The sequence below is a fragment of the Pholis gunnellus genome (assembly GCF_910591455.1).
Source record: "Pholis gunnellus genome assembly, chromosome: 8".
Classification (NCBI taxonomy): domain Eukaryota; kingdom Metazoa; phylum Chordata; class Actinopteri; order Perciformes; family Pholidae; genus Pholis; species Pholis gunnellus.
In genome coordinates this window covers 15,228,777-15,372,955 of record NC_136534.1, presented here as the reverse complement: position 1 = coordinate 15,372,955, position 144,179 = coordinate 15,228,777, and the positions used below count along the sequence as shown (strand labels likewise).

The 144,179-nt window shown below is 41.8% G+C and overlaps 8 protein-coding genes across 11 annotated transcripts; 6 read left to right on the top strand and 2 right to left on the bottom strand.

The window, feature by feature from the left end:
- The first annotated feature begins 37,525 nt into the window (after positions 1-37,525).
- On the top strand, positions 37,526-51,117 carry LOC306700414 (diacylglycerol O-acyltransferase 1-like). The gene is made up of 17 exons (XM_079165432.1): positions 37,526-37,855; positions 38,619-38,706; positions 40,061-40,101; positions 40,777-40,862; positions 43,334-43,386; positions 43,893-43,998; positions 46,530-46,658; positions 47,049-47,117; positions 47,249-47,352; positions 47,555-47,593; positions 47,775-47,816; positions 47,927-47,971; positions 48,214-48,326; positions 48,754-48,819; positions 49,277-49,364; positions 49,549-49,611; positions 50,200-51,117. The coding sequence occupies exons 1-17, from the start codon at positions 37,614-37,616 to the stop codon at positions 50,347-50,349; spliced, it is 1,524 nt and encodes a 507-aa protein (XP_079021558.1). The 5' UTR covers positions 37,526-37,613; the 3' UTR covers positions 50,350-51,117.
- An 8,772-nt stretch (positions 51,118-59,889) lies between these two features.
- On the top strand, positions 59,890-62,105 carry LOC306700444 (G-protein coupled receptor 20-like; the record flags this gene model as incomplete). Its single annotated transcript, XM_079165463.1, has 6 exons — positions 59,890-60,087; positions 60,208-60,474; positions 60,602-60,846; positions 61,091-61,175; positions 61,592-61,717; positions 61,875-62,105. 6 exons carry the CDS (start codon positions 59,890-59,892, stop codon positions 62,103-62,105), a joined length of 1,152 nt encoding a protein of 383 aa, XP_079021589.1.
- A 2,466-nt stretch (positions 62,106-64,571) lies between these two features.
- LOC306700443 (solute carrier family 45 member 4-like) lies at positions 64,572-75,868 on the top strand (the record flags this gene model as incomplete). The annotated part of the gene is made up of 13 exons (XM_079165462.1): positions 64,572-64,580; positions 67,354-67,579; positions 69,554-69,742; positions 69,827-70,006; positions 70,114-70,796; positions 71,007-71,138; positions 71,232-71,480; positions 71,648-71,767; positions 72,168-72,267; positions 72,411-72,491; positions 72,636-72,766; positions 73,143-73,211; positions 73,505-75,868. The coding sequence occupies 13 exons, from the start codon at positions 64,572-64,574 to the stop codon at positions 73,802-73,804; spliced, it is 2,469 nt and encodes an 822-aa protein (XP_079021588.1). The 3' UTR covers positions 73,805-75,868.
- A 2,038-nt stretch (positions 75,869-77,906) lies between these two features.
- LOC306700175 (DENN domain-containing protein 3-like) lies at positions 77,907-91,657 on the top strand. The gene is made up of 28 exons (XM_079165112.1): positions 77,907-78,035; positions 79,972-80,134; positions 80,525-80,714; positions 80,865-80,936; positions 81,055-81,170; positions 81,348-81,472; positions 81,573-81,684; positions 81,926-82,045; positions 82,154-82,252; positions 82,810-82,929; positions 83,401-83,516; positions 83,721-83,876; positions 83,970-84,066; positions 84,162-84,265; positions 84,573-84,760; positions 84,892-85,051; positions 85,226-85,421; positions 85,562-85,730; positions 86,613-86,872; positions 86,975-87,145; positions 87,491-87,620; positions 87,985-88,092; positions 88,778-88,917; positions 89,293-89,453; positions 89,582-89,718; positions 90,054-90,172; positions 90,449-90,586; positions 90,765-91,657. Exons 2-28 carry the CDS (start codon positions 80,051-80,053, stop codon positions 90,981-90,983), a joined length of 3,807 nt encoding a protein of 1,268 aa, XP_079021238.1. The 5' UTR covers positions 77,907-78,035; positions 79,972-80,050; the 3' UTR covers positions 90,984-91,657.
- Positions 91,658-92,145: 488 nt separating this feature from the next.
- Positions 92,146-100,507, bottom strand: LOC306700426 (potassium-transporting ATPase alpha chain 1; the record flags this gene model as incomplete). The annotated part of the gene is made up of 24 exons (XM_079165444.1): positions 92,146-92,174; positions 92,288-92,379; positions 92,595-92,696; positions 93,396-93,529; positions 93,624-93,769; positions 94,032-94,155; positions 94,368-94,522; positions 94,930-95,098; positions 95,308-95,458; positions 95,698-95,834; positions 96,001-96,176; positions 96,404-96,596; positions 96,814-96,948; positions 97,134-97,243; positions 97,405-97,524; positions 97,672-97,750; positions 97,992-98,260; positions 98,370-98,487; positions 98,871-99,005; positions 99,209-99,322; positions 99,528-99,731; positions 99,998-100,057; positions 100,227-100,331; positions 100,496-100,507. 24 exons carry the CDS (start codon positions 100,505-100,507, stop codon positions 92,146-92,148), a joined length of 3,069 nt encoding a protein of 1,022 aa, XP_079021570.1.
- Positions 100,508-103,035: 2,528 nt separating this feature from the next.
- Positions 103,036-107,987, top strand: tbrg4 (transforming growth factor beta regulator 4). Of its 2 annotated transcripts, none has more exons than XM_079165050.1 (11): positions 103,036-103,106; positions 103,714-104,153; positions 104,259-104,579; positions 104,995-105,169; positions 105,410-105,567; positions 105,668-105,778; positions 105,878-106,022; positions 106,339-106,581; positions 106,702-106,813; positions 106,967-107,081; positions 107,691-107,987. In XM_079165050.1, the coding sequence occupies exons 2-11, from the start codon at positions 103,719-103,721 to the stop codon at positions 107,790-107,792; spliced, it is 1,917 nt and encodes a 638-aa protein (XP_079021176.1). In that variant the 5' UTR covers positions 103,036-103,106; positions 103,714-103,718; the 3' UTR covers positions 107,793-107,987. The 2 variants fall into 2 exon arrangements, with proteins under 2 accessions (XP_079021176.1, XP_079021175.1); XM_079165049.1 differs by having other exon boundaries at positions 103,050-103,106; positions 103,602-104,153.
- Positions 107,988-110,549: 2,562 nt separating this feature from the next.
- On the top strand, positions 110,550-123,005 carry nacad (NAC alpha domain containing; the record flags this gene model as incomplete). Its single annotated transcript, XM_079165461.1, has 10 exons — positions 110,550-110,637; positions 114,063-114,346; positions 114,475-119,833; positions 120,091-120,303; positions 120,841-120,932; positions 121,432-121,500; positions 121,625-121,771; positions 121,852-121,986; positions 122,115-122,237; positions 122,892-123,005. 10 exons carry the CDS (start codon positions 110,550-110,552, stop codon positions 122,904-122,906), a joined length of 6,525 nt encoding a protein of 2,174 aa, XP_079021587.1. The 3' UTR covers positions 122,907-123,005.
- Positions 123,006-123,679: 674 nt separating this feature from the next.
- Positions 123,680-128,745, bottom strand: glipr2l (GLI pathogenesis-related 2, like). 3 transcript variants are annotated; one of them, XM_079165160.1, is made up of 5 exons: positions 128,323-128,745; positions 127,571-127,679; positions 126,171-126,274; positions 125,634-125,711; positions 123,680-124,540 (listed from the first exon to the last, which is right to left on the bottom strand). In XM_079165160.1, exons 1-5 carry the CDS (start codon positions 128,333-128,335, stop codon positions 124,374-124,376), a joined length of 471 nt encoding a protein of 156 aa, XP_079021286.1. In that variant the 5' UTR covers positions 128,336-128,745; the 3' UTR covers positions 123,680-124,373. The 3 variants fall into 3 exon arrangements, with proteins under 3 accessions (XP_079021286.1, XP_079021287.1, XP_079021288.1); XM_079165161.1 differs by having other exon boundaries at positions 128,527-128,745; XM_079165162.1 differs by lacking the exon at positions 128,323-128,745 and adding an exon at positions 127,836-127,912.
- Between the last annotated feature and the right edge of the window lie 15,434 nt (positions 128,746-144,179).

Sequence of the window (144,179 nt, the reverse complement as noted above, 5' to 3'; positions counted from 1 at the left end):
AGGCTGTCTGAATGGAATACTACCATATCAGCAGAGCAACAATGCAATGCACAGCACTATAGGGCAGGTAGATGTTTTCTTAAAACATCTTGATTTATTTTCGTAGTATCCCTCACAATATTACATATACATATTATCCTTGACATGGACACAGATATGTGTATTACTCCACTAAACAAAAGACACAAAAAAAGAGGAGGGTAGAGTTAACTATACCTACATGTGTGTTGATTCAGTAGGGGTAACAGAATTACCTGAAAGCAATACAGAATGCCTGAGAACCCTGCTGCATTATACTCATTACATAAATAAAGACCTTTCCAACATAAATTGGTGCTTACAAATTCACCAGAATGCAGGAAATTAAGGGTTTGACACTCACAATTCCATAGGGGGGGGGAGGACCTTTTAACTGGTAATGAAACCGTCTCAATTTGTCTCCTTCTCTGGCCAGGAGCAGAGATTTGCCCTACTGCTGCTCCACAGGTCCCCGCTGGGAGCCAGAACGCTGGACTGGACTGCAACTGTCAGACCCTGCTGCAGTATGAGAGGTTTTTATAAAGGCAAATTACTGTCAATATCCGAAAGCACAAATGAGATCCATGCACACGTGCGTGTGTGTGTAGAGGTCCCGCGAGTGCGAGATGTAGTGGAGTGTTTAGTGGCGGTTTGAAAATCACCTTCATACCGCCACCTAGCGTCTATGTCGGGAGTGATATCCGGCCGATCTAAAGACGAGGATTGTAACCAATTAAATCTAGTGACGCAATGGTGACTGGGTCCGCCCACTTAACCAGCAGGTGAAAATTTCAAGAGCAGGCGAAAGCTTTGCGAGCAGAAGGGCAGTGATAGAAGTCGTGCGGCAGGGGACGCTCCTCGAACTCAAAGCCTAGTTTTCTCCTCACAGGCTTCAATTTTGCTCACGCGAGCAGAGATATTCTGTGCGAAGTGATGTGTTTCAGTTGCACGCGCGGGGCCTCTACTCTATGCGCACGCATGGATAGAATTTGTGCTCGCGGGTATTCACAGTGATTTGCCTTCACAGGTTTTCTAGAGTGAATTTGGTGCTCAGAATTATTTGTAGTCGATTATGCTGACCTTATCAATTTCCAGCAATACAACTAAGCTACACGGTAACAAAAATGATATCGCTGGCAAGGGGAGAGTGAGTCTAACAGCTGCAGATGTTCCAACTGAGAACAGAGAAGACAAATTATTGTTGGCAGGTTTAATAAGGAAACAGCAGTCTGTTTTTACTCGTATAGCCGTGAGATCAGCTCGACATCTCAGGCTGCTCATCATCTGTTTTTTTGTGAGCATTTTCAGAATGCTCTTGTACTTCTTTACAAAAGAAAGGGACTTTTTAAAAATGATTTATTTATAGGTTATTATGCAATGGTTTTACTGGACTGGCCAATTCTAGATTGAATTGGGCTATATGTGTCTCATGAACTAAATTATGGCCATTGTGATAAGATGCCACTTTAAGATACAGCTTTAAGTTTGCATCTCTTTTGTCAGCAACGGACGGCAATTTTGATTAGACTGGAGGAAAAATCACAGCACAAACTAATACATTCTCTCAAACACACACACACGCATACTTCACCACAATTCTAATTAAAGTGGTTGTGATGACAGAGCTTGGAGTGTGATGTAGAGTATTACACAGCAGTCACTATCACATTCACAATGGTGTGTGTGTGTGTGTGTGTGTGTGTGTGTGTGTGTGTGTGTGTGTGTGTGTGTGTGTGTGTGTGTGTGTGTGTGTGTGAGATGCAGACAGAGAGAGACAGAGATAACAGCTCTATAATAATCAGTCCACAGGAAATGGTAGAGCAGAGAGCTGTGACAGCTTGTCCGCCAGCTAAGTGTCAGTTACACAAACACACCTATGTGCACAGACACACGCACACACTGATGCTAATCAAACCTTACAGTTGTTACATCCGACTTGATGTTAAAATGCTATTAAAAGATATGTTTTACTTTATTGTGTAGTACACAATAGAGATATGTAAAATGTGGTGTTTTCTGGGTAATTTGGAGCAGCTGAGTTGAGAAACAGCTTTTTAATGACAACATGACAGCAGATCTCAAATTTGCAACATGTGAGGAAGAATTGGCTGCAGTTGCTGCAGCAGCGGTGATGCAGGATAGATGTCACTTTGTAACACAGGTAGAGTGAAAGCTAGACAGATTGACAGACAGTCAGGTATGGAGGCAGACAGACAGGCATGCAGGCAGAGAGACAGAGCCTGAGGTGGTGTGTTTGCATCTCTCCTTCATCGTCTGCAGGTTTTGATTCTGTTTGAAGTTCTCCTTTTCTGTGATGGGTTTTGTTAAGTCTTGTCAGACTGTTCTCTCGAGTTGTCAGGACAAGACGTCTTTAATCTTCCTTATCCACCGTATCGGCAAAGAAAAGACAAATACAGCTCTTTTCCCTTTTTTCACTCATAATAAGATGAAACCCACAAGATGTGTCCATATTCCGGTAATTCAAGGCTTACTTTGATACCATAGTTGTTAGAGCACATGTTAAATAAATTGGCATTTCAGATCTTTAATAGTGTGAGCAGACCAGAGGCATGTGGAGGGGCAGATTCAATAATTAAAATTTTGTCTTTACAATATGCAGCAAACCTCTCACTCTCATAAACCTGAGGGTTACATTACAGTTTTGGGAAGGTTTTTCAAAAGTGAACATATTACACAGTGTAATGTAATGTTTCTCTTAATTTAGATTGTAGAGCTTACACTTAATGACCAATTTCAGTGTTTAGAAATATATTTCCCAAAAGTAACATTAGATACTCATATTAAGATGTGGGTGTCAGGGTAGTTTGTTAGGGATGAAAAATTATAATAAGTAATGAATTCCATATTGCAGCACACAATATCAGTCTGTGAAGAGCAATACGTTGTAGAAATAGTTTCTTAGTTTCACATAAATTAGTTTTGCAAGAGATGATCACCAACACAACACCCAAGTACAACCTACTGGTGAGTATAAGCACATATTCTAATGGTACAGTGCAGTATATATACTTGCAGGTGTAGGTGCGATGCACTCCTGCTCTCTGAGCCAGATTATTAAGCATTAAACATACAACGTTTCTGGTTGTTTGTCTCTCACAGCTTATCTGCCAGCGACTGTAACACAGCACAAAATGAAACCTACACAGAGGAGAGGAGAGGGGAATTAAACAGAGCGGACAAAACAGCAGAGGACTCAACTGTACTGAACACAGCAGAAAGCTGCACAAGTGCAGAGCAGAGAAAAGCGTCGTTGAACGCCCTAATCTTCAGCGACTTTGTTGGAAAGATCTGGAATCTTTGACCGTTAAAGTTAATCTCATCATAATACGGGTCTATTTTCCAGCTCATAGTTTGCTGACAGAGGAAATCATCATGCTGGAGAGAAACCAAGCGTTCACACTTCAAATTACCAGTGACCCCAATGCATACACACACACACACACACACACACACACACACACACACATGCACGCACATTACAAAGACAAGAGCACAATCACATCACACACACTAACAGAGAGAGTAAATTAACAGATGTATAAAGAGCACATGCTGACATACACATGTACATGCACAGATGGACACATAGACAGACAGACATACACACACACACACACACACACACACACACACACACACACACATACCCACACACGTGTCCCTACCTGAAAACACTACCCTACAGTTTACTAATGCTAACACTGAATATGTGCCATATTCCAGTTATCACCATCACATTTCTTTGCGCTGACCGTGTGCTCTCAGGGAGGTCAGGATCATCACAACTCTTGTCAAAGTCTCCTTGAAGTTTGGCCTTGTTCCACTATCCACAGACATTTCCACTCTCATCAAATCACGAGCAAGAGCCATTCTCTCACCCTCATATATCTTTACAGCCCCATAAAAAAACATTTTTTCATTACAAGCTAGATCAAGCACAAGCTCCTACATGTGGACAACAACAAAAAAAGCTATTTGAAATATACAAATATCCCGTTAAGGGTGCAAAAGTAACCCTTAGTATATTTAACAAATAATCAGTTGGTTAAATAAGTTTATTTTGTTCTTAATTTTATTATCATATTAATTGAAACTGAACACCAAAGGCTGATGTTAATAGTTAGTTTTAAGGGAAGCCCCCTCTTAGTGGATTAGTCAACTACTCGTTTAGTTGACTACGATTTCTTTCATCAATTAGTCTTTTTTTATATTTTTTTTCATGCTGAACTACTTATTTCCAAGATATGAACACATCTCTGGTAAACACAAGATTAAATCAGATAATAGATTAGTCATTATCTATTATTAACCTTATCTTGTGTTTTTGTCATCTCACAGTAGTAGACTATAGGCACTACAGACTCCTCATCCACAATGAGGCCCCACCTGTGAACAAATCAAGAGTTTAACATAAACACACACACACACACACACACACACACACACACACACACACACACACACACTCAGGGGCCACTGTGAAAGACACTGTAGTGTATAGAGGGAATGTGTCTGAGGCAAATGCAGGGAAAAGCAGAGGAGAGCTCTAAAAGTCACTTACAATTAGGAGAGCTACTTTTTCAAGGTCATTATTACAGTCTATGCATTAGTGTGTGTGTGTGTGTGTGTGTGTGTGTGTGTGTGTGTGTGTGTGTGTGTGTGTGTGTGTGTGTGTGTGTGTGTGTTCCTGCATATGTGCATATGTGTGTGTCTGTCTAGCAAATACAATAATGCAGCCTTTTTCGTACCACAGTGCAGTAAAACCATTAAATGTCTGACAGAAGTGCTGACTGAAGATTAGAGTGGCTCTAAATCTGATCCAGGCATTATGAATCCACTGTGCTCTGCAAAACTACGTGTCATTTTCCAGACCCATGAATGTAGAATCGCATACGAGCAACCTGTTGTGTTACTTTGTTAATTAACTCTCTGTTGGACTGAATTAGTATTTCTTAAAGGACTCTCTTTTTGACTCTTATATTATATACTTTGCTCTAATTGATATATCTTTATATAATATACTTTACTTATTATTTATTCCATAATAGACTATACTATAGTAGTATCACAGTTACCTTTATTTTGTATTAAACCGTATTACATTTGATATTCTGTTATACTGCTGCACTATACTATGTTATTAGCGATGATAATTGCACCTTAAATAAAAATGATGAAGAACTAAAGCTACAAAATAAGGCATAATATACTTATTATGTGTATTATATGTATAACATTTTAGCAACCTTTTCTAGACCCCATTTAATAAGCGTTTGTCTTGGTAGAGGAATTTATATCAGATTTTTAATTGAAAGTTATTAATAGATGGAGCAAAAAATCAGCCAAGACTAGGGATGCTAATTTAAAATTTCTCTTCAGATTATTTTCTTTCTACAGCTGACCCTCGTTAACCGATCATTAATCGTTCTCCAACCAGATGAGTGCCTTTCATGCGGGGTGCTGTGGTTGAAGTAACAAGTCACCCAACCAATGCACAAGCAGTTTACATCCATCATTTATTGCCAGCTGCAGTGCATGTGCACAACAACAGGCAACTGAGCCCCAGTTCCCCCGTCCGGTAGAGTTAACAGACACGATGTTGCATGCATTGTCGTGGACACGTGCTGCCACTTCCCCAGTAAGTCTTCCATGCATCAATTAGGATAGCTGCGAGGTTGTTAGGTGCGTGTCTGCCTTGCATACTCTGTTAGGGTTTACGGCAGTGTAAATTGCAGTTGCAAGCCTTGCGTGAAGTTAGCGAGTATGAAGTCAGGAGTAACGTTACAGCTGTGAACGTAGCAGTGCAGAGTGCATCTACTTTGACCCAAGCCAAGTTCCTGTGTCCTGCCAGCCACCTGCTGATTAAAGTGAAGGGGGTTAGCCGAAGTTAGCAATAGCTCAAGCTCAGGCTCACTTAAGGTGGGCTTACCTTTAAGCCGCTCCTTTGAGTTTTGCTCAGCTGTTTTGTTTTGTTTTTATTTCTAATATTTCTGTTCAACTGATTGCATAAATCGGTAAAAATTCTTATCGTTGGTTTATGATTAAGCAGTTATTTATTAACATCTATAGCCACGACCTTCCCTCTGAGGAAATGGTACATCAAACCTCCAAATAAAGTAGAGAAGTACTTTAAGTACATCATATTGTTTTAGAAATATGTATTATTTTAACAACTTGTTAGGCCTCCGAAGCATCACTCCCACTGAAAGTGTGTTGAATATGTAATTTCCTGCCATGAAATGAGACTGTTTGATGAACACACTCATGCAATCATTTGCAACACAACAGAAGCTCCATTTAATGTGTTTCTGCATTACACTACGGTATGATTAAATAATAACTCAAGTGTTACAAAACCACTTGAGACGGGGATTCCTTACAGCCTGAATAAGTAAAGGAGTGGCTGTGTGCAAATGGTTCAGCTGCACGGTCTATACATCCCGCCTGGCGATCTTCTGTTGGCGATCAAATGTTTGAGAGATGATTGATCTCAAGTTCACTCCAACAGCTAAGCCGGGAGGGAGGGAGAAAAAGCAATGCAAAAGATTGAGCGGAAAGACAGTGAAAGTGAGAATGCAATTGGGGAGGAGAGAGAGAGAGAGCGAGAGAGAGAGAGATAAGCAGCATGTGTGAGCCTCTAACCACCAGCTGACACTCTTCATCTGTTGTGTTGTGTCTGCACGCCTGTTCCACCATCGGAGCACTGTGGGTTTGTCTGAGTACATCAAAACAGCCCATGGAAACGGAGAGTGAGAGAAAGACAGACGGAGGAAGAAATAGCGCTTTCTTAGAGAGACTCCAGCATCAGCTTTCTGTCTCGCTTTCTCTGTCTTTCATTTCTCTCTGTGTAATATCATTTCCCCACTCTGTCCTGCTTTTATCCACCCCGCCCCCTCCCCCGTTTCCCTCTCTGTCTCTCTCTTAGCGTCTTCTCTCAGAAGCAGAGGTGGGAGTTGGGAGCAAAAGGCAGGAGACAGACAAGATAAAAGCGGTTTCCTGATTCTTCAGCTCTCAGCTTCTCTGCTGTCAGGCAAGAAGACAGCTAGTCAAGACACAGAATTTCCTGCTAGATGTCTCCCTGCACAGCTGCTGTCGCTAACAGGCAGACAGGCAGAGAGAAAAGAGGTGGAGAAAGACAGACAGAGGGACGGATGCAGAGGCAGAACGACTGGTAAGCGGAGATGTAGACAGGTAGAAAACGAGGCAGACAGAAGATGATCCTGCAGACCTTCACTCTGACCGCTTTGGAAGGATGCAGAGAAGTCTGTGTTTCACGTATAAAGAGAAAAATCATCAGAACATCTGCTGGGTGGAAACATATATTTTAAACTGCTGCCAAAGTCACTAATGATCCCACGGATAGGAAAACAAGTGATGCATGTATTGATGGTGGAAGGGATCTGGACATGCATTAAAAGATACTACTGTTAAAGAGAATGTGTACAACGCGCACACACACACACACACACACACACACTCACTGATATTTCCTGGATATTATCATGGTAGCTAACAGTTTGACATTAATGCCTCCTGTAATTGATGGAGAGTCTTAGTGTCTTTCTGTCTGTGATGGCTAATCATATGGTGTTTACCCACAAAAGCATGCACACATATTCTCTCTCTCACACACACACACACACACACACACACACACACACACACACATACATTTCTATCCTGACACTGTCTTTTGAAGCCCTGCCCTCAAGCTTGTTGTCTTGCAATTTGTTCGTTTTATCTGTGGGGAAAGAGTCTCCAAATCTCCAAACAGATGTACAGTAGATGAAATGGAAACATGAAATGTTCACATGCGTAGAGAGCAGAGTGATGTGATGAAGGTCTGGATGTAATGCCACACAGTTATCTTTAATATCAACACATATCACTTGTAACAGAGTAGTGTAAGTAGTGCTTCAATTTCCTGTGACTTCCCCAGGAAGATAATCTGTTGCTTTATGAAAATCATGTTTTGAAAATGGCTCGACATCTTTGGGTTTCCACTGCATTCTGTTTAAGGAAACAGACTCACCATATTATGGTCCTGCTATAGGTCCATGCCCTCAATCAAGCAGTGCCAACATGTTCGACCCTGTATGTGTGGTCGCACAAGCAACATTGAAGGAGTCACATTTTTCAAAGAATATTAAAGTTGCATTTATCTGTTTTCAGAGTAGTAACACACTTTATATTTGTAAATGCAAATTTGCCAGTTCCTGCTTCACAATTAACCTTCCTCCAGCGAGCCATTAGAACGCTTTTGTTGTGAAGCAGCTGCAGGAAGTGTTGACTTAGCCACTGGGGTTAACGACTGCTTGTTCCAACAAATGTGTAGAGGTGCCAACATGTTTCAGTACATTTCCGATAGCGCATCTGTTTTAAAAAACATCAAGAGGTGGAGGCAACAGGTATAGTTGAATTGAGGAGGATCACTTTAATGCTCAACACCCTATACCTTTCATATGTAAACATGATCTGAGCCACATGACGGTGGCAGGCTGCAATTAATGAAAACTCAACACGTTTCACATTTATAGCATTTTACAACACATCCTTTTCTGCTTCTCTCTCAGCACTTTCCCTTACGTGAGCATGTATTTTAGCACTCTGCTTGATGAGTACACACCCGAGTACACATGTGCGTGCTCCCTCTGTCACACACAAACAAACACACTCCTGCCCGCAAACACCCAGTCTCCCGCTTTTGGTTGCAGATGCAAAAAGCATATCAGTCACGCTGTTCAGTTCAAGCGTACATGTTCCACTTTAATTATTCAATAACAATTTCTCAGTTTGGTCATGTGTAGTGACACTGATGGTGTTCCTAAAGCACTGCCAAAAACGACAAGCCTACTAAGTGATTTATCTTGTATTCTCTGTCATCATGCCTGTGTTGAGACACTTCACATTACAACACTGCACATGCTATTATCATAATAACATGTCGGCACGTCTTCTACCTGATGGAATTTAAAATGGGGTTGGTGCCACCTTGAATGATGCCAAATAGTCAAACCAACCAGTGTGAAACATGTGCGTGCATGCCAGCTGTGGTGACAAAAGTCAGTGTTACATAGTGAGATTACCAGCTTAGGCTGATTGCCAGTATTACTCATGCATTAACCTTTTTAAATGTTTCCATGTCGCTCAACAGTCTGGCTCCTCTCTTCATGAAATTTAGAATGCATTTTGACTTTCTGGTCTGTAATAGCTCACTGCAGCTCCATAAACACAACCGTGGTGTTTCATAGCTGCCACTGTTGATTTTGCTGCAAATAAGAGGCAAGTTGTTTTGTCACTGCCCCAAACATCAGAAACTGGGAGGACCAAGAAATGTCTTTCCTCAACTTGCCTTATCCTAAACTTCCTATCAGACAGGACGGCCAGACGTGTCCCATGAGAGTACAACTTGCCCTTCTTTCATGATATAATTCACTTGACACCAATGGTTTTTTTTTGGGGGGGGGGGGGGTCCGACACTGTCTGAGCTACAGAAACATACAGGAAAAGCACTGTCCTATCAGACACTGTTGTCTCTCTCAAAGGAGCGAATATCATTCTCTCATTCTTTTTTCCCCACATCAACATCATTTTTGTCATCCCCTCTCTTGTGTCTGTCTTTTATATTGTGATCCTCTGAATGTGGACTGTCCCTCTCTGTTTCTCTACTCTCTGCCTGCGGGATGTAGACTGAGACTTGTGTGTGTGTGTGTGTGTGGGGGTGTGGGGGGGTGTGTGTGTGTGTACCCCCTCCAACCCCATAGGGGCTTGTATATGAGGCTGGCCCTCTATGCCTGCTATTGTTATGCCAGCTTTGTGCCTTTGAGCAGCTGTGTGTTTATGCCCATGAATGTGTGTATGTGTATTATACATGCATGTCTAAGTGTATGTGTGAGCATGTGTGCCATATGTGCGTTTTGCATACCGTATGTGTGTACGTGTTTATTGTGTGTATGCGAGTGTGTGTGCAACTCTTTTCTGCCAAGACCAGACTCCTCTCTGTGTCCGTCCATTGTGTCCAGTGTTGTGCTCAGAGGCTCTGGGCATTCGGCAGCTATAGAGGACAATGCAGAAATGACAATAGTTGGACAATAGATGGAATACTCTGTGGAGCGGTGGGATGAGGCACCTATCATGTACTTACAGCACCAGGAGTTTGATTGCACATCAGAAACAATCTCTTCAAACATTTGCCATTCTCTATTGTGTACAAGATGTAATGTCCTAATCACGGCATGTAATAATACCTAACTCATTTTGCGGTATATTGCGGCAATTAAAAAGCATCAGGTTCAAATTTGACTGGCAGCCAATGGTGTAAGATGTGTGTGTGTGTGTGTGTGTGTGTGTGTGTGTGTGTGTGTGTGTGTGTGTGTGTGTGTGTGTGTGTGTGTGTTGATCATACAATACCCCCCCTCCTCCTCCAATGACCTCCTTTGTCCAGCAGAAGCCAAATGGCAGCTTGACATCCTGTATCTAAAATCTATTAGTCATTCCTTCTTCATCGCTCCATCCATCTCTGTCTCAATAAGCCATCAGTGGTTTTGGTTCTGATCCAAATCAATCCTGGTCTGACACTGACCTGAATCATTCATCTCTCCCCGCTGTCTCTCTCTATCTTTCTGCCTCTCTAACAGTAGGAGTGTGTAGCCAGCTGCCAGCTAGCATCGGTCATGTTGTCAGGGTCTGGCTGTTGGCTTTGAGGGCAAGTTCTGCCATGAGTTTCTCTTCGAGTCCATCCCTAAACAGCCTTGATGCACTGACGGCATTTAATGGTGATGGCCTTGTCACATGGCTTTGGAGCAGAATTTGGGGCTTTGCTAGCAAAACCTGGGGACTATTATGAATAAGGACTATATGCTTAATAGAAAGTAGTTTCAAAGAAAAAGGTTTGTGATTTTCAACATGAAAGTTGACAAAAAATATTTTCATGTCCTCTTAATATTCTGTTTAATTACGACACCTTTGTCATTTTGAAGAAACAACGCGAGAGCCTGGCTAAAACGAGCCTTGTTAGCTAAGTGCAGACTGCTAACCCAAACAAGTTTAGCATCCAGCTACAAAGCAACAAAACCTAACTGGACTCTGCAAGGACAACTAAAGACTGAAGCGACTGGTTTCCTTCAATCTGCAAAGACTGCATTTGACTGTTCCCCGTCTGGTTCACCATCCATAACTGACGGAATCGATGTCAGCTAAGCTAAAAAGCAGCACGCTAAGTAGCTCTCGCTCTCTTTCCATGGACTGTTTATATATGGTGGGCATTAGCATAGTGTAACAGTACACGGCTAAGTCCAGGACTGTTTAACTTTGCCATTGTACATGTATCGATTTGATGAATGCATTCACTGAGCTTTATCGTTGTGATATAGATGCAGACAGGACATTTGGGTTGCTAGCTTCACCACAGTTTGAGTTTAATTATACTTAACACGGGGGATGCTAAAAGCTAGAAATTGTGTTTTTAATGATCTCAAGTGGTTTAAGTTCTCACCTTGTTGCAGCAATACAAGGTGTTGTTATAGGTGTAACAAAAAAGACATTTGACATTAATTGTAGCACTTTTTTTAATTGCAGTACATTTCAGTCTTTTGTGACTGAAGTGGTTGGTTGAGCTCCCTCACTGCAGAAAATGCAGTTTTTGCTGATGTCATCGGCATGGAAATGCACAGCATGAACAGCTGTTTCGGGTTCATAAAGGCACAGACAGTGAATTCTCACTGAAAAGGCTGTGCTTCATCCTATTGTCTGGCTCGTATATATTATTTTGAGACGTCTGTGGTTGTAACACAATGCTCAACATAATGTAGAATCACACAAGTTCATTGTCTTGTAGTATTGTCTGTGCATCAATACTATGCGTCTGCCAAACAGCTGTCAAACTGTCCAGATTCAGTGCCAGACCCAAAAAAGCTTCTCTTTCAACTTGTGAGTACAATGATTAGCTAAATACCTCAACTAACATCATCTAAGATCTAAGTCACATTCAATCATAATGAGATTGTGAGTGTAGGTAGTATATTCTTAATTCCTGTCTTTGCTGTAGTTAATCTCTCTCTCTCTCTCTCTCTCTCTCTCTCTCTCTCTCTCTCTCCTCTCCTCTCCTGCAGCAAATGCTATTTACCTGATTTCAACTCTCTAGGGACTCCAGAAAAGACTTTTACAAAATTAAGAAAATATTCACTCCTCTACCCTCCTGTTGTCTTTCTCTTTGTTGCCCTCTCCATCTCTCTCCAAAGCACCATCTTTTCACTTTTCTTTTCCCCTCCTTCCCTTCCTGCTTCTCTGAGTTCAAATACAATCTATCTACCCGACATGACAAGCAGTTTACAGCTCTTGCAGGCCTTCAAGATTATAAAATGCAAAACTAGTCTGCTTTTTTAGATGTATTTTCCACCAAAGCCCGCAGAGTCTCCTCCAGATTTAATTGGCCCTATAAATAAATCGTTCTGCTGCAAAAGTTGTTTAGAAGGAGAGAAACAGAGGGTAACACACACAGAGAGACAGAGACAGAAAGAGGGATGCAGATATAGAAAGACAGACAAAGAGTGAGGGTGTGATTTACCACAGTAGATGAAATGAATGTAATTCTCCAAGTCTTGCCTGAGCCGCGTTCAGACAACTGACTCAGGATGCAGACAGAAAGTGACGGCTTCATCAGAGCAGCTGAGAGAAGGAGGGGCGTGTATGCATGACAGAAAGAGGATCTGCGTGTGCCTCACAGGGAGACGGAGGTGACAGAGAAAAACAGATGCAGAGTGAGGAAAAGACCAACTTGCAGAAAAAAAGAGAAGAAGCCAGATGGAGGAGAAGCAAGATGTTTATCAAAATGTATGATCATTTTTGACACCTGTAACTTATAATATACTGTTAAGAAAAAAGTCTTTTAAATTACACCTCTTACGTCCTGTTCAAACATACGGACTCACACATCTGTTATCTACTCCTACTCAACTGTGTGAAAGTACTTGGTAAATAGACACCTTAATAAATAAATATATATTTATAATCTTTTTATCCAAATTACTTAAATTACAATGTTGCCACTCATTCACCCACACCTATACCACACACTCACACACCGTTGTCATCGAGCTACAAGGTGCTGACCCTAACCATCGGAATCCATTTGGGGATTGGTGTCTTGCCAAAGGACACTTTGACGGGAGGACCTGGGAATCAAACTGCCAACTGTGCGGTTAGTGTACAACGCGCCCCAAACTCTTGAGCCAAGTGGAAGAAAATGTGATAGTTGTGGTCAAATGCCGCAATCTCACAGAGGAGGGGATATGGATGCAACGTTTAAGTGTCCACGTACTTCTGGCCATGTGGTTCCTTTTTACTTATGTAAGCCGTTTGTGTTTGTTTATGATGCTTTTCAGAGTTTAACACAGTTATTTTGATGCACCTGCAGCAAACTGGGAATCTCAGGTACAAAAGCATCTGCACACAAATGACTCATTAAGTTGAAAACCAATTAGTAGTATCCGTGAGCTTTCATAGCGTTTGAAAGGCCGATATTTTTAAGAGCAGATTTTCAGCAACAGCAACATAAGGCAAGTTAAAAATAAGGCCAAATACTTGCCGCCTGAACTGCTGGTGCATCAGTCACATAATTGGGGTAATTGTGCAATGTTGCAAGAGGAAAAGCCCAAAGAATCAGTATGACATATGCCATACATAAGCTAGAAATGTTACTGGAGAAGAGGAACAGTGGTTACATTGGTTGTGGTCACCAGTTAGAAAAAAATAACTCTTCTTTTGAATGTGTGTATACATGAAAACATTGGTGTTAATGTGTGTAAGACATTTGTATATTTGCATGTTTATGTTTATGAAAGAAGCTAAGAGAAAGCAAGTGTGGCTGGGAGATATGTGTGTGTGTGTGTGTGTGTGTGTGTGTGTGTGTGTGTGTGTGTGTGTGTGTGTGTGTGTGTGTGTGTGTGTGTGTGTGTGTGTGTGTGGGACAAAAACAGAGTGTAATCTTTGCTGTGCAGGGTGTTGACTCTACAGGGATGTGCAGAAACATGCCGTCTAATTAACAGTGTCCTCTCTGTGGCGAGGCTGGTTCCCACAGCCCCAACAGCCATGATTAAAAGAGATGCTCTCAAAGGAAAGGAAGCTCTTCCAATTCACTCCAGATACTTCCTGGATGACGTCCACCCACAATCAATCATCTCATCTTGACCAGAACGGACGCTCTTTTAACTCTCAGTCCCACTCTGTGACTAGGTCCTTCTCAAGTACGCACACACTTTTCTGTGGCACTTTCTCTCTCGTCCTCTTCATCTGTGTGCCACTTTTTTCTCTCTGCTCTCCAAACACTGGTTCTCTCTTCCCTTCCCTCTCGCTTCTCTCACCCTTGCTGTCTGCCAAGGCTTCACATCAAAGCTGATGATTGGTTTCTAACTGTTCAGTAGGCAGTATTTCATCCCGCTTTGTGTGAAGAGACCAAAATAATCAGCATGAATATGGAAAAACCTGCTTCTATGGTAATATCCAGCGCAGTAATATCCATATCAGTCAAACTAACTTGGCTTAATTTGACTTACATACAAACGGATGGCAACACTTTACTCCAAAGTCCCCTTGGCTTAGACTCACATTGTAAACACTGACTTTGACTTATGTGTATAAATATACCAACTTGTCAAGGTTGTTGGCGTAGAGCTGAAATCGACTCATGTACCGAAATCAACAATTTACCTTATTTCTGTTGTTTTTTTGGCATTATCTCCACCTACTGCATGAGGAGTCTCCTCACCTTGGGTTGACTCCTCTGTACACTACCACTACTCAAGGTTGCTGGCTAAGTGTTGTGAGGCTGTTTAAGAAGTTTCTTCAGCAAGCTCTCCAACTTATTTAATCGTAAATATGGAGTCAATTAGTCTCTTGTCCTTGGGCTCAAGTCTGTATTTAAACATACTCATTTGGGAGATGATATCAGAAGTTTAAGGTAATACATGCATTTCCGTTCATGTGAAACAATATTTAAACCTTTGATTGTAGTATCGCAGTATTGATCCCCAGTGTTAGGCAGATGCAGTTAACAAGAATTATGGTTAAAAGGGTTAAATGTCCCTTTAAAAACATTAGGCTGTAAGAGAATTAAGGCCTGGTGACAATAGAAAGTGGCACTGCTAAGTTCAGTTGAGTTCAATTCTCGTAAATGTTTTTGCCTGTTTAGGCACAATGGCCGCAGTGTTTTTAGTGGCCTCCGCTGTCGCTGCTAATAAAAAATGACATAAAAAATGACACGGTTGGTGTCTCTGTTCATCTTTTCTTTCCATTCCCTTATAAACGCATAATCTATAAACATGTTCTGTATATCAATTATTAAAAAACACAAACACACAGAGGCACACACACACACACACACACACACACACACACACACACACACACAACGATTTGCTCATCTCTGTAATCGTCTCAGTCCCCAGTCCAAAATTTAAAATGATTTATGAAACAAGATAGATTAATTTCACATGTTTTAAATAGAAATATTTGGATTTAATCCATATTTATTGGCGTTTAGCCTTTCATAAGCAACATTTTCACTGCGATCAAAAATTGTTTCGCTCTCCCAGTTGCTGCACACACACAAGGGAGGCATCTCTATTAACAGATATTCGAAGCAGCTTTCAAAAACCTCAATAGAAGCTTGGCTTGGCCCAAGACACTTTGTTTCTTTTTCGTTTACAGAGCCAGGGCTGTGTAATGAACACCAGATTTTTTGGGACGGTGAGGAAATGGTTTTCTGACTTTGACAAAAACTGTATCAGATTAGAACCCCAGACTCCACCTTAAAATAGGCCTAAAATGTCTTATTATTTAAAAAAAAGTATTACTTTAGTTTTATGACCCTGTGAGTCAAAAACACAACAACAAGGGCTAGTAATAGTTGAATTGCTAACTGACATATAGAACTCTAGCTAGCTTAGTAGCTAGCCAGAGAGCTATTTAACATATTTTTACCATTGTCTCCTATGATAACGTCCTCAGTATTGGACTCCCTGGCTCTCAGTTCTCTCAAAATCATACCGTCATGACAGTTTGCAATTAGTAAACATTGCATTTTAACTTGGTCTCGGCCATAATTCAACTTAAGTAAGAGTTGGAGATTCACCTAGATGCCTATTAATTAACGATGGGGGTATTAACTGACATATTTTATATCATCGAACAAAGTTTGTGTTGACCACAGACCTTATTTCAGGCATTTAACCAGAAACCCAATCAAAAGAAACCTTGACTAAGAGACGAGGAAACCAAAAGTGCAAAGATGCAAACTCATTTCTGGGCTTCAGGACTCATTCCTGCACCACTCTATTGTGCTGAAATAAAGCAGTGTCACTGCTGCTGACACTTCTAATCTGCCACCTGCAGTGTGTCAAACAAGCCTTTAGATTAGCAAATTACACATTTCAGTAAATTGCTTCCAGTGGGCTTGGGCTTTAACTTCAATCAAAGTCTCTTACAAACCCTCACTGGTAAGCTATATACTGGTTTCATACATTCTGAGGTGGAGATTACAAACTGTCTGAAAGGAGGAAAGGCGTCTGCCACTTTGGGTCTTCACCTCTAAAAAAGAAAAATAAGGTCTGATTAAGCATATTTTGGTACCGAAGTGTTGGAAGAATTAAGTCTTGTGACATGATCTGAATTCTTAAAATCTTTGTCACATTATCCTTTTTCCTGTTGCTCAGAGAGATGAATGAAACAGAATGTTTTTCATGAGGCAGAAAACAGAGAGAGAAGTACAGAAGGACTGTAACAGATTGAGGGAGGGGGGGTGAAATGATGCATTTCTCTTTCAAAGGTAGATAAAAGAGGGATATTTCTGTAACTCCAGGCTAATTCAATGAGTAGTGCCAGATCTCACTTGGGATTTACAGATCTGGCTTCAAAACAATTAGCTGGAGAATGGGAGGCGTTTAAAAGACGAGGAGACGAGGAGATCTTAATACAGCTGTGGGTATTTCCCCATGGAGGAGTAATTTTAACAACCTCCTTACAGAGTCTCACTCTCACTAATACTGCTAGCCAATCTCCTCTGTCTCGTTTCACAAAGAAGACAATTTTCTGAAAGCTGCAGTAGGGAAAAGAGAGGAGAGAGAAAGGGAAAAGTACAGTGCTGGCGACAGTCAGAAAGTGAGGAGGAATTAAAAAAAATGTAAGATATTAGAGAGTGTGAGGTCTGAGGTTAGAGAGAGGAAGGGAGAAACTTAGAGAGTCAGAAAGAGGGATAAAAGCTCAATTGGGAGAAGGGAGCGGGGAGGCGGGACAAGAGGTTAGGGCAAGCTTAAACAGTGAGACAAACGACAGGAAAAAGAGGCAAAAACAGAAAGAAACACAGCTGAGGAAGTTTCTGTCTGGGGAGCTGGAAGATTGAACATCCCTCTCTCTTTATGAGGACCTCCTGCATGCTGCCCTGTGTATGTCGAGGGCCAATCAGTGAGTCCATCTGTCCACGGGGGCCAATCAGTCAGAGCACAGAAGAACTAAGTCAGCATGTCCTTGTCCACACAGGTAATCAAAGACACTGTAAAAGCCTACCACTGTGAATGCTCTTAAACCAGGGTTTTCCACGCTGTGGCCCTCACAGCAGAGGCTGCCTTGAGGCACTTTAGCCCCTTTTCACGTGGCAGTAGCTAACTGCAGGCTGAGTTATTGTACTCTGTTGTACACTTTGACTTTAGCCCTGGGGGCTAATGCTGCGTTCATGGAAGTTACCATAATTACCAACTTGTTAATACCTTTCTCGTCAACATTCAAGATTGAATTACAAGCTCTGATATGTTGCAGCTACAGTAGATAATAAAGAAGTGCCTTAAAAAGCAAGCATATGCCTCATCTGGGGCTAAGTCAGTCATTCAACAATAATGAAAGGCAGATCTAAAGCTGCACTCATCAAAGTTTTCAGACAAACTGTGGACCTGACCAACCTGACCAACCCACAGATCATTATCCCCCGGCTTTGCCCGCAACTCTACTGACCTTTATGGTTTTACGGATCGCAACTTTACTGTCTTGGCTTAAGGTGCTCAATTTAGAGCATATCTATTGCCTCCACACAGCTCTCAACATAGAGACGGGGGCTAGAAGTCAACAGTGCTGACAGAGCTAACAGCGTTTATTAACAGCTATTATTAACAGCTAACAGCGCAGATTCATTGGATTTGGTGCTACATGACCATGCACCTCATACAAGCAACTCTGCAATCATACAACCCTCTGGAGTTGTAAGATGACGCGAATGCTTGCATGTTACCTTCCGTCCCACATGACGTAATCATGTATTAAAGGCAAGAATAACCCACATTTTAAATGCATTACGTTAAAAGACCTACATGCAAATCAGTATACGGTTAAAGTGTTGTCATAAACACATAACAACTGACCATGTCTCTTCATAAGTAACTATTTTAATGCTGTCTGAAAGTGACACAACAGGGAAGGATAAAGGAGAGGTTTCTCTACTAGCTTGACTCGATGCCAGCAGTGGGCCAAAATGCCAAAATCTTACTTGCTGTCCATTACTAGACAATCTTAAAAAACATCTATCTTTCTTCTAAAGGGAAGAAATCAAAACAATTCCCCTGGGACCGAATGCCACTGGCTGTATCTCAGAAAGGATTAGTGGGATTGGTCGCAGACAATTACTTTTTTTGGCCAATTTACATATTAAGCAGGCCTCCTGGAAATTAGTAGTCCTATTTGACCCGAGTACTGACTCTGAGCAATTCAAATTGTTGTCCAGGTTTATAGTTTTTTTTCCATTTCCCAAATGAGATTTTGATGTCCTGTACTGTTTTGTTACAACATCTTTTGTCTTGAATCTATCCTGACTGTGGAGCATTTTGTAACGTTGTCATATCGTAATTATTAGCAACATTATGCCGTAACAAACACATATTTCCCACATCCTACCTACTGTATAGGTTCTCTGTGGTGCAGCAGCCCATGTCATCAGACTACTCCCACTCACACCTCTTCCTCTCAGTATGATAAATGGACTCCTCCCTGGAGAGTGAACAACAAAGTCATCCAGCCTCAGCCCTACCAGTCCCTGTCACTTTCAGGGACAGAGGGTCAGAGGTTACATGGAGCCCAATAAAGTTATTAGACATTTAGAAACACTGCAATGAAAACATGTAGCAATGTCAAAACAGAAGGTGACGATGACAATACACATCATTCTCCATCGTTTCAGTCTCACAGTGGTCTAAGAAACTTTGTGAAATAGGTGTTTTGTATTTATTAGCTTCTGCTAGTTGCTTGCTTTCTTAGAGACAGTTGAGTCTGTTCGTTGATGCCTTGTGGAGTTTAGTATGGCTGCTGTAAAATCAATAATAACCGGAGAATCATCAACACAAAAAAGAAAAGGTGCTTATACCCTCACGTACCGGACTTCTGGCTTTTTGTGAACATGAAGAAAATTAAAACTCTTTAAGCAAGAGCACCCCAGTTGTCAGACAACCACTTGTGAATTCGATAGCTTTTCTGCCTGTGTATTCTGCTTTTAATTCAGAGTTTCTGTATTATTTGCATGTTAAGGTGTCTCTCTCACTGGGGACCAATTAAATGATAAAGCAGTGCTGTTACAGGTTTATGGAAATTTACCCTGCAAGGGGCTTGTATTGATAAATGGTGTAGAATTACAGAACAGCAAATAACTGCAGGTGGTGTATATTATTTTCCCTTTTTTTAATTGATAAGGTTGCAGAGGAAAATTGTGCGTCTTAGGGTGAGTAGCAAGCCTTTCTCGGGGGTTGTTATGTTTAAAGAGGAAAAGGGAGCGCAATTAAAGAAATGCAGAGGGAAGAAGAGGAAGAAGCACTTGCTCTAAACTAATGCGGTGGCTCAACAGCTTGTTCAGCTCAGGACACGAGTGAAAAATGGAGTCTCTTATTGTTGCAGCCGACATCATTAAAACTGCATTCAGCAATATTTTCAACATTAACATTGAATCATATGGCTTCCTGAATCAACAGCCCAGTTTGCAACTCTGCTGCCTTCTCTTTCTTTGCAGGACCCAAACAATGCTGGTTCATAGGAAATCAATGACAGATGCTCTCAGACACAAGTCGTTTGTACACTAGATAGATATGTATTTGACTAGATAAGAAGTGACCAGTGAGGAAGTTTATTATTTCGCAAGCCAAAGAGACTGCCGAGGAGTTGTAGTACCCAGCTTTCAGGCTTTTGCATTACACAATTATAGGTAGTAGAGTTAAGAGAAGAACTTCAAATGTACACATTGGCCAAGTAATAACATGCTAAGTACTTCTAGTGTAACTGTTGTCGTGACAGAACAGTTACAAAGATGTTAAATAATGAATGTTCGAAGCCATTTGAATTTGATCTTATTTTATCACCTATGATAGATTATATTCCTCTACATTTATGAACTTACAATTATTAACATTACATCTGAAATAGAAAGAGCTCAAGTGTAATGTTATGCTGCATTCCCTTAAGATGGGAATTGCTTCCAGCCCCACTTGCTTGTAACTAGAGGTGTTCCGTAAAACAAACTAATCTTTGAAAACAAATCTTTGAATTGACTGTAATGAATCACCATGATCACTGTCAGAATCGGTAGCTAATCAGGATGTGAAGTTCCCCTCGCTGGTGACTGAGAGCGTGATCAAAATACAAAGAAAGCGAAATAAAACGCAATATATAATTATCAATGAGTTAATGAACAAATGCGTTGTACATGTTAATTAAGCACACGTTACTCTGTTATTTTTAAGAAAACATACTATTGTACTTTTATGTCTCTTCCTGCTACTATCAGTAGTTTCTCTCCCATCTTCATGAGAACTGCATCACAGATAAAACAATTAGTTTTCTGTGAAACCAGCTAGATACAGCATTGCAGTTAGTGTGTTAGAATCAAACTCACATTCGGCCTGTGAGACTGGGAGCTTGGCGTAAACACTATAGTGACCATGGGACTTATTTCCAACAGGTGGTAGAAAGACAACTCTAATAAGTTGCCCATGTTGCCCAATTTATTCCAGATCTGTATGTTGCTAATATGCTCCAGGCTCATTATTGTGAGCTTATTTTGAAGACTTCCGGCTCCCTCTTTAGTGCTTTAAATGTACTAGTACCATGCGGGGAAACTAACCTGAGTAATTGTCTCATCCATACATAATACAACTGGGCTTGTAAAAAACATAAACTACCTGCATGCACTTATCATCTATAAGAATGTGAAAGAATGAAACAGAAGAATGAATGGTTTATAAAACTACACATTCACACAATACTACTCACAGTTACAGTATCACCTACAAAGTGGCTCTTCCTAAATAACAAGTTGGACTGATTTATATAAAAGCATTTGGAATTTGTATGAAGCTTCATCCACTTAGAAGAGACTGACAGGCACAGAGGCAGACAGACAGACCAAAACATACACGCATGCACATAAACACACACTCAACCATGAGTCAGAAAGGCCTCTTGATGTTCTCATCAAGCCAGAAGGCACAGCAGGGACTGACGACTCACTGTCAAGAGACAAATCGGAACGTGTGCACACACACACACACACACACGCACACGCACACACACGCACAAGGACACACACAGGACAGGAAGAGTAATGTCTAAACATTTCCCCCTGAGAAGCGGTGGTTCTTTCATCAAAAAGTTAACTGTTTGTGACTCTGTCCATGTAAAATGTGTTTTTTCTGTCTGTCTATGCCTCGTAAAAATACAAAGAGATGGAATGTATACGTGTGTGTGTACGTTTCTGTGTATGCGTGTCTTACATTTAGTTGTTGTCCTCTCATTTCTTCATGAATCAGAGTGACAGACTACGTAACATGACATAACTTATAACACAAAATTGACTGTTTTGGGGCTAAAGACTTTGTGTCCCACCTCTATTTACCACCGTCCTAAACACAAAACGTTTCCTAAATGGCTGCAATGTTCCCACACTTCGTGTTATGATTCCTGCAACAGCTTCTTCGGCATTCCCACTGACTGCTTCACTAGCTCCTCAGAGTCGAAATAATTGATATGGCTGCAAGGCACATTGGATCTGAGCCCACAAACAGGGCCACGCATCAGTCTAAGTTATCTCTGAAGGTCTTAACATTACTTAATGTCTTACGTCTTTGATGCTGTATTTTATGACTTTTGTGTAGTTTTAGTTGTGACCTAGAAATGTCAAGGGCTCCCTTCAACATCAAGGTGATGGACCACTTTCAGAAGGCATCGCTGTTCACATTTTCACCATTTAATGTTCTTGTGTCACTTCACAGTTAAGAACAGATCATTACTCCAGAAACAGCATTAGCTCAAAAGAGAAAAGATTATTTATTGAAGCCATGATGCCATTAAAGAAGGACCACGGAAAGGCAATGCGTACTATAAACGGCAAGAGACTTAAATACCCTGTTAAGTTCACAAAGAAGGGCTTTTTCAGAGAAGATATAGTGACACGTCATAGCAGGAAACGGGTAGATCTAATGATTTGAATGATGCCCAGTTGTGCAAAAGAGGAACAAGAAGTGGAGGCAACACTGAACACAGCTGCATGCACTCAACAAGCTACATTTATTGATTCACGGCGTGAAGTGTGAAGGAAACGGTCTTAAAATCATCAGACAATCAATCAAGGATTTAAACGATGATGACAATGCATTTCCAATATTCATGCTGACAGAAAACTCCGCTTCTTCTATCGCAACTACACTTCCAGGATTGGTGTGGGTGTCTCTGATACTAAAATGGTAAACTCCAAAGGCTTCAATGATGTTGCAGATCAGGTCTTCCATTTGGTTCATTTCCCACACCATTTGTATACGAGTACATGCATTTAATTGCCTGTAATTACTGGCAATCGTTAACGCCTTCTTTACATCTGGTGTTTTCCTCTGTGTCTTTATCAAAAGCTATTATCACAGCACTTACAGTGAGAGCAGCGTGTGTTTCCAGTGACTACATACTACTGCCACAATTGAGCATCCCACAGAGTTGCTGGTAAACGACGACTAGGTTAGGATTATAAATTAGGCTAAAAATAGTTGTGTAATTGATTTGGAAATGGCAACATTTGTGTGTGGGTATGGTTTCGATCAGCCCAGGTGAGAATCTGTCTGTAACTACAGTGGGATCCTCAATATAATGTGCTAAATACCTGAAACGTCATTTTCTAGATGGATCCTTCCAAACCTGAAGCTATCCATATTTTTTTTATAACAATACAATATGTCATGATTTGTTTAATAAGTCCATCATTACAGTCTAGTTTAGTCATGTTAAACCCTGCAGACCCATGGTCCACCCACACAGGATTTCACTGACTCTGGCAAATTAGACCTCTCCTCAGGACTGTGTGGGCGTACAGAAACGGTGCTTGATTGACATCTCCTTCACTCTCCTCGTTAGCATTTTTTTTACCTACTGAAGTGTGACAAATTACACCTTTTCTATTCTTATTGGTATAGTCGGGTGACCTCGTAATTCCTGGCATATATCCTCCCACCTTCCAAATAAACCGAAATGTTAGAATATATTTTTTTAAATGCCATAGTCTCATTCTTCCCATAATAGTTGTACATATCATTTGTAACCAGCATGACTATTCATTGCGTGTTTATTACACTAGTAATGTATTACAACAAACCAAACCTGGATCTGCCAAAAGTGATCCAATCACAACCTCTTATGAAGTTTTTGTAAAAGTGCTTCACAGAATTTGTTTGGTTTCAGTTTCAAACCACAAATCTGGTTCGTTTTACGGTATAAACATGTACCTAGACCTGTATTCTCGTTTACACTCTAGGATGTACAGTGCTTCTTCTAGTAGCCTGCATACTGCAACAAAATCGCCAACATGTAGTCAGAACCCATTGCAGCCAACCTGGATATATTGTAAACCACAGCACAGCCTTCATATTCGAGAAGTTGGACACTCAATGCTGGCTTCGCCACAGTCTGGATTTCAAAGTGCAATAGTTTTCCCTAAAATTCCAGTCTTTGTCCGTTTTTGTTTTTTGCCGCCTGGCGACACTGTGAAGCAGCTTTAGAACATATTGAAAAAATTAGGCACACTGACCTTGCACACCCCTGACCTTGAGAAATGAATGTAGATTTTGTGTCAGACTGCACTGAAATATATTGTCTGTGACACTCTTGCCAAAGTGCTCCCTCCACAGGTGGGCATTTTTGCACACAGTAGCTCAGTGAGGGTAGGATGTGATTTTGACCTACATCTTTCCAGCCCATGAACTCTGATGGTCTGAGGTGTAGTTGGTGTTTCTCTTTCAAGTCCTTTTCAAAGCACAAATGAGGGAGAGACTGAGGACTTAGAGGCTACATTGTGCTCTGATAACTCTAAACTAGCTTAAGATCAATAATACAAGCACAGCTACAGTATAGTGATGCAGTGAACTGACAGGACGGACTGACTAATAGGGTTAGACTGTCTTCACACTGACAGCAGATATGGATGAGATGATCTGCTCTGTGGGTCTGTTCATCATCAGCTTGTTCTTCTCTGTGAAATTCAGGAATCTATATCAAGAAGACTGTTGTACATGAATTTAAAAGGAGGAAATTACTTTTTTTGGTTTAGATTATAGAAGCCACAAGGCAATTATTTCATCTCAATTGATATTGATCAACACTTACGAGGACTGCAAAACAAAAACATCAGTTATTAAGGTTTGTAAGTGGCCTGGCCGTGCTGTTCTCTTCGTCATTGCTCAGACCACGTGCTTCTTGCACGGTTGTGACGCTATTGCGGTGAGAAAATCTGTCCACAGACATATAAACACCCAAAAAAAGACTGAAAACAAAACCAGCAATTTTGCTGGTAAACACAAAAATCAGCTGATGTGTTTTTATCAGATTTCTAAATCAGCTGACAAGCAGCTGGTGGGAAAATGCATATCTCGGTCTTTCCAAGCCAACACATACTGTATTGAGAGTTTGAAACTGGACTAAATTGTTACATACATCAATAAAGAGATAATGTGTAAAGAAAGGTGCATTTTTAAGTATTTCACAAACTAGTTTTTTGCCGAGGGCGTCAACACGAGCAGGCTTCATGGTAGAGAGAGTTATGGAGAGTTAATGAATTCCCGATTAGAGAGATTCATATAAAGGTGAGGATAGAGGAGAGGCAGAGGAGGAATAAACACAAATGTCACTGTTCCCAAGTATGGACATTTACTGTAAACTGCACAACTGTATATATCTCATGTGTATTTTCTACATGCTTCTTCCATAAAGTATGTGATATATTTCTACTTCCATATTGTCGAACTTTAAAGTTCATCATTGATCTAAAAAATGAAATGTTTCTGGAGCCACAGTGACCCTTCAGCCACATCTCAGCAGAATGATGTCATTTATTGTCATGGAGATGGCTCAGTTATCATGTGACGTGTACCTTATGCTACGATTGTTTTTAGTCAGATTACTTTGACTTTGTATGCAAAGCTCTTCTTCCTATAGAAATGATGTTTGATTCAGATTGACTAAAGGTGAGACAGGCAAGACCTGTTACATTTATTCAGCAGGTGTCCTTTAATTCTGTCATCTCAACAGCTTTAGACACTCTCCTGCTCAGGCTTTAAGCGTGTGAGTTGGTGTGTGTGTGTGTGTGTGTGTGTGTTCGTGTGTCTCTAGCTAAGGAGGAAACTCAGGGAGACAGTTGCCACCACCATTTCAGCACCCAACAGTAAAGTATTGATCTCAGGTTTCAGCAGCTCTTTCGTTTTCCATCCCTCTCTCTCTCTCTCTCATTACTCTCTGTTCCTGTCTTTCATCCCTCTCTTCACATTCTCTGTCTTTTCCACCACTCCTTTGACACTATACTCCTTAAAATTGTATTTTTTACTCCATGTTATATTTCTATATATTGAATATATTCCCCAACCATTATGAAATTCAATCTATTTTTTATACTCACTTACTTCTAAAATTCTCCCTCGTTCTACCATAACCCATGCTGTTTTTCCGGCCCTTGCATCTCTCTCTCTCTTCCTGACTCCTACAGATGTTAACCTTGTAGCGCAGTTTCCTCAGGTTGGAGACACACACACACACACACACACACACACATACACACACACAGAAGAAACAATGCAGAGCTCAATACCTCCACCCTCAGGTGATGATGTGAACTTTCTTCTCGCCGCTTGGAGGTAATAAAATCAAGCCTTGATGATTCATGGATTTTTACAGCAGCGCTGTAGAGGGCTGTAAATCATTTTAAGATATCGTCCTCATAACCCTTGGCACAGAGTCATAGTTCCTATGCAGACAGAGATGTATGCTATCTGGATTCTGCTCTCATGAGTCTCTGTTCACCTGAAGACTTTGAAGGGAACTTAAAACCCGTTTTATTCAGGCTATTATTTTCAATCTAGCTGAAATACAATGCTGTAATCGTTCTAAGACAAACAGACAGCGAGACAGAGCTTACAGGGACTATAGAAAAACAACTCAACATCTATGAACTCAGCCTTGTCTCAATGGAGTTTCTTGCTGTTGAGACAATAAATTATCTGTGATTCGCCACATGTGCAAGCGTAATATTAATGAAAGTAATTACACTGAGATGAAACACAACAACAACAACAAACAAGCCTCATGCTAATTAAAAGCAGAACAAGGGAAACTGAGGCAGAACTAAGGGTTTGAAATCTCTGTTTAATATGAACGATTTGTCATTCATTTTCTAGAACGGGTTCCTTTGTGATATTCAGGAGATTAGGACCAAACCGTTTCTCATGCATAGAGAAAAATGATCTGTTGATATATGGTGAAAACAAAAGCTGCCAACTTATTGTCCCACAAAGAATAACAATAGTGCAGAGCTTTATGTGAAGTATCACTTCAACAAAAGACAAAGATCCCGATGTGCACAGAAACATTACCAGTAGCCCCAGAGACCGGTAGGCTTGATTCCACTCCAGAGGAGAGAATCTGTTTGGTGTGTGAGCTCGGGGGAAATTGAGAATGAGGTGCATCTCTCTATTTATCTATCTATCATTCCCTTAGATGAGGTGCTCAGCTCTCCATGGCGTAATATGGGACCCTGCTGTTGATCTTTAACAGGATTCTTAACTAAGGTCACTTTCAGGATTACAGAAGTCTTGTAATATAACTTCATAAATGCTGTTTACTTTTCTTTATATATCACCTACCAAAAGGCCAGACAGCTCACTGCACTGTTCAGAATTTCCATGAAGGAAAAAGACCAAAAGTCATCAACACTTCAATTACTTTTAGATTACAATTTTGGATTGAGGTACTAAACAACACGGACACAAAAGTATATGGACCCCGGTGTTTGATGCAAAATGAATACTCTAACTTTAAGTCTGAAAACTGGCTTATGACTGCGACATCGACAACTATAGTATGTCAACGCCTCTTTCATTTGTTGTGGAGAGCTTGTTTTTTGTTTCCGTCATTATTATTATATCAGAGAAAGAGATACAGTAATGAGGATAAGGTGGACGAGGAGGGGGAGGAGGAAAAAGAGGAGACAAAGAATGGAGGGGTTAGAAAAAGGGGAGAAAGGAGAGGAAATAATGGAATGGGCCAGAGGGAGGGGCAACAAGAAAAGAATGGAGTAAAAGGGGAGAGAATGCAGGGAGAATGAGATAGATTGGCTCGGTGAGAAGGGAGAGAACGATGGCTCACAGTAAGTGAGGTATGTCTGTGTGGGTGTAGGTGTGTGAGAAAGAGGGAGAGAGAGTGTTGTCAGTCTCATTGCAGTTTCTGCTCCTTCACTTTCAGCCTGCGTCAGTTGAAACGCTGAAATTGGCATTTTTACCTGGAGCAACACACACATGCACAAACACACAAAAACGCACACACACAGGTAGTTGCAAACGTGCAAAAAGACACACGCTTTTTCTGACTGCTCATACCACATTTTGGGGAGAGACTCTTCTCTTTCTGCAATAAATAACGGGACCAGTTTCAATTTAACAATCCTCATTATTCTGAACACCCACATGGACGTGGAGTGTGATGCTGCTGTTTATAAATTAACTTCCTGCATCTTCCCGGACCAATTTAAATGATTGAGGTCTTATACCATGTGTAATGCTACTGGAGCAAAGTTTTTCATTGTTACCAGCACATTTCTATGAATCATCACAATTTATCAGTTTGTATTTTAATGTAATATGAGTTGCACAAATCCCAGCTGCTTCCTATTTAATGGGACACAAAAGTGAATTAAACATTAGGAAGAAATTAAAGTCCTGTAGATTTGAAGCAGTTAGCATTAACATCTCTACAATCAATTTACCCTTCATGAAGAGACTACAAATAATCCCTGCTATGCCCCAAGCTCTACTTCAAAAAGCTAGGCACGCACATACATACACACACACACACACACACACACACACACACACACACACAAAAACACACCCATAATCACAGATACACACATGCAATCAGATACATATTTGAACACAAAGGAGTAAACAAACACACGCATAAAACACACACAAAGAAGTTTTCATGCACACTACTCTTCTGGCAGCAGATCAAGAGAAGCAAGTGCGTTTGTGTATTGTGTGTGTTGCGTCTGAGCTTGTTTAGTGAGTAAAACGGAGCGGCTTCTTGGACAAATCCAGTCTAAATAATCTTCCTATCCTGGCCGTCCAGATACCAACACTGTGTCCCATGTGGCTTCATTACTGTTGCAGCTAATTAAGCAGCTCCAAATAAACACCATCTTCTGCCTTCATTAACACAAACACAGCAGCATCAACACATGCTTTAACTGGATGTATTTGTTGATGCCGACATGGATAAGTATGGAAATACATTATATGATGTTGATAGTTGTTGAAAATTAACATTATAAGACGTATTTGCTATTCCTTGTAGAGTTCATATTCCCAACTGTCTTACCTCTTATCAATCTATGACAAGTAGCCTCATAAAGACGCCAGGGTTTCATTTCTTGATGTGACTTTCTTGGATATGAATCAATTTATCATAAAAGGTGAAGAAATCTCAATTATATTTCGTTAAACAACACATACAATTATAATTATACAAGATATACAATTCATAATAATAACAGGTAACAGTGATGGAGTTAAAGAGTAACTGCACACTTAAACATGTTTTTTAGGTTGTAAACAAAATGATATCAATGCTGGTGTTAATGTTGACAGTTCTCAGAAAATGGCTCAAAATGCCATGTACTGTTTTACATTTTGAGATAGAGTCGACCGCTTCGAGCCATTTGCGTCATGAAATTAAAGAATGTTAACACCCTCTAATCAGAAGCCCTTCCTTGCATCTCCCCACAGCGTCTATGGTTTTTACTTTTACCCACTGTGAAGCATTAAAATCACAGCACAGCACCAGCCTCTCTCTTCTTTCTGTGGAACTGAAATTAAACTATGAGCACATTACAAAATATCTGGTGATAGCAATGTGCTTTCATACGCTGTGACAGGAGCGTGCAGATGAGGCATTAAGTTGCTGTTCCTGTTTATCAGCTGGCTAGTTAGCAGGACAACATTAGCTTGCTCGTTCCACTGGGTTTTCATGCTAACGTTACACTGGTTACAGAAAGCAATCCGGACAATGGGCGACAACGCTGGGTTCCTGCTCCCCACCGCTAGCATGGCTAAAACATTATTTTCTGATAATTCAACCAAACAATTAATTAAAAAAAATAATCAACAAATGAATCAAGTATTCAGATATTAGTTAGCTGTAGCCCTCCCAAATGTTTCTGTCTGTTTTTAAGATGTATGGCCTGTTACTACAATGAAGAAATGGGTGAAGAAATGGTGAGAGATCCATAGCAACACCCTCAGCCCCCACATGTCCACAGTTGTCCTGTTATGGACCTACAGGACAAGTACTTAAACTGTGCCACCATAGGTGGCTAATACTGGAGGATAAAGCTGTCCTATAGTCATATATCAACCTCAAGACCACTAACTCACTGTATGGATAATGGGCGAGTAACAATATCTCCACCTCCTCGACTGCATCACTGGATGGTGATTTATCAGCAGTCGGCAAGAAGGCAGACAACAACTGAAGATCTAGTTTAATTAATTTGAGTCGGCAGTGGAAGATGTGGACTTACAGAAGAGCTGAGCGTGAACAAATCATTGAATTGAGGTGAATTAGAAGCCCTTTAAGGACAAAGAACAAATGCTTTAAAAACTGTGACTGACTACGGCGCATACTGTATACTGTACATGTCCCTCTGCATTCACATTCTATCTGAGATGTGTGTGTGTGTGTGTGTGTGTGTGTGTGTGTGTGTGTGTGTGTGTGTGTGTGTGTGTGTGTGTGTGTGTGTGTGTGTGTGAGAGAGAGAGAAATAATGAGCAGAAAATAAAACATAATTGTATGCTGGAATCTCAGCACTTCAATTTATTCCTCCTATACAGCTAAGAGTTAGACTTAGTGCAGGGAGAGAGAAGTCTTTGATTATGAAGCTGTTAAAATCTAGAACACAATGTAAACAACAGCAGACCGCCAGACTGAACTTGAACGTTTTCTTTCATCAAAAAACAGAATTGATCCCTGATTTGCATACAAAGACATTTGCCCACAAAATGCTTGGAATGTGCGTTTGAAGCGTTTGTTTTGAGGACTGCAGTGTTCCCGTTTTTTCACAGAGTTTTGCTTTCACAAAGTGTGAGGTTGATGATGTCAGCGGAGCAGCAGAGTTAGAGACAAGCTGGGATAAAATGCTTCATAACCCTGTGACGAAAGGACACATCGCCTCTCTTCTCATAACCCTTCAAATCTCGATCTTTCGCCACCTTTCCCATTTCCAACAGTTTACCCTTGAGCACCCGTTAAGGAAAAACATTTTTTTTGTACTAGAACGCTATTTTTACATCACAACCCGCAGTGTGGGGGACACATTATATGTGCCTGAACAAAAACAGCCTCACATTTTAAGCTATTATTTTCTAATGGAGGAGGAAGCTTTAAGTTTCACAAAATCTGATAATCTGCGTACTAATAGGGGTGCCACAAACTAACAAATTAGCATCTTGTGTAGAGTTTTGCAGTGTTGTTTTGCAGAGTGCTGATTTTTCAGTGACAATTATATGAAGTTGACGAGATGATTAGAGTGTTTGTTCCCTCAGCGTTGATGTGGTTCTGGGCCAAATGCTCAAAATGGCTTCAAAGTCTTGAACTAACTCTAAAGGGTTTGCATTTATATTAACTCTATATTCAAGTTAGACACTGTTGATTTGTCAATTTTAATGTGTTCTATTTGTTTAATGTCACTGAATATAATTATGCTGCCCAAGCTTCCAAAATCTTCATGAAACCTCGAAGTGTATCCGTATATTTTGAATTTCAGTCTGTTTGTATGTGTGAGAGAATAATATCACTAATTCACAATAGCAGAATGACTATTGCTACCATACAGCACCAGGCTGTGTTGTACATTGGTCCTATACAATTCATATGACATCAACCCCTCGGGTCTGTGGAGCTTTATAATGTCTGTGAATATGTTTACGGTTGATCTGAATCTGTTAGTCACTATAATGTAACGTGGCAAAAGTCTATGAAGAAGCCATGACCCTATCCTCAATTTCTCCCTTTGTGCTGGACTTTTTATACCAAAAAACATCATCGCCAGCCAAACCTTTTTCAATTTCTTCTGCATGAACCCCAAGCTTACACAGCATGCAGCTTTGAGGGTCTCACCACTGAAACCAGATCTGATGAAATACTTTTAGCCGGGGAGACAAACGCACCTATTTCACGGGAGGGAAAACACTGAGGCTACAAATGAACCAGATAAAATGCTTCTCCTTTCTGTCCCAAACAAAATCATTTCCATTTTACATCACGCTTATATAGCGAGTGGTGAATGACATTTCCCCGGGCCAACAGTTAAACATGGTCTGCTACACATACATACACACACGCAGATAAAATGCATGTGTATGAAAACAAACTGTCTTGTCCCTCTCAGCTCTGTCCTTCCAACTCCCACTTGTGCCCTTTAATATTCTGAATCAAGTCAAACTATTTTAGGTGGCAATAAACTCTGCCTGCTGCTTGCATGTGAATATCACAACAGTGGTAAACTGCTCTGATTGTAACCTTCTACATGATATAATTTTCTTTGAGTTCAAAATTGTACCATGTTTATTTTCATAAAACACAGAATCACGGGTAGAGATTGAGCGCTTCAGAGCAATCATGGCATCTGACAGGTTGTGATTTATACTCAAACTGACAGCTTTGTCAGCATGAAGCATGTGTTTACAGTCAATGAGACACAGGTATTTAACATCACAGGGCATTAGAATGACAGCGATGTTTAACACATAATATAGGAGTTTTTTAATATTTCACCAAGAAGATGATGACACGGAAACATTGTGTTTGAGGTGTTTTTCCTAAAGTGCTGTTAAAGGTTTTTGTTTTTTTACAATAAGTTTATCCAAATTCAATAAAAACACCAAACTGAGCATGGACAGGCTGTGAGGGTCTGATGCAAATCAAAAAGTTGCACTGAATAATCTGAATGGACAAAACACAAATGCTGTCTTCAGGCATGAAAAAACGTTTTTCTATAATACCATACCTCTCAAAACTAGGCAAATGCAGTACTTTCCATCACCAACACGGTGAAGGGCAGCTAACGGTGCTAACAACACTAATAGTACAAACAATGACAATTCTGCTAGCAGAGCTAACAGCCTTTTCCTGAGGGTGGGCAGTACACTTTTGCATCGTTATTCGCCGTATGAGTGCAGTGCAGAGCGGCGGCCATGAGCTAGCCAGTGGGGCACACTCACATACACTAACATGCAATAAAAGGCACGCGTGGTTGGCCTGGCTGAACAAAGTACAGAGAAGCTGGGATAACAAAACACACAGAAGGAGAGTGACTTTGTTCTCTGCTCAGGTAGACATCACTCCACTATATCTTTACAAAGCAAATTGTTGGTTGCTGCTATATTAATGCTCTAAATGTCAAATTTAGCACATTTAATAACTCATTTTCAACAGCAAAAAAATCTGAAATGACGTCTGGGAAAAACCCCAAAACAATTACACTTCAACACCTCAGGCAGACACTATTAATCAAGACTGAGATCCATCAAATAATCAATACTGCAGCTAGAACTCCCCAGAGTCTGAGCCTCAGTGCTCTCCTAGAAGATTGTCATGTCCCGACAATAATCATGTATAAAAAAATAGCCACAGAAACATAAGCTGAGGAAAGAAGGTCTGTTGTTTTAAACACGGTAGAACGATTTCAAGAGTGCAGTGGGATTCAGCAATGAAGGAAACCTGCAGGGTCTTTAACAGAATAAGCTTTCAGATGTGTCCGAAAACAGGAAGCTATACTTCAGAGCATCCTGGGAAGGTTATTCCACTAATAGAAAGCGAAGAGAAGTAAAGGCCTTCTGCTTATTTTTCCTCAGGGAAGGATGAACTAAGAGTCCAGTAATACAGCATGCTGAATGGGCCAGAACACTAGAATGCACCATGATCTGAATGGGATAGCCTTGCTAGGAGCTTGGTTGAGTTTTCAGAGATACCTGCAGCAGATCTATTCCAGGGTCCTTGACAAGAGGAAGTTTGGTATCATGTATTCCTCCATCTACCATTTTTTTTTTTGCACTCTCCTCCTGATTCCAGTCATCTAGCAGGATGTCCAAATCTCTCTCTCTCTCTCTCCCTCTCACCCTTTCCCTCCCTCAGACACGTGGAGATGGATGGAAAGTGTGTGCAGGAGTCCTTGGCTGAACTGTAAAAATGCTGACGTGGCGCCAAGCCCTCAAACAGCGTGATGACGCCTCTATCTGTCTCCCCATGATGCACTCTCTCGTTCTCACACATATTTATACACACACTCACAGGTGCATGTACAGATAGGTGCTTCACTTGCTAATGCGAGGCTCAACACACACACAGAAAAGTGCACACTTGCGTGCATTATACCTGCACACAGATTTATGTGCTCACACATGCAAAGTTTGCCAATGCACATGAGCGGGCACTGGTGCATGCACAGACACACATGGGCGTGTGCACGGCAGAGCACATACCTCTCTATCACTGTCCGTCCATCTCGTGACACCTTTATCACTCCATCCAGTCTCCTATATAATCAGCATTAGTCTCTTTTGTCACACTCCGACCATCACAAACATACGCAAAAGCTATCACACAGATGCACCCACCCACCCACACACACACACACACACACACACACATACACTCAGGTCAGCTGAGTGATGTTGGGAGTGTGTATTTCTCTTCTGCCTGTGTTAAAGTGAGTCATCTATCCTTCCACAGCTTCATTACAACCTGCAAGGGCAAACACTATCTCTCGCTCCCTCTGTCTCTCCAGATGGAGGGAGAGAGAGACTGAGATATTCAGTAGATAGAAGGTGAGATCCCCCCCCCCCTCTCTCTCTCTTTGTATCCCACCCATCTTGCTGTTCTCTCTTGTTCCTTCGTCTCTATATTTATCTTTTGTCTCTACATCTATTGCCTTAAACCTTATGTTTTCAATCACACTGTCTTCCTCTCTTCCTCTCCCACCTAGCCTTGAGCAAGTGGCAGTGTGGTTAAGCAGCTTGTGATGTAAACATTTGAACCCACGGAAAGATGCGACAACATGAATGCAACAGAGTAGATACACAGACTGAAAGGCCAACATAGCCACCTCTGTCTAGGTAATTGTTTGTTTGGGGAATTCTTTTAATGGTTTGGGCAAGGCCCCTTTCTTCCAATTAAGGGAAAACCTAATGCAACAGCAAACAATGATATTGTGTACCATAATGTGCTTTCAAATTCCAAACGCTATGAGAAAATAAACGTAAATGAAGAAACGTGTTTTCTGACTGTCATGATGAGAAAGAACATGATTGGCCTGCAAAGAGCAGGCTGTGAGTGTATAGCCACAAATTAATTCCTGTGGTTTATGTTTAAAATGTCACATATGGGTGTTTTGACGGATAAATCAGACACATCTAGACATGGAAGGTAAAAAAATAGAATAGAAAAGGTAATTTAAAGATCTTGTTTCTGGAGGCAGGAAGAAAGACAGATCCACATGAAAAGAGAAGTCGGTTGTGTTCTTACCTGCCTCTCTCGCCGCTCAGATAGAGCTCGTAGAAAGCTTCGGTTTTTGAGGCCCTACAGAAAGCATGAATAATGCATAGGTAAAACCTCTTATTCTCTAAATTTTAAATGGCTAGCTGTTATCAAGAATAACTTCACCCGTGGAGCATTAGCAGACTTGCACGCAACAGGGCAACTTTGATTCATACATACAATTTTCTAAATTTGCCAATGTCCAGCAGAACCATCTTCACTGCGCTTTAAAACTTGAAAAACTGTACATTATGTTAATGATACTAATGTATTCATGAACATCTTTTTCTAATACGAATATATGTTTTGACTTTGACAGCGATAAAGTTTTCACTAAACACAGACTTTAGGTGTTTCAACTGGGACCCTCAAACGAGACACAGCACAATGACTCACCAAAAGGTTGAAACAGGATTCAAGTCTTGGACTCCCTCTACTGGCTCATAGTGCAGGCTGATAGAAAATGCTGAGGAAATTGTTGCTCCCTTATGTCTGAGACGTCTCTTCGATGGAATAGCATGCTGCTCAGCCTCCCTGAGGAAGATTATAACAAGTTGTTAGAAAAGACACCCGCCGAATTCTGAAACTATATGCTGCTTTTGTCCCCGATGATCAAACAGCTGACCAGCTTTTCATCATTTTACAGTCACCATAAACAAAAGAAAGAAAGAGCTAAAACCAAAAAGGCAACTTGAGATTTTAATGGTTTGGGGAAAACACTGTCGTTCAGCAAGAGGTTTAAGGGTTAAAACAATTAGTCATAAGTTTCCTATTGATCCTTCCTCAAGGTCTCTTATCCCAACAACTGCAGACAGGCTCATTACTCTAAAAGACAACCTCATAGACAGTCAGGACTGATAAAGCTGGATCAATGCCACTGATCAGTTCCACACCACAGTATGGATAAGCACACAAAACTAGAATAGACAGAAAGGGCATTCTCATTAAATGAAAGCTTTCAAACAGTCTTTTGGCTGCTATACACAAGGGGTAACTTAGAGGGTGTGATGTGAGTCTCCTGTTTGTTACAGTCTCTGGGAAGATAGTTGAAATCCCAATTCATTATGGGATCCTTGGCCATATGCAGTCAAAAGAGATCTGCATCTTTAACAAGACTAACAGTCCACATTGGTCCCACTAGTGGACCAGTGAGGCTGCAATGCTCATTATGCACCACAAAGCTATGGATGGGAGAGAGGTAGAAATTTAGCTTTTCTTAGAAACATCCCACTTGTGGAATAAAACATCTAAAGTTTGGCAGGTTTGAAGGGTGGAACCAGACGAAACCTCCAAGTTCTTTCCAAAACCATAAGGGATATACTTATTATTGTTGCCATTGCGCAACGTCATACTAAGCTTGTCCGACCCAGCTCAGATTTCATCCGCCTACAAGCTGTTATTAGCTCACCATCCACTGATGAAGAATACACATTTGGACACTATAGACTTACTAACGAAATCGAGCAACAGCAACTTCTGAACTGGACTTGAATGATTCTCTTCAACACCATCAGCCTGGGCGGTCTTCGTTGTGCTTTTGAGAGGTTAATTGATCAGAAGAGTACATTTAAAGAACCCACCGTTGTGACATCAACTTACGCTTGTGATATCCACTTAATAAGAAAGGCCACTGGTCCAGACATACTAGGTATTCGCCATTAAAGACTGTGCCCTCCAATTAAAAGGAATCTTTGCAAGGTCATCTCAGTACTTGTCCAACCCACAGTGCCAAAATCATGGAAACCTGCACCAAAAAAAAAGCCAAAAGCAAGCATGCTGAATGACTTTCAACCAATAACTATAACATCCATCCTTTGTAAAACCATGGAGAGAGTTGTAGCTCGACATCCTCTGTGGACAGGCACCGTGACCCAATTTGAATTGCTTAAAACAGTTGCAGAGGATATAAGGGATATGCCAGAGTATTATTTATGGATATTTGCTCAGTTTTGAACTCTTTGTTGAATCATGTCCAGGATAGCTACTAAATGGACCTTGAGGTGTTATTGTTTTGTCTAACTGTTACCCTGCCGGCATTCATCATGCATCTGATGCACAGAGCGCGATGGGTTGGCAGTAAATCAAAACAGCTCTTATTTGACTCTATCCTGGGAGGAGCCCAGGCTTGCAAGCGGACTGACACTTCAGTTAAACGCTTCCTCGTATCTCATGTTTGAGTAAACCCTGAGGATGTGATTCACCTGTCGGTGACAGTGTGCAGCAGTCAAACAAGTTACAGTAACAGGCCGCTGTCACTTCATGTGGCGTCATGCATACACTCGTATCTACGGATATCTGAGCTTTGGGCGGATTGTTTTTGCAGCCCCGTTCACTTCCCTCTCCTATACGCTAGTTGAAGTAGCAACAGGCTACTATCAGCAGTGACCAGTAAGAGTTAACTTTGAGTAGATTTAACAACTGTTGGTTTTTGCTCCGTCATCATGGGGGACTCGGACGCCACCGGGGGCTTAGCTCCCAGGAGAAGGGCCACTTTCGCGGCGGGGAAAAGCGCGAGTCTGCTGCCGATGAACGGCAAGTCTGCAGCGGCGTGTCAGAGCTCAGTGACCGCCGACAGTAGCAGGGACAATGGGCAGGGAAAACGAGACCGGCCGCTGGAAACAGCCCGGTCCAAATCAAGGAGTGAGAAGCAAAAACGCAGGAGTGACATTAGTGATAGGCTGAGGTGAGTTAACGCTAACTTTACAACAGTTATCAAACTGTTATTTCCTTTGAGGAAAGTTTAGTTTAATACTTAAACGGCTGACGTTAAATGAACGTTACTTTAAGCCAGTAACGTCATTGTATTATTATTAAGTTGGCAGAAGTTATAACGTTCGCTAGTTTGAACGTGCAGCACACACACAGGCTGCTCGGGGTCGTTTGAGGTAAACCCTGAACCCTGAAGACCTGTTCATGTTGTGACGGCTGTCAACGTTTTTCATTCATGCTTTTCCTTTTTTTTTTTTAGTGCTACTTGGGAGAGTAACCACAACTTAACACTAACGTTAGACCTGAAATGTGTGTGACTGTCTGGGCCTGTTTTATTGATCAGGGGCGTGCCTAATGAGGGCTATAAACAGGGTGCATTGTGGGTTAGCTTAATCCCTTTAGGCCAGTTTAATACCAAAGCATACCCTGTGTACTGACCGGGCCCCCCGGATATTCTTTATTGTGGTGTATCGTTACCAAAATGAAATGATAAAACTAGTGTGTTAAGGGACATAAATGTAACCACACTTTTAAATATTAGACCAAATTCACCTTTAGTTTCCTGAGCTGCTGCCACAACATTGTTATTATTGCTTGGATTCTATTGTTTTTTGCTGTTATAATAATAATAATTTGATGTGCAATTGATGTGATGCTAGAGTCAAATAAAAATAAATGTTTCTTAAGATCATGATATTCTTAATTGTTTCACCCATTCATCTATTTTATTTCTGTAGTTGTCATAAGACACAGGAGTCCCTGCTGAGTTCAGCCAGTGGTTTCAATAACTACAGAGGAATCCTCAACTGGTGTGTGGTCATGCTGGTAAGAACAAGGTTTGAACACACAAATAAACCAAACTTCCTATACTTGCTTCTCAAAAACAAGTATACTGCTTTTCAAAAACATTCTGCAAATGTGATAAATAAATAAAATGCAGCCTTGTAGTGTAAACAATGTGCTTCCAGTTGGTCAGCAGTGTTAGGAAACCATATTCCTGTTACCGCTGACTTAATTGTGTTTGTTTATGTGTCAGAGTAACTCAATACAAAGAACACATGGCACATTGTGGCATATTTATTTCTGATGTTAGATACTAATGCTGGAGCATTGCCCTCTGTGTGCTAGTGCCGTGTTGTGTCCTATATTGGACAGTTTCTTTATTCTTTTAGTTTTTGCACATTACAGGCTCCTTAATATGAGTTTGGTGATCCTTTTCAGGTTACACTATTCATAATAGGTGAAAGCCAAATATCAGGGAAATATCTAAAGGGTGCTAACATAAGTAGCATTATGATATCCAGTTGATATCCAGTTTGTGCTCATCGTCTCTTTCCCAGAAACCAGTGTAAAACAGGAAGAGAACCAATCAGATAATCCACTAGCATTGATTGATGCAATGACATATGTCAAAGTTATATCAAATAAAGAATTAGTCCAAATTGTTCTAATTAATAGCTATTTAAACAGACTCACTGTGTCTGTATCTGTGTTGAATCCGGTTTCCCGCCAGCTTAACCACACTGCCAAAAAGTCTCAGCAATTTCTAAGATGGTTTAAATCAAACATGTTACAGTGCAGGCAAATCATTTGAGGGGTTAGAGAAAAACGTATCAAAACACAAAGAATTATTGAGTTATTGAAGTTAGCTTATTTTGAGTGCATGTGCAGTTAAATAATTTAACGTGATTAACAGGTTTTATGTCGAGCTCAACACCTTTCGCAGCTCTTCCTCCTCTGTGCTGGAGACAAGGCGAGGCTAGCGAAGACCTTCTGTTAATCCAGGCTTTGAACACTGAGCGTGTTCAGCGCAGGAGGTTTTTCTTCATTCCCACTGAACTTCTGTCCCATCCCCAGGCAGAGAGCCTTTGTGCCGGGTAATGAGATATTACAATCCATTTAGAAAGAGGAAAAGCGAGGAGGGGAGATTAAAAAAAAAAGAAGAATGTGGGGACGAGGACGATGAAGAGGAGGAGAACTGGGTTGAGGAGAGGAAAAGGGGATGAGATATAGGGAGAGGAAGGAAAGCAACAGAAGGAGAGAGAAACTTGTAGAGGGAAGAGATGATATGGAAGGATGCATTTATTGGATTAAATGTGTTGAAATGACAATATGAAGAAATGAAAGTAACACGTGAGTCAATCAGATGAACGTCCGTAATTCTTGCTTTTTGTTACAGGTGTTGAGCAATGCTCGCCTCTTCTTAGAAAACTTGTTACGGTGAGTAAGGACATTATTTTATTAGTGTCTTTTTCACATACTGATAAATGATCATTTAAACAGGCCTCCTGTGCGCTTGTTACAGTATTTCATTCTTAAACAGATATCAGTGATGTTAGTGATGAAAGATACCAAACACAAGTCCCAGGCTCTCAATCATTTCACAATCTTCTTCCTGCTCTCACAGAGTGATTTTACTAATCCTGTAATGTCTCTTAGTTAATCCATTTTGACAATGGATGTTTTTTATTGTAGCACTTTTACATCTCTATTAGAAAAAGCACAGGTGTAATTAATGCAATAAATATTTCACCTGAGCCGATTTCAGGGTCCTGATTTTATACATGCTGGTTAGCTGGATTGGTGTACAGGACCAATGTAACAGAGCCATAGTGAAAGCTGTTAGTCACAAAATGGCTGCTGTAAAAAAGTCTATATATATATATATTATATAAAAATATAGCCGCGCAGCAGTCAATGTTAAACAATTAACTCAACTTAAATCTTCCGTTTCTCTTGATGAGTAAACCTCTGTGTAATTCTTTAATATTGAAATTATGAAAAGAAGTGACCTTATTAATTTACTTTAAAATCAATTTCTGTATTCTGGCAATTTCAACATGCATTTTAATTTATGTGTCTTTTTTTTAATCTGCCTTTCTCTTTTTCTGTCAGGTACGGGGTTTTGGTGGACCCTATTCAAGTGATTTCCTTGTTTCTGAATGATCCCTACAGCTGGCCAGCAGCATGCCTGGTGATTGGTAGGTAAACGTTTCATCTGTCCAGTAAGTCACCTGCTAGGAAAGCAACAACACAACCGCAGTCGCATAATTAAACAGCATTATTCCATGTATTTAAGATAAAAACGTCAATATTTGGAACAAATACCTAATTTACAATTTTAATAAGGAGGGAAATTCGATTAAATGTCACTTAGAAATTGTTAAACTGAGCTTGAAATAAAACCAGTTTTTAAAAATGGGATAAAAATCATAGAGAGATGTTAAACCAAAGCTAGAATTACTCCTAACCACCAAAGCTTCACACATAATATGAGAGTAAGATTCAGCTTCATGTACATGAGCACAGATATAGATCCACTGCTAAACTTTAATCTGGCCGTGTCCCTAAATTATACCATTGAACCACTTCAAATGAGTCTGTCAATAACACTTAGTAGTATAAAATATTATTTTCTAAAATTACATCATAACATTTAGATAATTAGGTAGAATAGCTGCATTTAAAGCGGTGAATATGTATTTAGTTTGGGTGGTCTAATCTGCCTTATTTCAAGGCACGTGCTATATTCAAAGACTTTTTTTAAATATTTATTTTTATGGTATATCACACTGAAAGTCTGCAGTGGTGCAGCTTACAGTGTCTCTGGAGGGACAATCACCTGGCCCATATACTGCACACTGTGTGCTGCAGAGAGAAGAAGAGAGTGAGAGAAGTGGGGAGCAAGAGGAGAGAGAGAGAGAGAGAAAATAGAAGCAAAAGGGGGAGATTAAAGGATTGGGGAAGAAAGGGAGAGGGGCTTGATGTAAAGTGCTGCATTGGCACGGGACAAGAGGAGAGGGAGGGAGGAAGAGATGGATGGAGTTAAGGTAAATGGCCACACAGAGACAGGTGAGAATGGGAGTCTGTTTACAGTGGCATGGACAGTAAAGCAGCTCATTCCCAGAGGACATTCAGTACTTCTAGAGTCACTGCAGCAACGCACTCCCACGCCCACACACAAATACCACAACACAAAGTCTACACTGGATGGTAGAACCAACCAGTCTTCCATTTAGGCAACTGTTCCTGTGAGTGACCAAAATAAAAAGAATCAATCGTGGCTGATTTTCAAAGTTGCTCAACAGGCCTCTTTCCAAAAGAGATTTTAATAAAGAACATTATGAATTTCCTGAGGTCTCTGCTCTTCATATAGAATAAAGTCTTGATGTGTGATAAAGAATTAAAACATAAAATAAACACGTTCAACATTTTATTTTTGGTAATATGTCAGACACTGCCCTGTTGAAGAAATAAAGTTTTACTCAACTTGACTTTTTTTCCAGTGGAGCAGAACAGAATCTCATGTAACTATAATGAGCTCTTCTGCAGAAACCTAGTGATGCCTAATTTATCCTACTAACTGCAAATGATGACACATTGAATAGTTCTTGCCCGATCGACAAATATGGTCATCGTCACATGATAAGTAGTTTTGCATGTGCGGCTTGTGTTCCCTTGTCTCCTCGTAGCATAAGTACAGTAAGTATACCATGAAGTCCAAAACAAGCACGGGACTGACTGCACCATGAAACACATTGATTTGGGGTGGCAATGCTGATGAATAGTTGCATTGATGACACGAATGATAAGACCCAGTAATCAAAATGTCCGACAGTTAACACATCTGCTCACTCTAGATTAGATTGACTGACATGCTAATGCTCTGATTAGGGTCTTTAAAAGGGAACAATTGCTGCAATTATGTGCCATCAGTGTGGCTCAGCCGGGTCTAGTCGGGGTAATGAGCAATCTACATACCAGTGGTTTCCTTAAGTTCATTCTGCAGCGAGTTACCCTGCAGTTTAAACCAAAATGTCCACATACAATTCAGGCCAATTTGCTCCACACAGAAGAACCAGGCTCAGCGGCAGCAATTCATGCATAATAAAGAGTGCATTAAATACCAACAGTGGCTCCCAATACTAGCATTTTCCCTCTAAAGTCAGGATATTGTTTAATACAAAGCAAGTTTCTCTTCTATTTCCTTTCCTAAAGATCTGAGAATGGCAACAATAGAATATAGAATGAAGTGCGTATGTGTGTGCATGTGCACGCACACCCACTCGACCGCCTTGTCACTCTAACTAACTAGCAGTTGGCGTGTGCTGAGCAACACATATGCTCCGTTAGTGCTGGCTCATTTCTTTCATCAGGTGTTCCTGTTTAATCATGCGTGTGTGTGTGTGTGTGTGTGTGTGTGTGTGTGCGTGTGTGCGTGTGTGACGGCATGGTTTATGCACGAGACAGCAGAGGGCAGCTGTAAAGCTTAATTCACTCAAATACTCAACTTGAGGCCAAACCGGTGCACACATTAGACCTGAAACCAACATATCTTACTGTAATTCTGAGATTTGTGTTCATACTTTTATCCTGCACAGACCCTTCAGAGGTGAGTCTGTACGGAATGTTTCAGAGGAACTGACATGAATCTGTCATTGTGTTTTGACAGCGTCCAATGTGTTCGTCCTGGTGGCTCTCTACACAGAAAGGCAGCTGTCGAAGGTGAGTGGGAAAGACCCTGCTTGCACTTACACATCGGAGCCCTGTGGATTTTCACTGAACTGTTGAATTCGCAGCACTTTCACGACTCCCAGGAGGGATTATTTCTCTGAAAACTGACTGACTAGCTGACCCTCCGCGACTGCATCTGCAAATGTTAAATGGGAAAATGAGAAATTAGTTTCACCATCTGCATTTAGGGCATATTCAGTTATGCTCTGTCTGTTTGGCATGAATATGGAACATCGTGAGCTTTTTCAAACTTTTTTATAGGCCACCATAACTCGAAATGTGGTTCTGTATTTATTCCAAAGATCTGTTCAAAAGCAGAGCAAAGAAATACAATGTTCATGTTTAGCTGCTATATTCTTCACATTGTTTCGACAATAAACTCAACAATAAATTACAAAATACAGTTAGTTGGGGTATGGTGGTTTAAACTAGGACAACTTGTCTTTAAGGTTTAATGTAAAACCTCCTGCTGTTCCTCTTTGCCTCTCTCTGCCCAGGGTTCATTCACTGAACTTGTGGGATTTCTGGTCCACTGCATTAACATGGCAATCATGCTAACGCTCCCTGCTGCAGTGGTCCTATTGGTCCCCTCCGTGACCCCAGGTAAACATTTCTTTTTTTTACTATTATTAAAATACCGTCTCTGCAGCCTTGCTACTATCGGCTGTACAGGCTAGTAGCATCTATGATGCGGCCGAAGCATTATCCGTCCATTTGGTGGTTAACAATGTTGCCACGTGTATAAAACAGAAAATAATGTAATTGTAATCAAGATTAGGAGGTCATTCACATCCTTGCCCTTCAGAGAAACAGCCGACCAGTTTGATGGTGCAGTAAAAGACATCTCTTATACAGAGCCATAATTGGTCGGTTAGTGGTAATGGACCAGTTGGTCATGACTGGATTATTTCCAGCTGGCTCTGAGGAGAGGAGAGGAGAGATGCCAAAGTAGGTGTGGTTTGCAGTACAGGGTCATCCAAGGGTCACCTTCTTCTGTCTTCATCAGTCCGCCCTCCACCAACCATACGATTCACCCATGATGCATTAGTAATACATTGATACACCAGAACACTACACTCCTCTGAGGGACTCATTCAAAACATGACAGCTCCAGTGTTGTTTAAAAGTTGCCTGCTTTGGTTGTGTTTGAAAAAAACAAAAATAACAGATGACAGGTAGTTATCCAGCCTTCACTATTTCCCCAGGCCGACTTGCTTGAATTGTGTAGAATTGAAATGTGGGACTTCTACCAGGGATACATATTTTGAACTTAATGAAGTTGGAAATGTAAAATATGTCACTGCTGAGGTCACAGTTCTCACTTAACCTGCAAACGATCCACAGTAGGAGTGTTTCACACCGTTAACACAATATATTTAGCTCAGCTTCTTTCTTCAATGTTAATTTGGTCCAATAAAATGTATTGTTTTAATTCTTTGATCCTCTCCTGTCGTGGTATATTTTCCTCTCCTCTCCTCTCTTCTTCTTCTCTCCTCTCCTCTCCTCTCCTCTCTCACTGGGAGGTGAAGGAGTAAAGGATTCAGTCCATCTGTCTGTCTGTTCTCCTCTCTGCACTGCTGTTCACACAGGAAGGGCAATGACAGAGGGCAGGTGTGTGTGTGTGTGTGTGTGTGTGTGTGTGTGTGTGTGTGTGTGTGTGTGTGTGTGTGTGTGTGTGTGTGTGTGTGTGTGTGTGTGTGTGTGTGTGTGTGTGTGTGTGTGTTTGTACCTACTGAACACTGCTTATGCAACTGGTATTCAATCACTGTACATGAAGCAGAGTGCAAGGATCTGATTTCAAGCTTGATTTTAAAGATCATTACATTTCTTTTGAGGGTGGTACATAAGGTGAACCAGCATGCATGGTGCATTAACCATTGGACTTAATGTACAACGAGAGGTATTAAACTGTTAATGGAAGTCTCCTGTCTTCACCATAAAACCTGAAGCTCGCTGATGTTCCTGATGAAACATTTGACAGAGAGCAACAAGAGAAATATGAGGGAAAATAATCTCGGGACACGTGTATATGTGGACTCTGAAGGAAGACAAACACTTGTTCAGGTTTTTAAATCCACGGCCCTTTTTGTGCGTGGGTGATGATTGGTTCCTCCGGTATGTTTTTATCCACTTACAGTAAGCTCCACCTCCCCGTGTTTCTGTGATTATCATATGCAGCAGCTCTCCTTGGAGCCAATCTAGTTGTCTAGAAGCCACATAGAGCCAGAGAGGCAGATGGTTGATGGATAAGATTCGCTGTGGTTTGATGCCAGGTGTGCCGACCTGCACCTCACCGTATTGGCACAACAGGAAGTTTGTGTTTGTGTGTTTGTGTGAGTGTGTGTGTGTGTGTGTGTGTGTGTGTGTGTGTGTGTGTGTGTCTTCCTCTCTGTTCAGCATGATCCTTTGCTATCAAGCATATGGTGACTATTGATAAAGCCCTGTAGGCAAACTGCTCAGTTAGCCTAGGTGTGTGTGTGTGTGTGTGTGTAGGTGTGTGTGTGTGTGTGTGTGTGTGTGTGTGTGTGTGTGTGTGTGTGTGTGTGTGTGTGTGTGTGTGTGTGTGTGTGTGTGTGTGTGTGTGTGCAAGCAAGCACAAACTAAAAAGACTACAAAATTATTATGAATCTAACATCAAATAATTGTTTCATATTGACTCACAAAAGCCTTCAGCGACACAGTTTGTATGGCTGCACACACACACACACACACACACACACACACACACACTGGTAAACATGGTGACTATACTGTATAATAATGATGCCCTTGGCATAGTTAGCCGCTCTCATACTTTTAGCTGAGATGATTTATTTTATTTATTAATTTATTTATTTTACTGGGCATATTTTTTGCTGTTTGTTCAAGATCAGATGACGACCTTTCTTTCCCTCTTCCCCTTCACTTTCCCACTGTTTTAATCCTCCCTTCTCTCTCCCTGTTTTTCTCTTGCTTTCCATTCTGTCCGTCTCTCTCTCCTCCCTCCTCCCTCCTCCATCCCTGTTTTCGACCCTCCATTCTTTCCCTCATCTCTGCTTCTCATCCTCCCATACTTCTAGGCAGTACATCATTATGTTACAAAGTTCTCACATTACAGCTTTATCCGAATCTCTCCCTCTCTCTTTCTCTGTCAGTTGGCGGTGCGTTCGTTGTTGGTACTTACACCATCTTCTCCCTAAAGCTTTACTCCTACAAGGACGTCAACATGTGGTGCAGAGAGCTGAGCTCGGTCAAAGCCAAGAAATTGGCCAGGTCGCTGTCTTGTAAGTCACAGAAACACGAGCACATACATCTATGGGCAAGGGAGGGCTTGCGCACTACATTTAAGACCTAAATGAGAATTCATTCTTTGCTAATTTTAATGTCAGTTTCTGTGTATGGTTTTACATTTCTTACCCCAAACCAAACCTCAGCCCCTTCCTTATGTGGTTACAGTGACATCTAACGGCAGATACTTGGTACCGCAACTCTCAGATAGAAAGGGAAGTTTGTCATAGAAGCAGACAGGAAGCTACTTTGAGGAAATGTTGATTGTGTAACAGGAATTGTCAACAACCACACTTGGTTGTCATTGTGTCATTGTCTCTGTATTTGTATGTAATGCGATGTTAACTTCCACATGCTTTACGTGTTTGTGTGTTCCTTCTGTTCAGGTCCGTCAGCGCAGCACCTCAATGGAGGCGACCGTAAGGTGTGTTACCCTGGCAACCTCACCATCAGAGGTACTCAACAAAAATCTTTCTAGAGTTTGTATGAAACTTTATTGACAATGTTTCTCGAGCCGCTGCCTCTTTTTTTTCTCCACGTTCTCACCTATTTTGACTAACTGTCCCTTTGATCTCCGTCTCTGTAGACATGTACTACTTTGTCTGCGCTCCAACTCTGTGCTATGAGCTCAACTTCCCTCGCTCTGCGACTATTCGCATGAGTTTCCTGATGAGGAGACTGTTTGAGATGGTGAGGAAATCTATCCGAAAATACAAGCATTCATACAATCAGACATGTAAAGCATCTCTGCTCTAAACATCATGGTATAATCACTTCTCAGCAAGGAGACATAACATCCAAAAGCTCCATCGTCTGTACAGATGTTATAAAACATATCCCCATATTCTCTTGTCATGTCACTCACTTTATTGATGTGCGTCTCTGCCCCCAGCTGTTCTTCACCCAACTGTTAGTTGGTCTCACTCAACAGGTACGGTCTTATAATGTAAAAACAAACTGATGTTTGGTGCTTTATTTTTCTTCCCATTTGCATTTCAAGTATTTTCAGTGTCATGTTATAAGGTGTTGAAAATGACTAAACATGAGGCCAATAAGTAAAATGTGCATGTCAGACAACGGCATAACTTTGCGTTTTGCCTTCCTTCTATCAGTGGATGATTCCCATCATTCAAAGTTCCATGAAACCACTAGAGGTGAGGAGGACAGAATGACAGTGAAAAAACCAACATGGCGTGTTTTTGTCAAATGCAGAGTGCTGCTGCGCCTCGCTTGTTAATCAATGCGTCTCTCTTCTCCTCTGTAGGACATGGATCTGTCCAGGATGACTGAGAGACTTCTAAGATTAGCTGTGAGTAAATCACAACATATTTATCTGTACACCTAGAACCTTATACCAATGTTATTTGTCTCAATGCTCTGACTCTACACCAGAACGTATCATGACTTTGTTGAGAGTATGGGAAGGAAACGGGCTCGTGTTTTGCATCAGGCGTTTACTTGCTGTTAATTTGCTCCTCCTGAATGTCTCACAGTCATATATATTTTGCTTTTGTTCATTTGGGTCCTTCTATTTCTGCAACCCTTCTCCAGGTTCCTAACCACTTGCTGTGGCTGATGTTTTTCTACGGGTTCTTCCACTCGACTATGAACTTCACCGCTGAGCTGCTGCGCTTTGGAGACCGACAGTTCTACAAGGACTGGTGGTACGTTTTGGTGTGTGTGTGTGTGTTGCTTCGGAATTTCATGAGGTGTGGTGGACTGTGCTGAAGGACTGATGGGGTCCCTACATTTACATTTCAGAGTTGGTATTTGCATGCGTGTGCATGGGAATGAATTTGCATGCTTACTCATGAATGAAAAAGTGTATATAAGAGCATTTGGTAGATAATTTCAGTACTTTGCAAAAATGACAGAGGGGGGAAGTCATTTACTGTGTTGTACGTTTGCTGATATTAATAAATCAACTCCATCACTCAATGCACTGTAGGATAATTACTGTTGTTTCCTCTTTTCCTGCACGACAAGAAAGATTCTTGACTTTTCATCCTCATCCATATTGATCCAACTGCCTTAGATCAATTGTTTAAACCATGTAATGCTTCAACACTCTATTTGCTGACTCTCTTTCAGGAACTCCGAGTCGGTGACATATTTCTGGCAGAACTGGAACATCCCTGTACACAAGTGGTGTCTACGGTGAGTTATTCGCACTCTGCACACACTGAGAGGGAGCGTTGAAATGTATAGAAGTGAACACAGGGGACAGCAGTGGGTTTGATGCAGGGAGAGAGACTTAACAAGGCACACTGATGCGTTTGGGAAATTGATTCATCTGGCTGTGAGAGAGTAAGTACTAGTAATAAATACGGGGCCTGCAGCCGGTTCCACATAAACGAGCACGGCAGCGAGAGCAAATGCAGTGAGGTTGTATTAAACAAGACAAAGCAAATTAAATGCTATTTAAAGGGTTTAACGCCTATTCACTTTGAATTCCCGTCAGTCTGGGAGAATTGCAGCAAATACGAGGGTTAAGGTACCAGGTACTAGGTACTAGGAGAACGCTTTTCACATTCTGATTTACAATACATGTCCATCCCCCACATCAACCGTCCTTTCATCCATTTCAACATCTGTGTTTTTGTCTGTCTTGCAGACACTTTTACAAGCCGCTGCTTAGGAGAGGATTTAGTAAAATAGTCAGCCAATCAGCTGTCTTCTTCTTGTCGGCTTTCTTCCATGAGGTAAGAGCTGAGAACCAAGACCGCTTTCTCTGCTTGTGTTGACACTGAATACACTCTGCCTTTCAGACCTTAAATGTCCTGTTTCAGGTAGATGTTTTTGAACAAAAACTCAGATTATGTTTTATAGAGAACACAATATATTTGATGTAATGATCTTTGTTTCCTTTGTCTGTCTCTGTGTCAGTACTTGGTCAGTGTTCCTCTCAGGATGTTCAGACTTTGGGCCTTCATGGGCATGATGGCACAGGTAAGACCCAACACCTATCACTGATGATGAATGTAGCTGTGGTCGGCACAAACCTGTACTGTTGTATACATATAAATAAAAAAAAGCATATTTTAAATATGAATCTGCATAATATGCCTTGTGATCTAGGTACACATTTTTTTTTGTAAGAAAAATTAATGTTTAAAAAGGTAAGAAAATGAGTGTAGATAGTCTAGAGGTAGCGTTGCATTTAGTTCACAGTTTATTTTTTTTGCCAAATAATACTAAAAGTCAAAGTAAAGACAAGTGGTTGATGCTCTTTTTGAAATTTTAAAAGGTGTTCTCAGCATTTGGCCTTGGCATCAGTGTCATTAACTTATTTAATAACCTAATTAAGATAAGTTATTAGCATGGGCATATTTGATGTATCATAGGGACAACAAAAGGCAACATAAGGGCCTCTCGGTCTTTGTTGAGTTAGTTAGTTATTCATTAGAGCGCTGAGTCATAAAACACAGACGACAGAAATCAGGATAAAATACACAGTGAATGTGAGACTGTTATTAGTCTTTAAAAACCTAATGACCCGCTGTGTTTATTCCATTTCTACTTTCATCTGCTCTTCAGCTTCCATTGGTCTGGTTTGTCAGTCGCTTCTTGCACGGTACCTACGGCAACGCTGCGGTGTGGATCTCACTCATCATTGGTCAGCCATTCGCCGTCCTGATGTACGTCCACGACTATTACGTCCTGCAACACAGACAGGAGGCTGACTGATGCGCACACACACACACACACACAGAAGTACCACTTGCATCCAGTGCAGGAATCGTACTTCACACGTCAGGATGAACTGAGCACAGTGTGTTGACATTAGACACCTTGTCCATTGTATCTCCTTGCAATGTAACGTTTTTCTTCCTTTACCTTTTTTTCTTTAAGTTGGGAAAAGTGAGAATAATCTAGAAGCCTCACTGTGATGTAGGGAGTGAGGCCTCTCTTCTGTATCACGTGACATAATCATGCAGCTTTTCACTCAGGTGGTTTCTCTTCTCTGATGGACAGCTCGGGTACTGTGTGACGTTGTGCTGCTCTTCAGCTGTGGATAATGACTGTGGCTGCTTTTTATCAGTTGACGTCATGATTTAAGTGCTTTTTTAAAAGTTGTGATGGAGATTTATGATCCGCTGTGTTTAATTTTCATGAGCCAAAGGGGCTTAATCTGCCTGGTGTGGATGTAGATGGAACACCACTAAGAAGAGTACGATTTTATTAATGTACGTTTTTGTTTGTATGATGTTTTGCTTTGTCCGTTATGAAAAGGCCGGCTAGCTGTATGTCAGTTTTTTTAATTTTATTTTGACCTCAGTGCCATTACAATAATACCGCACACATCCGTTTGTGCAAGACGTTTTGGGGTGATTTGTTTTGTTTGTTTTTTTGTCATGGTGCTATCTCATTGGACTGTTGCCAAGTAATGATGTCTAATCATGCGTCTAAATTCAATCTGTGCGTCTAAAAATAAACATTCAGAGTTTAATTGAAGACTTTTTTTCAGTGTGTTATTTGTTGCTGATGTTTATCAGATGTGTATTGAATATAACATTTCTAATTAGATCAAGATAAATAGAGATTTAAAGCAAAAGGTAGACAAGAGAGCCAGAAGAGAAAAGGTAAGAGTCCCTTAGCTTTAGTACATTTGTTATACAATACAAATGTATGCAAACATTTATCACGGTAAAAATGAGCATCTGTAAATGCAAGTAAGAAGTGCTTTCAAATGTGACTGCTATAGAAGGGTAACATGAAAAGTGCAGTTCAACATTTGTTCTGTGGTCAAGCAAACTGTAACTTTGTAGTTGCTCCCGAGTGAACAATTCAGTCAGTTACAGGTCAACAAGTTGACAACTTATTTCACATCAATGATCTGCTGCTGAACTAGAGTCATCAACAGGTAGAGGAGGGAATCCCTCACCAAATACTGCACAGGTAAGTTGTTTTACACATTTGTGAGAGAAGCTTTTACCAAAAACTGAAGGAACTGCTCGTTACCGTCACCATGAGATATCTTTTCTAAGCTGTACTCAGCATAAACCGTTATGTGTACATTGTACATTGAACACTGTTCATGCATCCTTAACTTGCATTTCTTATTTAGAGTCTATGTTGAGGGATTTTTTTATGCATATTTAAGCCTCTGAACTGAAGAAAATGAAAAATTAATATTGTTTCAATCTGTCTTGTTGCTACAGGACATTTCTGAGTCAGACTCTCCGTCCATGTGACAGAAAGAGATACTGCATTCACACACTTTTTAGGCTCGTAAAAATAAGACTAAACTTCCTTTTGTACTCTCATTCTTCAAAAATACCTCACTTCACCCTAATCCTATATGACTCGTGTCTAATCTCCTTTTACATCCTTATTTATGTTCTCATATGTCTTCTGAGATCATATTAATACTGTTTGGAATCAGTTACATTTACCACGTCTCTGTGTCCACACTCAGTCATTTTTAATTCTCACATTTTCTTGTATTAGTTCCAGTCACAGACATTTAATGCACCACAAATGAAATGACTTAAAACGACAATTAGGCTGTGAAATTCATCTTGATTAGGGAACCTACCGGGCTTAATATCGAACTTAAGACAGTGTTAAACATCATTTTACCACTTTGCTTTTGGGCATCTCAGCCAGGGGCAGAAACCTGTGTGTGTGTGTGCGTGCGTGTGTGCACGTGCGTGCGCATATTTGTCATCCAGAAACTGTGAACAGGACAGAACTGTGAACCTGTATTTTGTCAGCTTGACAGTGAATTAAACAGCAAGTCTGAGGCACATCACAAAGTTTCTGTATGGGCGTGTGTACGTGTCTCTGTGAGTGGCATTCGGTTAAACAATCGTCAGTGAGGATTAGAGTAGATGTGACGGGAGACGTGGCTTTACAGGATACACCACACAATGTAGAGTATCGGCGCACAGAGAAAATGTACTACCTTATTTTCTCCTTGTTTTTTTTATTCCAAGAATTAAGATGAATTCATTCCAAATAAGGACTTGAGCCCACTGTTTCAGCAGAGGTAATACTGCTATTCTGGGACGTGTGCACATGTTGGGACTCACTAAAAACAAGAACATTACCACTTATTGTCAGGGTTTACAAAACGCTGACCTACTCTGCGTTAATGAGGTGATTTAGTGGCAAAAAACCCCAGACACAGCATTTTCAGCATCACATTGTAAAAATCATACTAAGTCATTTTCTTCAGGGGCCATTAAAGTCTCACTCTGTTGAACATAAATACTCTCAAGTGGCGGGTAACTCTTTACAAGAGATGTGGTGGGCAAGCGACGTTTCTGGCTGCATCTTGCCAAGAGGGATATGTGCAATTATTTGTTTTAGCAATCGATTCCTCACATCCGTCCCCATAACCGCCACCAATAACAAAAAGTAAGCTTTTGCTGCAGTGACAGCCGTAATCCTCCATCCATCCCCTTCTCACTCCTGACAAATAAACCGCGAGAGAGAGGAAGGAGGGGGAGCGGAGTAAAAAGTGCAGAAACCTCGTCTTCTCTCGTCTATCCTCAATATTCAGACGGTTCCTGTCATAAACGAAGCTTTCCAGTTCCCCTGGTTGGACTGAGTCACACATTTATGCACCTCTCTGCATAACTGCACGCACAAACATATGTCATATCATGATCCATCTGTCATTTCAACACCTACGCATATGGACGTACATACACTTTGTCTTCCAATCTTTGCTTTATCTAAATTATTTTCTTTCACACCTCCCCCTTCTCTCTCTCTCTCTCTCTCTCTCTCTTCTTTCCTCTCTGTCCCCATCTTCTCTTTGTGCTCGTCCCCAGTAACAGGTTGATCCATGGCTCTTCTCCTGACATCCGTTATTCTGGATTTTTCCGAGAAACGCTGACAAGCTGTGAGTGATGATGATCCTCTAGACAGGAAACCAGGAGACACAAACCTGTCTCATTCTGCAAGATGGATGCAGCGTAGGACCAGGGACACGTTGAAAAGAGCCAGCCTGAGCCATACATCTGAATACAACTTTTGGACAGGCGTTTAGATTCAAGTATTCAGGTGATAAACAAAAGACTTATACAGTATGTCCTAAATAGCTGTTTAAATGAGACACACTTGATACAAAACCTGATGTTTTCATACACATTTTTGCAATAGCAAAGACACAAAAACGGGTACTTGTGGCACAATTACTGAAACCACTACTCAGGTAGCCTATTGACCAGGTTTAATGACCCATAACGCATATTGTCTGCTTTGAAATTCTAAAACACACTTTTAGCAAATAACTGCACGCGGTTATCTACATAAGTTACATCATTCAAAACTAAAGCCTGTGTGTGTTGTTGGCTAAACACTGCTATTGAAATACCACTCTCAATTATCATTCGCCTGCACCCAGAATGCACCTGTGAAAAAAACCTGCAACCAATTAGTTTACTCAGAAATACTATAAATAGAATTCAGGTTTGCTCTTCGGTGTCGACAACATTGGAGACCAAGTTTGGAGAACGTGTTAGAGGAAGTAATTACAATGTACTGTATTTTATTTACAAAACAGTTCAGTAATTAAGTTGAAGTCCTCTTCTCTTATTGTGTCCAATGTTATGAATATAGTATTAAGTATAACCACATTGTTTGTTTCCCCATTGCATTTGTATTTTAAATTTGGTGTGTATGTGTGTGTAAAGTTGTGATGAAAAAATAAAGTTTTAGAAGAGTTTATATAGTTTTGAATGTTTGCTTTTGCGAGAGGTATAAGATATTTTGTGTGCAAGTTTATGGTTTTTGTATGTAGAGTTTTGCCCTAGTTTCAGAGAATGTTGCAGAAAACACATAATACAAATATTTTCTGGCAGCAGGAAATAAAATTCCCCACCGACATACGTTTGCTTTAATGTAATGTGTCTGAAACAAATCATTTTTGTGCTTTTTCTGAAAAATGGTCTGCCTCCTCTAAAGATAACAAATTACCTGAGCAGTATTTGCTGTCTCTGTGTCAGGATGAGAAAGAACATCAAATCACTTGTTAAGCCTGATTTGCTTTGTAGCTCAACAGAGTGAAATGAAAAGGTCTGTTCAGGTTCAGGATTTTGTGTTTTGAGTTGTTGTTTTTTTATATCACTGTGAATCATGACAGCACAAATCAGAGGGCTTTCTGTCGTCGTCTTCGAGTTCGCCTCCATATATCACTCTTCATTCATATTCATGATACAGATCGGGGTTCGCCAAATCCCTTCTCCTCGATAGAGGACGCCTAATTTATGTTATTTCATATCAAAAAGGAAGAGATTTATGGCTGCATCAACACACGCAGTTGATTCTTTTTACAAATGATTTCTTCTTCTTTTTTCATCCAATTCTTAAAGTTCTTAAAGCCAAAAATGATCTTTATGCTATTTATTGGTATTACAAAAACACTCAGTTTTCACAGTCAAGTGTCATCGTTTTAAGGCTACAAGGTTTCTGGGGTGATATACTGGTACTGATGCGTTTTTTCAAAATGGGTGCATTATAATTTCCTAAATATAACAACATTGCACAGTTTAACGTTAAAATAAGGTTACCAAGGTTTTCTTGTTGTCTTTTCACCAGCTTATATGTTTTACTTCAAATGCAATGTACCTGCACATTATTTCACAATGGTTACATAACCAGTTCCATTTTATTATTTTCTGTGGGGAACATGCAGAACCTCCATTATTTGTGTTTTACAGTTGTCCTTTTAGTCTAAGCTTTATACACAACAATATTTGCCGGTTTGGAAAAATATTTTATGGACCAGTCTATCACACATGAAGCTAAGAATGTAAACACATACTAAGACTTCCTGTCTGAAGACCAAACTGAGGGAAGATTTAAATTGAGAGGGAGGGAAGTAGAAAGACAGAGTCATTGAAGAGACAGAGAGAGAGAGAGAGAGAGAGAGAGAGAGAGAGAGAGAGAGAGAGAGAGAGACTGAACTTGACACTAACAGGGAAAGAAAGAGAAGGAGAGAAGAAAAAGAAAGACACATTGAAAGGAGTGAGACGTGCAACAGTTGAAGAAAGATCTCAGGATGTTTGAGAAATGAATGCACTGAGTAACGACAGACAGGCTGGCAAAGTGACAGAAATGATACACATATCTGAAGGAGTGCGTTGATCACTACAGCCAACTGGCATGACTCAAGAATCTGAAAGGAGACACAACTGACACACTGACAAGAGAAGTGAGTTTTCTCACTGAAATGCTGAACCTGCTCCAGACAGAGAAGTGACGGATGTAACTGGATGTTTGGAGATGATGCGAGGGACGCAAAGGTCACTGAGGGTTGAAACACCCTAACTTTGGAAGAGATCCAGCATCACCTGGTTGGACACCGACGGACACGAGGACACATCAGCTTCGCCAGACACAGTTAGCCTAAATGGTTTGACTGGTTCGTCTCTCCTTTTCCTCTAAAAGGTAAGTGGTCTTCAGCGCTGGATAAACTGTGTCTATACAAACACTATTTTGTTTTCTAAAGAGAGAAAAAGTAAATCAGGTCTTACAGTTATGTTTTAACCAGGAAACCAGACTAATAAAAAAAGTTAAATTCAAACAGGGTCATGATGTGTCCCTGTCAGTGTACAATAATAAGTATAAGTGTGTAATTGTTACGTTGAATTGACTGAATAAGCGAGCAAAATCATAAAAAAGTTACAATCATACTCCATCCCAGAGAATGTTTGTAATGTGCTACACAATCAAAGTACACGGAAAGACCCCTGTGAACTTTTATTGCATGTACACGTACAACCATCGCTGAAATTGGAGTTACAGCGGCAACAGAAATGTTCCGTTTGCCTTGAGGGGCTTTCTGTGAAGCTATAATTTGATGCAGGACAGCGTGAGATCTGTATTCTACTACCCCATCCTGTCTGTCTCCCTTTCTTTATATATCTCTCTTTCACACACATGCACACACACACACTCATATAGACGGGACTCCCACGCTGCTGGAATTTATTTGGACAGTGTTATTTGTGATCTGCCTCTGGGCCCTATGCTCTCCTCTCAGTATCACTTTACATCACCGCAGTCTTTGATGTCACAAGAGGAAGAGCAACAATGGGACGGCAGCAGTGATGCATTAGATTACTATCATATTATCGGTGTCTACTCAAATTAGAGGCCAACACAAACTTATCCAGGATTCCATCTATTTTTAATTAGCGCCTCTGACGACAGAGCCAACAGTTGGTATTAACATTTTATTTGGTATCTGCTTTTGGGGTTTATTGTTTTACCCAAAACTGATTATGCTCACTGGTGTTTAGGCCAAATGATCAACTTTACAATGCGATGCACACAATTTAGAGTAGTTACAAAGGAATGGTTACTTACTGTGGGCTCAAATGTTTCTTTTGTCTTTATTTTAGCTCTACTGCAGGAATGAAGCCTGAGATTAACAGCCATGCTAGCAGTTCTTCAATGCTCTCAATAGAAGTGGTGCTGTAAGCTAACACATTTTAGTTTAGCATGTTAGCATTCATACTGCTAATTAGCACTAATGGGAATGGCATGTCTTTTGCAAGTAATTGTCCATACACCAACATATGACCTGATTATGACACTAGAGGAAAGGTTAAAGGGAAAGTTCCCCTTTCATGTGGATGTCCAATCACTGTTGATGGTAAATGTAAGTCGAACGAATCAATACACTCCCTAGAGTGCGCTATATTGACAGGGTTTGCATCTGCAAAATCCGTTGCTCTTCCTGCCTCCAGCGCTGTTATTTGTCGTGACGTAGTTGGATGAAAGGAAGAACTACAGGCTATATGTGCTTGGATTTCTAGTCTAGTCTTTGTTTGCGTTGCAAACCGTTTACGTTCCCAAATATGCATGGGATGTTAAAGACAAGGATAACTGTTACAGTGTTTTGACTGACTTGGATATTCGGACGTACTTATTCGAGCCAGAGCGTACGGCAGAAGGGAAGCAGCGGAGTGAGCCGGAGGCTGCTTGCTGCCGTGCAGGAAGATATATGGCCGGGCGCCAGAAGCTCGTGCGCAATGCATCCTGGTATGTGAGCTGAGCTTTCTCGGTCAATTTAGCACGCACTGAGTAATGTATTGCTTCAATTGACTACATTTACCACCAACACTGATTGGACATCCGCATGAGAAGACGTACAGGTGGACTTCAGGACACCATGACATCATTGTTGGGTGTGGCTACAGGTGCAACAGAGCACTCCTCTTCAGCTTTGGACAGTTCGGTCAGGATAATGTTGGGGCTCAACATTCATCTTTCCAAAGACCAGCTCCGACAACAAATAATAGAAAACCACTGGAATGTATTACTTGTCCGAGCCATTAGTTTCTGAACAGATAACTGGTTTAACACACAATTTCCCCAGAGCAACGCTCATAACGCTCGTTAGCGCTGTTAACGATGATGAACTATAGCTCCCAGTAAGATGAACAATATCAGGGGATATTACTGTGAAAACACTCATTTATTTCCTTCAATGGTCTTAATGTTCTATGGCTTCACTGATCTTATTAATGCAGATAAATCACATTATTCATGCCTCATCCTCAGCTGAGCATGTTATTGTCATTAGTCTGAATAGGCTACATATTTCATCAGCCAGACGATTATTTTGCTGTGAGAGATTAGTTGTGAGCCACGAGCAGACACAACACAAACCTATCCAGTCTGGGATTCACATGAGCAATTAAACTACATTTGTCATGGAAGAACAGGGTAACGTTCCAGCCTCCAGACATTTTGGGGTTGAAACTCGTTGGGATGCTCCACAGAAAATATGGTGTTCACCTCATTTGACAGTTTTTTATGTTCTAAATGCCTGTGGATTTCTCATGATTTTGACTCGATCTGCTGCATCGTCCTCAACTCACACTCTATAGTGTTGTTAATATGTCTGGTCTAATCTCGATCTGTCCTTCCATCCATCCCTCCATCTATCCTCACATCATATCCCATTGAGATACATTCCATGTGGCACAGTCACTGACTGCCCTCTGCTGTCTATAATATTCACGCCTGGTAGATGATAGTTCATATTTGCATATTTTCCTCCTCGCAGTTGAAAACACCATATGGAGAGGGTCACGTAGTTAACTCGAGTGTCTCATTTTATAAAGTCTCATAACAGCAGGATTTTGCTTGTGCACTGCAAGAAATGATCACCATACTATGTGAACATGTGAAATGTGGAAAAATAAACTGCTGCATTTTGTCACAGTGATATCTGTTACCGTTTCTTGTTCACCTTTGAAGTAGTCCACACTCTGTTCTCTGCACTTGTAAGCAGTTATTGCACACATTGTAGCTTTAGTTCCAGCTCTATTCACTCTGCAGTTATGTTTATATCGGTGGATGTCTCATCTCGTGCCTTCTCACCAATAAATGTTTCTCTGGGGTTGCAAAGGTCTCAGTGCTGCACCCCACTGAATTAATGTAAACATAAGATTACTTGAAATTGTAAATATCCGGGAAATAACTGTTTTCTTCTCCACACACATAATTTATCCAGTTTACCCAAATCCACTCTGTTTATCCCAATTACGAGAGGAATGCGCCATCTATGAGGTAAATAAACAGGCTGTACACATCACGAGTGATTCACACAGGCAGAAAATTACTATTTGTGGTTCAGCTCTGATCTGACCTGAGCTATTCAAATGAAGCACTTTCTTCTTCTGCTGTGACTGCCATGAAAAGGTCACATCTTGGCCAGAAAGGGGTAGATGTCTGTGTTTTACGAAAAGGGTGTGCCAGTAAGAGTTAATATCTACATTTCTTACCGTAATTAAAACAGCTTGAAATAAATATACCCCTCACGCAACATTGCTGCATAAATAAATACAGTAACACTATCAATAATTATCTAAATAAGTTATCTAAACTTATATTTGTTTAAAGTGGCTTTGTCAGTTTGGTCATGCCAACAGCAACAACCTCACTGAGGAGGAGCGAGTGGACGTCAGGGCAGAAGAGAGAGAATCGTTGCCGCGCTCTGTACGTTTGTCCATGAGTTTGCATAAGGTTTAAACTAATACCAGTCTTTTGTAAGTGTGTACGTGCGTGTCCCTGTCGCCCTAATGCATGCTGGGATAGCCGGCAGCCCCTGAATAGGTATAGAAAAGATCAGATGGGCATTGTAGAAACCTTCCATTAAATTGCACCCTGACTCAAATGTAAAGTAATTGTTTTGTTTGACAGTGTCTGCACCAACTCTGGATCGTCATCGTCATCGTCGTCATCATCATCATCACCATTATGATGGACTTCAACAACACTGAGTCGTGGCTTTTTATCAATACTTCATATCCCATGATGCCTGTAATCGCCAGTCCCAGTAACAGCAGTGGCATGGAAGCATATCTTCAGAGACTGGCTCATTTAGACGAGGGGCTCTACAATGACTTTTACGGCCTTTGGATTGCACTGATGGTCATAAACTCTCTCATATTCCTGGTAGGCAGTCTTTCGGGGAGCCCTTGTAGTAAAGAAGTAAATATTACCTACATACGTTTCGAAAACTCATAATCACAATGCTTGTCATGTACAAACTACGCTAATTCTCCTCTCCCACAGGTGGGCTTGGTGCTCAACATAGTCGCACTTTATGTTTTCTGTTTCCGCACCAAGCAAAAGAACACCTCCGTGATCTACACCATCAACTTGGCGGTGACGGACCTCATGGTGAACCTCTCTCTGCCGACTCGCATCCTGCTGTACTACAGTGGGGGAGCCTGTCTCACCTGCTCCTACCTGCACATCTTCAGCTACTTTGTCAACATGTACTGCAGCATCTTGTTTCTGACCTGCATATGTGTCGACCGTTACCTCACCATCGTGCAGGTGGGTTTGGCCTTTAGTTCGGTCTCAATAACGCTCTCTGAAGCCTAACACGCCGAATACCTGCTCATCCAGACATCAAAACCATGAAACAACCTAAAAAACAACACGTTTCCTTTTGTCCTTGCAGGTTGAAGCTTCCCGCCGGTGGAGGAACTTAGGTGTGGCCAAATGTGTGTGTGTGTCTGTCTGGCTGTTTGCCATCGTGGTCACCTACTCCTTCCTTTCCACTGCTTTCCAGCACCCGGGCTGCTGTCTCTCAAAGCTCCTCTTTCTCACCATCACTGAGTTCTTTCTACCCCTCATCATCATTATGGTCTTCACCTTGAGAATTATGTGGGCACTAGCCGACCGCCGCCTGATGCAGCAGAGCAGGTATACAACCAGTGTTTGGTTATCAATATACATAACACAGTACAGTGCAGAATATCATGACATTTCCTGTCTGGTCTCTAAACTTCAAAATACAGTGTTTTACGTAACAAAGCTTTGGATACTACAATAAACGGACTGAGGTAAGACTCATATTTGCAGCATTTATAGCGGAGTGAAAGCACCGGAGGCATACTGCTGATGGGATGTCACAGTGCTGGTGTTGAGTAGTACTGTATTTCTTCAGGGACAGGAGAAGGAGGGCTGTCCAGCTGCTGACCACAGTGCTGGTCATATTCACTGTCTGCTTCACACCCTTCCACATCAGACAGGTGAGAGAGAGACGGGTGTACATTTGTTTTAAAATAAAAAGCATCATCGTAAATGATAAGACGTAGAAGTATTAGAAAGTATAATATATATTGTTACACAAATTAAAATGAGAGCACATAGCAAGTAGCACTGAACCCACACACACAAAGAAAACGCTAGTGCGCTCGTTCTATGGGCCCCATATCCGGCCATTTTTATCTGACTTCTATACTCTGAAGTCAAACTGTTTTGGCACCACTGAGCAACGATCACGTACAAGTAGACATTGCTTTATTTTAAGCAAGCCAATAAGGTTGGGAACTACTGTGTTATCAAGATGAGTGGGTGATTATGCAATATATCTTTTATACATTTTTGGACAAAAGTAACAACCTTGTGGGCGATGTCATGGCTGTGTTATCTTATCGTGTTGCAGGTGGTGGTGTACTTCCACCCTGACATGCCTCACCATGTGATAGCCTACCACTTGACTGTCACTCTCAGCAGTTTGAATAGCTGTATGGATCCTGTCGTCTACTGTTTTGTTACAAATAATTTCCAGGTAAGACTGGAGTACTTACCTTACTTAATCCCAACATCCTTCCTCTCTGTCACCTGTCCATCTATCCATCCATCCTTCCCTCCAGGCAGAATTTGTCCACCCATCGCTTATTTACTCATCGATTCACTGAATAATTTACAGCTGGTTTCTCCCTCAGGCCACCATGAGAAATATTTTCCGCCGTGCAGAGCCCGAGCAGACTAGCGCCGACATCATCAGCATGCAGCACAGCTCCAAGGCCTCAGGTGGGACGGCGGCAAACGCCATCACTAATAATACGATCATGATGACCAAGATCCCCACTACACTGCAAGAGAGACAATCTGGAGAAGAACCACACACTGTAAAGCCTCTTTCACATGGGGTGAAGAAAAGCGAGAGTTACTAAGATGTCACAGTCGCCTGGAGAAAGGTGGCTGATATATGTGTAACATGCTGACCAGGGATAACAGCTTCAGTGTATTGGTCAATGTCACAGTAAGAGCTCAGGATCAACAGCCAATGATTATTATAATAATAATAATAATAAAAATGAAAAGTCAAACAAATTCAGCTGGTTCAGCAACCTAAAAACTCTTATTACTTGAATTAATTACAACGCTGACAACAGACTTAACCTTAAGAAACCTTCCCCCGACTTTGGACCTGTGACTTTTCCGCTGTGGGAAGATCTCCCCAAGCTAGACCAGTTTAACCCCAAATTCAAACAATACAACAGGATACGAAGCTGACTCAGGGGTATTATTACTTGGACCATATAGTGAAAAGTCTCATTTAAAAACAATCATATTTGATGTAATAGTAGTGATATATAAAGTGTCCAGATTGCACTTTTCTATGTCAAATCATTTTCAAAACATTACACAATTGCAACACTGTAAAACAGAGCACACCTGTATCCACTTGGAAAGATATTGATACGTTTTGTTTTGCTTGGATTACACGATGAGCACCTCAGGAGATCCACTGCAGGAGTATTTGGGAAGGTTCATCACTTTTGTGCAGCAGAGGGCGACATTGCGCGCCCTTTCAAGGACTATTGCAGTATGAAACTAAAGAAAATGTTTTCACTCAAATAGAAACCGCTTGGACGACTGAAAGCAGCTACGATGTGAATGTTTGGTCTGTGATAATATTCTTTCATTATAAAAAAGTATTTTGTTATATGCTGTTAAGAAAACACTTTGTAATTTTCATCAACAATCAAGTTCTAGTGAATGGGTCGTCAATGTAACAACGTTGTAGTGAAGCCACCTCTGTCTGGTTCTGCAAATAGTTCTGCCTGTTTATTAAAATATGAAAAAGTATTCTCATAAGTCTTCATTTTATATTTGAGGAATGAGTTTTAGAAAAAAAAAAACTGGAACCAATAGGTTGATAAATGCTCAATTCTCATTATTATTGAAATATAATGCCACTTTTCAAACTATCAAGACATTCCTATAATTATGATTTGTATATCTGAGCACTATTAATACTACAGTTTTTCTCAGTCGCTTTGGTACAGCGATTCAGAATCAGAACCGTTTATTGCCAGTGTATTTTTCAGATACAAGGAATTTGTCATGGCGGGTGGTGCGTTACATTAGACAATAACATTAAACAATAGTATTAAACAAACAACAATCAACAGTGCAAGAAATAGAAACATAGTAAAATTTACAATAGAATTTAAAAGAATATAAAATAAAGTGAACTTCGGGAGTTTAACAGATGGGTCCTCTGAGGTGCAGTCGTTGGTGTGTAGAGGGAGAAGAGCAGTGTGGAGAGCACACATCCCTGGGGGGGCGCCAGTGCTGATAGTCCGGGTGCTGGATGTAATTTTTCCCAGCCTCACCTGCTGCGTCCTGCCAGTCAGGAAGTTTGTGATCCACTGACAGATGGAGGCTGGCACAGTGAACTGGGAGAGTTTGGGTTGAAGTATTTCCGGGATGATGGTGTTGGACACTGAGCTGAAGTCCACAAACAGAACCCTTGCGAATGACCCTGAGTAGAGGTGTTGCGGCATGTAGTGCAGTCCCATCCATGTTGATCCATCCACCCATCCACCTGCATCACAGGGGGGTCCAGCAGGGGCCCTGTGATGTTCTTCAGGTGTGACAACACCAGTCTCTCAAAGGATTTCATGACCACAGACATCAGGGCGACGGGCCTCTAGGCATTTAATCCTGTGATGGAGGATTTCTCGGTTGGGAGAGGTGAGGAGGAGGCAGGGGGTGTAGGTGGTTGTTTGATGTCAGGGCAGTTGGTGTGAAAGTGGGCTTATCAAACCTGCAGTAGAACACATTCAGGTGATTCTCCTCAGTGGGGGAGGGGTGGTCTCCTATGAGTATCTGCAGACCTCTCCAAACTGATGAGGGGTCGTTGGCTTAAAACCTGTTTTCCAACTTTTCATTGTAGCTCCTCTTTGCTACCGTGATCTCCTTTGTGTGATTCTCGTCTGGTTGTACGGGATTATGTCCCCACTTTTGTAGGCCTCCTCTTTAGCCTGACGAAGCTGCCAGAGTTTTTCAGTAAACCAGGGTTTATTGTTGTTGTATGTGCAGAAGGTTTTTAGTCGGCACACACATGTCCTCACAAAAACTGATGTACGGTGTCACAGTGTCAGTGAGCTCATCCAGGTCTGTGGCAGCAGCCTCAAAAACAATCCAATCAGTGCAGACAAAGCAGGACTGTAGCTCCAGCTTTGCCTCGTTGGTCCGTCTCCTCACAGTCTTGACCACAGGGTTTGCAGATTTTAGTTGTAGGTCGGGAGAAGATGAACTAATGATGTCAGGTTCAAACATGTCAGTGCCATCAGAATGACAAGTCCTTGTGTAATTGTTTACAAAAAAGATAGTCAAAATGCTTAACGATGTTGTCTGTAAGTATTTTCGGTTTTGATGACAATGACTGAAAATGAACAAGGCTGCAGTTTTTCTGTATGGCTTATCAATATCAACGGTGAAAATTACTGTATGTGGGACATAATTCACATTTACGCCTTTACTGTTTGTAGCGTATAGGCTAATTTGTTGACAGGACTGTTTTACAGCACTGCATAGCAAAAATGTCCAAAATATAAAAGAAAAAAAACACCCCATGGGCAGAATTGTACATGCAGCACTGTTTGGGTAATTACAATGCAGTCTTTCTACACATCCCTCTTTATGAGTGAATGTTACGATTCATCTGAGAGCAATTAATTAATTTAGGACACATTTAAAAAAAAAAAAAAGTCTTCTAGAAATGTATAGAAAATATGATTGTCCGTTTTTTAAATATATACACATGACTATGCAATTATCTAATGCCTAGATGTTTGTGTGTGTGTGTGTGGGGGGGGGGGGGGGGGTCAGATGTGATCAACATGACACAAACAATTGGTGATGTATGAAACAGACAATTGTTCATAACAATTTGCACGTATGTGCCACATCATTTGCAATTATTTGGTCATAAGAATACGAAATCTCTGTTATGATGTGCACACGTGACTAGGTGATGTGGAGGTTAAACAAGTAGTTTTGACAATTTACATTGTGACCTGTGAAATGTACCAGAGCAGAAAACGTAATAAATGTAAAGTAAACCGCCGTCAACGCGAGTCTCCGCCCACCGTAGGTGAGTAGCTCGATGACGCAATACGCGTCGTCTAACGACCCCTCCTCGCTTTGTTACTGTGGAAACCAATGAGATTGATGAGTGTAGTGGACCAAGTGGTCACTCAGTTAGCCAGATTGCTACAAAAGCTAACCCAAAACAAAGAATTCTGATGTGACGTTATCGACAATTGACATAACGCGGAACTACTTTTTTACTTTACCTCAGCGGAGTGGAACCTGAGGTATGTTACATCTTTATATCTTTGATAGAACTGCTCGAATTCTTAAGTTGCTAACGTGCCTAACTAATGTATTAGCCCACCTAGCTCGCTGTGGTAGCCACAAGTCAAACAGTTAATGCAAAAGTTAACATTAATGTATCCGGAGTGGTGTCTCCGACTAGCGCCATGTGCACCATCCTCACGCGCTGAAAGATAAATGCAAATGCCGTTAGTTATTAATTACGTAGACTGTATAAAAGTCGGTAGGTGACTCAGGTAAGACACATCAGCGATACCGTTAGCAGAGCTGCCCCCGAGCTAAATATATATCCAAAAATATTCAACAACACAACCAGACACACACACACACACACACACGCACGCACGCACGCACGCACGCACACACACACACACACACACACACACACACACACACACACACACACACACACACACACACACACACACACACACACACACACACACACACACACACACCGTGCATTCCTGTGGAGAACATACAAGACGTGTGTAGACTGCTCACTACGCGCAGCGACACGTTACTCTAGCGCACAGTTAAACCACCACAACAGAACATCTACAGGAGTGTTTCGCATCTGTGGAAAGCGTTGTAACGATGCTTATTTTGTTTAAACGTTAACGTATACGTGACCCAACCTCTGTTTGGATAACCTGAAACAGACTGAAAGTTATTGAGTAAAAACGAGAGAGAAGTGGGGATTAACGTTATCCCCCAAAATCAGATTTACCAGATTGAATTGTTAACAAATTGGTGTCGTAACTTACCTTTGTTCATGCCTCTGATGAATCAACCTTCATGGTGATCTCAGATAGTTAAGGTGTGGCAAAATTGCGTAGTCCTTTGTTCCTTTATTCGGTTATATGAGGTCCATTCAGTCATTAAACTTCTCACAGGTAGAACGTTAGCTCTGTTAAGTTATATATTGACTCTTAATTGATGGCCAGTGTACTTCATTTTGGCAGGGCAGCATTTTTCTTAAATCAGGAGGATTTTTTGTTCCCCATCAGTGAAACAAAAAGAAAGTAATATAACAAATGTGCTGTATCTGTCAGTATCTGTATATTATGAACACCAAATTCAGAAAATAAGTTAAGACAGAGAATGTGAACACCAAGGCAATGCGACCCCTTGTAATGTGTTATAGGTTTAGCTTACTATCTAACCGGTGTCTTGTTTTCTGCAGGTTGCTGTGTCACTCAGTGGGTCTCTGCCAATAAGTTTCCACATGCCTTGCACCCGAGGTGCCAGGAAGTGCGCTTACATGCACACGCAGACTTCAGCCGAGCAACACTCTTAACCTTACACAATTCAAACACTGCATGCACTCAACCGACGACACACACTTGACCGAACACATTCACGGACCCATTCCAACCCTTCTCACGGCGTACCACACACAAAGTTACTGGATCCCGCTGCTCTTCCTGAAGTTAGAATATACAAGCAACAGCGAGGCACACAATCGCTCCTGAGCTGCACAACTGGTGACATACCACATACCACGTGATAAAATAACCACATCATTTTTGGACATAGTAATCTCATCAATGATGTTTCCTTCCTCCTCCATTATTTGCGATTATTTGAATCCACAATGTGCCGACCAGCAGAGATGCTCTCTGATTAATCTTGTCTTACACAGTGAGTGATCAAGACCCTGGACGTTACATATTGCATCAGCATATAATAACATAGAGCAGTTCTGCGTACATATATCGAAAATAGTAGCAATAAGTGTTTTTAAACTGATTATAAACCAACCATCAAACAAAATAAACCCATTAGCAGAGTGTAATGGGAGGAGAAGCAAAGAGGGAGGCTTATGGCCTTCCGGAGAGGAGGAAACCCAAGCAAGAACCCGAAGAGAGAGAGAGCGAGACGGAAGTAGAAGGAGATAGAAGGGGTATGCGGATCCCTCTGCATCGCTGGGTGATGCATGGGGCGGTGATGTTTGGACGGGAGTTCTGCTACGCCATGGAAACAGCCCTGGTGACGCCAGTGCTGCTGCAGATAGGTAAGGAGACGCAATACAGTCGCATACAGACCGAGATTGATACATCTGCGGCAGTGTTCACCTGGGTAGTGTGAGGAAATTGGCTGACCCACAGTGTCAACGCTGTGGAATTTGACTGCCCTGAGCCAGACTGGACCTATTGATTTCCCTGTCTTCACCACTGTGTCATGTAACCTGTCTGGCCAGCAGTAGCCAACCAGAGGCAATGTAGTTAGATGACAGGTTTGCCACCATTGCAGAAATGGAACAAAGGCATTCTCCACTGGCTAGGTATGACAAGAATGTCTAACACAGCACATTTTAGTCTCTCTGTTTTCCTCCCTAGTCACAATATTGTAAGAAACATTGTTTTAATTGTAAAGATTGTTTCTGAGAGCATGTTTTAGGTGTTCAGTTTAGCTTGGTTACTATACCAGTAATCTCTGTGAAAAAAATGCAGAGTCAGTTAAATTTGTAAAAATATATATATATAAAAAAATCTTCCCTGCTTTTACTGGAGCATTGCTGCATACCAGCTTATAACCTCCATCTGTCGATCCGTAGAATAATATGAAACCGCTGTGTGTATCACATCACTTGGCTGAGCATGTGCTTATTTCTGGTGCATTGACATTCACGCATGTATGAGACAAACTGAGACCCACTGATTTAAAAAAAAACAACAACAACTGCTTCTTAGTGCTACTAGAGGTCAGAAACTACACAGGGTACAAGTCAAGTCTTGTTGTGAGAGAGAGAGAGGAAGTGAGAGAGAGAGAGAGAATTGCAATAAGTCATCTGCTGTTTTGTTGACTTAAGGGAGAGGACAGACAGGAGCAGAGCAAGGCAGCATGGGTAACATGTTGTTCCTGTGAGAACCAGTGAGCTCACACAGCTCGCTCTTTATAAGGGGTGGAAAATCAGGATTTTGTCATCGAGCAGAGACAGTTGTTTTTTTATTATAACTGAGGACTGACAGCATTGCATCTCATACATGTCACATATATTTGGGCCATAAGTCAGTAAAACAATATCAAACTACATTGATACTGTAATAGCTACAGTATGGGAATGAGTTCTGTCTCATGACGGTCAACGGGAGGTTATGCATATTGCTGTTGGTGGTGTTGTAACAGGCTACCATTGTCTGCACTGGTCCTGCCACCCTAAAAAGGAAGCTGCTTAAGAGCACTAGCGGTTCTTCAGCTATGCAAGCACAGCTCTCATGTGCTGTGCTTCTATAAACAATGGAATGTGGGGAAAACTTCACCTTTTTTTGTGGAGAAAACATGAGAGTAGGATGGCTTATTGAGGCGTTTAAGTTTTAAGTTGGCAGGACAAACCAGAGCCTCATGAATGAGTAATTCATTAAGTACATTGGAGTTTGTTATATATCAGTTCTTCAGTCAGTAGTTAGGTAGTCAGAGTTAAAGACAGGATTTCAAATGATAACACAAGTAAGTCAAATTAAACTCAATGAAAACGTTTTACAGATCTCAACACCATACACTATAGCATAAGTTTAACAATCAGTGTAAAATACCATAGATCTGGCCTTATCGGAAAGATGAACACAAAAGGCAAACTATACTATATTAGATGCAGGAAAGCATGTTTTGTGCTGAATATTATCTGAACAAAAACACTATTAATTAAGTGTTTCACTTTTTTTTGCATGTGACATGTTTTCTCATTTACATTCCTGTCATACGTCTTTTATTTCATTCATTGTTGAAGAAATACTGGCAACAGTTCAAGGGAATAATGTTGTGAAACCACACACCATTTAGCAAAATACAGTGTGTTGCTGTAATAATTTAGCTTATTTATCAACCATTTGGTCAAATTTAATAGGCACATGTGAGGAAAAGCAAGGTTTCCTATCAAGTCTTTCCCAAAAATAGAATTTAAAAATCTTGTGTCACCTCGTCCGACAATAGGATACTTTGACTGTTTTCTAAGTCTTGAATCATTTTGTTTGTGTGCACTTTCCAGGTCTTCCTGAGCAATATTACAGTCTAACTTGGTTCCTCAGTCCTATCCTGGGTCTCATCCTTACACCCGTGATCGGCTCAGCCAGCGACCGATGTACTCTGCGATGGGGCCGGAGAAGACCATTCATTCTGGCCCTGTGTGTGGGTGTGCTGCTGGGAGTGGCGCTGTTCTTAAATGGATCATTGATAGGTGAGTAGAAGGTTCCAAAGGAGATCAACACTGTACTGCTACTGTGTAAACCCCATCTGTATATATTGTGTGGTGTTCCGTTAGGCCTTTCCGTCGGTGATAGTCCCGGCAGCCAGCCAATTGGCATCGTCCTTACTGTGCTCGGTGTGGTGGTGCTGGACTTCAGTGCCGATGCCTCTGAGGGACCAATCAGAGCTTACCTTCTCGATGTTGCCGACACTGACGAGCAAGACATGGCCTTGAATATTCACGCCTTCTCTGCTGGTAAGACTACACGGATGTACGGACACACAGTCCACATAGACATTGTACACCTTTTTTCACAGAGTGTTTTCTGACTTGTGCATCTGTGTCTATACCTGTCTCCCCAGGGCTCGGCGGAGCAGTGGGCTACATGCTGGGCGGCCTCGACTGGACCGGCACAGCTCTGGGCCAAGCGTTTAAATCACAGGAGCAGGTCCTCTTCTTGTTCGCGGGCATCATCTTCATCATCTCAGTCATACTGCACATGCTCAGTATCCCCGAGCGACCTTTCGCACCTTCCAACCAGCTTAAAGATGCGGCGAGCGGGGGGTCTAGCAGCCAGTTGTTCTTCAGGCCCGTTGGCCACACGACACCTTTACTCGACGTGATTGCAGAGGAGGATGCTTCAGATCGAGCCCCGTGCAGAGAGGACAACGAATCGGATCCGGAGGAAGGAGAGATGGACTTCCTCGCTGTGGAGCGCGTGCGGAGTAAAAGCGATTCAGTCTTAGCCATGCCAGATGCTACAATCGAGTTGGATTCTGACCTCGACCCAGAGTCGCAACTTTTCCTGCCACAGTTGCACCACTTCCTACCAGAGACACAGGCAGAGCGAGACGATGTTTTCAAGCCATCAAACCACAGTGTTGGGTCCTCGTCTCCTTCTGGAGTACCACCGGCCCATTCTGATGAGCTGGTGGTTTTAGAGCCTACAAACCCAGGCTGGCCTGAGCGTAAGGGTCCGACAAACGGCGCCCCTTCTCTCCTTCAGTTCAGTTCTGGTTCAAAGGACTCGCATCTGAAAACCCGGGTGAAATCAGCTGTTATGATGGCAAGTGTTATTTGTGTTAAATTACCTTGCCAAAACAGAAACAAATGTTGTCAAGGCAGTGTTACAAGTATTGAGATTTTGTTCCTTATTCTTCAAAAGGCTTTACTGTGTTTCAGATATTTTGTCCCATGTGTTTGAGTTTCCCTTTGTGCCTTTAAAATGTACGTCTGTGCCTCTCTCGTGTCCCAGCAGGTCAATGGTGTCAATGCTGCCTTGTCATCTTCTGACCACTGCAATGCGATGAAAGGCCACACCTCCACAAGCCGCCCCCCCAACACCCCACTTTCACCACGACCACACCCACACACCTTCTACAGACAGGTGTGATTGGATGTTCCATGTTTTAAATTACTTTTTGTAATAGACATTTTGCAAATGTGAAAAAGTTGATGTTTGTCTCCCCCCGTCTTTTAGCCCTCCTTCACTTTCTCCTACTACGGAAGAGTGGGATCGCAGCGCTATCGACTGCGAAAAATAGCACCATGGAGCCCTCGGCCAATCACCACCTCCCAAAGTCTGAATGACCTCAGTGAACTCCATTGCCGTGCAGGCAGGCGAGAGCTGCAGCTTTCAGATAGCAGTCTGTCATCTGAGGGCTCCAGCAGTGAGGGCGGAGCAGACGAGGGTACAACTGTTCGACTGCTCTGGTTGTCCATGTTGAAGGTAAATTGCAAATGTCTTTAATGTTGATGTATTTTCTTTCTCTTATTTTACTACTCACATTTACAACATTTAAAGGTCTGTTGTCGCAGACATAATAAACTAAACTCATTTATTTTTCGTGTTCACTTGCTAGTCTTGATTCCTTGTGTCCTTTCTGACCTCGGTAGATGCCAAGGCAGCTGTGGAGATTGTGTGTGTGTCACCTCCTCACATGGTTCTCCATTATAGCTGAAGCTGTGTTTTACACTGATTTCATGGGGCAAGTCATCTACCACGGAGACCCCACGGTAAACACAAACGCACACTCACACCTTCATGCACTTGTGTGTCTTATTGTTTGAAAACAGTTAATTTGATGTACCACGGAGACCACACAGTAAGGAACACAGATGTATAAACCCAGCACAATTAATCAACATTTTACCAAAATTGTGTCAAAATACCATTTTCAATAAAATATAGTCATGCTACAGAGATTTAGTGGCCTACATATATTCCACAAATTTAAGAAAACACCATTGTTTTGGATAATCGGAATTAGATATATTTTGCAAAGTGTTCCTCACTTCCCAGCATGCTTCACAGACGTGTATGCCAAATACAAACACTACAATGTCAGTCACCCAGTCTGTTTGTCAAGTCAAGTGCACTATAACATTGCTGAAATTCCTCCACTTTTTTTGTCAGGCACCAGCCAATTCCACGGAGCTACTCAACTATCACAGAGGAGTACAGATGGGCTGCTGGGGACTGGTGGTCTATGCTGCTACCGCTGCTGTCTGCTCCGGTAAAACACAAACGCTGTTCCGTTTCATTACATTTGAATTTAAATCCCCTAACTGCTGAGTTTACAGAGCCAACAAGTGGTCAGTGATACAAGTAAACGCTGCCTCCAATAATTCAAATGTCTCTTTCCATCGCTCCACTCAGCAATCCTTCAGAAGTACCTGGATAATTTTGATCTGAGCATTAAGATTGTCTACATTGTTGGAACTCTGGGATTCTCAATAGGTCAGTTGCCACAATAACATAAACAATAATAAAGTGAAGTACAGCGGATTTGGGAGCAGTTGCACACGGTCTTAATGGGTATGCAGAATAAAGTGAAATGTAATTAAAATGCATTTAAAACCGCTTTCATCTCTCTAACCTTAGGAACCGCAGTCATGGCAATCTTCCCTAATGTTTATGTGACCATGGTGATGATCAGTAGCATGGGCATCATCTCCATGAGTATCTCCTACTGTCCCTATGCATTACTCGGCCAGTACCATGAAATCAAAGAGGTATGTACTCAAACAGTCAGTGCACATGCAAGAAAAGCATCCATGTTTTATAGTTTGTGTGATTATAGTATAACGTCATAAAGCCTTGGAACTAGAGGCTTTGCAATTAACAAAACCCTCAAATGTGTCAACATTTAAACTAGTTCAGTCAGTCACTTAGTGTGTGTACACTAATATTGTATTTGTTCTGCATCTCATCACTTGAGGTGTTTTCTGATGAAGCACAACTTGTGTTGGCGTTGTAAGCTTTCTCAGCATAATAATAGTTTTTAAACTTCACCTAAAGGCCTTAAACACTCCGTAATGAAAACCGACACACTGAGACTCTGTGCCACGTGTGATTGATGTGTCTCTTCTCTACTGTTCCTCTCCTCAGTACATTCACCACAGTCCAGCAAACACTAGAAGAGGCTTCGGTATTGATTGCGCTATCTTGTCCTGCCAGGTGAGCATTCACACTTTCCCACCCATCAGCTCTAAGCTTAAACTGACCACCAGCGGCTTCCAACCAAGTGAGAGTTTGCTTTTGAAACGAGCACATTGTTATTCTTGTTGCACCGATCCAGAGACACAGCGGTTTAGGGTGCGAGCTAAAGTAACATGATGTACTTTTCCAAATGCGTGTAATATTCAGGTGCTTTCTACTCTAGGGGTGGTGATAAGAGTCTATGGAAAGCACGAGTGTCATTACAGTGTGCGCTATTATATTCAATCACTCTAATCCTGTTTAATTTCCAGGTCTATATCAGCCAGATTCTGGTTGCGTCGGCCCTTGGAGCTGTGGTCGACGCAGTTGGCAGTGTGCGTGTCATTCCTGCAGTGGCCTCTGGAGGCTCCTTCCTTGGCTTCCTTACGGCCTGTTTCCTCGTCATTTATCCTGATCTGGAGCCCAGCAGTTCAGAGCAGGACCTGGACCTGGTGGGTAAACCTGGAGATTCAGACCCAAATGGAGGAAGGACCAGTGACCAGAGGTTGGCTCTGCTGAACCTCACAAATGGAGATATTTTGAAGAAGGAAGAGAATCACTCTGTTGCCTGAGCATGTAACGAGTTGTTTAGCTTTCTTCTCACTACGCACACACCACAACATATGTGGGTTATACCAAATGGCTGTGCCTTTCTGAAGGAGGAAAGGTGGCACAACGTTCTAGATGAATCTCTTCTTCTTCTTCTTCTTCTTATTGCTACCTCAACTCTAAAACAAATAACCGTTTAGATGGCTCGATGGAGAGAGGAAAGCCATTGAAACACAAAGAGCCACATGATCGTGACTTGGTGAGACTGTTCAAACTAACTTAGCTCAGACTACTGATACAAATGTAAGCCTTTATTGCGAAAACACAAATTGGAAGCACACAGAGCACTTTGTCTCACTCCTGAACAGCATTGCCACACTGATGCTGCAGAATGACGTAATGTGTGACATTCAAGCTGCTCCATAGTTACTTGATGGCTAATTGTAGTGCTGTAAAAGTGTTAAATGTTGACTAAATAAAATTGTTAATATTTGTTCCAGTCTCTGCATACTTGATATTGTCGCAGTTAGAAGTGCCCTTTTTATCAAGTTTATTTTTCTTGCCTGTACAGAAACGCCTGTTCTGAAGAGGCCATAGTCTCCTTTCATGCCATTAAACACAAGAACATTTTTTTTTTTATCATAATGCAGTTAAGAAATTCAGCCAGAAGCTGTGAAAATGCATGTTTGGAACTGTGGTTGAGTCCCCGGATGGATCTGTCATCCATGTTGCTGTTATTCAAACTGCCAAACAATGGCAATGCAAAATCTGTGCCAATGAAGACAGATTTTGCAAATCCTGTGAATTTACACTGTAAATGCTGGTGTTGACATGTTCGCTCAAGTTTGACCTTAAGTGGTGTTAACCTTCAACACGATTTGTATTGGAGGGTGGGGTTTGTTTTGCTTTCTACTGAAAAAAAAGTTTTTAAAATATACATTCCAAGTACAGTGGAAATGGGGAACATTTGTCATATGCAGTCAATCAAAAAATATAGAAAGGCTCTGTCATTAGTTTAGTGTCCCACGCTGATCATTTGACAGTCGTAAAACTGTCTCGCTGAACAGAAAGGACCCAATGAGAAGATAAATAGCTCTCATACTGCCAGGCTTCACTTTACATAGACTAACAAACCAGAGTAAGCAGAGCACATTGAGCAAGATAATGTTTAGCATAGTCGCTACACTTTAACATATCAGCAGAGTGTACAGTGTAATAAGCTACAGACCTATGCACAGTTTAATTAAACCGCACAGTCTCTCCTCTTTGAGGGTACATCTTCAGTCGCATCACTCTTGAATATATGGGAGTGAGTGTAAATGCACAGAGCAGCCTTAAGCTAACTAATAGGAGTACTGCTTCTTTAATTGGGGAGGTTTAATGTCATATGGTGTGAAACTGTTCCAGAAACCTGTAATGCTGCATACTGAATGCTAGAGAGAACCACTTCTATGCAAGGCCAACAACTGATCTATGCAAAGTATAATGACCAAATGAATCGTAAAGAGAAACACTGGACCTTCTCAGTTCACGTTCCTCTTTAAATGATTGTCCAACTCAGAGGTTACAATGGGGAAAGTCTTGTGAAAACATTGCACAGATTTTGTAGAAGAAGGGGTTTACTTTCAGGACTTTGTCGAGTGACTTCTTTACTTTGTTCACGATCAATCCCAACAGTATTCGTTGGGACCTTGTTTCTTGCTAGCTATGCCGTGACACAGTGGTGTCTTCTATGGTGTGATTGTCACTAAGGACTTCAGGATGTCAAGCCTGATTTACAATGACTACAACGGGAACATCCTAATTCTATGGGTATTTGCATCAGATATGAAGGGAAAATGTTAAGAATATGAATACTAAATAATATAATGAATCACTAATTTCCCTGTAAATAATAAAGCAGAGATTCTGCAAGTGTGTTTAGTGCATTTGTAGTAACAAACTACTGCACTGAACCAGGATATTGGAATCTTGGAGCAGGCCCCTGGTTTATTGAAATTGTTTTGATTTTATAAAAATGTTTAGACTTTTATGATGATTTTCTATTTTTGGTGTTTTAAGTGATTTTTGGTTATTTTTCCTGCTACACAGAGTCTTGTACAATGAGACAAAGGGTATTTTTGTACCAATTATTTGAAAAAATAAAGTGAATGCACCTTTACTTGTCTGTTTTTAATGACAATCCCTCACACATGCGATTGTCTTCATTAGCCCCTTTCTTTACATTATTTTACAATAAGTAATCACATATTTAGTTCACGAGATAGTCAACCAAATGTGCTTAGATGTGCTTACAGTCCAGGAAAAATACAATATCCCAATAACAATAACAATATAGCAGTTTAAAACGGCTTCTAATCCAAAAAAAAGTTCCCCTTAATGTACAATGTTCACAATTTTGAGCACACAGGTGTCTCTTTAAGGTTTAAATCAAATCAGATCAGTAAGTTTGTTTTTATCAAGTGACAAAATGTTAAGGTGACAGTCAATAGGTAATAAATGCTCCAAGAACTGTAGTTCAGAGGTATTAGATGCGTATGAGTTTCAATGTAGGGCTCACAGCAGCCCATAGTTCTAATTTAAATAATTTGACTTAATGTTTTACCCAATACAGTTTGTAATGGGTTCTGATGGGGCCACACAATATTCATACAAGAAAATGTGAGGACGCAATCCAGACATATAGGTTACCATTGATCTATTTCTTTGAACCGTACTCGCCCAACCAATAAACTGAGAGCAGAGAGGTGAGACACTGTGATTGACGACATTCAGCCCTGGGCTGGACTACTCATGTTACGCGGGGGGGGGCTCAGATCAATGCCATCTACAATCACAACAACTAATGATAGTCCGGGCTTTCAACCACACATTGTATTCCATGAAGGCCTAAATGTCTCCATTTGTTTCAGAGTGGATAAGTGTCTCTCTGGTCATTGGTGTTGTGATGATGATTTGAACAAAGTATCACGGTTTCAGACAGTGTGTTGCCTTTGTGTTGCCTTTGCCCAGTTCACTGTGCTGGTGGAGGGAGCTCAACTCTGTGTTCAGCTTCGCCTTATTTGTTCCTGGTCATAGTTTAACAGCACATTCCAGTTCGGCCTCTGGAGATTATTTCACAAAGAGTTGCCACAATCAAATGGTCGCTCTTAGTGAACCTCCACCTGCCAAGTCGCAGGCCCTACATTCTCCTTGAAGGTGTCCATATGTTTGCACTATGAGCTTTATAGGTTCAGAGCCTCTAGGGATGTAATTTGTGCATTTATTACCATATAGCGCAGTACTATGAGCATTTATGACTTACAGGACACATCCACAAGGGTGCATTTACCAGCTGTTGAGCAACCTCATTCTTGTGAACAATGTAACTTTACCTTCAATCCAAAAGTTATTTTTTAATAATGACCGAGGTATCCTTAAAATAGGGTTGAAGCATGCTGAGCAAATGGTTCCTAAGCCTGGAGGGTCCGTGTACGTTTTGAAAGTCTGTTTTACCGTTTAGTAGAAAAACAAAAATACAGAAATACCATGTTTTTTTCGTTCAACATCAGCTCCTCTTTTACTAGCTAGCAAGCCGTGTAGGTTCTTGCACCATTAAGAACCAATGGGATTCATCAAGGGCCCTCAAACTTCACGTAGAACCATGCAGCCTGTGCGTTAAACACGCGCATGCGTATAATGGTTTGTTAGTCCAGCACACTGCAAGTGAGCCAGCTCTGCAGTGCCCCACCGAGCAGAAATCTTAGTCAAATTGAAACACAATACAAAGCAATGTTTGCATTAAGAATATTATGCAAATCATGATGAACAAATTTGAGTTTTATATTAACTTAAACTAGAGACATTATAATGTCCTACAAAGCCTAAAACTTCTTCTGTACAACACCGCCATCTGGTGGCGTCGTGCAAACACGCCGTCAGATTCTGACTTTATTTACAAATTATAATCAAATATATAAGTATATAAGCAGTCAACAATATACTGGAGGCTATTAGCTATTTTATTATTCTATAAATTATCGGCTTTTATACTGCATTGTGCTTTTTCAAATCATCAATGCGCATGTTTGTACTTCCACACTGAGAAACAGGAAGCAGAGAGTGACAGGCGGTTAATATGGGAAACCGGTCTGATCTCGTGCTATTTAGTCGTGCAGGAGTTTGCTGTGCATGTGGAACGAGTGTAAAGCTCCGGACCGCTGTCGTGAATGTGAAGGGGGATGAATGAGGAGCCGCTCTGCAGCTTGTGAGGAGGTTAGTGACCTGAAAGAGAAGTCTGATATTTAATGAGAGTTTATTGAATGACTTCAGTATCTCGTTGACACCTGTGCTGCTTGTGACGCAGTATCACGAGCCACAGGCGTAATAAAACCGTAGTAGCTCAAAATGTGTTTTGTAAGACTTTGCTGAATTCTAAAATCGTTGCTAAACTTTTATCCTGCAAAATGTGACTACAAAATGATATTGTGTGAAATAATACAAATTTACATTACAAACAGTGACTTTGGATCATAACAGTGTGACAGTAAAGACATACTCGAGCCTAAAGGGTTATTAAATGAGCTTACAGCAGGATCATTAAATGATTTTCTTGTTTTGTTGTGTACCTCTCTTTTTTTAAACCATGCCCTAACTGTTGGCACTCTTTAATCAAATTGTACTCTCACTGCAAGCTTGACCACCTCAGGGCCTTTAAGATAGAGATGTTAGACTGTTGTGTGTTTGTGTCACATCAGCAGATGTAACACTATTATTGTCTCGTTATGGTTTGATGTGGAATGTGCCCTGTTTGTCAAGGATCATATTATTGTTCTGTACATTATGGTCATCTCACATCCGTGGACCAATAGTCGAGTGACAGCAGCAGGTCATGTGGCTTCGCTCTTTTAATTGGTGATTAGCTCAGTAATGCTTGACATTCTTTGATTAGTTGTCGTTTAATTTCAAACAAGTGCCACATTGTTGCAATGGTTATTGCAATGATCAAACATTGTTAAGGAATCTTTAACAGTAAAATAAGGATAAAAACAAATATTTAGGCATACTGTATTTCCTATGGAGATAACTTATTTTGTGCAGCTCAGCATTTTTCTTACTATTGTTTTTGGCACCTCACTACCTCCTCTATCAAAGAATGCGTGGTTGACTTGATAAAGTCTATATATACTAGTTATAAGTCATTTTCTCTGCATTGTTGTGTGCATGTTTCCATCCTGCTCTGCACACATGAGTCTAATTTTCCAAGAAAGTTCCAAAACCAGGAAACGGGGAAAATGTGATTTAAAATAATTTGCTTCTCAATGTGGTGACTCAGTTGTAAAAAGCACCATAGAAGGAAAAAGAACAGCAAAGATGGGATGTAGGATAATGTGTCCGTACTTTATCACATTATGTGGATGTGCAGATACAAATACTAATTGCATGATGAATGACATCGTGTCTCATGTATTTCCCCCACATAGTTTAGATCGGTTTAACAATTTAGTTGTTTTCCTGAGTCGTCATGTGGATTCCTAGGAACTTCATGGGCGCCACTGGTGACATGACAAGCTGATAATCTGCTGGCAACAATATTTATTCCAAAGACATCAACATCACAGTGTATTAAATTCACAAATGTAGACATTGTACTACGTAAAATACATTTTACGTAGTACAATACAGTATTTCTCTGGATTGTGGGTTGATCTATGGATAAACCTTTCTCTAAATACACTTTGCTGCAGAGTTTTTCCAGTAAATTTGATTTAAATTGTGGAAATATATGAATTGCTCTTTTTAATCAATTGTTTATTTCTGTTTGTAGTGCATCGCAGAATTCTGCAGTAGCTCCTGAATTTCAGCGAAGCAATGTGGAAAATAAGATGATTGCACCATGTAATCTCTGATGTAATACAATTAAATTAAACTCTGATTCTGGTTCTTGTAGCGGTAATAATTGCAGAGGAGCTGTTTCTCTGAATAATCCTGTGGGTGTAAAAACATGTCTGACTGGTTGCTAAGAAGATAATGAGTTGGAACTAGCACTCATGTGACTTTATTTAGCCCATAGATGTTTTTTTTCTCATGCAGAAAGATGAAGATGAGAAGAAGCCTTATTAACACACAAACCATTATCTGTATCTTCACGTGTATCTTTCTTTTACTCCTCTGTCTGACTGGCCTCTCTGCTCTTCTCTGTTTCTGTCAGTGGTTGTGATCCAGCAGGTCTGAGTTGGCACCTTGGCCCCGTTCTGCTGGTCCAGCTGGGTCCTGGGCTGGTGTCAGTGATGGCGGACCATCTGCCTCCTGTTCTGCTGGAAGCGTGTGTGGTGCTCGGAGCATCCAGCGACAAACTCAGTGAGGTCTACCAGGTACTTGCCTCCAATCGCACTCCGACACACATGTGACTGTAAACTGAAAAATGTTCATTGTTTGAATGTTTTTGTATCGGGAGGTTTATTTTAGTTTTGCTAGTATTCATGATTTTTAAAGGAGTATGGTGAATACTGGTAAACCCCATGTTTTATTACCTTTTTATTTTGTATTAACCATGCGAGTCCCTTTGAGATTACGTTTTTTTTTTCAAGAAACCTAGCCAAGAAAGCCGTATTAATGCTAAGGTGTCAGGATCAGTTAATCAGCATGGTAAAAATAAACCACATGAATGTACGTACAATATGTAAAATGTCAATTAATATAACATGTATCAAAGCTAATTATGATAAGAATAGTGTATCCTTCCCTTCCTATCTCGCTCTCAGGCGTTTAACAATAATGGATCTACAGAGCACCTCCTGTTGGAGCCGGAGGTACTGCACGTCCTGGCGCCTCCCTTTGTTAGCAGACCACCCGCTGAGAGTGAAGCAGCGAGGTCACATGGGAAGGGGCGGCGCTCTTTTCTCCGGAAGAAAAGGGAACACCCTCCTCCAGCTGCAGCAACTTCCATCCAAGGTCTGGTGTTTGTTTGCTACTTCTATCCCCACACAGCCACACAACAGGCCTTAGTGGGTTTTCCAATAGAAAACGTCTGTGGAGCCCCAGGTTTGTGATTTGTCCCTGGTCTCTTAGATATTTCTGTAATTTTGTTTCATATTATTTCAGCAGACGGAAGTGAAGATGTCGGTGTTCCTAAAGACATCGACCTCATGGCTTTACCTCAGCTCTGCTTCCCAGGTATTTGATACACACACATTTGGGTCAACAATTACAATATTTGATTTCTAACTTGCATGATGTTCAGCCATACAGAAGTGAAAAATGGATATCTTTATATCTTCTGTTTTGTTTCCAGGTGGGCTTCAAGTAACCAATGAAGAGAAAGATGAACAATTCCACTTCCTGGTCTTCACTGATGTCTTTGGCAACAAGACGCATGGAGTAGTAATGCAATGTTACCGACCGATACTGGTACTCAGTACTACATGTTATACTTCACACAGCTTTGTTTTACTGCTACAGCCAGATCTCTAACCTCTCAAAGATACAGAAACATAACCATTTAGCTTGTGTCAACAACAGCATGCCCACATTGAAAAGGTGCATACAACTTAAATGTAAGGAATTCTCTTTCCTGTGTTTTTACAGGAAGGGACGTCTGTCTTCAAGAATGGAGCTGGATCCTTCAAGTTTTCTAAACTTTTCTCTGCCTACGGTTTCTGCGTCATATCCAAGTATCCTTACTTCACTGCAATCAAAGACTGTCTGTCATGGTGGGAAACAGTGTACGAAAGCAAATTAAATTGTTTTAGCTTCACCAAATGAAACAAAGTGTGATCTTCCTGTCTGTTTCTGTTTGTTCTTCTTCGTCAGTCTGTTAATCCAGCTAAGAAGTTGTCGTTTATCTGACATGGAGGAGAGAGTGAAGGAGTTTGCAGCCAAACTGGCACTGGTGCCTATTCCACCACCTGGACAACTACATTTGGTGTGTGTGTGTGTGTGTGTGTGTGTGTGTGCTATGAGGTTACTGTGGTCCTAACATTTTTAGCATTCATAATATCATGAGCCAGGAGTTATCAGGTTCATATTGCTGTTATGACAGAGTACTATCGGTGCAGTAGTGGCGAGTGTGTACATAACATTAATTTTCAGTACATCCCGTGACTGTGATGCAGCCAGACAGACCATAGAATACAACAAACTATAACGCTGTGTTTTCTTTGCAGAAGTTTACCTTGTGTCCTCTGACCATTGTATTGCCATCCAGAGAAGACAAAGACCATCCAGCTATAGATTTAGACCTCCATCTGCCGTTCTTCTGCTTCAGGCCACAGCAGCTACTACAGGTACTACACACACACCTGTTGAGTTGATGTGAGTGAACCAGGAGGACGCTTATATTAACTCTTGTCTATTTCTCCGTCTGTCTGTTTTTCTGTTCCCCGTCTCTGTAGGTGCTGTCTTGTCTCCTGCAGGAGCAGCGGGTGGTGCTGTTTTCTGCCGATTGGGCCAGACTCACGCTGGTGGCGGAGAGCTTCTTGCTTTTTCTGCAGGTCCGTTGAAAATCGGTGTCTGCATTTCTGCAAAGGCCACACGGTGCTGTAGGCAACAATCAGAGCATTGATGCAGCATCAAACATCTATTATCAAAGATATAGAGGAGTAGAGTCTACCTGAGTGAGCGGACAATGAAGTCGCTCTGCCTAGGATTTTCATTGAATTAAATTAAAAACTCGATCATATAAATACGATAAAATCATTCAAGTGAATAGTACGGCTGCTGTTGGAAGCCTCAATAGAATAGATACTTCCTGTTGATAATCAGGTAAATAAAAGCCCTTTTTGCATGAATGTATCTTTGGATGCTAAAACTGAATCCCAATTGTGAAAAAGTTAAAGCACAATACATTTGATGTTATAATAGTAATGTAATGACATTTTAAGCCATTACATTAAGTTTGAAATACTTTGTTCTCTTAACATATTGTGCATGTTGCAGTGCAACATTGAAAGGTGTTGAATCCTTCACGATCCTTCACCAAGCCATCTGTCATTTCATGTTTTGATCTATTCATTTGTCCATCCGGGCCTCTCTGATGATTGATGTCCAGCCTCTGTCGTGGCAGCAGCCATATGTTCCTGTCCTGGCCAGAGGCATGCTGGACTTTCTCATGGCCCCTACTGCCTTCCTCATGGGCTGCCATCTCAGCCATTTTGAAGAGGTTGCTACTGTGAGTACACAAGCCTCCAAAACATGACAATCTTTGCCATCAAAGTTTTTAGAAAAAGCAGGGGGAGGGTGAAGGGGGTAATTGGAATGCTGTGGGGTGGATGTAAATTGTGTACAAATGTGTGGTGCAAAATATCTCTTATTCAGAATTATGACAAAAAGAGTAGGTGAGCGTGACAGGACAGTCAAGCCTTCTGATTCAGACCTGGTTGGATTTTTAGAGGCCTCAAAGCAACTTATTTTTCAAAATAAAAGTAAAATGAAGAAGATTTTAGTTACGGTTCTAAGTGAATACTTTGAGTTACATTTGACTCTTATTTCTTGTTGGTCATGTTCAACATTTTACTGGACCACAGAAATAACTTTTTTGTTTAAATATTGTCGTATATTTGTTTACATTAGAAGCTTATCCGTTAATGCACAACCACATTGTGGAAGAGATTCATTTTATTCTTGATCTTCCCCCATCCAGGAAACAGATGATCTGGTCCTAATCAACATTGATAATGGAAGTGTCTCCACTTCTTGTTCTGAGACTCTCGACCTACCAGAGATTCCCCCGGCCGCTGCAGACTGCTTCGCACAGAGGTGCTCACAGTAATGCCAAGAATGATGCAACTACTGCTAATTTCTACAAGTACTAGAAAAATGACTCTACAGAAATACAAACAAACCAATTTGGATTTAGTCTTGGACTGTTGATGTGCAGCTTTACTGATCCTTTTCTCAAACCTCGCAGGAGATATAAATATGTTTCGATTGGTTTATACAGTATGAGTGTGTTTTTTGCAGGTGTCAAACACTGCAGATTCATTTTGACCTGTATCAGTGCCACCATGCAAGCTGCACTGACATCAGTGAGCAGCGGGCACAAAGAAGAGCGTGGCAACACAACCTCAACCTCGACATCCAGAGGATCACGCTGGAACTGATCGTCAACATATTCAGGTTCTGTGTGTGTTCTTTCTGCACGGAGATCATTAACTAAATATACATTTAGTTAATGTCTACGTGTGTGTGTGTGTGTGTGTGTAATAACAGGGATGTTAGCAGTCACCTCAACTACGAACATCGAGTGTTTAACAGCGAAGAGTTCCTGAAAACCAGAGAGCCATCTGAACAGCTGTTTTACAAACAGGTAAATACTCACTGGGTAAAACAAGAAATCTTTTTCTATTACTTTAACTTGAACGGCGAGGTGCTCACCTTCAAATTGACATGGCTGTGTTGCAGGTGTTGGAAACACACATCTTCCATTTCTTCCTCAAAGACCGTCTCAACAGGAAAATGGACAACTTTGCTCGAATGGAACTCAGCACTCGTTCTGAGATGCAGAGGTAAGTTATTAAACCTAATCTAAAAATAGCCTCAAACAACATTACTATGCTGGAAATACGTGGCGATCCAGTTGCTGAGGCCACACAAATGCATACCTGACCACATTGAACTGAGTTCACTGGGCCAGTCAAACCGTTTCTATGTTTCTGGAGTCTTCAGCTGAGGCGAGGTACCAAATAACCGCTGCAAACCTCTTTCTTCTCTAACAATATGGCTATATTATTTTTTCTGGCATACTGTCTTCATCTCCTTTTTGTGCTGGAAAAGCGCCCTTGAAATGCATTGCATCTATCATGTGTCGTCTAGGATGAAGGCTATGGTTGAGGTCCCGCGCAGACCCACCATGCAGGAGATTCAAGCCCGGAAAAAGGGCTCTGCTACAGGGAGCAACATGAGTAAGAGACTGGGGATGAGCCTCCCTAACCTCGGAGACGATCAAACCATCAGCTTCCAAAGAAACTCAACGCTGCCCAGGATCGTTATGTCTGACCCCGGTGAGACTTCAACAGAGGCACAGACATTCAAGATATAGACAGACATAAAAAGGAAAGGATCAAACGTTTCTCTGTTCGCCTCCTCCTCACATTTCCTCTCTCCCTGCGCTCCCTACCTCTTTGTGTCCTAGCGGCGAGAACTCCTCTTAAACCGCCACAAGTGTTTAAGCTCCCAGACTTCCCAGCCTCTCTGTCATTCCACTCTGTCCAAAATTATTACAGTGAGCTGATCCAGCTGCTTGGCAAAGCCATCTTCTCAGTCCAAAAGGAGAACTCTACGCTGCTGGCCAGGTATTCTGCTTTTATTCTTTTTGAGGCTCCTGTTGTCGTTGTCATTCCTGTCACCTTCATTTTCATTTGTACAATCGAGTGTTTTACCACTTCACACGGTTGGTCATCAGTCGCTGATCTTCTTTGTTACCCCAAAGACTCGAGGATTGATTCCAATAATTTGTGTCTCTGCAGATTCTACTACTTGCGTGGCTTCATTAACACATTGTGTTGGCGGCGGCTGGACGCTCTGGGTGATTTCCAGAACCTCTACAAGACCGACACCGCCATCTTCCCCACACAGCTGGTCACATGGCTCGTGGACTCACTGCACCGGGACGAGAGACAGCAAGCTGACAAGCGACCCGAACTCAAGAGACTTATCCTCAAGGTCGGTCAGTTTACACAGCCATTCTTCCCATCTCGTAGAAGTGGTGGCTGGAGGGCAAACTCAACAATATGTGTTCTGTAAGCGGGTGATAAAGTAGCGGCGATGGACGTGATCTTGTCTTTTTTATTCTCATCTGTTAGGTGAAGACGGAGAATGAGAAGCTGTCGGTGCAGCCCGATGACCATGTCAAGAAGTTTGAGCTTCCCCGCAAGCATCTGCATCAGGAAGAGTTTGTGCGTTGCGTTCAGGAGTGCGGCATTGTTAAGGACGTAGCAACCATACATCGTTTATTTGATGCTCTCACTAATGGTAAGTGGGGACAGGCAGGATGGTGTGTATGTGTGTGTGTGTGTGTGGTTTAGAGATCTCTTTTGGTATTAGATATTTTTATGAATTTAATAGATGCTTGCAATTTCCAAGCTGTATTTTGCAACCAGCAGTGAGTCAAGGCAAAGTACTAAAAATGATCTCCCATCACTGGTGCTGATTCAAATCCATGCTGAATGATTGGTAAATCTTGAAGACATTGTGTTTCTTGTGCATTTTTCCGTATCCTTTGACGGTGGACACAGAAGTGACTGTCGCAGTAATTCTTTTCTATGCAAGCATTACATGAAATCATTTTGAATCGATTACATCACTTGTTGCCGACATGGTGTAATCAGGCAGCCATTAGATGATCTGTTGCACTCATTTCATTCTCTGTAAGCGTGAAATACAGTCACGAAACAGCGAGAATTATCACTCGACCTCAGCGCTATAAGTGCCATTGTCTCGGTTTTACGATTCACAGCTGGTACTGTTTTCGCTCATTACTCTCACAAGCACTTGTTTCAGTGAAAAAGCTCTAAAATCATGAGGTATAAGATAAGGCACTTTATTTTTCTCTGGAGGGAAATGAAGTATTACAAATTTCGAGTGAGAAAGTCTAATTAGTAGGTCAAAGGAAAATAGACTTGCTGTGAAGTCTCCGTTTAGAGCAACACAAAACATGAGAGAAAGAAAAGGGTGATGTCAAATAACGAGAGTCCAATGAGCCCCTTCAAAGACTTTGAAGCCGCTCTCTTTGGTTTAGTTTTCCTCAATATGGTTTTTGTTTTTGTTTTGACTTTTATCTTGCGTGAAAGGCAATCATGCACTGCTCGATGGAATAAAAGAACAGACAAAAGTCTCTCTCTCTCTCTCTCTCAGGCCAGCCAAAGCAGGTTGACCCTGAACTCTTCAGAGTCTTCTACACCTTCTGGAAGGAGACGGAAGCCGAGGCACAAGACTTCAACTTGCCCTCTGAGGTCATAGACCATCTTGACAATAGCGAGTGTGTCTACAAGTTGTCGTCGTGTGTCAAGACCTCCCTTGGCGTCGGTAAAATTGCCATGACTCAGAAACGTCTCATCTTGCTTACTGTTGGACGGCAGGGCTTCCTGGAAATCACAAAGTTCAGAGACATACAGGTCAAGTGTTGTTAACTTTCTCTGAAATCATGTTATCTTTGGATTCTTAATTCATAACCCTGCACTCCTATTTCAATAAATGACTTCCCCGTCTTTGTGCAGGAGGTGAAGATTGCCTCAGCTTCCTTTCTACTTGTTCGTATTCCTTCCCTTCATATCAAGACCTCTGGTAGGGTTGAGGTGTTTGAGGCCAATCTGAAGACGGAGACCGAACTCTGGAACCTTGTGGTGAAAGAGATGTGGGCCGGACGCAAGATGGCCGACCAGCACAAGGTACAACAACGACTGATGGCCCACCACTGGAATAATGAACTCCCCATTTTCAAACATTCCATAATCATCGGCCCACCGTGAAGATTCCCAGGTCAAATGTGAACTCTGACCTGTGACTTGAATTTGACCTCCCCATTGCTTCCAGTGGGCTTGGCTGCTGCTGACCTATACATGGGCTGACAATCGATGCAAATTGAAATAAAACCTAATATGACCACTACAGCAGTAATTTTTGACTAAATAAGTCAATTTTCAACGTGTCTATTTTTCCTACCACCCTCGTGTTAATGACAGTGTACTATACTAACATTTCTTTCACATATGGTTTATTTTCCGTCTCTTTAGGACCCTCAGTACATGACTGAGGCTCTGACCAACGTCCTGTTAATGGATGCTGTCATGGGCTGCCTGCAGACACAGAGGTCCATCGTTGCTGCCTCAAAGCTGGCTTACTTTGATAAGATCATACATGAAGGTCTGGGCTCACTCTTGTGCTGCTTCTAAATAGCATCATTTTGCTTATATACATTTTGATTCAACGTCTGAGTTGCCCATCCTTCATAGAATGTATTGTATTAATCGTTTGGTCTCTAAAATCAAAGAAAATAGTGCAGAAAATTACAACGTCTGTAAGACAATCATAATACAAAGAAATGCGTCAAATCCTCAATCAAAATGTTCTGTAGAGCAACTAATTGATTATTCAACTGCTCCTTTTTGCTCTAATTCATTGTTTCTCTCTCTCTCCCCCTCTCCCTCCCTCGCCCCGTGCCTCTCTTTATACCCTTTTCCATTCACCTCCTGTGTCATATTGACACATTCTTCTTTCCTCTGACCAGTGCCCATGCTGGTGCCTAAAACCACCTCAGAGACTCTAAAACACAAGATCAACCCATCACTGGACCTGGCTGAACCTCAGACTGTGCATGTGCTGCTATACACACCAGGTACTATGTGGAGCAATTTATAAAGTGGGATTCAAATCTGTACATTTTTTTTTTTTATGCTCTACTTCCACACAATGTGTCTCCACATTACTGTCTCCTCGTTGTTATTGAATGACTCAGTGTTCACACGCTGAACCGCTGCATGAGCAGAGAGATTCTCATGTTCTTTGTAAATGTTTATATGGCAGCAGATGCTTGAGTCAAACCCGATCCACATAACCTGATTAGTCTTGCTGTGCTGTGTATTAGCAGGCGGGACAATAGCTGTTCGTGTAAACAAACGATAGACTGTGACAGAAAACAAGAGCCGCTGGAGGCTACTGGCGTGGTTTGAAGACAAAACTGAGTTCAACTAAATACAGCAGATTAACAAAATGTACAGAAATAATAGCCATAGCTGACGTATGATGTGACGTAGTGTGTATTGATTCGGTATTTATATCAAAATCCCTAAATCAAAACTATTTGGTATCCTTTCTATGTATTTATTGCAATTGCCACTGAAGACACTTATGAATACTGTGGCCCACTTTGTGAAAAACAGAAAAGAACAGGGTGGGGGGGGGGGTGCTCATTGTCATGGTTGTGGTGTCCCTGCACACTAAACCACCCTGCATGCTGTCAGCTCTCACAATTCACTGGTCCACTGCTCTCTCACCCGCTGTCTCTTTCTGGCTTCCTCCAGGTCAGCTGACGAGCGATGGCTCAAAGAGTGACATGAACCCAAAGCTGTGGGTGGCTCTCAGTGGGGGCAAAGTGGTTGTATTCGACGCAGCTAGCTGGTCCATGCGGCAGGACTGCGTCCAGGTCGGAGCGTCGCAGCTGGTGAGAGCAGACATGCTGTGCTCGCTAGGAGTAACATTTATTTCAAGAGGAACTCCGCCAACTTTACTCATCAAAGTCTGTTTAAAGTTCTTGGGTCGTACAACTGCGTATGTGAAAGAAGTTGTAGAAAGCCTTTTGTGGCTCCAGAGGGAGCTGCACAAAGTCTGCCTCACGTTGGTTGGAGCTGAAGTATGAAAGTGAAAAAGAAATCTGGTGATCTGGATATATGAGAGTCAAAGGTCAAGGACCCAATTGAATGCACACTGCATGCAACAGTACATACTTTGTATGGGCAGCTGCAGCGTGTACTTAAAGTAGAAATAAAACGTATGCGATTTGGAACGTGGTAACCGTGTCACATCTTCTTCTATGTAGAACTGCATGCTGGGATTGGTCCAGGACCAAGTGTGGATTGGCTCTCAGGACTCAGTCATCTACATCATTGACACTCACAGCATGTCCTGCAACAAACAGCTGACTGAGCACAGACATGAAGTGACCGGACTCACTGTGGACCCCAGAGATCCACACAGCAGGTAGAGACGTGATTATCTCTAGTTAAGATGTCAATGTTATCAAGTTAAACATTCATACAAAGTTTTTACGAAGGTGAGTAAATGTGTAAGTATGAAAGTGAAAGCTTCACCCAAACTGCCTTTCCCAGTCAGCAGACATACTCCTGCAGTTGTGATGGGACGATTCTGCAGTGGGACACAGCCAGTCTCAAAGTGAAGCGACCGCTCCACCTCAGCTGTGACCGTCTCTCCTCCATACAGATCTACGATGGAACACTGTGGTGCTGTAAGTGCACACATTGCCCTTCCCTTTCTGCTCCTTAAACAGCTGTTGTTGCGAATTTATTTCACACACATAACAAACTCCTGTAGCATTTATTGCTCGCCACTGAAAGCGTCTTTGCTGCTCACTGGCTGAATGTACCCGATTCTGTTTTCTTCTTTGCTAACGCAGTTATCCTCATTTTATAGTGTAAACTAAATGGCCACTATAAGACCTGCCTCCCTCTCTAAACATGCCTGCACTCGAACGATAGCGTCTACACATTACTTTCAAAATGCACCTTACCGGCAGAAAAGACCAAGACAATAGCTTGTTGAAAAGTGTCTGTGTATGTGCAGGTTGTGGTGACTGCATTGTGGAACTGAAAAAGAGTGGGACTCCACAAAGAAGAATAGCACTTCCTGATGACGTACGGAGCATCCCCACTAGCTTCAGCAGCTTCATCATCATCCCAGAGGTGATATTTTGTAATCCTCAGCTAATATGTTCAACAATTAAGCAAGTTAGCAGCCATGTAGGGATGTATTCATTCAGTTTGCTGCTCAGTCAGCAGTTCAAGTATGTCAGTCAATTAGGAAATTAAACAATTATGCAACCCTGCATAAGAAAGTTAATTGAAGAAGAAAAAATGCAGGTACTATTCAGTTGAAATATTATTTTTTTCTGATACTTGAAAATGTAGAAACATTTGGCTGCATCAAAACCTTTTGGCTTTTTGTACTGTTTGTTGCAGCGAGGTCAGTTGTGGACGGGCTGTGCAGACTCAGGGGAGTTGTGTCTCTGGCACACTAACGACCACAGACATCCATACAAGAGAATCTCCCTGCCAGACAGTTCAGGAGTCACCTGTATGATTCGAGTCAAGGACCAGGTGAGCTGCGATATGTCATTTTTTTTAAGCGGTTATGAATTTTTTGGTAACACCATTTTTTTTCCTGTGTTGTGGATTTCCCTCTTTTCACATTTCCTTCTTTCTTTCACCCCCCCCCCCCTCTTCAACTATCACTTAAACCCTGCCACCTTTCCCCGATGCCCTCTCCCACCCTCAGATCTGGGTGGGCTGTCGTGGCCGGAGCGGTACCGGAGGTCAGTGTGACGGTCAGCTGAGAAGTCAGGTGTTGGTGATGGACGCAGAGAGCCACACTGTGGCGAAGGAGCTGCAGGCCCATTCAGACAGCATCCAGACACTTTGCTCTGCTGAGGATCGATACGTCCTGAGTGGCTCTGCACGCCGAGACGGCAAGATCGCCATCTGGAAAGTCGAGTAGAGATTTAGAAAGCAAAAGTGAAGAAAGAGGAGAGAAGAAGTAGCATAAGGGTACTTGTGAGTACATACACAAGACGTGATACATGTTTGCCCTTTGGGTATTTGACTGTGACAACAAGATCATCCTCGTTCAGAAGAGACACGGTAGAGACGAGAGGACAAAATGTTGAAAATTGAAAAGAGGTGCAGAGGAAAAGGTTCTTTTCTCTCACTTGGTTGAGTATCTTTTGTGGCCATACTTTAATGGTAATTCAGTTTTTCTGCTGGTGGTTCAAGACACAAAATGGTAAACGCAGCTCATGATATTTTGAGACTTTTATGGAAGAGAGAGCTCTTAAACAAAATATATGATGTACTGTATGTGAAGGAGATTCGGTTTCTGTTACGGGTCCTGGACGATGAAGACATACACACGAGATGTGAAAAAAGGTCAAGTCTGTGCCTTAAGTATGTTGTTTCAAAAACTTGATTTTGTCTGGATGTCAACAACAGTAAGATTTTTAAATGATACAATGATTGACATTCATGTTTCTTTATTAAGCATTGGGAATAAATTCCATTTTCAGGTATCATCATGTGCTGTTGTTTAGTGTGTGTGAGGCTATGCAGCTCTCGGTTGCTTACGTTGTGTCACCTCCAGACAGATGCAGCCTCCTCGTTCAAAGTGTATTTTAGAAAGCGGTGAAACCGGCTACTTGCTGAATGATCGTGACATGTTTCCATTTATAGATTATGAATTAAAAAATGTTCTGACGCCGACTTTAACTTGAGTAAAGATACAACTTCAAAGAAAACACACACAAATCAATACAGAATAATAATAAAAAAAGGAGCACTACTTTTGTTGTCGATTTGAGATCATCAGTCTGAAAATGTTTTATTTGTACAAATACAATGCAACCACAGTCAAAGAGCTGCAACACAATACATCTGTGTGAATTATCAGTTGGTGACTTTCAGTAATTATGACCTTTTTACTTATTTAGACAGACCCTTGAATATTAATGTAATGGTAATATTTAAAGGCAATTTAAGCTATAAATACACAGATCACAAAGTAATGTAGATGCTTGGTGAATTGGGGATGGTCTTCTGGGTTTGCAGCACTCTGTTTATGAGTGATGCTTTCATGCAGATGAATGACAGAAAGAGCCTCTCTGGTCTCAGTAGTATAATTCCTGATCCCACCAACCTGAGAGATTGCAAGCCATGGATTAATGAATACTGAATAGATGTAGAGATGTTAATGGTGATTGACGAATGGCTGTTAAAGGTTAGAAAGAAGGATAAAGAAGCTTTGCTTACTTCCTGGATATCTTCTGACTCCTAATTTCCTGATCTCATCATAAACAAAGATTAAAATACCATATGGAACAGGAATAAACCACCACTGGACTCTGGAGAGAAAGCACAATATGTAACATTAGACCAAATGCTACAGCTCTTTTTTTAATCTCAAGTATGGAAAAAAAACAATGATAATCGTGGGAAAATGACTTTCCACCTGCTCCATATTCATGTTTTGATTAAAGTTTGTATTCTCAGAATTCACAACATCCTTCTAATCCAGTCTGAGCTTAGATTTCAGATGGTCACCACTGTGTGCCTTTACCTGATAGGCATGAAATTGAAGATATTGGGCATTCCAGGGCAGTAACAAAGCAGATTACCCAGAAGGATCTGGAAGACTATGGCAGAAACCAGGACCTTGTTCCTGCACAGAAATAAACAGAATCAAATAATCAAAACACCCAGTTAGGATCAATCATCAAGCAGATTGTTTTAACAATTGTAACAGTTTTAGTTTAATTATTTGCACAATTCAAACAATAAAATAAAAAGAAACAAACATAATAGATAAATGAATATCACAGTGCACTTCTATAATATTACAATTTTACAATATTACAGAAAACATACAATTAATATGCACAAGATATGACTATGTACAATATTATTGACAAGATGTTTTACAAGATATGAAATATGATAATAATTTCAATACATTACAAACAACAATTAGGCACCATTTGAAACATTTTATCGAGGATTTAAAAAAAAATGTATACAAAATTTGTATTTGCTTCCACCTTTTGACAAACAGTGACGATGCTTAACGCCATACAAATAGCTAATGTAGGCTGTTTTAAATGATGTGACTGCAACACGACAAGGGGTACCCATCTTGGAATCATGCATGAACATTCTGAAGTTGGAATAATGGCAAGTTTTCCTGTTCTTGCCATTCTGTCAATAACTGTGAATGCAGCAAAAGCTTTGGAGTTGTTAATGTTGCCGTGACACAGGCACAGAATTAATCCTGTTAATGTTTATATATATATATATATGTTAACTTTGGCTATTAAAATAAATGATGCCGAGCAAGGCATGTTCGGGATGGGTCTTCACTGACCTGAAGAAGCCTTGCGTGAACACTGAGAGACGTCGAGTTTTCCTGATCAGCACATCTGAGATCTGACAGATCTCTATGCTGACAAAAAATACAGTGTAGCATGTATACTGCTGGTACAACCTCTGACTGAAGGTCTGTAAGCAGAGGACATAAGGGAGGACTTATTCGGTTACTATGCTGTTAAAAATGGAAATGTTTCCAAAGGTAGGATCTCACATCTATACTAACCCATTCTTGTCCATAGCTGTCCTGTAGGTCTTGAAGATGAACATCCTCCCACTGAGAACGCAGGCCGATACAATAGAGCGGAAACCAGCCCTCCTGGGCCATGGCTGCGAAATAATCTGTAAAACCTGCAAAAGACTGGATGGCTCCTGAAAACAAAGAGGAATAAGAAATGAAAAAGGTGTCAACACTATCGTAACGGTGTATAAATCCTCCAGAGGGATTCTGAGTACGCTCGTTACAGGTAAAGTGTAACATTAGAAGACGTGTCAAGCAAAGTCTGTAAGTGGGATATGCAAGTATTCATAGATTGTTTGTCTATTTTGTGTCAGTTTAACATAACTGCTCTTAATACAGTTATAGATACAGTATGCATGTTTTGTTCACCGGCACAGACACACACAGTCTCACCTATCTGGAAGTATGAGTACACAGCCAGGGCTTCGTTTACCAGACGATGAACACGAGGGTTCCTGGGCTTCAGGTGCATGATGTCACTCTCTGCTTTCTCATAAGCCAGAGAGACAGAGGGGAACTGTGAAGAAGATACAAGAGTGGCTTTACTGTTAATGTCACCAAGTCACTCGTTATAAAAGGATAAGGTGAGTGTGTACGGGTCACAGTGAAAAGCAATCAAATATTATTGACGATTGTCATCTTTAGAAAAAAAAAAAGACAATAGCCAGTGTAATGGTATGCTAAGTAATTCGCTCTCTTGTTGATCTGGTACTAATGACAATTACTCACAATGTCAGTGGCCAGTTCGATGAACAGAATAGTGATGCAGCCCAGAGGAAGAGGCACACTGCAGGTGATGTAGATCAGATATGGAGTCAGCTCAGGAATGTTCTTGGTTAGTGTGTAGGCAATAGACTTCTTCAAGTTGTCAAAGATAAGACGGCCTACACACACATACACACACACACACACACACACACACACACAAACCTCAACTCAATAAATTGGCTCAATATACTCTATGTAAATATACAAACTATTAACTTTTATTTGTTCTTAAATTGCATATAGTAACCATAAGAATAATGTGTAAACATTTTATAATACAGTGCTCTTTTGCGTTTGAGGGGCTGGTACTTTATGGCAATCTATTAAGTACTTTAACTATTTATCTGTTTTACTTCAGATTCTTTGATAATATATTTAAAATAACAGAGACATCCATGAACAGACACAGAGGTCATGATCTCATCCATGTACGACCACCATCATCTGATCGGATGACCATTGAGCCATGTCCCAGACCGAGAAGCTTGAGTTAAGATTGTTTTGTCAAAGCACACGGTCTCACCCTGCTCCACTCCGGTGACAATAGAAGCAAAGTTGTCGTCCAACAGGATCATGTCAGCAGCGTTCTTGGCAGCGTCCGATCCGGCGATCCCCATGGCGACACCAATATCAGCCTTCTTAAGAGCCGGAGAGTCATTGACACCATCACCTGTCACTGCGACAATAGAGCCCTGGGGTGGGATGAAACATGAAAACATCTGACACAAGCCTGAAAATGTAGTCTGACCATGCAACGCTGGATATGAACACATGCAAACCAATCTCTTCCCCTGCTGCGTCCTCATACACGATCCTCCCAGGGGACCATATTGAAAAGATTTGGATACATATTGCGCGTGTGTGTGTGTGTGTGTGTGTGCATGCTTTTGTGTGTATCTACCAGGCGTTGACAACTCTCCACAATAATCAGTTTCTGCTGAGGAGATGTTCTTGCAAACACCATCTCAGGATGGTTTCGCAGTGCGTCATCCAGCTCGTCACTGCTCATGTCTTTCAGCTGACCACCACTGATCACACAAGCACGGGCGTCCCTGCACACAGACCACACAGTGACAGACAGAGTCACATTAAATCAATAGACAAAGGAACAGGTACGCATTCAGACGCTGCAGTCCAGTGAAATTACTGTGATAAGACGATGATGTAGGACTCTGCAGTTCTGTGTTGTAGTCACACAGTAGGAAATAAACATTATACTGCAATGGAGTGTTCCTTGATATGTCACGGGGATGGGCATTGTTCAATGTGTCGACAGCAGTTGCGCCAATACCTCTTGTTGACTTGTTCCACAGGAATACGCTTCCTCTCCGCAATGTCTTCCACTGTTTCACTGCCTTCTGAGATGATACCAACGTTAGCTGCTATTGCCCTTGCTGTGATTGGATGGTCCCCCGTCACCATGACAACCTGAAGAGATATTGTATATATGCATACACACACACACACACACACACACACAGAGGGAAATACACATGAAGTCACAAAGTGAAAATGCAGTCTCTTGCACACATTAAAAAAAACTAAACTAGCCCAAACAAGCCGTTAACTTGTATGTGGGGCAATGTGAACACACCCTGATGCCAGCAGTCCGACATTTCATCACTGCATCGGGTACAGTGGCTCTTGGGGGATCAATCATTGAGATGAGACCAGCAAAGCACAATCCTGACGTGGGGAAATTCATCTCATCAGGGTCAAATTGAGAGCCACGAGGAAATTCCTTCTCATTCAGATAGAGATGACAGAAACCTGGCAGGGGAAATAGGAACAGCACAACTAATATAAAGTTCCTGTTGTATATCAAAAGAGATAGCCACAAAACTAAATTGCAGAAATGATACTGATTGTGTATTAAGTAACAAAGGCTTTGGAGTTTTACAAGCCACACAAATTCATTTGCTTTTGGGAAAACCCATTTTCAATACAGCAAGTCACATGATCAGGTCAAATATGGGTCCTAAGAAGTACTTCCTCACCCAGTACTCTCTCTCCCAGTCCTCCCAGGTCCATATAAGCTGTCTGAAAGGCTTCACTCCACTGTTCATCAAGAGGCAGCTCCTGGCCTTTTATCAAAATGGTGGAGCAGCGCTCCAGGATACGTTCTGGTGCTCCCTTCATCACCAACAGGTAGCGTAGGTCAAGAGGATCCTCCAGTTCATGGATGGATACCTGGAGAGAGAGAGAGAAATGGTTGGTAGAAGCTAAATAAAAATGAATCGGAGCCCATAGATCCACCGTGAATCCCCGGAATATAGTACATTAGGATAACGTTATCAAAGTAGGAAATTCCAATGATAACATTAAATATAAACAAATCCTTTGCTCGCTTATCTTCCAGTTTATAATGTAGTAATTGATCAAGGATTGATCAAAGCCCCACACTCACCTGGAACTTGTTGGTGGAGTTGAATGGCACTTCCACCGCTTTCTTGAAGCGATTACGGTAATCCATGATGTTCCCTACAGTGAGCTCGGTGAACTTCAGCAGAGCAGTCTCTGATGCATCTCCTACCACGAGCCTCTGTGTGAGACACAAGGAGACAAGAGGAACACATCTTTCCTCAGAATAAATTGGAGGGGGAAACCAGCTTCTCTAAACCCAAAATAACAACGTGGGCAAAATATATAATATTAAAGCTAGAGAGCAAGATGTTGCATTTTGTCAGCTCACATGTTGACAACAAATGTCTTAAACTAAACTGGTACCTTAGGAATAGGTACACCTTCCTGATCAGGTCTGAATGTAGCTCTGTTGCACAGGGTAGCCACCCTCGCCAGTGAACGCCATGTTTCTGATGACTGGTCAAAACTCTGCCCTGGAGAACACGCATCATCACACTAAAAGATTACTCAAATGTAAAATAACGTTAATCCACCTATATTATATCTACATTTTACCATTGCTCACAATAACAGTATTGATTCATTTCAAAAGGAAATGCTTTGAACAATAACAAACTTTTATTCACGTGTTTACCTGACTGATCTTCAGTGGTGTCAGCAGCGTGGATGTGGTTGTCGAACCAAAGGTGAGCTACAGTCATCCTGTTCTGGGTCAGGGTACCCGTCTTATCAGAACAGATCACTGAAGTGGAGCCTAAGCACACACAGTTTTAAGGGTTACACATGTACACTGTACATACACGCATGCTGTAATAATCATCTAAGATCTGTACATTATAATGTCCCTGAAGTCAACAAAGCTGTCAGGAACAGGATATGTCTGATGTTTAGGCAAACAAACCTAATGTCTCCACAGCTTCCAGGTTCTTCACAACGCAGTTCTTCCTGGCAAGTCGTTTAGCAGTCAGAGACAGACAAACCTGTTAACAAAGACAGAAAGGCCGTTACAGATTGACAGGTTAATACAGAACCTACAGCAAATATGATGAACTAAATCATCCACATCCAATTTGCATGTATTCACTAATACACAGGCTGTGATTTTGCACGGGTGCCATCATTCAGAAATGAGCATTCATATGGTCCAGATGATAGCCATAATGGAAACAACACAACATACAACAATGGTGTGAGAAATATGCATTTGTTGAGGTGACTCACAGTAACTGTAGCAAGTAGCCCCTCTGGCACATAAGCCACCACGATAGCCATGAAGAAGATCATGGCTTCCAGGAAGGCATATCCGATGAACATGGCAACCACAAAGAAGGTAAACCCAAAAAAGATTGCGAGACCGGCAATGATGTCAACAAAATGTTCGATTTCTATGGCAATGGGTGTCTTTTCGTTGCCGACGCCACTCGCCAAGGTGGCAATTCGACCAATGATGGTACGGTCACCAGTGCTAATGATCATGCCAGTAGCTACACCTGGAAAGGAGAGGTTATTGTTTAAGTTTACAAACTAAAAAAATACTAAATAGATCATATGTAGTCCAGGGTTTGTATATGCATATAGAGTATGTACTGCTTACATTACCTTCCAGACAAGTTGTAGAGAAGAAAGCAACGTTTTTAGTCTCCAGTGGATTCTCATGAGTACATTCTGGATTCCTGCTTTGCGGTTCAGACTCGCCTGTCAAAGACGAGTTGTCCACCTGTCACACAAAGTATATTCCCAAATAGATCATTACATGTCCACATGATAAAATGGGGTGGGAATGGCCCAAGAAATATGGCACAATTCACAAAAGTGATTTAGTCGTCCTCCGTCTTCTGGCTATTCAAAAGCATTACCCAAACTGGCCTCATTTGTTGTAAAATACCAATGTAAATAATTACTATATTACACTAGCCGGCCTACTTAGGATGCTATAATTAAAGGGTTGAAATTGGTATTTTAATTACTGGCAAACCAACTTCGGCAAAATGTAAACACTGATTCAGTTGAACCCAATAAAGTCTGAGCTTGCATCAAGACATGTATCATTAATCCATATGAATGTTATTCAGTGTAGTATACTGTATGCGTGTGATCTACCTTGCAGGCCTGACTAGTGATGATGCGAATGTCAGCAGGGACTCTGTCTCCTCCTTTGATCTCCACCAAATCCCCCACCACCAACTGGGAGGCGTTGATCTGGTTTTTCTGGCCATCACGGATCACAATGGCTTGCTATTTTGGGATGTCAGGAGTAAATTAGCAAAGATAAAAAGGAGATAAACACATGGAGAAAGACACAGAGTGAGAGAGGAAAGCACAAGTGTGAAAGAAAAGAAAAAGAGGAAAAGTGATGTGACACACAAGCAATTGATATTAAATTCAAACAATGTGCAGACATGGAGTTGCACATTATAAATTGGTTGTGTGCGACTTACCTGAGGAACCAGATTCTTAAAGCTGGCGATGATGTTGGTACTCTTAAATTCTTGGTAGTAACCAAAGCAACCAGTTACCACAACGACAGAAATGAGAGTGATGGCCAAGTACAGCTGGAGTGAGAAAGGAAATATTAACATAAAAACAGGTAGCTAGCAATGACTGTTGCTGTCCCCCCCCCATTCTTCTTCCTTATTGTCTCCGTCCATCTCTGATCCCTCCGACTCAAAGCAATCCACATAAGACAAAAATACATTCTTTAGTTTTTTTTCCACAGGGCACTAAAGGAGAACAACTTTAAATGGAAATATAACATACGTTGTCAAAGGCGGTGACGTTCCCACTCGCAAGTTCAATTCCAAAGGCGATAAAGCAGATGCAAGCTGCGACCCACATCAGACACTGCAGCCCTCCGGCCAGCTGCCTGGCAAACTTCACATACTCTGGAGTTCCTTTGGGAGGCTTCAGTTCATTAGCACCGTCTCTCTCCAAGACTTGAGTGGCAAAGGTGGAGGTCAAACCCTGTGAATGGAAATCAGTAAAACAGATTTGATTAATGAGTTTGGTTGGTTAAAGAAACTACAAACCACACAAAAAGGGAGCTTGGAAACACCGTTGTCTTTGAACCTAATGGGCCTACACAGAGGGGAATTGGGAGGATGTTGGATATGGTTGAAGAGAAAAGGAAGTAAGTGCATAAAATGAAGGAGAAAGAAGTGAAAATATTACAAAACACCAACAAAAGACAAACATTAGAGAAAGAAAGTCATTACGTAGGAGCGTCTTACCTTGGTAACACTAGTGTTGTACCTCAATTCTAGTTCTTCAATTGTAATCTCATGGTCGTCCTGTAGGAGACAGATCGCAATATTCATTCAGAGCAACCAAAATGTTTAGAGGGTAGAAAAGAGTCAATCAAGATGATTTCTTCATAGCTGGTTGGTTGTAACTTGATGCAAATGGACAGAGAGTTCATTACTAAGTATGTGAAGCCCTGAGGCTTCCGTCTTTACTCACTATATCCATTTCTTTCTTCATGCCCTCCAGTCTCTCCTTCTTATTCATCTTTTTCTTCTTCTTCTTGTCCATATCTCCATTCATCTCAAACATGTCGTATGTGTCCTAAAGGCAGATAGTGATTGGCAAAGTGTTCACATGCATACACAATTGTATTATTTATCGAGTGATTCACCAACATCAACTAAATATACGTAATTACGTTTTACAAAAGTATTTTAAATGCCAGAGAAATAATTGGTTATCAGCTAATCTTCAGGGTGGCCTACCTTTTTAGACATGGTTGCAGGTGTGTTAGCGGACCGCTCTCCTAAATCAATGGAGGTCCAGACCACCCGATCCTTCTTCTTGGCCCCCGGAATTTTGGCAGTCAGCTAGGGTCCAGTCCCAAACACACACCCTGTTTCTCTCTCTCACCCACTCACACACACACACAATGGTCCAAAGAAGAACTGATATTCTGGAAAAGCCTTTTATAAATGACAACTCCCTTTTTTTATGGGCACATGCGCACAAACACCTTTGGACACATACACACATATATGTTTAAACACGCACTTCAAGGCGACTACCTGCGTAAAATGGTACCTCAGGTAGCAACAATGTCACCCCTACGCAGGTCACACACAACACACACACGAATACACTCATATCAAGCTATGCTGGTATCTCTTATCTACCCTCTGCACGTTTCTTTTCCTGATAAACTGATTGGAGTATAGAAGAAAGGAACAGTGAAGGTTAACACAGACCAATGTCATTCCTACCAACATTAAACTGCATCAATTTACAATGAATGCTGCACTAAACAACTGCAGTCTACTATTCCCCATTAAGTCACTCTGGAAGTAAAAATTGCCTTGATATAGTAAGCGTTGGCCTAACTGTGAATCACTGGCTTTACTAGTAGGGGGACAAGAGACCAAATCAGCGCGCACAATCGACAGACTGACAGCTGGGCCACCACCAGGACAGACAGTCAGTGAAGCCCTGGAACACCACAAAACCAAATACAAAGGGAGAGGGCATCGGGCAGAAAATAGCCGGTAGCTGAAGTTAATCTGCAATCACACCTGATGCCAATCCCAGCTCATGAGCAGTGGTACAATAGGCAGCATCAACCATAGAGGCAAGTCAATGGTGTGAGTATGTCAATGGTGTCAGCATGTCCACTGCGGTTGTTTTTTCCTCCACCTTCTGCTGGCAGTGGTAGAGTAACTGGCTGTATGTTTACTCTGATGACCAGACACTACTTCTATCCACCACATTGGATTATTACACTCCCACGTGTGTGCACCTGTCGTTTAGATTAAAGCCCAGCACTAACCTGTGCCTGGCTGAGGGTCATTATATCAGATATGCGTCAGCAGGCCTCTCTACCGTGCTCTCTAAATATCAAGAACCTCTGTCAAAGAAACATTACGTAGAGGTTAAAACAGGCACACTAATGTAGGCAGATGCAAATAGAGATAGATATTGTGCACTAAATAAGTTTATAATACTGGACATTAAGATAAATCACTCCACAAAATGGAAATACAACTCCTATTTAAAAATGCATTCTTTTGAATCCTACTGAATATTGTAATATCCTGTAATGAAGAGAAGTAAGTAGAACCGAGGTCACCCTGTCCCTTAACTGTTCCTGTCCAGAGCATGTTGCATGCTGGGTAAATAAGAGCCAGGTAAGATAAGTTGTGTGTAAGAGAGTCAATATTGGTTTTTACTGTAGCGTGACAGTGGCTGTGTAATCAAAGCAATGGTATCTGCCTAATTTTATCAGCTCTAACTAAACATTACTTGGGGTACAAGTGAGGAGGGAGAGAACAGATGCATTAGATGGGACGATGGGGTAACAAAAAAGTGAAAGACAGGTAACACATATACACACACCCTGCAAAACTGAAGGGTCGGCTCACTCAGATTACAACAAAAGCTAAGTCTGTTCCAGTTTAAACTTGAAGGTGTCATTTGTCAATGGAACACTAAATAAATCGTAAGAAAGGCATAAAGAAAGAAGTTCTTGAGTTACATTAAGGGAAATCGAGGATCGAGCATTTCTGGAGCTTGACCCATTAAGTGACTAAAAAAGGGAATAAAAGTCATAAAAGTCTCTGCCTCTGCTCCTTCTGCTCCATGTGACTTTATTTCACACTGCGATGGTTAACGTTAAACTGTGTAATTAATCCGCGGTTCACATGTGAGCCGAACCGTACGGATCGACAACGGTCCGTTACACCACTATCAACAGTCATTTAGAAGAAACATACGTTTGAATATTTTACAAGTGAGAATAAATCTTGTTCTTTTAATTCTCTCCCATTAATTAAATAAACAGAATGTACGCTAGCCTTTCATTTTAGATTCAATGTTGTAAGTAGACTGCAATTATCACAACAATACCAACATTCAGGCTCCCTCGTGTGGCTCAAAGGTGAACTGCAAATATTTATATTGATTTTAAAGACTATTGAAGAAATTCTGCTATTTTATTTGTCGACCCGAATACAATCCCATGTGTCCCGACCCAGACTTTGGGAATGACTGTATTCTACTATTAGATTATTATTATTATTACTGATGCGTTAATTTAAAAACAGGATTTCACTGTTGTAGCTGAGCTCATTTTGAACTATTAACTGGTATTAATTGGTTTGTAAAAATGACCCAGAGCCCAAAGTGACACCTTCACAATGTTTTGTCCAACCAGCAGTCCAAACCTTTAAATTATAAATGAATGAAACAATGAATGAAGTCGAACGTTTCCAGCCAATTACAGCAGAGTCACGTGACACCTCCCCGCGACGTCATTTTCTTGCGACTGCCTCTGACAGAAAGCTCCATGTGAACAGCTTTGACCAAAGTTCTCGTTAATTACAGGTAAGTCGTGCATTCATATGATAGCTGATGGTGCCACGAGGGTCTGTCTTTATTCCGCCTCTGCTAATGTTTCACGAAACGAAGCGCAGCCGGTCAGCGGTGTTTCAGAGTGTCTCTTCCTTTTAGCGACAAGGTCAGGATTTAACGTTACATGACAGAAGAAACATCCACTCCCAGACTGCAGCTTCCGTCAAACACCACACTTTAACGCGAGGGATGTCATTGCAATCAAAGTAACAGCAACAGACATAATGAATCAACCTCGGTACATTAGTGCCATTGTGAACCGTTATGGGTTACACAACTTCCCTCGTTGGTAACATTACACTTACCCAAGCGCTTGATTAGAAACTGGCCAGTGAAAGATGGCTAGGTGAACATGAACAGTATGCAATTGTTGCTAAATTTAATTGAGCAAATGAAGGATCAGCTGACTGTTGAGATAACCTTTTAACCTGGTAACCTGTCCTTATAACCACACTTGTTGCCCCTTAGGTTCGGTGTAAGATGGTGACATCAGCTGCTGACTTGTGAGAAACCCTCTCTCTCTCTCTCTCTCTCTCTCTCTCTCTCCTTTCCTCCCCGTGGCCACTGTCTTGTCTCTCAGACCCAATGGCCAGCCGCCTTTTGGGCAGATATGCCCGTCTACTCTGCAGGGCCTCCTCCTCCAAGACGCCGGCTGCTGCTGCTGCTGCTGCTGCCCGCCTGCCTCCGCCTGTGGCCGGGCCTGCAGAGATGAAGAGGGCTCAGGGCTGGCCACGGGTTACAGAAAGGTTCATGTGCGAGGGAAGGACAATTGGCAAGGAAGACCACTATCCAAGCACGCCTACACGGACCCAGCTGGATGAGTTGTTGGAAAAGGCAGTAGTGCCAGAGGACGTCCTGTCGGCCTGGGCAGAGCATGGACAGAATGGTAATCAAGCTGCTAATTCCCTGATGAAGTGGACTCTGTTGGTGCTGAGGACGAAGGGCAGGTTTAAGGAACAAAAAGCAGAACGGATGAGCGATGTAAGGCTACTGAATATGATGGCTACAGTATCTCAGCAGGTAAGGAAGTCACACACTGAGCTGGACTGGCGTTATTATTATGTACGGTAACCGACGTCATATTGCAGATTGATCACTCAACTTCTGTGTGTGCTTTTCTTCCAGGTGTCTGCAGTGTGGAATGGCAATCTAGTGTCTGTCTTGCGAGCTTTCTGGATGATCGGTGTGCCCTCCACTGATTCAGTACTCAATTCTGTCCAGACTGAGGTCCTGTGGCGTGTCCGCCGGCTGACCTACAAGCAGTTGGGCTATCTGGCAGATTGGGGAGCAGGCAGGAAAGGACAGCAGGATGTGGCAATAGTGAATGCTGCATTGAAACAGCTGGAACTGCGTTGGACTGAAATTGCCGACGCTAAAACTGTCAGTGCGTTGATATCCAATGGACAACGCATGTCACCTACCTTGATAGACCGGCTCGAAGACAAGGTATCAAAGTTAAAAACATCCGCCACCATTCAACAAAACGTTATTTATTTTTTTTTGCTCAGCTAAACAAGTCAACCGTGCCTTAACGTCACTGTATACACATCACTAGACCAGGTTGGTAGGAAACAGAATATTAATTGGAAGTATTTTCCCCTGGAAAAGAAACTGGAAGCTAATGTTATAAGGTCATTGAAAGCACATTATGCATTTAATGGTATAAAATGTAAGCATATAGTGACAAATATAATGCCATTTATTTAGGTAAAACAGTCACTGTCTTGGAAAATGAGCAAGTAAAAGAATTGCACACCTATGAACAACATGAGTCTACCCCATACCTATTGGATCATGCGGACGAAGGTCAATTAGCCCATAATCCCAAACCACAGCGCGATGCTATCTGTCTGTATTGCAGGCTTTGGAGCTCGCAGAGGGCTTTTCAGCAGAGGAGATCCGCAAAGTCTGTGTATCTCTGGCAGCTCAGAGCCGCAGATCTGTCCCGCTGCTCAGAGCGTTGTCCTACCACCTTCTCCAGAAGTCCTCGTCAGAGTTCACCACTCCGCTCATACTGGACATGGCTTTTGCATACGGTAATAACACTGATCGTTACATATTCACGAACGCAGAAGGAATGCGTGAACCAAATGAATAGAGTGTATATCCACGTCTTTATTGCCCCATCTGTCATTGTTCTGGGTTTGCGTTCGTCTTGCTTTCTTCACCTGATATAAAGATGTTTTAAGGAATAGCTAAAGTCTTACTTTTGTCGTCTGCTCGGTAACAAATTGTATAATGCTCACAGTACCAACTTTGTCCTTGCTCCTCCGTAGGGAAGTTGAATTTCCACCATTCTCAGGTATTTCAGCGAATGGCCTCAGAGTTGTTACCCAGAGTGACTGAGCTCAGCTCTACCGATGTCACACGCTGTGCTAAGTCCCTGGGCTTCCTCAAATGGCTCCACGTCCCTCTCTTTGAGGCCTTTGCTGAGGTCAGTCATTGTCAAAGTGCTCAATCTCTAATTAACGAAGTGTTTGAATGAATCTTTTCTCGCTCGCCGTGTAATACTCTCCGTACATTTCCTTCACCAGCACTTCACTGCAAACAGTAAGAAGTACAGCACCCTCCAGCTTTGTAATCTGCTCATGACGTTTGCCCGACTGAGCTTCCAGCCCAGCAAAGGAGAAGAGTTCTTTAGCGAGGTACTAATAATCCTAAAGGCTCGTCTGTTGACCGCACACGGTTGCTTCTACTTCCCACCTTTTTTAACATATTCTTGATATGTGCCATTCTGTGTAAAGGTTCACTCTGTGCTGGAGGGCTCCCTCTCTGGCCTGGAGCCCTTCTTGCAGACGGATGTGGTTTGGGCTTTGTGTGTGCTGCAGCAGGCCAAGCCCCACTACCTCATCCCGCTCACACAACAGAATCACGTGACCAAACTGTCAGGTAAGACGCGTAGCTGTGGGCGTTCATTCTTCTTCTGTACCTTTCCTGTTTTTCGACAAGTAGTGAATTCATAAATATGCAGAAGCAGACTTTGTATTAATACAGTTAAGCATAGTTAAAAAATCCCACTCTGGCTCAGTAGATGGCAGTGCTGCACCAACACATTTCTGTTTAGACCAGGACATCAATCCCACGCTCTCACAGATCCGAAGCATAGCATTGATTACTAAAACTTTCCTGAAGGGGTTTTTGAAAATATTTCATCAATGTGGATTTGCAGCACTCATTCCATTTCTGTTGTCTTTTCTGTCCGTAGAGGGCAGTCCAGCTCGAGTGGAGAATTATCAGCTGAAGCTCCTCCACGTTGCTGCTACTCTCCACTTAGAGCACCCGGGTTCCTCAGATACTCCATCCTCCCTGAAGGCCCTGTCTGTACCGGTCAGGAGCTCCCCCCTCTCCCCCCTGCAGAGCAGCGTTAGAGAGGGTTTACAGAGTTTGGTGGGCGGGAGGACAGAGGCCCTTCGCACTGGGGTTGTCACTGTTTATGGATGGACTATTGGTAAGAGTAGCCCGTATAGGATACACTTTGTACACTGAAAGTAAGTTACCACATTCTCTGTGAAGGAGTGTCATTCATTCTGAGAGCTACTTAACAGCTGACATGCCTTTCTCCAATCAGATGGTGAGCTGGTGGTGGATTGTGACAACAAACCAGTTGATATGATGATGCCGAGTGCCTCTCACCTTCCCGGTGGAGGAGGAGACCAGGCTTTACCTGTAGGGGCACATCGGTGAGTCAGAGGGGAATCCTCTAGCCCTGGGTCGTTAAAGATTTATTTTTGATTTTCTCCCTTTTTAAATGTTGCATCGTTTGCTCTAGCTGTCTATAAAGTTCTTCTTTTTTTCCCCCTCTCCTTGCTCCATTCATCTCCATCTGTTTTCAGGCTCGCTTTCTTGGCTTTGGAATTTTCAAACTTTGGCTCAAAGAGTAAAGACCTTCTGGGACGGTTTGCCATGATGAAGCGACATCTCCAGTTGGCTGGTTTCATCACAGTGGAGGTAGGTAGAGGCGGGATAACCCATCTTTGTGGCCAAGGTCTAGTTACTTCAAAGTAAAAGGTTTTATTTAACGGTGAACAAGTTGTTTAGTCTATTCCTGTGGATAAGTTGTGCTGCGCTACTTGTTCGTCAGATACATTTTCATTACACACTCATTAATTGCAAAAGGAATTTCCTGGTGTGTTGTGTTCGCTGTGATAGTGGGAAATATTGCAAAGCAAGCAGCACTGCTGTATCTGACGGTCTGCATGCAAACAATGGACCCAGTACTTTGGTAGAGCAAGAAGTCAGGTGGGCTCCGCTGCAGTCTGTGGTATAAATAGAGCTGCTGCTGCAGCTCTGTCTCATCTAGGCCAATGCAAGCACTCTCTCTCTCTCTCTCTCTCATCTAGGACACCCTCCTTTGCCAATAGTAGCATCACTTGCCTCTCAGGATTTGTTAACAGGGCAACCACATGTAACCAGCATGTTGTCCTAAATGTGTCTGTAAATATGTGACTATCGTTCTAAAAGTGCGTCCTCTTAAGCACTCACTGATAGTGAGAAGGTACTCGCTCAGTAACTCTTAAAAGGCATGTTTTCAAATCTATCACTTTTGTCCTCTTTCAGGTGCCGTATTATGAGTGGCTGGAGCTGAAGACAGATTGGCAGAAGTTGGCGTACCTGAAGGATAAAATGGGGAAGGCCGTGGCCGAGGACATGGCCAAGTGAAGCCATCGGTCCTGCAGACGCAGCCACATCTGAGCTTTCCCCCAATCTAATGGGACCACGGGGGAATACACGCGCACACCCACGTTTCTGCAGCATTGCAGAAAAGCTCTCTCATACTTTTGTCAGGGGGAAAAAAAAAAACAACAACATATTTTCACTCTGGTTCCCTTGGCAACATGTGGGGCTTTCCCTGTTTCCATGGTGATGGCGAGCAAGGCTTTTTGGAGCCAGAGAAGAGACGGAAATAAACACAAAAGAGAGTCCTTCTGTTGAAATGATATGATAAGACCGAGTCTTTGCTTCTGCGAGTGACCTGTCAAAACGGAAGCACCCCGGCCATTTGTATGATTTTGGCCAAAACGTTGGGCAGCTTGTGAATAGCTTGGAATAATTTAATAATCTCTGTGAATGTGTGTGTCATCTTTTATGGAATAAATAGTTTTATTGCCATTTTTACTTGTTTTGTCTGACAATTCTTGCGTGTACAGTCAGGGGCCTGTTACAGTACTGTGTGTGTGTGTGTGTGGTATTCAGATAGGATGTGCACAATTTCACATGTGGCAGCTAGTGGCACCTCTCTGGCGTACTGGTGCGTGTGATCAGTGTTATTAGCAGACATTTATTGAATCAGCATAGAGCAGGGTAGATGAGCATTTTCACAGCTTTGCTACCATAAACGACAGCTAGATTGTTATTTTGTTCATATAAGTATAGCAAGTTTGCATAGTAGATACATTGGTATGTGTTTCATATCTTTGAGTCCTGTGTTGAATTTTGATTGAATCAGAACCATTTATTTGCCAGAGTATGTTGCACATGCAAGGAATTTGACATAGTGGACAGTGCATAACATAAACAATCAACACAGTGCAAAAAATAGAAACGTATTAAAATTTACAATAAAATATAGTGCACAGACAAACATAACAGTACTTTAAATAAGTGTGTTTAAATATATATAGTTGAAAACCTTATCTGATATCTAAATTTCACGCTGAATCTATGTTTGTGCATTAATGTGCATGTTTGTTAAAGAGCAACATCATTATTATGAATCAACAGCAAGGTAAAACTCACAGATAAACACTTTGCTTACCCCTGAAACTGCTTGCACAACATCATGGGCAGCAGCAGCGCTGACATCAGAAGCTGGTAAATGGCAGAGGGAAGAAGACTGACAAGTGCAAGTCAGTGCAGAGGAGAGAAAAGGAATTGAAAGGGAGCCTCTGAGAATATTACAAAGCCAGAGCAGGAAATAAGATTACAGAAAACAACGAACAGGAAAAATGAACGGTTTCTCTGATAAGCCATCACATGATCAGGGGCCATGGTGCCTACCTCATGCTTACCAATATTTGGGTATTAATGGATCGATTGGACTGATGACAAAGAGCCCGGCTAGCACTTCCGGTATTGAACACTTTGGTCGTGTCTCCTGTCTGATGGGCTAGCAGTGTGCAGGTGCAGCCAATCTCCTTATTGCTACTCAACACATCACACAGACAGCACTTTAATATAAAAAGATCTTGTTAACATTGTTCTACGTACTGCTTCCGACTGATACCCGAGAAGTGACACCTACACTTGAGATGATAATGTCACAACACCGTTTTCCTTTTTTTAAGCTGTGAGTCTACCAGCTGCTATATTTGTTTAGGTCAACCGGGTTGCATGGAGGCTATTAGACATCATCCAGTATGCAGCACTTCTGCTGAGCTGACAATCTGTCATGGGAAGTTTTAGGTTGCCGTGGAAACTGCCATTGCTGATTATTTGGCTCAGTGCTGCCGCCCCCTCTCTCTCTCTCTTTCGATCTATATTTCCCTTACCTCTTGTCTATAAGAGTAGAGGTAAAACAGAGGAGAACAAGTAAGAGTGCAGGAGAGGAGATGGAGAGCAGACAGATGCTATAGCTTGCCCTCAGGGTAAATGACTCCTTGTTGAATCCTTGGGGAATGAATGCAATCAGAGCAGGAGGCAGATGGCATAATTAGCAGTACACTTTTAGGTTTTGTTTTTGTTTGTGTTTTCTGTTTCTCTTTCCCGATGTTGTTTATTCCTTGAATCTCCCTCCTTTGCTCGATTTCTCCATTTTTGTCTTGTTTTTGCAGTACTGGTCCTTTCCTTCAAGGTTGAGGGCAGCACTGAGAGAGCAGTGCAAATCTGCTGACATCATCCCCCAAGATCCAGTCAGCTTGGTTGAGAGGGGGGGGGGGGGGGGGAGATACAGAGAGGATGGATAGGAGGGAGGAAGGGAGGGATTCAGGATGTGGGCATCAAGAGAGGATACTGCAGCCCCCTCGCAGAATCCACACACACACACACACACACACACACATACTGTATATTCAGGATTCTGGATCATGAGGCTCTAAAACACACGCCCACAACAGCAGCATCACTGCTGCACCACAGAGAGAGACCAGCATTTACTCCCATCTCTCACTCTTTCTCTTCTGTGTCTGTCTCACACACAAACACGCACACACACACACACACACACACACACACACACACACACACACACACACACACACACACACACACACACACACACACACACGCACACACACACACACACACACAAAGACAGACACGTGCTGCAGGGAGGATCTGAGTGTTGGGTCGCTGAGCATTCTGGTCCCCCCTCCCCTTCTTCTCCTTTCTCACTCTCTCACTCCCTCTCCCTGTTCACCTTGTCTGTTCCGGCTGTATGGTTTATTGTTGCGTCAGAGCCAAAGAGAGCCAGCGAGAAGCATGCCGGGGGAGAGCTCTCACAGATCTGTTCCCACCGACAACAAGCATCCAGAGCAGGGAGCTGAGGAGACAGGGCTCCCTGGACCAGGTAGGACATCTGGGGTTGGGGGTGGAGAAGGACGAAAGAGGGAGTTAAGCAGGTAGATGCGTTTAAAGAAAGAGACAACAACATAATTAGAGAAGAGAGGATGAGCATAGTACACAACAAGAAGATATTGTTGAATAGATTGTGGCAAGGGGGGGGGGAGGGGGAGAGTGAGCAGGATAGACGCATGGCAGATATATAGAGACTACTGGGCTAGTTAAAGTGAAAGAGACTGTTAGGTAAACAGTATTTGCTTGAAACTGCGATGTGACATCATTTCTGTCCGTCTGTTGACATGTGCAATTTGAGTAAACTGTGATTCAGTTGCATGTTAGCCTCCTCACTAAACCGCAGGTTGTCTCCCCCTCCAGGAGCTATAAGCAGCCTCCCTAAAGCCTAAAGCCTCCTTCCCTATTGACTAACAATCTGACTGACTTCCAAAAGCTTTGTGTGATTCCTATCTCTCCAGCCCCCATCCTTATCAGATTCCCAGCCCCATCTCCCCCCCACCCTAACCCTGGCATCCTCGACCCTATCCCGCATCCCGCTGCCCCATCTTTAGCCCCATCTGCATCCACATCTCCCAAGCAAATTTGCGAGCTGTAAGCGTAGAGTGGCTCCTCCCTTCACCTAGCCTTAGCAGGAACATGACACAGCAGCATGTCATGTTTCTTGTGTTCCTGTGTGCACAAGAGCTTCTGTCACAAATCTTGTCTTTTTTCGCTCACGTTGCTGCTGTATTTCTGACGTTGTGAAATCGTGAAAAATGAGAATAGGGAGAGAGAGAGATAGGATAAGATAATGTTGTGTCAGTGCAGATGAGTGATTGGGAGGGTCAATTTTTTATTTTATTTGTCCCCTTAGCTACAGTCAGGCATGACGGTCAGAGTGAGAGTGTCGGCTTTGGGACAAAGTCTTGTGACTACTGTGTCTCTTGCAGTTATTACACACAATTTAGCTTTCATGAGAACAGTGTATAATGTTGTAAATGTCTGACAGTTGTGATGGACAACCTAAATGGCTATTATGGAAACTCCCTGCCTCCTCTCTGCTAGAGATAGTTTACAAGGGCTTGCTATTTTGGAAATGTTCCTCCTTTGACTTCATAATTGCGCTGATCTTTTCTTAGGTTTGGAATTATTTTAAGGTTTCTTGGCCTGAATCCTGGGAGGAGAGGGAGCAGAGAGAATTGTCGGATGCTCTAGTTACAACTTGTTCTTTTGGTGCATACTTGATGAAAGAGTAGAGATTAGAGGATTGATTATGACTAAATAGGTGAGATCTTATGGAGAAAGACAAAGAGGGGCATGTGAGACTGTTGGTGTGTCTCTTCTTTAAGGCCAAATCCGAGCAGTAGATATAATAGAGGCAACCCTTGCAGACAGGCCAGCGCTGCAGCCTCTGTGACGCAGCTCTAGTCTGCTCAGTTTACTGCGGCCTGCTCCTCTTACGGCAAGCCGGGTGCTCAATTTCACTGCATCCTCCCAGAGGAGACTTGCAGGCTGGGCCAGGGAGGGTGTAGACATCTACAGATCATTTACAGCAGTGAATCTGCAGCTAAGAGACGGAGACTGACAGTTATGCTAGCAGAAATAATACATGTCATTGGCTTATTTAGCATCCTAGCAAAACAGTAGCTCCAACAGCGTGCAGTTCTACATGTGATTCCAATGCCTAGCATATAAGGAAGAACGATACAGTGTTTCTGAGTGTGTTTAATATGGTGGTTTTGCTTAATTTTCTGTAAGTCAAATATTGATTAATTATGGGTTTTTGTTCACCTAAACATATCACTGAAACTAGGTACCTATTTACAAGTCCACACAGGAGGAAAGCAAATCATGTGTTCTATACCCATTAACCATATTAGACTTTTCTGTACATGTAAGTGTAGAGCAGCAGTTGGCTTTTGTGCATGCTTAACTGTGCATCTTTCTGATTAGTGGAACGTTTTAGTCTTTGTTGCATGACTCAGCTCGCACATAAACACAGCTAGAGCTTATTATTGGGCAGCAATCACGCAGAGCTGCTAAGTGCTGATGATTGCATCTGCCACCAACCACAGGCAGGGCAGGAGAGCAACAAGGGAGGAGATATACTGTGCAGAGAGAGAGAGAGATAAAGAACATGGAGACAAGAGAAGTGAGCTGAGAAGAGTCACCACCAAAAGTGAAACAAAGCAGAGGCAGATATATATATATATATATATATATATATATATATATATATATACACACACATATATTCATGTTTAAAGGCTGCAGAGAGGCTACGAAAATAGTCTAAAGAGGAATTTTGAGGGAGTGAGACAGAGTACGGGATACAGAACAGAGAGTGAATTAGAAAGTGATATCTAGGTTTCCTGGCAGAGCAAGTTTGTGTATGTGTGTGAGGGCTTGTGTGTTTGTGGCTGGCACGGAGCTGAGCCACTTGTGTGTTATAATGGCCAATCAGCATGTGGATGGAGGTCACCGTGGTAATGGCCCAGTTAAGAGAGCAAATGAAGGTTCTGTTCCCTCAATTTGTGCTTTAGAGACAGTGACTGACATGGCATTTAGGGCTATTACCGCGAATGTATAGTTTTGTGTTATGGTAATCAATACAACATAACAAATTAATTAAGAATAAGCAGCGGAACTGAAAAATTCCATCTTCTCCCTCCATTTGTTTTCCCTTTATTGCTCATACACAAGAGTCCGTCCACTCAACCCTGACCCCATTTCTGTGATTCATCCTGTCAGTTTGTCTCAGTGATCTCTCCACTATACTGATGACAGTTATGAAGATGATAGCATGGTCTAGAAGGACAGAGAACACCGTAATTCAAAGACAGTTCCTTTTGCTTCTGGCTAATTGTGCAATTGTGCATGTTGATACAGAAAGAGAAAGGGCGACAGAGAAACTTGGAGATGTAAAGTAAGATACTGAAGTGTGTGTAGAGAAGCATTGTTTTCCACTTTCATGTTTTGAGTCCAGCTTTATTGAGAAACAAAACAGGCAGGGTTAATCAGTTTCAAACATTTAAAAATTAAACAACCCAACTAGCCTGCGGAAAGACTCTTGGTGATTGTTTTGCTCTCCAGGGGTAACACACAGAGGTGAGAGACATTTGGTTCATCTACTGACTGACATTTTGATGACATTTCTGGAGCTGTGTGTGGGAGAAGAAAAGCAAAGTTCAGCTGAAGAGATAATAAGTATATTATTCTACAATAAAGGAGGCTTAGCCTTTCTCATCATTTCTGGTGTGGTTGGGCTGAGATAATTCAGTCAGCTCGATTGATCTCACTTCTTTGTTAATTCCCTACTACAGTTCAAATTTACCATACATCTGCCAAGTAGACAGTTTCCTTGATTCAAAATGTTGATTCAACTGCTTCTTCCTTTTAATTAATTAATTAATGTATTTATTTTTTCCTGTTTTTCAGACATGACCAGACACCCTTCTATTGACTCCAGTCCTAGTGACAGTGGCTCCTCCCCTAGTGACAGTGGTTCTAGCCCTTCTCCCAGTACTCCTCAGAAGCTACTCCCAGCATGCACCTCTCCATTTGGTCCACGGGTATTTCATGCAACACCTAGCTCCTCTGGTACTCCAAGACCACAACCTGAAGGCTCTGACTATCGCAACAACACAGCTAGACTGTCTGGAAGGTTAGGTGGTCATGGACCATGTGGCCGCCATGTCCCTGTTAAGGTGGAGAGAATTAAGGTTTGTGTTTTGTGTGTATGAACATGTTTACAATTTTACTGATTTTTTACATCAGATATGCTTCCAGACACATGTTATTGGTATACTGATATGAACTTTATTATGTATGTATATTGTGTTATTCCCAGGTCCTGACTGGTTCTGAGGTGGAGAGTGACTATCAAGAGCCACAGACCATTGATGCAAGGGTGGTGATGGGTCAAGAGACACTGCTCAAAACAACAGAGATCCAGAAAAGGAAACCCCTGGTTCAGCCAAGTGGTCAGGCTATCCCTTTGCCAGCTATTCCAAGCTTTTCAGGTCCTCAGTCACAAGCAAAAGAGACAGAGCGGGAAGAGGAAAACCAATTCCAAATCCCTCAAAAACAGCAGGATCAGCCAAAAGACCTTATGCAGCCCCCAACCACACTCCCTTCCCTTTTTCAGAACCCCCTATTCCCTTCCTCCTCCTCCCAAGAGCCAATCACAACAGATGACAGTTTGAAAGACAAAAAGGAAGAGAGTCAAACCCTTTCTCAAGATGAAGTGCCTTCCCTTTCTTTTTCTGAGCTGGCCTGTCCAGTTGCTTTGTCCTTCTCTGAACCAGCTTATGCTGTTGACCCACTACGAGTGGGTGTGCCCACATCTCTTGACCCGGACCTATACTATACTGCTCCTTCCACCCCAATCAAGATGGCTTCCCGCTCTTTGCACCTTAAGCATCATTCATATCCGGGTTCTCCAGCCAGCCCACTCTCCCCAGGCTCTCCCTCAGACAGCGAGGACCTCTGTTCTCCTCTCACTTCTCCCTCTGGTTCTTATATCACAGCAGAGGGAGGCAGCTGGACCTCCTCTTACACATCTTCCACCTCCCCCTCCACTTCTCCCAACCTGCTCCTCACAGAAGAAGCACAGGAGGCCCCTGCTTGCTTTGTGGGCTCCTTATCAGAGATTGGAGATGAAGTTGGGGAGGAAAAGGGACGAGTAGGTCTAGAACGGGAGGAGGAAAGGGCAGTAGACTTCTGCCTGTACCGTCCTGAGGATTTTGTCATGAATTCACGGATGGGTATAACAGGGACAGTGATCCTTGAGGAGGAAGAGGCTCTAAAAGAGGAAGAGATAAAGATTTCGAGAGAAAGTTGTCGTCCTTGTTGGGTGACTGACGATACATCCCCTCTAAGGAGCAGTAGCAGCCGTAGCAGTGACTCCCAGGAGGATGGGGGAGAGTCAGAGAGCTCACTCTGCCCACTGGAAGAGGCTAGTGCAGGGAGAGCAGAGTACTCTAGACCCATGCAGACAGGCCTGAAATTGCAACTGGAAGCATGTATATCGGAGGAACATTATGGACAGATGGATGACCTCCCAGAACGACCCTCCACTGCCTTGACTCCTGACACAGAGAGCATGACCATGGCCTCATCTAGCCTCAGCCCTGACTCACCTTTAAGCCCCCTGGATGCCTTCTGTCCTGGAGCCTTTGGTAGGTTTGGCCCCAGTTCTTTCATGTTTTCCCAAGCAGCCTGTTCTGATGATATACCAGTGGAGGAAAGGATGATCCCTGCCTCCCTCATCTCCTTTCCCCTCCACACCAGCCTTATCTTTAAGGCCGATTCAATGGAAATCACTCTCTTCCCCACAGAGGACGAGAATGATATCGGAGAAAGTAATGACAGAAATGAAGGAAAGGATGGTAATGCTTACGCAGCAGGAGAGGAGGAGGCAGATGTTGAAGATGACGATGATGAAGAGGATGATGATGATTATGAATATGACGATGAGGGTGATGACATTGCTAATAGTGCTGCTGGCGGTGATGACAATGTTGAAAATAATGAAGATGATGACCATGATGAGGCAGATGAGGAAGCTAAGGTAGAGGTGAAAGTGGTAGAAGAGGCAGAAGAGAAGGAAGAAAAAGAGCAGGAAGAGGATGATGACAAGTGTGATCCCAAAGCAGTGGAGGATCCTACAGAAGAGGACAGCTCAGCATCCTTCCTTCATTCACTTTCAGAGACATCCATCAATGAGGGGTTGGACGAATCCTTCTGTTTCCAAGACGATACAGATGACTCATTAGATTCTGCCTCCTATAATGGGGAGGAGGACGAACGTCTATACAGCACTGAGAGGCATGCACAATCGCTAGAACCCACACCAATAGATGCACTTGATCTATCTGAAGTCCAAACAGAACCGGAACAGGGGTCTACCACTGGAACAGGTGAAACTGAACCTTTGCACACACAACTGAGCACAGACAAACTTGTGGATATAGAACCCAAACCTCTGGATGAGCCTACACCTCTTCAACGGCAGTCCAATCCTGAACTGAAATCTACCAGAATAGGTCAAACGACACCTTTGCACACACAAGTGAGCACAGACAAGCCTGTGGATCCCCAGAAACTATCCGGTCCTTCAGAAGCAATCTCTTGTCAACCAGAGTCATCCAACAACCTTGATGCGAGTGGGAGTGAGAGTGTGATGATGGCTATCTCTGGTTCATCCAACCCTTTTGAACAGCCTATAAACCGCACTCATTTTAACCCGTCCACCACTCCTGTTGTCGTTCGTGGTCCACCTGATCCTATTTCTAAGTTCCAGACCTCTCCTCCTTCGGAGACGGCAGACCTTAATCTTCAAAAAGAATTGGCTGAGGAAAATCCCCAGATGAAAGATGATGATTTGCAAGAGAGCAATGATTATTCAGCGGAGGAACCCACAGAAGAACCAGAAAGAGACTCTTTCAAATTGCTCATCAAGCCTCGTCATTATCAGGCAGAAAGCCACAGGGCTGTTGGGGCAAGTAGAGTTGTATTATCAAAGTCTTTCTCCAATAAATCGGATGTGCTTGGAGGTTTGGCAATATGTAGGGCCAGTATTCACAAGGAGTCTGAAATTGAGCTTGACCAGAGGAATGGGAATGCCTCAGCTGAGTCTATGAGTGTGGATTGTCGAAGCATTGATTCTGCCACCAATGACTTGAATAAAGGTGTTCTTCTTCTCTCCTGCCCAAAAGACCCGAGTCCCAACCCCAGTAATATCCCTGTTTCTGCTTCTTCAGAGGTCATCTCAGAGCTTGCTGACAATCTGGCCCTGACCCCTGGTGACTCTGCCCAGGAGAACTTGAGAGAAAATACTCTGAGTACAGATGAGGGGGTGCTGGGAGCTGTTGGATCCCCACACTCACCCCTTGCCATCTCACCCAAAAGGGAAAACTCAGAAACAGACAGCATGGGTGGGAGCAGGGAGATGCATCCTGGAGCTGGGGCATGGTGCCATGACAGGATGGGGCTGGGGTTCAGTCTAGGATTAGGATCAAGGGCTGAGTTTGCTGTCTGGGGAGCAGGGGAGTCTCTCTCCCTGTCTCTGGGAAAGAGGTATGAGTTAGAGGCAGAGGGTCTGCTCATGTGTGACACAGAGGGCCAAAGCACACAAATGGCCGTGGTTCCCAACATGAGCAGTGAAGTGTGTGAAAATTATGACAATGTTCTGCGTTCTGTTCTGGATGAGGAAGACAACAACAGTCTGTGTACAAAGAGGGACCGGATGGCGGATGAAGAATTGGTAGGTGAGGGAGCTTCTGAATCCAACTTGGCTAGCTGGAAGTCCATTGAGGAGATCTCAGAAGCAGGCGGAGGGGAGGATGGAAGCTCCAGATTCCCAGAGGATGATGTCAGTAATCTAAATCCAGACAATGATGGAGAAAACACTCACACACAAATACAAAACACTTGGCAGAACTCTAACAATAACAATGACTCTGCTTTTGACTCCTTAGAAGTAGCCATGTGTGGAAGTCTGAATGCTCTATCAGAGGAAGTGAGACCCCAGAGTGTGAGTTTTAGTGTTAGAGACTCTGTGTCTAATATTCCACTTGAGGAGATGCCACCTCAGGTTTCTGACACAATTTCTGACGAAGGGAAACACAAAGACAGCTCCATATACCAGGCATCAGACACAACACAGGCACCATCTTCAAAGAAAGGTGCCTGTGGCATCTCAGTGCCATTAGTTGAAACTCACCTGGACAAAGCTGTAACAAACCAGCATCTCAGTTCACCAGATAAAGCCAGATCCAGATATCATACTAGTCTAGAGTGTCAGACAATCACTCCAGAGAGTAATACAGCATTTTCTTTGCTACACGGATCCTTTGGTTCCTTTACTCCTAAATGTAAATCAAATGGTTCCAGACCAAGTAGAACTTCTCAAGACAAGTTGGAAAATACTGGTTCTCAGTCAAAACCCGAGATGGCGGAGCGTCAGACTGAAGGCCAAAGAAAAGGTGATGTCAATCATGAACCAAAGACTAAAGATGCCTTTAGAGGACAGCAGTGTGTTGGAAGTAACTCAGGGGAAGATGATGAGGAAGAAAAAGTGGAAGAGAAAGCAAAAAAGACAGGTTTGGAGAAAGATAAGAAGAACAAAAAGGAAAGGAAAACCTCGGATGCACAGAATAGCCAAGAGCACTATGTGTGTCACATCCCTAAAGGGGAACTTTGCACAGATAAACCAATTGCTGCTAAGAAAGTGAGGAGAGGGAAACAGAACAAACACAGGGCATCCCAAACAGGCAGTCATACGGACTGTAGCCCTGAAGCTGTTGATGATCCAAAGAAACCTTCTGTTCCATTAAATCTCACAGCAGATGGATGGACAAAAGAGGTCACAGACAATTCTAAAATGAAGAGAGGTAGAAAGGCAAACCACAAAGCGTCATCGTCGGACTGTGAACAGAGGACATCTGGGACAGATAAGGCTGCATTTCGGTCACAGATACAGGGGGATAACAGTCCCAGTCCTGATGGCAAAAGTCCTAGCCATGAATACTGCAATTCTCCCATGCATACCCCAGACAACCTCAATGTTGTGTTGGCAATGAACCAAGAATTACATCAGAAACAGGAAGTGCTTGATAACAGACCACTCTCTGATAGTCAGAGAGGAATCACAGTGGATATTAATGATAACAACATAGATATTGGCCACAGGCCACCCTCCCATGATACCATATCATACTCTCTGACTCCACTGTCTTCCTCACCACCTCCAATTTCCTCCTCCTCTCCTCTACCATGTGCCTCAACAGAGCCAGATGATGATCTTCCCACACCTGTGCAGGAATCCCAACCTGCCCTCTCAGCCCAGCAACAGCCCTCTCTGTCCATATGCCACACCCCTCCTACACTTTGCTCTACCTCCCCCACAACACAAAAAGCCCCTGATTCCCAATTCCTTCCTAACAACAACCTCCAAGAGATGAGTGTTGTCTTTTCTGCATCAACTACATCTACCACAAGTGTCTCTTCGCCCTCATTCTCCACTGCCACGCTTTTAAGCCTGTCCCAGCCTACCCAGGAGTCGTCTTCACCTGCGCCTGGGACTCAACATTCAGCATGTTTTCCAGACTCTATTTCCCATCCCCAGTCTCAGCCTAATCTGAACATCCAGCCTTACAAACAAATCAAGCAAGGTTGCACATGGAGCATACAAGACAGGTGCAGAGGTGAGTGTCGAAATAGGGCTTGTTAGATTTAAAGCACAGTACACTACATATTGAGGAGTAGCTTATCCTATTGTCTTACAGTCTGTTCTGGCAATAGTGAAAAAGTGCCCTTGCAAGTTGGGATTGTAATCAAAAAGGAAAATGGCCACTATATTCCCCTGGTCTGTGGGTTTTAAGCAATAAAAAAAAGAACAGCAAGTTTGTTAAAGTCAAATGTGTACTTCCTAATACAGATCAATTAATGTGTACTCTGAAAGGTCCCAGTTTGGCTGAGGAGGAGACAGACAGTGATGATGATGGTGGACTGCCTCGACGTGGCCACAGATCCCAGGCCAGAGCAGTGGCAGGAAACAGAAATGGAGCCATGCAGAGAGACTCTGGTCCATCCAATCAGCGGGAAATACAGCCTTTCTCTGCTCACCAAATGTCCAAGATTGCAGAAGAGATCGACCTTTCCTTCAAAAACAATTGTGAGTTGTTTCTGACCTCATATTGGAAATAAGATTCAACATTAGGAATCACCTTCTCTACACCCTTGTCTCTTTTGACACTATCTCTAATCCTACAATATCACCATTATTATATAGCAATATTACTACAATAAACCCACAACTACTGTTGTTATTTATACATTTACATGTGTTTGAATATAAATTGACAATATATGACAACATAGATTAAAGTGTCACGACAGACGATATCACAAGAGACGTAAATTCTCTGCCCTGTTGTTGCCAATAACACGCTGCAAATAATGTAAAAATAAAATCACATATTATGGAGATGCCATATGATTACATGTGTTTCCCGTGGAGTAATTTAATTCCCTGATGTTGATTAGATGAGTTTTGGGATTTTTTTAATGAATGCTCCTCATCAGTTTTGCACTAATGAGACACACTTATGCTCTCATGACTTCTTATATGGTGATTAGTTTCTATGGCAATAAGCATAAGATACCCTTCACTTACATGTACTGAATGTGTGTTGAATATATGCTTGTGTAGGTTCCATATTGGCTTCCTGTAATGAGTCTGAGAGCGAGGGGTCGGTGCCTGAGCTAGAGGAGCTAGAGCCACTGAGACCATCAGAGCCCCAGGTGAGTCAGCTCCTGCTGCTTTATTGGAAACCATCTTTTCCTCTTCTGAGGTTCCTATATCTTGTTATAACACCATTTTAACACTTAGAACACATAATACTTCATAACATGTGATATTGGGTCTACAATGAGATTATGTTGAGGAATATAACCTTTTTTCAGATTCCAACCTAAGAGCCTGAAAACTAAAACGCATGTTATGTGAAGATCTTGAGAATTAGAATTACAGCTGGGGAGAGCATACAAAATGATTTGGCGGCTTGGTGTACAGGGAATTGTAGTTAGTTCATACATTTTTATTTTTTTAACGCTTTAAGCAAATTGCAGTTACTGATGTTGCTATAAACATAAAATGCATCGCTCCCTGTGTGTGCAAGAGAAAACCAAACCGTGAAATCCTAACCGGTTATAAGATGAGTCACATTTGGTGATATTAGCAGAATTGACAAATGGAAAAGATTATTACAGTAAAGTATCTGATATTTGTTCTTTCTTTCAGTCTATCTCCTTTCCAGATGAAGGGCTAAACAGACCAAAACAGAGTCGCAGCGAGAAGAAGGCCCGCAAGGTCAGACTATTGGCTGAATACAAATAAATGAATAAATCAAGTGGAGTGTAAATGACACCAGTGTTTAATTTTTGTTATTTTGTCTTTATTCCCGACTATCTCTGCTGCTGTATGTGTTGTGTAGGCCATGTCTAAACTTGGTCTGAAGCCGGTCCATGGTGTGACCAGAATCACCATTAGGAAGTCCAAGAGTATCTTGTTTGTCATCAGCAGACCCGATGTGTTCAAAAGCCCCGCATCAGACATTTACATTGTATTTGGAGAGGCAAAGGTAAGTCTTTCTTTCTTTCTTAGTTATTCAAGCTTCAGCACATGTATTGTATTGCCTCTCAACCTCTCCTTTCCTGTCAGATTGAGGACCTATCTCAGCAGGCTCACAAAGCGGCTGCAGAGAAATTCAAGGTGCCTGTGACCTCTTCTCCCTTGGCCCCACCTGTCCCACCCAGCCTCACCATCAAGGAAGAGAGTGAAGAGGAGGAGGAAGAGGTACTTATTGTCTAAACTATTGTTTCTGAATACCTATCAAACTAATGTCTGTATGTTGTAGCGTTCTGTAGAATCTTTTATTCTGTTGTTAACTTTATATCTCTCTGTTTTTCTTTGTAATACATCAGGTGGATGAGGGAGGTCTTGAGCAGAGGGATATCGAGCTGGTGATGGCTCAGGCCAATGTGTCACGAGCCAAGGCCGTCCGTGCACTGAAACACAACAAGAATGACATTGTGAATGCTATCATGGTGAGGAGGAAGGAGGGGGAAGGAGGTAGCGAGCGAGGAAGAGGGTGGAGGGAGGGCAGATGGTGAACAAAATGATGAGTCATAGCCAGTGGGCGGGGAGTGCATAGAGGAGATAGAGGGGGGGGGGGGGGGGGGGGGGGGGGGGGGGAGACAGACAGACAGACAGACAGACAAAGAGGACAAATGAAAAGTAGAGATTCTCCCCAGTAACTGAGCAACCTTTACAGTTCTGTGGGTCATCAGTGCAATTTGATGCCCACCAGGTGGCAGCAACAACTCACACTGAGGAAACTTAGCTGTTTTAGTGACGCAGTTGATTTTTTTCGTTGATGGGGTGCAAAGCCAGATGAAGCTGCCTTGAGATCACTAGCAAAAGTTGGCTGAGTAAAAACAGAGCCTGTCATACTAGTCATCCCAGTCAATTGTATTTATTCATGTAGTGTGACATCAAGAGTGACTTCAATCTTCATTTCAATTATGGGACGACTGTTTTATATTCTGATTTAATGAAGGAAAATCAGTTGTAATGGTTTTGTATTCAACTGAATTTGATTTATTCACAATGACTATTTTCACTGTTTGATTGTACCATTCTTCTTTGTATCTCTTTTCTCTTTCTGTCTCTCTCTGTCTCGCTCTGCCTCTTCCATTTAGGAGCTGACCATGTGAGTGGTGAGGACGCTTTGACTCCTGACCCCCTCCTCCAGCCTATAAAGCCTATACGCCACTGACTCTTCTGTATCGCTGCTACTGTATGTTGCATCCCCAATATCTGCTAAATAAAGTCTGTTCCAACGTGGGCCGTGACTGCATTGTAAGATTGACTTTACTGAGAGATTGCAGATGGTTCAGTGTTGCCTGTTTTAAAATTAGGATACTTCCAATTCACCTCAGATTGGAACCTGCTATCACTCAAATTAAGCAACAACAATATAGTTAGATAAAAAAGTTAAGTTTTGTTTTGCTGATTTTTAGAGTTAACAAGCCTATATTTGCATGAGCAAATAAAAAACACACAAAATGCTTGTTTTCCATCCACATTTCAAAGTCTTCAGGTGATTATCTATATGGTCTAAATAGATTTTTAATGTGAAAGGCTGTTATATCATCACAGGCTGTTTGTGTAGCAGATGCCAAGGACCGGGTGAAATGGGGGAAAACACTATTTCTGGTAATGGCTTTTTAACCAAAACATTGCAGGTATGCTGCACTGTAAGATTATATAATGATGGTTTTAATGTTTTGCAATAGCAGTCTGCAGATATTGAAGAAATACTTTCCCCCAGCTAAATAGTTGTTTGGACCCAGGAGATTTATGCAAGTCTCACAATTATTCAGACTTTTAATACCAACCTCGAAAAAAAAAAAGCTCATTAGTCAGTGATTACAACTAAAATTGTCTAAAATGTTCCTGTATTATTCATACTCCATAGACTCGCACTTCAAAGAACCAGACTCAGATGTGACATTTTTCAAAATAAATATGTCATTATGAAATTAAACTCTAATTTTGTTCTCTTTCTCACTCGCTTAGAATGTCACACAATTCATATGACACAAGCGTGCCCAGACAGATGCCAAATGCATTTCTGACAATCTATCAACTTTATTGTACAAAACTTATTAGAATACAAAACACACACTCGGGACTGCAGGATTCTGCTTTGACAAGTTGTGGCAATGACACAAACACATATACCAAGAATGTTGATTTATCAGCTTTAAATTATATGCAATGAAATGTAAACGCGTGAAGCCTGTCCCTTTGACTGACCTAGCTACCATTTCCCCTCAAATACAGATGTGAGGCTATGATGTATTTCAGTGTGTGAAAATATGAAAGTATTGGCATTAATTAATAAAATACTGTCACAGGCAATGTAAATAACCAAATGAACAATCCAAATGGTCACTGGAAATGTTTTGTTAGCAAAGTCAAACACTGTAGCGTAAACAGGTCCACAAAAAACAGGACATGGACCTTAAACCAGAGTGCATTTCATCATTCAAAATCAATACAAGATGGTGGAATGGATCTCTACTAGGCAAGGAGTGGTGCTATCCTGAGTATTCTTCATAGCAGTGCAGGCAGATAACTTCAGACCCTCCAGTCAAGTGTTGGGGATCTATACATCATTAGGTGGTGGTTTTAGCTGGGAGGACGTTGTTCTCAAAGTGTCCCTGGTTAGTGATATTCCCAGCGGGGAAGTAACGGGCCACCACGAAGGAAGACCCGTCTGATGCAGTGGCCTTACCGACACCCAGCTTATTACTGCTCTTCCACACCATCGCTGTGAAATGGCCTAGGTGGTGAGTGAAATGAGAAAGAAAAAATAGAAAGAAATTAAAGGCAGAAAAAGCAGACTGGTTATGACACATTCAAAGCTGAGTGCACTTCCTCTAAATATTTACAGACGAAGGAATCTTGATTTCCTGTCTCACTCATCAGTCCCAAACCTCCCTGTATTCTTCATTCCTCTCTGTCTCTTTAAGGCTACTTTATATGATCAGTGTGGATTATGATTAGCTCCTAATTGATCTCCTTTATGATTAAGTTAAACAGACTCATGCACACTTGAGTCTGAGGCTATTGGGAAACCATCAGGAGGAATTAGGCCTGACTGGAAATGTTGTGTGGGCTGAAAAGTGATACATTGGACTGTGGTTTCCCCCCATGGCTGAGTCACTGAGTCACACAGTCACACACTGGCTGAGGTGTGACATCAGCAGGGGGGTAACACAACCTGTGCCCAAGCCTGGGTAAACATGACACAGAGACAGAGAAACTGACAATGAGTTCACAGAAAATGACAAAGAGAAACAAAACAAGAAATGATGCATTGAGATGAATGCAGTGAAGAACAAAACATGAGGAGAAACATATGAGAAGGGAAGTGTTTGATTTCATGTTTCAGGGCAAAAATAAAGATTTTAGTTTTACATATGGTGATACACAAAACGGATGTTTGAATTAATCGAAAAATGTGACTTTTAAAGAATATTTTAATGATATTACATGTTCCTATTCTATTCAAAGTGATGAGCAAAGTTCTCATTATTTCAGGACTTCTACGAATGATTATTTTTCCTTTATTAGTCCCTTGATTAATATCTGGGGTATTAAGTGTCAGAAAATAGTTAAAAATGCAATTCACAGTTTCCGAAAGCAAGTTGATATATTTAAATTGCTTTTTTCAGTCCAAAACACATTGATATTCACGTTTTTCTTTAAAATGAATAATGGCTTATTCATTTTTCATGATTTTGCTAAATATTAGAAAAGTTTTAATGATTATTTATGATTATCCTAGCATATAATGTAATTCTGGCTAATTTGTTGTTATTGAGGGGGTTTGCCACTGACTGAAATATGAAAAGAAGTGAGAGAAATCTCACCAGTGGCAGAGGAGAATCCAGGGCGGTTGAAGTTGTACTGTTTCACTTCGTCATACCAGCGGTCTGCAACATCCTTTCCTGCACATGCACAGAACAAAGTGTAACCCCAACTTCAAGGACAATCAAATCGGTTTTATGTTGTACATATTGATCAGAATGGGAGCAATATAAGAAGACCCTTGAACGACAAATCTTATCTGAGCACATGTTGTTTACGATGCTGAACTTTCTGTCACCCAGTGCTGCACTTTATTGCTGCACTGTAGGAGATGTTTTATGAATCACACCGTCCTGCGCTGACATATTTCTGCAGTGAGTCATGGTGTCTGAGCTCTCAAACACTCTGCGAAGTGGAGGGGAAATAGATCCCAGCTGTTCACTTTCAGGGTAGGACAGTCTGCTTGAAGCCCCATAGACTAAACGTTTGGCCCTGTATGGAGGGATGTGTATCTCAGGAGGACATATAAACCAAATCCTTCACTTTTATGAATAGAATATTACGTATATACGTATATATATAATCTGATTGGTGTGTACCTGATTGGTCATAGGAGGCCCATGCAAGGTTCTCTCCACAGCTCCCTCTACTGGACTCCACACTGTGTTTCAGGATCCGTGTACTGGCCAGACTTTCAGCATAACTGTTGACCAGGACAAAGAAAGTTGTGAATATCTTTTTTTTTCTTTTTCAGTTTTGAATCCTGCAACAAAATCCACCTCTATTCGATTCACGTGGCAAACCTTAAAGCAGGCAATTTCTTGAGATTTAGGCTTTCTAGAAGTCTCCGTTTTTGAAAGCTTGCTGCATTGTGTCGTCTTCCACACCTCAAATATAAACAGTGAACAACAGTGAAAAATCCTTACCTCAGATATTTTATCTAGTGTAAAAATGCTAAGCAGGCACAGAAACCAATTCCTCTAAACAACCCATTTTGGTAAATGGGTTGATATTATTACTGGTGAAAAGATCATCTGGGGCTTACACAATATTTCCATAAAGTTCAATCTGTATAGGTTTTATCAACACCGTGTTGATGCAGTGACATCATTTACTCCAATTTACAATCTCTGGTGCAGGGACAAGGTTCAACACCTGGGCCTGGTGGTAACTTACTCATGTCTCTATTTAAAAGACTATATGGACAATTATGTGACTCCCATGAGACTCTCACAACATGATGTGGATAAACCACACATGCTCCTCATCACAAGATGGAAAGACAAACTCCATCTCTTCAAACACATGTTCAGTGAGCTTTGTTACTTATTTTGTTTTTTAATCTGCAAATTATCCCCAAAACATGCAGCTGTAAATGAGCGAATGCTGCTCCTGAAAAGGGGGGACACGGTAATGATTGCGTGATTTTGGTAAGTGCCTTTACAAATGTCAATTGACGCACACACATCGAGTCCCAATGAACTCGCTGCGCTTTAAATGGTAGATTATCTCCAAACTCAAAATATTTACCGTCATAGTCATAAACAGCATATACAGGTGTGGACTGTTTTATCACTTTCTCTTCTTTTAAGATACAACATATTCAAATCAATTGTGGAATACATTCTTCTTTTCCAAACATTATATAGTGCTTTTAACGTACATTCCCAAATCAGGTATCATAAAATGAAAGGTTGTTTAGCAGATTAATGTAGCTATTGCACCATGAACATGAGGAAATGGACTGGAAGTCTATTATCCAAGACAGATAGGTGTCTCTATCTTTCCTGACAACACTGATGAAGTTTGCATTTACTAAACACAATTAATTGTCAACATAACTTGTAACAAACTAGAGTCCTCAATATCATATGTATATGTTGTTATTTAATTTGAAAGGCTGGAACTGTCACTGTTATCCAGAGCAGGTTAGCAATGACTGGTATGAGTAGAGATGCTAATAAGGTTTCTAATTTGATCTGTGTGTGCATCAACCCACCGGGTAGCGTCTCTGCTTAACTTGCTGCTCAGCTTCATTGGAGGAGCCTGGTGCTTCCTCCTGAACTCATTATGGCATCGCAGCACCTCCTCAGCGAACTGCTTCGAGGCTGACACACAGGAAGGAGAGAGGCAACAAGGGGTTAAGCAGCTAGAGAGAGCAATCTAACAAAGGAGACGTGATGATGCAACATGACGATCCATGCATGGCTGCAGAATACAAACTCGAGCTGAAGTGTGAGATCATCACCTGAAGTCTGACTGACCTCAGAGTACAAGACATGACAGATGATGGAGTAGAAAACGTCATCCACATCACCCCCCGCTGCCCGGTGCCTATCACTCACTGGCCTTTTCATAAATCCCACAATCTCTCGAGTGCCCACACAATAGGCACATTGAAATAGCACCCCCCCCCCCACACACACACACACACACACACACACACACACACACACACAATACAAATACTAATGCTGCCTAACAGCCAGCATCTACTCAGCATGCTACAAGAAAAATGTTAACTAAGTATCAGTAAAAGCCATTTTGAAATCTTACTGCAAGCACCATTAATTCTTTTGCTGTTCAGTATTTGTTCTGTCCTACTTTTCAAAGATAGCAAAGCTCACAAACACATGCAGTAAACAAGCAAGCCCACACATGCCCACACACAGTTTCATGGGGGCAAAGTTCTAACTCAGGCCAAATTGATACAATCAGAGTCGATATCCTCAGGGTGCAGTTTTCACTTACCTGATTTTCCCATGGTGTTGACTCAGGAAGCCTTCAGTAAGATAGCTAACAGGCTTAGCACTGAACTAAAACAGCCTCTCCCCTGTCTGGTTTTCTACTCTTGCTCTCTTCTTCTCTGCCTCTTTCTCTGTTGCTTGCTCCCTTTCTCTCTCTTCCTGTATTGCTGTCTGTCTAACGCTGATGTTTTGAAACAGCAGCTAATACCTTCATTTCGGGGCCTTCCTTCAATTCCTGTCTCATTCCACTTTGACCGTACAGCAGTTGAGTCAAAGTTCCTCTTCAGCTATTAATCTGGGTGTAGAAATCATTATGTAACATGCTTCTTCCTCAAGTTTTGTTTCACTTAATTTAACTAAACCTGCCTGTCTCTCTCAAAGCCACACACACTACTTTCTGCATGCCCTATCGTTATGGCTCAGAGGAGCACACACCCACTCCATGTCTTTACATTCCCACGAATGAAAGGGGAGCCCCTGCAGACGTTGGTGACATCATCTCTGTGAGACACATGCCCGTATATGGCTCTGAGATTCTTGTTTTCTGTAACTTGGTAGCCATGGACAAGAGAATGTTCCTGCTAGCAGCCGTAACCACAGTGGCTTTCCTCACAATCCACACTGTCATGATGCAGCATTGTACAGTGTCACCTTAGGACGATAGCAAACCTTGACGTGGGCCACATTGTGATACTCACTGTCATTTCTGAACTGAAAGCTCACTATTTGTTCACTTTTACTAATGCTGATATCAAGGTGCTTCAGTCTTTAACAAAAACATATTAGAAGACTTTCCACCGCCATCCTTTAGTTTCTCTGGTAAATTCTGGATCAATAAATTACCCCTAACACGCCCAATGGTAAAACAAGTGATCCCTTCACCTCCACCCTGGATGAAAAAGCAATGATTGAACAATTTGACTACTCTAGTTGACACAGGGAGAGGAAGAATCACCATTAATCATGCTGCAGAACAGGTTTCCACGATTTGTTTTGTCTGTATGAGGTATGCTTCCTTCTGTGCCTTAATAGTATTTCTGAACAGGCATATCTATCATAAAAAATAAATAAAAAAAGAAGACACCTGCTCGAACAAAGGCTGGAATGGTGTGCAACCGAACCTAAAATGAATTACCTCATGTTTTACTGTACATCTCATAACTCAGCTTTTGAAATTGTCTCTCCACTTTTTGTATAGGCTACAGCTTGTCGAGAATGGACACTTTAGAAAAATGCCCCTCTTACACCCTCTAAAATCAATGGGACGTCATTGTGTCAGCACCGAGTGTGTCAGCACCGAGTGTTGTGATGAAACTGCTTAATGTGTAATAGTGGAATGCTGAGCTTGATTGTTAATCTCCCAGTTGCGAATGTGAGTATCAACACTTTGTTAGGCTTGAATAAATGAAGGTCAATGAACACACACTCCACAGTTACTGGTTACGTTGTGATTTTGTCGCTATGGTAGCATGGTTACTACAGACATCAGTGATCCCCAGAGGATGAATATTTACTTTGAAGAACCCTTGACTTTTCCTCTAGTCTAGCGCCATCATTTGTTCAAAATCTCAATACTTTGGTTTATAATATAATAATAATAATGTACCAGAGTTACATTCCCAACATCCTTAGCTTTACTCTGCTAACATACTAAACTAAGATTCATCTGTATAATCATTATACAGATGAAGTTAAACAGACTGGCAAAAGTGCCACAATATCATTATACTATAATGATAGTGTGGCAATTTTGCCATGCTAACATTAGCATGGTTTAAAGTTCATACTGTTTAGCCTCACAGAACTGTTAGCATGGTGGTTAGCTCTTGGTCTTATACTCCTTTGCCACATTTTGTAATTTTACTGTCTTGGAAACTGTTGCATACATTCATGCTGTTTGTGCAAGAAGTTATAATTCCAATAGTTTGCAATATATGCGTCAGCTTTAAAAGAGGTCTAACGATCGTAATTCTTTTAATTGTGATTTCTTTAGTCATTGCACTACAGCACCACAGTATAAAGATAAGGAAAAGTAAAAAAAAAATGCTATATGAAGAAATTTGCCAACATTGACGGAAGACTGTTTTTTAAAAGTTTTTTAATCAAATTATGTAATTATTTTTGTGAGGTTGTTTTACCTGTCTTGTGGGGACATCTAATTACACAGTGAGATTGTGGGGACTTGCTTTTTTTATTAAATAATGGGGACAATTGCACATCCCCATTACCAAAATCATTATATTTTAGGGTGAAAACTTGGTTACGGTTAGGGTCAGGGTTCGCGGTTATATGTTGGGTTAGTCTCCAGAAAATGAGTCAATGTAATGTTGCAAAAAAATCGCAAGTGTGTTTGTATGTGTGTGTGTGTGTGTGTGTGTGCGCCACTCTGGATTAAAAAGACTTCACATTTTGAAATTCCAACATTGTGTTTTTAAATTCCCCCACCATAATTAGGGGGAAATGTGTGTGAGACAAATATTTCCTTAAGGGCCAAACACTGAGTTTTAATCCATTTAGTTTCAATAAAAGAAACAATAAAATAGTTAAATTATTATTATATCATTATAAAGGACTACTGTTTGTGTTGTGAGATGTTTCACTTTGCCCACCCCCTCATCGGTGATTCTTTTAAATGTAATTATTGAAAATGCCACAAGGTGGGACTGTTAGCAAAGATACTGAACAAGGATGTGGTTGGACTATTAGTCACACTAAGTGCAACTAATGACATCTTAGTTCGATAATATGAGCGGACATGATGGGACTCATGTGAAAAGTCAAGCCACTTGATTTCTCATTAGCTGGATAGTGCTATCTTAACAAATTGATTTCCTCCTCGGTTCCTCCTACCATCTGCATAGTGATGGGACTGGACAGCTGGAAGAAGACATTTACATAGTGGTGTCGAGCCACTTAGACTTTACAACCATACATCTTAATTCATACTAATTGAGATAGCTGTGGAGTGCTGCGTGTATTTGCGGTGTGAATGTGTGTATTTGAGTGTGCGCATGTGCACATGCAATAGGAGGGATGGTGATGTGATTTATAGAGAGAACCCCTTTTAGAGGGACAGTATAGACATCGATCCATGCAGATATTACATCATTTATCTCTGCACATATCTGCTGTACTTATTGCTTGGCTCCCCACCCTGTCAGCTGCGACATCCTTCCTTCGCTTCTCCTCAACTCCCCATCACTTTCCTTGTCTCTCAACTCCTCCCTTCTTTTCCTCCAATCTGTAATTTTCATTTTTTTCCTTTACCTGAAGCCCCTAATGAAAATCTTCCAGCACATCCCTTATAAAACAGAAAGGAACACCAAATTCTTTCTGGGCCAGAAATAATTTTCCACTCCTGTCATGACTGAAGTGGATGTGGATTTATGGCAATGGAAATGTGAAATAACTCTAACTGGGGTTGTAAGTGCACTTTGTTGCATATAATTCCTCTTTAGAGGTCCCAGGAGGAAGGTGAGGACTTTTTAATAACTCCTTCTATTCACCTCCATCTTCATTAAGAGGTCTAGTTGAGTGAAAATGGAGAGATCTGCTGAGGAGGTGTTGAGTGGATTGATCTCAACCGAGAGAAGGAGAAGTGAGGGGGTTGCACTTTTTCGAAGGAGTTGTTGCAAGCTCTCTCTCCAGAGCTCTGCTCCAGAATTTGACACATCGAGAAGCCTTTTATGGTGTCATTAGTGTAACTGTTCCACCGAGGACAAATGATTCTGCGGGTTAAGAGGAGTTAATCACCTGCCAATCAAACCTCATCAAGCCCCCTCTACGGATGAGGCTCTATACAAATCTCATCATATTTAGGGAGCCTTCAATTAAGCAGATACAAGCACGGAGACATATGCAGAGAGGAGAGAGTGACGGGGCGAGCAGAGGGCAACAGGAAGAAAGACAGAGATAGAGGGAGACAGAGACAGTAGGCAGAACCGGACGACTCCTGTCTGACACTAAGCAGCAGAAATGTAATGTCTTAAAAGGCCATCGCAGTCAATAAACTTCCTAATGTGCTTAAAGCAATTACTGTGTCCGGAGAGGACCAGAGTGCATGCAGGATATTAACCTCAGTAACCCGCTCTATCTGGTCCGTAATTAAATTATCCTCACATCCTCATTCTAATACAGACACACATAAACCAGTGCACACTCATGCGGCCATACGTTGATGCATGTTCACATAAAGTGTGTAAAATAAGAAAAACGAAGCAGAAGAAAAGTGAGAGATAGATGATGATGTGGAATCCCAGCACTACAAATGTAGTTTGACCTTGATATTGATTGACATGTTATGTTTTGGTAGCTGTTATAGTGTCCTAACATATTGTAGGTTTCTATGCATCCATTTTAGGATATATGTACAACCATCTGACAGTGTCAAAGTTATCTCCCTCTCAGTAACAATTCTTTTTTAATGTTCCAAAGTTTCCTATAATTCCCTATAAAAGAACTGAAGTGTAGGCGTAATGTCATAAAGAGAGCCATGGAAAAGACAGCAATTCGGTCAATCAAATCAACATAGATGCGTATAATTACATTTCCGGTAGGAAATAAACAATGAATGCCTGTTTACTTAGCTTCAGAAGGGGCGTTTCTTTACAAATAAATTCTTATTGAAAGGAGCGACTCAACATAATCTCATACATTTATTCCCCAATGATTTTTACGACATTACAATTTAAGGAAACCTACAAGAACCTATGAAATGTTCATTGTCCCCTTGGCTCTCGCTGTGTTCATACTGTAGGCCCTTTAATCCTGACTGACATTTTGATGTGCCTGTTTCTTTGACTCTTCTTCCTTTCTCACTCTCTTTTATGTATATTCAAATTTAAATAGCTGTCAAAGTAGTGTAACTAATAAGCTCTTCAAGTTGATTTAATACTGTTTAATAGTTGTCATACAAAATATTTGCCAGGGAGAGCCAGGCCAGAGAGGAATCTTGACACTATGGATGCTAATTATTGCTTCTGAAAATAAATAACAACCCTTAAGCATTTTTATATGTTCTCCCGACGGAGCTTTTCTCAGCATCTGGGACGGCTTCTATGTTTGGAATGGGCAGCAAGCTAATTTAGTATTTCTGGATGGTGCCTCTTTGGCTTATTTTGCTTGTTTGTATTGTTAAGTAATATTTTCTGACCTTGCCTTTGGGAATTCTAAGCTGCTGCTTCGGGTGAACATATATAACAAAAAAGAAATGTGAGCATGATTGTGCTTATGAATATGTGTGTGTGAGTTTGAGTCTATGTGTGTGTGTGTGTGTGTGTGTGTATGTGAGTGGGTGGGGTGCCTTTTTCTAGGTGTGCATTGTTTCCCATGCTGGAGAGGACTCGATTACTCTGGCAAGACGATACAGGAGGATAGGCTTTCTGGAAAAAAAGGTGTTAGCCCATCAGCAGACTGTCAACCACTCTTTCGCACACTCACATTTTCACACACACAGGAATAAAATACAGCCATCAACTAGTGACTAATACAGAGCTGGAGATATGAAAGGTATTTTTTTGCCAGTGGTCACCGTGAGTCTGTTGCATATTTAAGAACACATTATGCACATGAACATACCCTCACGTAAGCCTTGTCACATGAACAACAATTTGTCAACCTGTAGTGGTTAAGTTGTCTTGATGAAAAGAGTGTGAATATTATGATTAGTGCGCCGAATTCAATCAAATGAACTGCTGCAAACCCAGCAGAAAATACAGCTTAAACCACATTACACCAAGTAAGCACTTTTGGAAATTTCATACATAAGTCCTTGAGGTATTGGAATATCAAGTGTTAATGAATATTTAATGATGAAAATAGTTACCTCTGAGCAGAGCTTCAAACACGCACCAATGCACATTTAAGGAAATATCTCTGTATGTTAACTGGAAGAAAATGATGATCTTAATCAGTATGTGTGAAACCGTATCTATGCTTCACTCTGCTGGAGGCTGTAAAGTGACAGCCTCATGGCGCTGAAGAGAATTAAGTAGGTATAGAAAGCTGTTGCATTAACAGCTTGCTGGTGCCATATACACAATTATTGCAATCATGTCTGGGAGGATGTGATCTTTGACACTTGTCATGCCACTTATCAACAAATGTAAAGACTTGTCTAGTACGAGGGCTTTAACTGATGATTGGAGCTCATGACACCTTGCTATTCCAGCTTGATTTATTTTTACTTTATAAGGCCATCTTCTTTAGAGATGTATTCAATATATGAATCCAATGAAGTATCTCAGACTCATTCAGCCTTAGTATACTGAAGATGGATACATATGAAGTCGACAGGCTGTGAACGGCAACATTATATATTATAAGTGAAGGACACGACTCAAGCGTAGATGTACAATAACACAGAGCAAGCACAAAAAAGCAGAAATTAAATACAATTATTATTTTATTGTTTGCCTTTAGAAGTGCTTGCTTGTATTTAATAGAGGGATCAAGCCACCAGACAGCCCGCTACTGCATGCCTGTTCTGCTAATGTTCATTTTATTTGCTCTCACTATGTGTTCTATCTCTTTTTGTGGTCATGGATCATAAAAGGCTAGGGAGAGCAAACAAAAATAATTAATATGAAGCGAAAATGCATGACCATAGCCTTGGGGAGTAGAAGGACAACACTGTAGGGAACAATTGTGTGTGTGTGTGTGTGTGTGTGTGTGTGTGTGCGTGTACGTGTCTGAGAGACAAAGAAAGGTATACCATTTCTCTCAGAGCCAAAATGAGGTTGGGGAATTGGATAGAACACTTTCGTTCCCCCCAATGAAAGTGCCTCTCTCATATTTGCAGGAGAACATATGGGGTGTGAAGGAAAGCCATCGGATGACGACAGGGGGGAGAGGAATGCTCGCGAGCCTGAAGAGATGACGGGGGGAAAAAAACCCCGAGACCGAATTAAGAGGGAATCAGTCGGGGAGATTGCTTGAGAAACCTCGGGTCTGGCACTGCTGTAAACTTTAATGAAGAAACTTCCCGAGTCTCTCCTATGGGGGACAGAGTGCCATGTGTTACAACCGTCTAAACAAAACACAGGGATTCTGTCAAACGCTGATGGGCTGCACAGTGTGTCCTAACACCATAGAGCACAATATACAGTGTCCACCTCACCTCACTCCATCACTGTGAATGTGCTGATACAATTAGGCTCGCACATGTGCAGATGCACCCACACAGGACCCACGCGCCTTCACGCATGCATACACACAGTAACAGGCACACACACACACACACACAGGCAAGACAAGGTGGTAGACAGGCGGTGTGGAGATAGATGGGGGAGGTAAATAGGGGTGTCATGGCAGTGTGATGGAATGAGGCAGGGGAGAATTCATCCTGTGTTTCCTCTAGCCTCTGTCCCCCTGCTGACAGCATCCTGAAATAGGGCCCACTGTGTCTGTATATATATACACCTATGTGTGTGTGTGTGTGTGTGTTTGTGTGTGTGTGTGTGTGTGTGAGAGAGAGAGAGAAAGAATGATTTTGTTTGGGTGTGCTTCCTCCCTTTCTCTCTGTATGTGCTTTCTAACTTTTGTGTGTTTGTGTGTGTTTCTCCCTCTGCGTGTTGTCTATGTCCTCAGCTCTGGAGTGGGATAAAAAGAAGCGAATGTGGAAAAAAATAGAGATAACACCAGGGAATGCACGAAAGGAAGATAGAGAGAGAGAGAGAGAGAGAGAGAGAGAGAGAGAGAGAGAGAGAGAGAGAGAGAGAGAGCCCTCGGGGGAAAATGAAACACCCTTCCTGTTTTTTTTTTTATGTTCAGGTCTGGTTTGAACTGGAATCCCACTGGGCCAGTGGTCAGTAAAGTGTTATTAGATCCCGCTGAGCATCTGTCTGTGTTCCGCACAGGTTGGTATACCTGGGGGTAATCGTTTAAATACCGTTGCTGCTAAAAGAGACATTGCTGTAAATGTGTTAGGTATTTAGCTTTGGTTTTCCTATTTCTAGCACCAGTGGGACAGGTTTAGGTCATTCAAATGGTGCCTTTGTAAAGAAAAGAAAACAACCCAAATAAAACATCCATGGGTTGTTGGAGAATGTTGCCACACTGGCAATACCACATCAATGCAAATATATCTTCTGCTACTTTTTTTAAAATTACTGTCAAATTTCACCATCAGACAGTAGAAAAAAAATATTTTTGTATTCTTCGACCAAGAAATAATTATTTCAGTTTGGCAGACATGACTTTTCCCTCTTGGGACATAAACCTGCAGAAGTTGCAGCAAAATTTGGCTTTAGGCTTTAGGCAGGGCTTTGCAAATGATTGAGTCATTGTCATACTTTAATACTAAATATAGATTTTGGGAGCCTTGTCAACAGGTAAATGAATATGTGTCTCTAGCAGTTCTCAGTAATGTTGTTTTGCAAGATTTACACAGTCAACTGTTGCGATCTTGACAAGAACCCAAAGATGCAGACTCAGACAAAGGGACACAAGGGGAAAGGTTTAAATAGTTTTATTGTAAATTAAAGCGGAGCAGTATTGGGACTGGGAAGAGGGAAATCCCCAAAAGTTATTGGTGGGGTGGCATTGAGGGAGTGAGGTATGAAAAATATCAAAATGTTTGCCAGAGTATTACGACTGAGGGCTGTCAACAATTTGGCAGAGATTTATATACTCTGGTTGATGAGACTGATGGAAGGCAAGTGTGCCGGATGGGCAGAGTGACGAGCTGATGAACCACTGGGGAGTGAAAGGGAGGTGAGTACACAGGGGACTACAGACAGGGCAGACAGACACAGAAGGACAACACTGGGCTGAACAACCTTTTGTTTAGTGGTTGAACTCTCCAACCCAACTCGACCTGAGTTTCTAAGAGGCATGTTTGTGATTTTGCCTTTGAGTATGATGAAATAAAATGTGCCTTTCACTCTGTTTGTGGAGCTCTATCTGCTCGTCTGCCCCTTCCATTTAGAAATCAAAGCAATCTTAAGCTAGCCATCAGTAAAGTAGTGTTGAGCAAGGCAGTACTGTTATCCTTGTTTAGTTTCACAGTACCTTCCTCTTTTCAACTCTGTTTCTTGCATTATTTTCCCGTCCTTCTGGCTCTTTCAGTCCGCCATTGTCTCCTACAGTCTCTCCCCCTTTTTTTTCTCCCAAGGGATAAAAACCCTCCCAGTCTTCAGCTCACTGAAGCCTGTGTGGAGTAATTAGAATTAAAGTATTAGAGTTTAAAAGGAGGATTTGAGTCTGATTATGATGAAGGAAAAACTATAATCCAAATACTCCCTCATGGGTTTTTAAAATTTTAGTGCAATCCACTTTTTGAAACACACAATACGCTAAACAGTCCAAACATTATTAACAGTTTGAAGCTGTGAACATGTATGGTGTTCACAGGTATGTCTGTATTGTGTGTGTGTGTGCGCTGCTGGATGTACGTGAATGGGCCTCATTTATCTGTCTCACTCCTTGCGGGGAAGCTGACTTTTCCTCTCGATTAAAAATGAATGTCCCCCCTTCTGCTCTCTGTCATGTTTCCTCACTTCTGTCGCTCTTCCTGCTCACACTCTTTTTTTCTTTTCTTTTTTACTGTTTTTTTACTGCCCTCTATATCCTCTCTATTTTCTTCAAGCCATCTCTATATATCAACCCACCCCCCACACCAGCACACACATGCACACATGCCCTGATACTTGCTTCCCTCCCTCCTCGCTCCTCCTGACTCCCTCCTCCCATCTCATTCTCTGCAACCCCATCTCTTTCTGAACATATTTCATCAAAGGCCTCCTCACAGGTAACAGTCACCCTGATCTCATTAACTGCTGCTAAGCGCAGAAGACTTGAAAGAACACACTGTCTCAAACACACACACACACACACACACACACACACACACACACCACGTACACACTGCTTGTATAACCCTAACAGTAGCATAGGAAGTGAATCAAAGACAGGAACCTTCCAGAAGCCTCATGTATAATTCTTAAACTGAGGATGGTTATAACGATCTAATGATTTCAGGCTACTGCATGAGCACTGAGATAGGCTTTTATATTGGCCCTGTGTGCATGGCGTGTGTGTATGTGTTATGCCCCTCCTCACTCAGTCTCTGTCCTGTTAGTAGCTGTATTAACCTGGGGTCTCTCTGCTCTCTCGATCGCAGTTCCCCATTAACTCTCATTAAGTCTCACACTCTAAACAATTTCACCGTAAAATAATGGTAACTTACTGGCAGCAGGGACGCCAGCAATTTACTGTTTTTTTTACAGTGTAGCTACCGTAATTTACTTTTCCACTGAACAACAGTGGCACACCCCAGGGATAGGTACATACCGCTGAGTAAACAGTGGCACACCCCAGGGATAGGTACATACCACTGAACAACAGTGGCACACCCCAGGGATGGGTACATAGCGCTGAACAATAGTGCCACACCCCAGGGATAGGGTGCAACTTCTTTGACAAGAAGGTAAACAATATCAGATCCTCCTTCTCTCAGCCCCCCTCTCCCTGTCTACCCTCTCCAGCTCTTCCCCCTCAGCTCTCCCTCCCCTCTCCATACCCCATCTTACCCTATCTTGCTCCCCTCTTCCCTAACGAGGTCCTCAACCTTGTTACATCTACACCACATGCTCCCTTGACGCGATCCCTTCCCCTCTTCCTCTGTCTATTGCGACTTAACTCCTTCCTTTCCTCACCCACCTCATCAACACATCTCTTGTTTCAGGATGCTTTCCCACGGCTTTCAAGACTGCCAGAGTCACCCCCCTTCTGAAGAAACCATCACTCGACCCCTCTGGTGTCAAGAACTTCAGACCGGTTTCTCTTCTACCCTTTCTATCCAAAACACTTGAACATGCTGTCTTTAACCAACTGTCTTCCTATCTCCACCAGAACAGCCTCTTGGACCCCACCAGTCCGGGTTCAAGGTGGGTCACTCGACAGAGACAACCTTCCTTGCGGTGACAGAGTCGCTTCACGCCGCGAGAGCAAACTCTTTCTCCTCTGTCCTGATTCTCCTGGAGCTGTCTGCGGCTCTTGACACGGTGAACCACCAGATCCTCCTCTCCAACCTCGAGGGGATGGGGGTCTCAGGCTCTGCACTCTCCCTGTTTGCATCCTACAGTTAAGTTCTGGGCCCCCTTCTCTTCTCGCTCTCCACAACATCTCTGGGTTCTGTTATTCGCTCTCATGACTTCTCTTTCCATTGTTATGCCGATGACACCCAGCTGTTCTTGTCATTTCCCCCCGGTGACACTCAAGTGGAGGTACGCATTGTTGCGTGCTTGGCTGACATCTTAAAGTGGATGGCACCTCAAGCTCAACCTGGACAAAACCGAGCTACTGTTCCTACCGGGGAAGGGCTGCCCGCACCGAGACCTGTCCATCAACATTGATACCGTGGTGACGCCAACTCGGACTGTGAGGAATCTGGGTGTGACCCTGGACTACCAACTGTCGTTCTCAGTAAACATTGCATCGGTTACACGCTCCTGCAGATTCCTGCTTTACAACATCAGGAGGATTCGCCCCTTCCTCACTGATAAGACGGCACAGGTGCTCATCCAGGCTCTTGTTATCTCCCGCCTAGACTACTCCAACTCTCTACTTGCCGGAGCCCCGGCACGGCCATCAGACCGCTGGAGCTTGTCCAGAAAGCTGCAGCTCGTCTGGTGTTCAATCGCCCCAAGTTCTTCCACACAACTTCTCTTCTCCATTCTCTACACTGGCTCCCTGTTAGAGCTTGCATCCAGTTCAATACTCTGGTGCTAGCCTACAGGGCAGTGAAAGGAACAGCTCCTTCCTATCTCCAGGCCATGGTCAAGCCCTACACCCCCCCCGACCACTTTGCTCAGAGGCCGATCGACCCGGTCACGGCCTTTTTCTGTCCTGGCCCCACAGTGGTGGAATGAACTCCCCACTGACGTCAGGACAGCAGAGTCGCTGCCCTTCTTTCGGCGCAGGCTGAAAACTCACCTCTTCAAGGAGTCCTAGTCCGAGCCTTCCACTTAGCACTTATTGCATTCATATTAGTTTGTTTCTGCACTGTACTTTTGCTCTGGTTTATGCTCTGGTTTATGCTCTTCGATGCTTGTTTAAAAAAGGAGATGCACTTATGACTTCTGGTGACTAGTAGTTCTCTTGAATACCTATCTTGAATACATTTTTATATTGGATAAAAGCATCCCGATAAATGACTGTAATGTAATGTAATGTAATATCAGTGCAAGTCTTTGCAAAAAGCTAATACAACAATACCATACAGTTTAAATTAACAGACCTGCCTATGTGATGAGCTGATTATGTTAGGTGAAGAAATGAAGCGAAGACACTGGACCACAATGGACTAACGTTCAACAATAAAATGACTTTGATCTGTTCAATAGCACCAGGAAACAAAAGTTAGGTTACTAATGTTACATCGTAACACTGTAATTGGTGATTAACTTTATTTATGTTACCTTAACTTGCTATGCTGTTAGCTAGCTAACCTTCTAAGGCTAATTTAGCTTGAGCTAGCTAACGTCACAGAGTTAAGGTTAGCTCCGCCAATATTCACAACCTAATGTAATGAAACAGACCAAGTGAAACATTATCTGAGCTGTTAACAGTTCAATAATCATGAAGACAAAATAATGCTGGAGACTGAATTTCGGATGATAAGCGCAACGTTACCTTGGCTCCTCGGTTGATCTCCACACGGCTGTGCTCAGAAGGATGAACTGAAGCTGTGATGTTCAAAGTCACGTTAACGAGCAGTCGGTCACGTCTTGTCACTCAAAAATGACTTTTAGGCAATGAACAGTTTGAATACAGATGCATTAACCTACAATAGACAGTACGATGTAGATGGATCGTGATTCACTGAACTTGTATAGAGAAGCGTATTTCCACCACTTCACAGAAAATACTGTATTATGCTGATAAATTACAGTAGTCTGCTCTTATGGTTAATTGACGGCAGTGACTGTTAATTTACATGCGAGGGATGAACATGTAACTGTATGTTACAGTTATTATGAAATACTGAAAGATACAGTAATTTTCAGCAATTCATTACAGTGTACTACCCTCGTGAGGATCGTTACCGCTTGCTTTATCTCATTTCCTAAACACCACAGTATGCATTCTGTGGATGTATGCTTGGTGCAACACAATTGTCAGTAATTGTGAGTCGTTATGTGTTCCATTGGACGCAGGACCCTGTTGATTTGCCAGTCAACTGGTGACAGTAATTGAGCAATCCACTGCCTCCGAAAGACGAATAGGCAGCCCACACTGCCAAGGAAACAGTTTTTTGATGCCTGAAAGACTGAGGAAAGCCTACCAGAGAAGGGAGCAGTGGACTGACAGGCTGACACAGAGTCAACTATAATTCAGGACTTCTGTTTCAGAGTGGGATTTGATGTAGTAAGAGGGAGTGGGATCTGGAGTAAAATGGAGAGGGAAAACAGAAAGAGAAGTGAATGGGGTGATGAAAGACGAGAAGGGAGGGCGGATTAGGTTAGACATGGAAGAAGTTAAGTTTTACTTCTACAGCTCTCTGAAGTCTGTGATATCCCAAGCATGCATATGTATGCCAGGCACTGCTGACTTACACCCAGAGGATTTACGTGATTTTCTATCAAGTAAATCATTTTTTCAGAATTTGAATTTGAGTTTTTAATAGTTTAATAGTTTTAGTTAATATTTTAAATTTGGTAATTTCAGGTCACATGCAGATGACTTACTGAAACTTGATGATTCATGCACATCCTATGCAAATATGCTGAGCAGTGAATGCTGCTATTTCAGTTAGTTAAGTTTCACTTCTTGTTTTAGTGTGTTTGGCAAGAGATATATTTTATTGTGAAATAAAAACATAATTACAGTTCTTATAGTATTTGAGAATAAGTCTGTAATTGTTTTCAGCAGTTATGGTGTAATACAAATATAGTAAATAAAGCCTGCAAAGCTAATTCAGACAGACACGTAAAGGTGTGCTTCCACTTACATGTGACACATTCTACAAGCTGCAATATCCAACAGAGCCTTTGCAATAAGTCGGTGTATAGCTGTCAAAAGCCCTGCTTAAACTCCTGGTGTTCTAGTGCAGCTACTTTCTGGCTCAGTTTGCAACTAGTGCTGCCACAGTTACTGCTGCCGCACTCCTGCATTTCATCAACAATTAGTGGCGGACCCAGACATAGCATAGCAGTGGTAGTGCAACAGTCATACTGCATGGATACGGACACATAGAAATTCAACATAATATACTGCAGCTGATGTTTGGCTTTGGATCTAAAGTGGCTTTTGGATTTCAAAGCAACATTATTTAAACAGCTTGAAAATATTTAAAATTTTGAATTAAAACCATAGGATTTTACCACAACATTGAATATTTATGACTAAGCAACAGTAAAAGTAAAAAGGAAAATCTATGCAGACTTTGTGTGTGTGGTTGATTTAAACATATTTCATGGACACGCACTACACACCCAACAAAGGACATCAAGTTCTGTTTTTTGATGTTGCTAAATTCTAATTGGTGCATATAAGTGCATGAGAAAACCTTTTCCCAACCGAGCCCCGCCCATTTAAAACCAGCGGAGAAAAAAAACAAAAGAGAAATCTATCATGGCAAACCGGATCCCATTGCTCATACTGAGAAGCTGACTGCCAAAATAAAATTTTAGGGCCTTTCAAACCTTTGCAGAGTGATGAGAGCCATGTCTCAAAATATCAACTCTGCAGATACTCTGCGTGTACAGTACTGTACATATAATAAATAAGTGAGAAGACTGACATTCAGCAAGAAGTAAAAAAATCTCCCTCATTTTTACACAACATAAAAACCAGGACAATGTTAATTTTGAGTTAACCTCATAGTGTAGTGAGTTTTTCTATTTCCAGTTTTTGTTCAAAGGACATTCACACCCACACAGGTGTTTTAAACTGCTGGTTGATTAGACCTCTGAAGTTGGGTGGTGCCATAGAGTTGAAAAGAGGAAGGGGCCACTTGTGCAAGTCTTCAGCATTACTTAAGAAACATGGAACTCTTATGAATAATGTAACAAATACGTTTATGTTCTGAATTATTTCAGCTTCTGAAAAATCAAATCCATCATTTTGGCACGGCGGGCGGGTTGAGTTACTACAACACCTGGAGCGATTTTGGGCGATCCAAACTAAGTGCTCCAATTGCCAGTCACAGAACATTGTCTATAGAAAAAATGAATGGGGCCTTTACTTCCGAGCACCCAAAATAGCAACTTCCACAACTCTATGCAAGGACTTGTTATCACCAATATGTGCTTATAAGTGCAACAATGGGGTATTTTGCCCTGCCCTAACAGTTGCAACAAAACTAACAGGAGAGTGAGGAAGATGTAATTTAAGCCTCCACGCACGCAAACATCCACACAGTTCTGAGAAGGAGTTTAATCAAGCAACATGTGACAACACCTGTGTGGGTTGACTACGGGTGTGAAGGTGCTTTAAGCGCCACATTATTTTAGTCTTTGGGGACAAAATAGACAGACAACTGTGTACACTAAATGGTATAAACTAAATACACACAAGAGTCTCATATCTTCAGGGTTCCTGCAATATTGTGTACATCAGTGTTACCACAGAACTACTGCTTGCTCATTCAATCAGGTTTTTATAACCACTTTGATTAGAGCCCCATAAAGCTGAGATCATGTCCTAATGCTGCTCTGAATTGTAGGAGACAGAAAGAGAGACATGAGAGTGCTGCATCTGAGGAAGAGAGAAAGTGAGGCTATGCATGTGTGTATGTATGTGTGTGTGTGTGTGTGTGTGTGTGTGTGTGTGTGTGTGTGTGTGTGTAGAGTGAAGCGTGTTACAAGGAAAGATTGGATCTGACCCATTAACTTTACAGGCCACTCATTGAGCACCGGT

What these genes read in the sequence shown, in the direction of transcription:
- LOC306700414 (XM_079165432.1), top strand. Translation starts at nt 37,614, where the DNA reads ATGGGGGACTCGGACGCCACCGGGGGCTTAGCTCCCAGGAGAAGGGCC. An exon ending in AGCAGCATGCCTGGTGATTG is followed by an intron (nt 40,863 to 43,333) that starts GTAGGTAAACGT and finishes GTGTTTTGACAG; the next exon opens with CGTCCAATGTGTTCGTCCTG. An exon ending in TGGCAACCTCACCATCAGAG is followed by an intron (nt 47,118 to 47,248) that starts GTACTCAACAAA and finishes CCGTCTCTGTAG; the next exon opens with ACATGTACTACTTTGTCTGC.
- LOC306700175 (XM_079165112.1), top strand. Translation starts at nt 80,051, where the DNA reads ATGGCGGACCATCTGCCTCCTGTTCTGCTGGAAGCGTGTGTGGTGCTC. An exon ending in ATCAAAGACTGTCTGTCATG is followed by an intron (nt 81,473 to 81,572) that starts GTGGGAAACAGT and finishes CTTCTTCGTCAG; the next exon opens with TCTGTTAATCCAGCTAAGAA. An exon ending in ATTTTGAAGAGGTTGCTACT is followed by an intron (nt 82,930 to 83,400) that starts GTGAGTACACAA and finishes TCCCCCATCCAG; the next exon opens with GAAACAGATGATCTGGTCCT.
- tbrg4 (XM_079165050.1), top strand. Translation starts at nt 103,719, where the DNA reads ATGGCCAGCCGCCTTTTGGGCAGATATGCCCGTCTACTCTGCAGGGCC. An exon ending in TTACCTGTAGGGGCACATCG is followed by an intron (nt 106,814 to 106,966) that starts GTGAGTCAGAGG and finishes ATCTGTTTTCAG; the next exon opens with GCTCGCTTTCTTGGCTTTGG. An exon ending in CTGGTTTCATCACAGTGGAG is followed by an intron (nt 107,082 to 107,690) that starts GTAGGTAGAGGC and finishes GTCCTCTTTCAG; the next exon opens with GTGCCGTATTATGAGTGGCT.
- glipr2l (XM_079165160.1), bottom strand. An exon ending in GGCCTCCTATGACCAATCAG is followed by an intron (nt 125,712 to 126,170) that starts GTACACACCAAT and finishes GTGCATGTGCAG; the next exon opens with GAAAGGATGTTGCAGACCGC. An exon ending in TGGATTCTCCTCTGCCACTG is followed by an intron (nt 124,541 to 125,633) that starts GTGAGATTTCTC and finishes CTCACCACCTAG; the next exon opens with GCCATTTCACAGCGATGGTG.